Raw genomic sequence first — 125,276 nt, forward strand, 5'->3', positions numbered from 1 at the left:
GGGGTGGTGGTGGAATCTGATCAACTGGTGGCAAAACCAAAAAGCTTTTTTCAGCACCTGGCTTAAATAGCACGATGGCATGCTGACTGCTAGATGGCTGCATGGTGACTCTGGCACTGGCCAGCTCATGCCCAGCTGTGCAGCCCAGGGAGGCCTCTCTAACTGGAATACTCTCACTCTCCCCAGGGTGCCACTGGGAAAAGCTGCTCTGGATCTAGTTCCAGCTACTATTCCTGGTTCCCTTGGGTCCTGGCCTGGCTCAATCCCTCCTCTGGACTGGGGCTTCCTAGACCCTGAGGAGAGGTGGGTGGAGCTCTGGTTTGTCATCTCACAACCACGATGTCAGTTCATAGGTCCTCACCATATGGAAAGCTGAGGCTCAAGGAAAGGCAGCTGCTTGCTCAAGATCCACAGCAAAGTCAGCAAGTGAAACCAGAATGGCCAGGAATTTGAGTGGCTCTGCACCCAGCCAAGCCTTTCCTCCTATGGCTGGGCCTGCCTGGGCCTGGCCTGGGCTCCACACTGTCTGGGCCAGCTGGGGCTGCTCCAAGGAATTCTCAATGCCAGGTTTACTTCTGTGCTGTTATCTCCTGAGCCTGGTTATGGCCACTGAGTGGCTGCCTGAAGTCGGGTGCTAGCCTGTCATCTGCCTCTGTCCACCAGGGGACTCTTGCCCTAGGCAGGGAAGTGTCTCCCTACAGGTGCCACTCTGACCCAGACCCCAGGGCAGGCTCTTCCTCTCACCTGGAAAGTAGGCAGGGTAGGAAGGGATAGGTGGAACGACTTGCCTACATACAGGGGAGGTTAATGAAGACTCCATATTCTGTTGGTTCCCAGCACTGGGGACACTGAGGTGTATCAGAACAAGTCTCAGCATTGGAGTCCTCAGTAAGGTGAGGGAACTCCAAGGAGAGAGCAGGAATTGGAGCACAGTGACTTAAAACACTCTGGTTCAGAGATGGTAAAAGTGACTGTGGACCCACAGATGGTGCCTGCCACAGTAGAGGGACAGATAATACTAGAAGAAGTGACCTGAAAGATGACAGTCTCAGGAACAGGAAATCAAATGTATAGATGCCAGGAGTGGAATGGGCAATAGAGGACACACACAGTTGAGTATGAACTTAAAGCAGAGTGAGAATTAAGGAACACAAAATTAGCAGAAGCCACAGTGGAGTACTTGTTTGAGATGACTAGGGAAGGTGTGCTAGTGGGATATTGAGAATGACATGATCCCTCCCACCCAATGAACAATGGTTATTTTCAGGCTCAGGAACAAAATTTGGTGGTCTTAATAGCTCTACTGTAGTCATGGCCATGGATAAATACACTTAGGGAGAGTAGCAAAGCAGAAATGAGAGTCTAGGTTAGGGGTGGAGAAAGAGGACCAACAGAAGACTATGAGTAGGAGGAAACCCAGGCAAGTGCAGTGTCACAAGCCCCAAGGGAAGCTCTGGGAGTGGTCCATTTTAAATGCTCTACTGGCCAATTGCAGGTAGTAGCCCTAGTCCATCACTGATGCCATCTGTTCATTCAGGAAAGAACAGCCAAAGTCAGGGTTGGCCAAAGAAGAGTTCTGGCCTTCCCATCCCTAGGTACCACAGTCACTGAGACTAGGGGAGCTACTGCCGGTAGTAAGCTGGTCAAGATTAGCCATTAAGATAGACCCTGCCTGCACCTGGCACGCTCATGATAAATTATGGCTTATTGAGAGTTTCTGTCACTGCCATCAATGCGTTCTCCTCACAGTGAGATTCTAGGACCTTTAATCCATTCCCTTTGGTTTGAACTTGAGAAAGTGTTTTGAGTCCTACTTTACTATTTAGGTATGAAGAGTCTCAAAGTTTTTAGCACTTCCTTCCAATATGGAGACTAGCTTTTAGGGAAAATATCTAGAGATAATATTTAGTTACTTGATTTTACTTAAGGCACCCATGCGGAGGTGACTCCTGAGAGGATCGTGCTCGCAAAAGACAGGCTGGTCTCCACCTGCGCCCAGGCAACAGGCTCCTCTCCGATGCTGGTCCTCTCATCCAGCGCAGATGCCCGCATCTCTATGATGTAATACCCTGAGCCCGTCATCCCCGCCCCGCCCCACTGCACACCGGCCTGGGACACTTCCTCGGCGGCGGCCCGATGTCATCGCCAGCCGCGGCCCGTGCCTCAGCGAGTATGCCCATCGCTACCAGCCCCACACCCGAAATCTTCGTAGCCCGCATGTCCGTCTCCAGTCCGATTTGGTTCGGCCGCTGTGGCCCCCCCGAAACTCTAAGCCCCAGGTGGACTCCGAAAGCCGACAAGGGCGCGAATCCCCGCGAAGGCGCGCTGGCTGGCAAGGCTGCGGGGTCCCGAGAAGGCGCAACTGCAACCATAGCCACGGCTGGGACTGCTACTCCGGAACCAACCCCAACTCCACTCAGCACCGGCCTTGGCTCTAGACCTGTAAGGGCCCCGCCCGAGAGGCAGACAGCGAGCTGAACCCAGAAACAATGCTGGGTAACCCAGAGGACCCGGTCAGCGGCCCAAGCAGGTCGCAATGAAGGAAGTCACCCTGCTGATGTGTCCCGATCTGTGCGTCCATAGGGGAGGGACGGGTGAAGCCGTGGAGGGACAGCCAGCAGATTTGGGTTCACGTTCAACCTTTGGGCTGAACAACCCGGTTCTCTCCTTGCGTTTAGAATATTCTTGTTAGGTAAGAACATGGGACTTCATTTCCCAAGATGCAGCTCGAGACCTCCCAGCATCCCAATGGCCAATGACTGTCGGAGGCGGGACCAGTACGGACCTCAAAGGGCCGGCAGCCTCCCAATGAGAGCAGTATCATCAGTTGACTAGAGTAACCTAGAGCTGTGCCCCGCCAAGGCACAGTTGGGATCCCTGGCTGCTGTTATGCATAACAGCCTTCGGGGTGGGCAGAAATGGGCTCTCCTATAAGCGCTACCCTTCCCTCCCCAGGTCAAAGCAAGTCAGGGAGATGCCCAACAAGTAGCAGCTAAAAATGGACTACGTTTGGGGCAAGAGGTCTGGTACTGACTGTAGGCGGAGGGCTGGACGTTTATTCATAACAAGTTAACAGCCTATATAAGATATCTCTAGAGCAGAGGCTGCAACCAAATAGGTCTCTGCACCTGTGGGCAGCTCCACCTCCCAGGCCCCTCTGGGTGCTGTCACAGAGTGTTTTGGGCAAAGCTTTTCTACCTGGAATGATTGGAAGTTGGCTCAGTGGCTGGGGCTGGTCTATTCCTTCCCCTCTGGGAAGGAATTCCATTGCATTTAAGGCCACCAGGATGAAAGCACAGTTAGAGCCAAGGACCCAGTGGACCATGGGATGGATGCCTGAGGTTGGGGTAAGTGGGCTGGGAGACAAGTAGAGATTGGGAAGGGCTTGATTAGAATAGAAATTGATGATCTTGGTTCAGCACTCCCAAGAGGAGGGTAGTGACTGCAGCAACTGTAGAGCTTCCCAGAGGAAGAGGGTAGTTGCCCAGGGGTAGCTTCAGCCTGTGGCACAAGAGCCAGACCAGTATCCAGAGAACTCCACAGGAAGGACAAAAGCCCTGCCCAGGCTAGGGGTTGATAGGTGAAGAAAGTCTCCCTGGGGCCTATGTCCTAGTCTCAAGCAAGGGGCTGAGGATTGGCCCATCTCTGGTCCTTATTGTGGGTGTGTAGGTAGACAGTGAGCCTCCTCTTGGTGGGTGGTCAAAGCCTGGGGAACATCCCCACTCCCATAGCATGCACCAGGACCCTAAACCAACTAGGTGAGCAGGGGCTGGGCCCATGGGGTCTGGAATGAAGGGCGGGGCCACTGCACCTGGGTGGGGAAGGGCTGGGGGCACAGCCCCCAGGGTCCGCGGGTGTTCCAAAGTCCCCTGAGATTCAGGTTCAGCTGATGTAGACACGATGGAAGTCATGGGCACCAAAAGCTGCGTTGCACTTGGGGCACTTCCTCTGGCGGGCCTCATAGCGGCCCCGCACGCACTCGAAGCAGAAAACGTGGAAGCACTTGGTAAGGACTGCATCCTTCTTGCGGGTGTTACAGCAGGGACAGGTCAACCGCGCCTGGACCAGGCAAAGTCATCAGCTTTGGAATAACTGCTGATGCCCAGACCCTAAACTGACAGCAGGAAGTGGTTCATAGTAGGAATTGGTTCAGGCTAAGCCCAAACAGCAGATGAATATAATCCTCACTAAAACCCTGGAAGTGGAATGAGTAATGAGTACTCTATGAATGCAGAAACTGAGGCTCAGAAGCCAACATCTCAAATCTAAAGTAGCGGAGTCTGGATTCTCCCAAGGACAAGGATCCAAAGCCCCAGCCTGGCCTCTTCCACCTGGGCTTCTCTTGTCCTACTGGCTTCCTCTGACAAAATCCCAATCCTGTCTACCTTCTCTTCAACTGTACCTACTGTCACATCCGGGCATGGCAGTGCCACTAGAAATGTGCTATCTCTGTCTCAAATGGGCCTAGCACTGGTGCAACCCAGAGATGCTGCTGTGGGTTTTCTCTTAGCCTGAGACCTCCTATCTGCCACTAGGAGGGTCTCACCTTCAACTCCAGACAAGAACTGCCCTGACTCAGCCTTGCCAGCACTCTTGGAATACCAGCAAGCAGCCTCAAATTTCTCAGCCATCAGCCCTGAACAGGTTCCCAAGTCTACATCAGCTATCCCTACCCCTTCCAGGTCCAAATGTAAGAGTTGTCTGATTTTGATTCACCCCTATACTCTCCTAACTCTAGTGGCTTGACTCTCACCCTTGCCCCAAAAATCTTCCCTCCCAGATCACCAAGTCCCAGTGGCATTTCTCATGGCTTGGTTCATCCATCAACTCCCCATCACTTTCCTTCCTCCCAACATTCAGGCTTCCTCATCTGCCCATCACTTAAGCTTCCAGGTTCCTGAGAATGACTCTTTTCTCTACTTATGCCACAAATCCTTACTGAGTGACCACAATCATATGTGACCCACACATGACTATTTTCTCAAATCAAGAGTCTTCCCAGTATTTCCCTTTCTCAGACACTATGCATTCTATCTATCCCTGCATCCAAACAATTCTATTCCCTAAATATCTCCTGAACCCATCTATAGTAAACAATACCTTAAGCTAGCTAAATAGAAGTTCTTGCCTCAGTGACTGCCATAACCTAACAATCTTGGTGCCTTTAGCCTTTACCTCTTCCAGTACAAATCCAACAGCAAATATGACCATGTCACTCTCCTGTTTAAAACCCTTTTATGGGGGCTGGGGTTGTGGCTCAGCAGTAGAGTGCTCGCCTAGCATGTGCGAGTGCTGGGTTCTATCCTCAGCAGCACATAAAAAATAAAATAAGAATAAAGGTATTGTGTCCAACTATAACTAAAACAAAATATTAAAAATAAAAAAAAAACTTTTATGGGGCTGGGGGTGTAGTTCAGAGGCAGTGTATATTTTAAAGGCCCTGCAAAAGGCTGTGGTTTCTATCCCTAGCACTCCCCACCCCTTGCCAAAAAAAACCCCTTCAATGTCTCTACACTATCTTCATGTAGGCCAAGCTGCTCACCCCAACTCCCACACCCTTTGGGATCTGCCACTGCCTAACCTCTCCATTCTCTTTCCTCCAACCACACTGGCTAGCTCTGTCTGTCCAACACACCTCTCTCATCTGGAGGCTTCCACATTTGCCTTTGCTTTTGCCTGAGCCCTTTCATCTCTATCCCTCCATAATTAACTCACTCTTCAGGTCTTCCTTGGGTGACATTCCTTCCAGGAAGTCCACTGACCTCCAGGACCTTCAAGGGCTTCCCTAGAGTTCCCATGGCCTCTCTGGCTTCTGTCATCACATTACTCATCACTGGGCCAAAAGGAATAATTGTCCCCATAGGTCTATCTCAAGAGGTCTAAACCCTACCATCCCCCACCTCCTTAGGCACTGTACCTGGCACATGGCATGTGTCCAACAAATACTCATGCCAACTGTCTGACTTCATAATCAGTGGACAGTTTTGTTTTGTTGCCATCCTACCTCATTTCTAGGGTCCCCAGACTACTCACTACAACTATCTCCAACCCCTCATGTAAAATTCCTGAGTTGAAGGGGCACAAGTCAGCCCCACAGCCGCACCTTGTACTCCTTGATCTCCTCCTGAAGGATTTCATCAGCATCTGCATACACCTCCACCTTCCTCTGTTTTTCTAGCTTGCGTCGCAGCCGTGAGATGTCCTCCTGAAGCAGCAGAGAGGCTAGGCTAAGGGAAAGGGTCTTCACCCTTGAACTGTGTGCTTCATAGTCCAACTGGGGACCCTTGCCCACCCGCCTTCTCCAAGGCACACACCTGAGCCCTCTTGAGGTTGAAGCTCTCTTTCTCGCGAGCAGCCCTGCTCTCTGCAAGGCATGGCTGGATCTCTCTCAGCCGAGTCTGCACATGCTCCAGCTGCACCTTTAGGTCCTCAGCTAGCTGGGCCGCTTCCACAGCCTTAAGTGGGTGGGAAAGGAAGGAGAGACCTTTTGCACGAGCCTAGGGAGTTGTGTTCCACCAATATTTGTGTCAAACATTTCAGTGATATCTGCACTGGAGTTGGTCCCAATTCCTGACCCTCAGCCTCACCTCCTCCTCTCCCTCTCATTCCCAACATTGTTCCTCACCTACAAGATGCTCTCTCTGTTCTCTGAGCCCTCACCAGGCTCTTCAGTTTCCCTGAACTCCCCTCAACACACAAGCAACTCCTTCAGGACTCAGTTCCGAATGTCACCTTTTGTGGGGGTTCCCTGCTATTCTTTCACACCACCTGAGTTTCCTTCATAAAACTTAGTGTGCTCTGAACTGGCACTATTTTATTGTTTACTGGCTTGCTATCTACCCCTCATTAGTTCCAGCCTTGACTGAGACTGAATGGCAGGGCTCATTCCCAGTCTCTGCAGTGGTCAGCACAAGACAACAGAGGCATTAAAAAAAAAAAAAAAAAAAAAAACAACCTTTTTATGAAAGGAATTAACTAGAAAAGAAGGTAAAGCAATAGGGAAAACAGGATGAAAATCAATGTTACAGGGCTGGTATATAGCTCAGTTGGTAGTGTTTTTGCCTTGCATGCACAAGGCCCTGGGTTCAATCCCCAGGGTAAGGGAAAAGGTCACACGAAAGATTAATAAATAAATAAATAATTTTTTAAAAAAATCAATGTTACACCTTTAGTATAAACTAGATGGTTCTTATGTTTAATAAAACTAGACCACCATCCCTGGGCTGGGTATGTAGCTCAGTGGTAGAGTGCTTGCCTAGCAGGTGCAAGGCCCCAGGGGTTCAATTCCTAGCTGTGCAAACAACAACAACAACAACAAAAACCACCATCCCCAATTGACAAGTTATCCAGTGAGTGATTATGTGGATCATGAAGCCAAAACCTGGATCCCAACCCCAGCTCCCCTCTTTTTTCTTTTAAATTTTTTTTAGTTGTAGATGGTTTCAACACTTTTATTTATTTTTATGTGGTTCTGAGGATTGAACCCAGTGCCTCATTTGTTCTAAGCAGGCGCTTTACCACTAAGCCATAACCCCAGCCCTTCTACTTTCTTAAGCAAGTCAATTTGACCTCCTGAACCTCAGATTCAGGGGGATGGGGATGATAACAAAAACCATTCTGGTAGGTTTTGTGACTGAAATGTGACCACACATCAAGCACAGAATCTGGCACACAGTAAATCTTTGATACTTGTGAGCTATCCCTATGGGAAGAGACAGAGCCAAGGAATTTGCCCCAGGCCACCTGCATCAGATTCTCTAAGTAAAATCAGGAATGATGGGGCCAGAGGCCTCGGCAGACTCCCTACAGGCCCAGCCTCACCTTTCTCTTGTTGAGCTCTAGGGCCTGGCTGCGCAGAGTCAGCTCCTTCTCCACACCCCCTAGGCTGCCCTGTAAGGCCCGCTCTTTTTCCTCCAGTTTCTGCACGGTCAGCAGCTGGGCATCAACCTGAGGTGGGGCGGGGGAGAGGTGGATTAAGTGCTAGGAGCCCTGCCTCTAGGGCTCCTCCCTGCAAGCTCCACCCTGGGCCAGCCATACCTGGGACTTGAGGCCAAGAACCTGCTCGCCCAGCTCATCCTTCTCCTCCCGAAGCAGCTTGTGAATCTGGTTGGCCTTGATCCGCTCTGACATCAGCTTAAAGTTGGCATCATCCTTTTCCCGCAATTGCTGTAGCAGTCGCCCGTTCTGCTCCTGCATGTCCTCAAAAGCCTGACCTGTCACATCCATCTCTGACAGCAGAGCCTCTTCCTCCTGTAGCCAGTGGGTAGGGACAATATGGAAAGTGCTAGGTGGACAGATGGCCTTGGCGGGTGGGGGGGAGGAGAATCACAAGAAAACATGCCAAGCCAAGAATCAAAGTGGATCCATGCCATCAAGGTGTCACATCAGCTAGAGGCATCCAACAAAGGGCTAAGAGAATCCCAGTATCAGAAGCAAGGGGGCTTATACCTGTTTGGTGGCACCCAATTTGCGCTGTAGGTGTTCGATCTGTTCCTCAGCCTGCCGAATGCGCCTCAGGGCGTCCTCATCTGCAATCTTCTTGCTCTCCCTTCGATCCCTTTCTTCCAGTTCCCGAATGCGGCTCCGTAGCTCATCAACCTACAGCCACAGAAGGGAGCTGTCACTGCTTTCTGCTGACCTACGTCTCTGGTCACCAGCCTCTGGGCTAAGCCTCCCTGCATGCCCCACAAGCCCTACCTGCCCTCACCTCAGCCTTGGCCTTGCGTTCAGCTGCCATAAGCTGCACCTTATCCCGCTGCTCCTTGGGTGCCGACTTGTACATGTCTAGCAGCAGCTTCATTTCCTTCTGGCTTTCCTGGGCCTTCCTGGGGAAGGATGTAGGAGGAAGGCTTGGTAAGTAGAGCTTTAGGTCACTGGGATAAAAGGAGAGAGCAATAGGGCCTCACTTGAGCTCTGCTCGGAGACCCTTCAGCAGCTCTGACTCCTTCCTCTTGGCTTCTTCCATCTTGGCCTTTTCTCGATCCACCCTTGAGAGACCTGAGGCTACAGGTGGTGGTCCTAGGCCAGACCCTTCCCGTTCCCGAAGTTCCCGCTTGGGCCTGGCTTCAGGTTCTCGGCCCCGGGAGGAGGGGCCCTGGGCCCCTGGGGTTAGGGCCTGTGCATCCTCTTCGGAGGGGACCAGCTCCTCCTTCTTCACTGAGGAGGTAGTAGTGGTGGCACCAGAGACTGACGTCATCTCCTTTCTGCTATCAGGGGTACCAACAGGACCTGGCCCACCCTCTTCTTTCCCCGGGGTTGGGGCACTGAGGCCAGAGTCCTCTGGATGGCCCAGGTTGGGGATGGAGTGGGTTGAGCCACTAGCCTGGGCCCGGAGCTGCCAAGACAGAGAGGAAGAGGAATGAGGTGAGCCAATGCTTACTGGGGTCCAGCCAAAGCTTTTCCCAGGCAGTCCCTTCCTCACCTTGCCAATTTCAGCCTGTACTTCCCGAAGCTTCCGCTTATATCGCTGGGCATCCCCTTTTAGTTGGTGATTGTGATTTTGGAGACTGCTAATCAGGTGACGCATCTCACGATTAATGGGCCCTGGGGGAGGGTTGGGAAAGTAAGGGTGTTGGAGTGGTCCCTATATTACCCTAACCCTTCAGTGGGAAAAGAAGCTGACCCAGAACCAATACTCTTGCTGTGCAGGAGGGGAAACAGGCCTAGAGTGTGACTTCCACCTAAGTAACTAATGTAGACTTGATTTTTTTTCTTTTAAATACCTCCATATTTCCCTGTATGGAACAGACATCTAACACTCACTAGATACTCACTAGATACTTATACAAATGTCCTCCTAGGTGACATCTGCTTGATATCCCCACTGCAAGCTGTATGCACTTTCTCTTGATCCCCACTCCAAGCTGTATGCTCTTTCTCCTGATATTTCCTATCTCCCTTTCCTGCTTCACTTTTCTTGGTATCTTCATCACTATTTGATATACACACTTTATCCCTTCCCTATCATCTGTCTCCCCATTACTGCAACACTATTCCATAATGGCAGCAATTCTTTGTGCCTCATTCACTACCAACCCCAAAACCTAGAACACAGCCTGGTTTACAGGTGGTATTCTATAAATGTCTATAAAACAAATTTCTGATAGACACACCAGAAGATCAGAGAAATAGATGGAGCCAATAGTTCACGTTCTTGCTCTGTCAGCCACCTCAACTGAATGCAACCCTCACCATGCCTAAGAACCAGGTAGTATAGTCCTTTTTCCCAGAGGAAAATGAGTCTCTACAAAAAGAAATAGCTCTGTTTCCTGCATCTGAATGGCAGCAGCCCCAGCAGGACCCAGCACCCCAGATAAGGTCCCCCGCTCCACCCAATCCCACCACATACCCGCCTGCTCATTGGCTGCCAGGTTCTGTTCAAACTCGATGCGCAACATCTCGTACTCCTTCCGAACCTGGGCCAAGGTGTCTTCTAGCTGAATAACCTCTGTGCGCAGCTTCTTCTGCAGTCCCAGCTCATCACTCTGTAGATTGAGGTGTAAAGACCCATAGAACCCCTCAGTCCCACCTTAGGCCTTGGTGCCTTAGAATTTTTTTCCAAGGGACCCTTGGCAGGTACATCGGGCTTCAGAAACTCAGGAATGTCTCAACATTATGGACTTGGCCCTCACTCTAAACGCCATACCTCCATATGCTCAATGTGTCTCAAGTGGGAGTTCTTGGTGGCCAGCAGCAGCCCCCGGGCCTCATCCAGCTGGGTCTTCACTTGTAGAGATTCGTTATAAAGTAGTGAGAACTGGGCCTGCAGCATGCGGTACTCCCCTGTCTCCCGTACCACCTCCTCAGGAAGGCTCCGAAGGGCCACCTAGGAGAAGTGATGCCCAAATGGCAATCAATAGGCTTAGGGTTCAGTTCCTATCTTGCAGGCCCAGGCCCTCTCAGCCCCAACCACAGCCCACCTTGAGGCGTTCATTGGTCCTCACAGCACCCTGAAGTTCCATCTGCAGCTTCTCCAACTCTGCCATGCGGCTATTGGCCAATTCTTGGTTTTCCTCCAATTCTGCATTCAACATCTCAAACTATGGAGTGGGAGGGGCTGTGGTAGGCAGGGCCACGACAGGCAGCATGTTCCTCTCACCCACAACAACAAACTCTACCCAAGCCACCCTGTGTAGCACGCTGATGGGACTCTGAAGCCTTAAACCAAGGGCTTTCCCAAGATCTCCCACTTGTGGGCTGGGGCTGGGGCTCAGGGGCAGAGCACTTGCTTAGCAAGTGTGGGGTTTCAATACTGCATGGAGTTCTGAACATTGGGAGCTAAAGTTCTTAACTGACAGGGAGTCAAGGAAGCATTCCCAGAAGACCTGAAAAGCCAGCTGAAGCAAAAGGCAAATAGCACAGTGACCCCAGAATGCTAAGGGACTCTATATAACCCCATTTATTTCTTTCTGTGCTTTTCCTTTGTGGTACTTGATAACCAACTGATGTACTATTTCATTAATTTGTATACTCCCCAGCTATAACCCAAGCTCCAACGAAGTATTGATATTTTTCTCTTTCCAATCTACCTAGTACTTAGCACTTAGTTCTCTGTAATTATTTACTAAATAAGTAGATAAATGAGTGAAAGAAAGAGCTCCAAGAGTGACAGGGAAGGGGCTATGAGGTAGACATTTGCCTTTGGTCCTGAGGGAAATTTTAAGGGAGGGACAGAGGGACTGGGAAGAATGATGTTGCTCACCTTCTGCATGCTGAGTGTGATCTGGCCCCCTTGGAAGCCTGAGGAGCTCCCAGACACATAATAGCCAGAGTTGAGCTGCAGAGAGGAGACAGGTGATAGATATGAAGGGCAGAAGCCAGGGTCCCAAGTACCCGAGCCTGGTTCCATCTTCCCCAGCACTTCAGCCTCACCTGCTCCAATGCCTCTGCCAAGTGCTTATTGAGCTTTTGCTCCCGCTTACGTAGCTTCTCAATGTCCCACTGTAAGTCTTCCACTGTCGTCTCCATCTCTAGCACCTTAGTCTCTGCTGATGTCACTTTATCCTGGAGCTCAGAATACTGGGGCAATGGATGGGACAGATGCTTGGATAAAGGGACTTGGAAGCCCGAGATATTTGGGTGCCCATCTAATCCAAACCCTGCCCTGGTTCTACTTCCCCCACCAAAAGCCTGATTCCCACCTCCAGTGAGATGCGGTGGTGCTTCTCCTGCAGCTGAGTGGCCAAGTCCTGTAGCCGCCGGTTCTCACGACCCAGCTCCCGGGTGCGTGCTCGAGCTGCCTCACCAGGGGGCTCACTGTCCCCTGGGAAGGCAGGATCCAGGTAAGAATCAGGCTTCAAGGGCAACAGGTTAAAGTACTAACTCATTCTGGAGTCTGATATGTGCCCAGAGTGATCCACCAGTGACTTGCCAGTTTCTCATGGCAAAACCAAGAGATTTTATCCCCACTGTACAAAGGAGCAAACTAGCTCAGAGAGGGGAGCCATTTTCCCAGAAAGGCCTCACTATCGAAGCAGAACTAAGGCTGAGAGAAACCAGCCAACCTACAAAGCCTAAGCACTTATTGCTCTGCCTTGTGGATCAATAGCTATCACTGAAATTTATACAAAGTGCTCTAGATAGGTCTCTAGCTGGAAGATGGTGGCACTATTAGCAACTCTTCCATCCAGGAATCAAACAGAATCTCCATCTACAGACTATTTCCCCCTAAATCATAGCTGATTTATTCCTTGGGGAATTCTGGGCTTAATGCATTAATGAGTTAGGGGATGGGGAGACCATAAAGATGTAGGCAGAGACAGACACTTCTAGGGTAGGACTAACCTCGGCTGTATACTCGCTGACACAGTTCCTCCACACGGCGCTGCAGGCGATCTGAGGCCTCTACGACCCGGGACACGGCTGCCTTAGAGAACTCCATTCGGCCCTGAAGTTGTAGCTCCACTTCCTCACTGCTGCTGGCACCTAGTGCCACCACAAAAGCCAAAGCTGGCTCACTGAGAGGGGGTCGCAGCTGCATTGGCAGGGGCTCTAGGAAGTACGGACAGATCCTCATCAGAATAATAACAGCAGCAATGACTACTAATCTGTACCAAGTTATAGACTGAGCCCTTCAATATATCATGACTCACTCAATTAACACAATTAGTAGTTATCTTATTATCCCCAACTTGACAGTAAGACAACTGAAGTTTAAAAAGTTAATGTAGTTTCCTCAAGGCTACAGAGCTACCAAATTACTTCCTCAGGGAAGTCATCTACCTTCCCAGTCTAAAGCAGAACTATACATATGTGTGTACATATACTTATTCTCTTTCAGGGACCTCAATAATTTTTTAAAAAATATTTAATTTTTAGGGACTGGGATTGTGGCTCAGAGGTACAGCACTGGCCTAGCATGGGTGAAGCATGGGTTCCATCCTCAGCACAACATAAAAATAAAATAAAGATACTGTGTCCACCTATAACTAAACCAAATATTTAAAAAAATAATAATGTTTAGTTGTAATTAGACACAATGTCTTTATTTTATTTATTTACTTATTTTTATATAGTGCTGAGGATCGGACCCCAGGGCCTTGCATGTGCAGGCAAGGCACTCTACCATTGAGCCACAACTCCAGCCCTCCCCAATAGTTTTTACTTATTACTTTTAGTAATTTCCTCCACGACAACAGGAACAGTATTTATTTCTGCTTGTTTCTGATTCCTTCTAATCCAAAACAGCGTTAAGTACTTAGTTAACACTCAGTGTTTTTTGGACTTGATGAATATCAACACTGGCACTATAAACCACATCAAATTACAGTCTTTGTTCTCACCCATGGCAATGTTCTGCCCAAACATAAAAACGATTTCTTGGGGGAGATGGATGGGGTGGGAAATTTAAGAACCCCAAATCAAAGTCTCCCACTCTCCAGAACATTTCCCAAAAGTTAAGCTCTACAGATCCTAGGGCTCTGGTCCTACCTCTCAGCTCTGATGTTCCTGGCTCTGTGAGAGGAATCACATCACGTGTTGGCCCCTCCTGAGTCCCAGGTGCCTCCATCCCTGCAGATGGCTCCCTCTGGCTCTCATGACATCGGAGAAGAGCTTCTACAATTTCATCTAGCTAAAGGGAGAAAGCACCAGAAATATTATAAATCCCTAGGTGCTTTCCAGCATGAAACTCTTTTCTCAGTAGAATAATTTGAAAATTAGCAAATGAATCAAGGCTAGATCTTAGAAAGCAGAAAGCACCCACCTGGGCCCAGTAGCGGTTGACAATGAGGAGTGTGGCATCATCTGTGGCCTGACGTTTCTCCAACTTTTCAATTCGTTCTCGAAGTTCATCTTCACAAGCTTGTCGCTGTTCCAAACGCTCTGCTAGTTTCTTGTTCTTGAACTGCAGAACCTTCAAGTCCATCTCCTCCTGCCAAGGGAAACAAAAGTGCCAAGGAGAGTGTCAAGCAAGGCTCAGAAACCATCACAGAAGCAGAGAAGGAAAGCAACTGGAATGGATGGAAGGGTGGTATTCCCAAAATATCTGTGAACAAGACTTAAAGAGGTTCAGCTATTCCCAGAGAAAGCATCCTGGTTATGAGAAGGCTCAAGTTATGCGTCTTCCTCTCTCCCTAACTCTGAAGTTTTTTAAGAAATCACGCTCTCGGGGACCTGTTTTTGTAACTGCAAGGGGAAGGCAGATGTCGTGCTCTTGGTTTCCTACAAGAAAAAGTGTTTTATAACACTTTATAGTGAAGCTTTCTAAGCTTGGGGACCTGGCACTAAGATTCTTGACGGTTTGGGCGGACACCAGAGATAGGAGGGGTAGCTAAGTTCTGAAGACTAGGGCAAAAGACCACGAACCGTGGAGGAGATGCCCCCAAGCCGAATGGGTTCGATAAGAGTAGTTGTGGTCTTCTCCTCGCGGCTCAGCTTCTTCTCTGGAGGCCCTGAGCCCCCGTCGCCGGCGGCGCGTTTGTTGCCGGGCCCAGACATAGCTGCGGCGGCGAGGAGCGCCGTAGGGTCCCCCGAGGGTCGCAGGAGAGGGCGGCACTTCGGTCACCTGAAGAAGACAGAGCAGAGATGTGGCAGCGGCCGATGCTCCACAGCCCCGAGAGGTCACCTGCACACACCTGAAAGATCCCGCCCCCGCCAGCCCGGGCCTTCACCGACAGCAGGGTCAGCCTAGCGCCGCCATCTTGGATTTCACCGGACGTCACTGGCCCTCCCACATAGGGCGCAGGCGCTAGAGACAACACCGGATGTGGCGAAGCGTCTTCATTTCCTGTTTTTCTCCGTCGCGCTTGTCCCGCCTCTCGGATCATTTGATTTTTTCCTGAACACCTCCTCTTTCTCTGGGTAATTGGCCAATAGACAGTTCCCATGGCAACTGACACCGAACTCCCACTTTCCTGTCCAGAGGACAGTGCAAGCCCTTCTATTAGGAACTTTCAAGGGGATAAACAGGGGGAAATATCTTGCAGCTTATCACGCATGCGCATTCTCCTCTCGCTGATTTGCGTGAGCCTGCACTTTCTACTTTTCTCTCACAAGCCTCTTAGCAACGGTCACCGTGGAGACCCGGAAGACGCCTTCCTGGCCCAGCGGATTGGCTACACCGGCCTAGCTGCCGCGTACAGTGGCTGGAAAATCGCTAGAGGGTCAGACCTTGGCAGTCGCTGCTAGAGAATAGGTTGTTTCCGAAACCCAGGTGGGAGAGAGCTGGTGGTGACTCGAGACTTCGAAGAGATGACCAGCCTTAAGTCCAGCCAGTACCTGGGAGTGAAGGTGCAGTCGGAGCTTGAACAGCCCTCTGAACTGCGGCGGGAACTGGAGAAGGATCTCAGTTCAGCGGATGGATCGGCCATGATGGGAACAGGTGTGCGGACCGATTCAGCTACACTGGGCTCGACCTCTATGGAAGCAGAAGATGATCCTGGAGCCAACTTGTTCCCGGTGAGGGTGGGACAAAGTGGTCCGCTTATGAATATGTATAAATGGTTTTCCCACGGGGCGTCACCCGTCATTACGTTCCCTGACGTTCGGGACGTTTCCCTTGATTCTTTGAGGAAAAGAGGTAGAGGATGTGTAGCCCAGATTGTTAATAATTTCACAAATAGTACTTAGGACCTGCTTAAGTCCAGCCGTGACCACATTGCTCTACATAGACCTAGAGATGAGAAGGCAAATTATAGCACGTTCTCAGCCCCACTGGAGATTGACGGCGGACCAGGGACTAAGGGCCAGATACAACACAGCTCTTCCTTCCCCAATGCACTTTCTCTCCGCAGCCGCCACTGCCCCAGCCCCGGATCTGCATGTGGTGAGTGAAAAGCCTTGGGGGAAAGTTACACTTCATACTTATATTGTTCTTTTAGTGTTTCCCAACCAGGACATCCCCATTTTTTAAAAATATTTTTTTAGTTGCAGTTCGACACAATATCTTTATTTTTATGTGGTGCTGAGGATCAAACCCAGTGCCTTACACGTGCCAGGCCGGTGCTCTACAGTCCCAGCCCCAGAACATCCCCATTTTACAGATAAGGAGACTGAGGCTCACACATGCATTACTCAAGGTGTGTATAAGCCACCTTTCCAGGTCCCCTAGTCCAAAGAGAGAGTGTGAGATGGGAGCCAAGAGTGAGGATGTAAAAGGAGTATCATAGCTTCCATGGAACATTGTACAAATGGGGCTACTGAAGATCACAGGGGCATTTAACCAAGATCATATAGCAAGGTAGTGGAAGAACAAAGACAAGAACTCATTGAGAGGATCATAAAAGTTCATGTAGGCCATACTCCTCATTTACAGATGGAGGAAACAAGGCCCACAGAGGTAAGTTACTTGCCAAAGGTTACAAAAGTCAGTCAAAGTGCCAAGCCTCAAACTCAGATCTCCTGAGCAGTCAGCCCCATCATGAATCTAATATGTACCAATCATAAATACTGTTTCCCCTTTTCCTGTGATAGGAAATTCCTGGACATCCATTCCATGCACCGGCTGGAGAAGACTGACAACATTGAGGAGATGAGGGAGTATGGGACTGAGCAAGGAGGGGAAGAGCTCTTGGGGAGGAAGACATGAGGAATGGCTGGCTCCAAACATGGCGAGTGTAGGGTGGTGAAACAAGGCTTCTATCGTCACTCACTCCTTTCTTCTTCCTAAGAGTTCTGGCTGAGCTGTTGAAGATTGGCTGTCCTGAGCAGAACCTGCAGGATGCCATCACCCTGGACCTTTACTCCCACGCGCTCATCTTCTGTCGCCAGCAGGGCTTCTCACTGGAGCAGACATCAGTGGCATGTGCCCTGCTCCAAGATCTTCACAAGGCCTGTGCTGGTGAGACAGCAGTGGCTACCAGAAGGTTTGAGCCCAGGGAGAGGGGGAGACTGGCCTGGGACAATTGACTCTGGAAGCAGGAGTAGGGAGATTACCACCTGGAATCTTGGTTTCTTCACTGATAGCAGTACCAGTACTAGCATACCAGTTATCATCTTTGAAATCTTGTTTCTTTGCCAGTAATTTAAAGACAGAGCACTAATGTTATGTGAGACTGAGAAATAATATATGCAAATACATGCACAGTGTTCAATAAATAACTTCTGCATTTCCCCCCACACCCTTTTATTCCCCATCCTTATTCTGATTTCTTCAGAATATTTAATAACTGAAATTATTTATTTCTTGGATTATTGTATGTTACTTCCACTAGAATATAAGCTTCCTGATGGCAGGACCTTGTCTGTCTTATTCAGTGCCTACAACATCACATACTGAGGATTCAGTATTTGCTGTGTGAATTAAGGAAACGAACAAAGACTTAAACCTAGATCTGTCCACCTCTGAAGCTTGTGTTCCTTAAGTAGGCAGTGAACTGGAGGGATGGATAGCAGGAAGGGCCTCACTGCCATACCCTGCTTTCCCTACCAGCAACACCCTTGGGCAACGTGGAGGAATGCTACCGCTACTTTACCAGTGTTCTTTTCTGCCATGGAGTCAGGGTCAGTATCTGAGGGCAGAACTATCATTATCCCCAAGACAAGGTCTAGCCCAATTTTCTACCCTCTCTCCCAATATTACCCTCATCTTTCTCTAAAGAACTCAGTGGGCTCTCCCTGAACCTAGATAGCTTAAGGGCCTGGGCTTCTGGAGGCTGTCAGTGCTCTAACTCCCAGTCATCACCACAGCGGCCTCCATTCAGCATTGACCTCTTTAAGGAGGAACAGCTGCTGGCCCTGGCAGACTACGTGGTCAACACCTACTTCCGCCACTTCAAACTCTACAAATATGTGTTCACACCCCAGGTACTGTGATGTGGGTGGCAAGAAACTGCTCCTCATCTTCCCCTTTCTCTCAATGCAGGTGCCTTTTTCTTAGTCTTGTTCTTTCTCTTCTCAGGTACGGCTGGATCTATCTTTGACTTACATGGGGCTACAGCCACCCAAGCCCCGGCCAAAGGGTAAGATGGGTACCAAAGAGGGCCAGGGCCAGGGCAGGGACGGGCCAAGCCCACTGTAGAGTCTAAGGCCTCTTCTTGCTTCTGGCTTGCAGAGAAAGAAGGTGAGGAGGCAGAGGAGCAGGCACTCACCCCACAGGAGGAAGAACTGGAGATAATGGCCCAGCCAGAGCAAGAGCCATGTGAGCACCTGGAGGGTTTAGGGTGCCTTGTGATTTCTGAATGAAGATTGTAGACCACATCAGGACTTCAGACTTCTAGTTTTAGTCATGGTCCACTTTCTAGAAGATTCCTTATGCAGTCCAAGTCGAATTAGTAAGAGCAAAACTGCTAGGGAAGGTGGGGGTGGCAAAAGAGGTAGCTCTAGAAAGATTAGAAAAACAATAATAGAATGCAGAGCTTTGGCAATACTGTGTACCACCAAAGGATGTCTTGTTTTAAGACTTTTTCTGTATATTAACTCACGTAGTCTCTCTTGCCTAGGTGTTATTACTATCTACTTTTTTAGTTTTTCAGTACTAGGGATTGAACCCAGAACTCAAGGCTTTGTGCATGCTAGGCAAGTGCTCTACCCTTTTAATTTTATTTTATGACAGAATCTTATGTTGCTGAGGCTGGCCTCTAACTTGCAATTCTCCTGCCTCAGCCTCCTGAGTAGCTGAGACTACAGCCATGTGCCACTGTGCCCAGCAATATCTACATTTTACACAAGGAAACTGAGGCATGGAAAGGTCAACCTACCTAAAGCTATGTAGCTACTAATTTGTATTCAGAATTTTAATCCAGAAAAGCCCAACATAGCTACTCTGCCTAATCTGCCCAACAGTCTCTCCAAAAGGGCTGGTTGATATTTCCTAGACTGAAGTAAATAACATTGCCATCTGTATGGGGGGCACCATGGGATTATGTCCACTCAGCAAGGGACACTCTGTTATTCTCAGAATGCAACTCTCCTGACCTGCCCCTTCCTTCTGTGCAGCCCAAGTCTGTGTCCTCCGAACCTACATCAAGACTCAACTTAATAAGGAGCTGGGGCAGCTCCAGCAGCTGGTGGAAGAGCGCCTCAAGGCCAGTGAGGAGAGGCTGAGCACCAAGTTGAGTGCTCTAGAGCGGCCTCACCAGCTACCTCCAAGCAAAAACAAGAACAAGACTAAGTGATCTCCAACATTTTTCCCAATAAAAGCCTGGGCCACCATCCTGAGCACCTTCTGGGCTGAAGCCAGACAACAGACATGGGGCACATGATCTTCCTAGCATGGAGCAGATTTTATTTCAGATGCAGCACAAGCAGTACTGACAAGGCCAGGCATGGCATTCAGAATGGCTCCCCTTCCACCCGAGCTTTGATTTTAAGCCCTAAGCCAATGAGAGTAGGTACACAGGGCTGGTCTCTACAACAGTGGCATGATCAGTGGTGCACTTTGCTAGGCAGGGGAGCCTGAGGTCAGAGCCCAGAGGGGCTGGAATGATAAAAGTCTCCTTGAAAATCCTGCTTTCTGAGGCTGCCCAGGGCTAAGGTCCTAGCCCTGCACCAGTGCCGTCTCATCCTCAGTGATAGCAGTGGTGTTTCCCTCCTCTTCAGTGCCCATGAGGGGAAAAGGCCCAGGGGGCCGGTGCTGGAAGAGAGCTGCCCGGTTCTGCTGCTCGCCCTTCTTTACCCAGTGCCCGTAGAGCCGGAAGGCACAGTTGTCAATGAGGCGTCGCACTGGCCGCAGTGCATAGGGATCCCTCAACAACGCACTCTTGGTCAATGGCCGTACTCGGTGTGAGCTTAAGGCCACTCGTCCAGCAGCCAGCACTGTCCACACTGCCACCTGGGGAATGAGGGCAGTGTGAATTCTAGTGGAGCATCCCTCACAGGAAAGGTCACAGGTCAGGCACAGGTGCAGACCCTGATAGTCTCAGGCTTACCCGGAACCGCTGGCGGGGTGTAAGATTCCAGGATTGGCTGCCTTCACAGCGCTCAAAGAAGGGGTGCTGCAAGGCCTGCTCAGCTGTCAGGCGCTCCTCAGGATTCACCTTTAGCAGTCTTGAGATCTAGAGGAAACCCCAGAACATGAAGGGCAAATCTTAAGGCTTCCCCATTGTCCTCTCATAGCCCCAGCTCACCAGATCTTTGACGGTGTTTGAACGGTCATCCCACTCAGGTGAACTAAATCGATATTGGCCCTCCATGATCATGCGTAACATCAGGATCTGGCGCCGATGCCAGAATGGTGGCGAGCCAGCCAGGAGTGTGAACAAGATCACCCCACAGGCCCAGCTGAGAAAGAGACCAGAATCAGGTAGGTCTAGGTAAAAGGCAATGTGAAGGACAGTACACAGGGGAAGGGAAGACGAGACACTCACAGGTCAACCTCCTTGCCATAGCCAGGATGGGTTTCATCCATGGAACATTTAAGGATCTCTGGTGCCAGATACCCTGGAGTCCCACACAACTCTGTGAAGAGACAGCAGATTGAAGGGATGCCACTAGCTCCCTCCAAGGCCCTTAATACCAGATCTCTGCTGGAGCTAGCAGTGTTCCCATTCTGTTCCTGCCTGCTTCCTACTAAACCTCAGAACTAGACACTGCCTAAATAGCCCACCAAGACTCCTGGTAACCTTGCTAAGAAAACCTGATTTGGGAACTGACTTCAAGGTCCTACCCACCCATATCATTTTCCTCCTTCAACATTCTAGCCAAGTCAACCTACCTACTCGTCAAACAACATGTTACCACATTTTGACATAGTTTATATATATGGAAAACTAAAATTTTTTCTGTATCCTTTCTGCCCCCAAATTATAATTTTACTTCTGGCTAGTAGAACTACCATTCAACCCAAGAAGAGCAAGCAGAAGAAATATGGGATTTCTTTTTTTGCGTGTGGTTCTAAGGATTCAACCCAAGGGCACTCTACCACTGAGCTACATCTTTAGTCCCACCCTGCTTTTTGGCAATACCAAGGAAACATTTTTATTTTTTGAGACAGTATTTTGCCAAGTTACTGAGCTGTCCTCAAAATTATGATTCCCCTGCCTCAGCCTTCTGAATTGCTGATGCATGTAATCTCAGGCATGTGTCACTACAGCCAGCAAAATATGGATTTTTTTATTTTATACTGGGGATCAGACCCAGGGGCACTTAACCTCTGAGCCACTTCCCCAACTGGGATTATAGGTGTGTGCCACCGTGCCTGGAAAAATATGGAATTTCTTACTAAGTTCATCTATTTCAGAATAATAGAGTAAGACAAGTAAGACAAGTATCATGAAAGGAGTATATATAAGAAAAATGGAGTACACTGGGTACATGATGTAGCTCAGTGGTAGAGCATTTTCCTGGCATGTGTGAGGCCATGGGTTCAACCCCGAGTACTACTTAAAAAGGAAAAAACAAACACAAAAAAACCAACAGGGGTACCTTATCTGACCTGACCTGGAAGCTTACAGTGAAATTATAATTACTCAAGCCAAGGGAGAGGGCATAATGTGAAGGGGCAAAAATCATTCCAGAAAGAGGAAAAGTGTATTTGGAAATCCAGAGGAAAATAAAGCACAGCATCTGCAAGAAGTGTAAGTCCACAGATTAAGAGAATGAGAACTGCCCAAATTTAAATCCTGGCCAAATGACTTTGGGCAAATCATTTTGTCTCTTCCAAGGGTTCTTGGAAGATTTAGAGAAATAAGTCATGTTGAAGGCTTGGTGTGTACCTGCCTCATGGCAAGTGTCCAGGATATGTTATCTATTAATAATAATCCAGTGCAAAGCCATTGAAGGAGACATAGTAGCATATTAAAGGGTCTGAGGATTCTTGCAGATGAACTTTGCTTGAAGTTTCCATTTGCACTAGGACTATTTCTTATTCTTACTTCTATATTAATATGTCACAACAAATATATCAAGATTGAGTAAGCCTAAGTCCCAGGGCCCTAGATGAGAAGTTGATGTAGTTGATGTGGCCAGGACATATCAGGCTTCTCACAGTACACTGTGGTGCTATTTTTTGTAGAACCTAAATATGCTGCTTAGCCCTACTAGTCTCTACTCCCTCATTCCTTTTGGGACAAGGATTCACCCCAGAAATCCCTACTCTGGATCCCTCGGGATAAATTAAGTGTTTCTTCCTCCTGACTTTCTTGGTGTGCCAGCTGTGTGCCCATCTACTCATTTGTCTGCCTCCATTCTCCCAGGTCAAGAAGCCCACTCTGAATTACACAGCATTTGCATCCTAGAGGATGCTTGGCAGATGCTTACTGACTTCCATTTCCTTGGTACCTGGGACTGACTACTCAGATTCAGCCAATCAACCAACCTCAGGCCTGGGTCTCCTTCCCTCCCAAGCCACTTAGGGCAAGGTCCCCTCACCTCGAAGCTTCTCGCCAGGTTCCAAGTGGCAGGAGAACCCAAAATCTGAAAGTCGGATCTGCATATTGTCATCTAGGAGAATATTCTCGGGTTTCAGGTCTCGGTGCACAATGTTGTTGGCATGGAGAAAGCTCACTGCTTCCAGCAGAGACCTCATGATGGACCTGAGGGAGGTGCAGTCTCCTCCTCTGCTTCTCCCTGCCCTGCCCACTCCCTGTTTACCCCAGGGGCTGCAGGCTGTGCCATTACCTGGTTTCCTTTTCTGAGAGGGCCACCTTCTCTGTGAGATAGTCAAACAGCTCTCCCTTCCGCATCCTAAGGAACAGGAGGGGCATAGGAGACAGATGCACCCCACAGTAGGAGGCTGAGAAAATGAACAGAGCTCCCATAAAATACTATGGAAGAGGGCGGGGTTATAGCTCAGTGGTAGAGTGCTTGCCTAGCATATGTGAGGCACTGGGTTCAATTCTCAGCACCACATATAAATAAATAAAAAAAGGTCCATCAACAACTAAAAAAATAAATAAATACTACGAAGAAAGCCTACAGTAATAAGATTCCTCTGCTGACAAGTCAAAGTGCTAGAGAGAGATCATTCTGAGATTGACCCAGATCCCAGAGGCAGTTTGGCCCAGTGAGCTGGCTGAAATATCTGCACTATGCCAAAATGGAGCAAACTGCATCATTTTAGCAAGAATAGGTAACTTCTTGTAAAGTATTAGAGAATAATTAAAACTGAAAAAGTCCTCTTAGCCAGGCTCAATGGTGCATGCCTGTAACCCCAGTGGCTCAGGAGGCTGAGACAGGAGGATCATGAGTTTAAAGCCAGCCTCAGCAACTTAGCAAGGCCCTAAGCAACTTAACCAAGACCTTGTCTCTTTAAATAAAATACAAAAAGGTCTGGGAATGTGGTCAGTGGTTAGGCTGCCCTGCGTTCATGGAAGAAAGGGAGAGAGGAAGAAAGAAAGAAAAGGTCCTCTCTTAAAAATGAATCTATTTAGAACATGGACCAAAATTTCAGCTAAGAGTGTCATGAAGACTGACTAGGACTTTATTTTGCAATTTTGAATTTTTTATCATGTCTTTAAAATTGAAGTTGTAACTCCAATTCTGCGTCTATCCTCAAAACAATGTCATTGTCCTATAAAGTTGTAGAGTGGTATAATGACTGCTCTACTTCCTTTCAGATTTCTGCAGAGTCCATACTGTAAACATATTGAAGTGGATTCAAGCAGGCCAAAAAGAGAACAAATGAGCAGAGACTGAGCAAAGCACTGGGTTAAGCAACAAGTGAGTGGTTAAGTGAGGATCTGTTTTAAAAATGGTTCATTCACTGTTGGAACACTCTCCTCTTAAATAGCTTTTCTCTGACCGATCAATTTATAACCTTATTTCCCTTTATAAAGGGTAACTGGGAGGGACCCCTTGGGTCACAAGAATTCTGTTTTTGGTCACTATCATCCTTAAAGAACTTGCCTTAATCATGGCACACAGGGAGAGGACCAGAGCCATGGGCCAGCCGCAGCTTGTGGTAACAGAGCCCTAGCTGGAGTAGAGGAAGATGTAAGCAGGGTAGTCTCCAGCCCACTAAGCTGAAAGAATGGGGACACACATGGCGGTGGGAATGAGGCTTCTCAGATGGGGCAGGGAGATACTCACAGGTCAAACACCAGGAACATGAAGCTAGAAGACTCGTAGGAATCGATGAGAGTGACTGGGAAAAGAGGCAGAAAAGCAGAGAAACAGAGATGGAAAGAAGCAGATACACATTATAGGATCTTTTCCACCCTGAGGTGGCAGTGGGCTATTACTGGGAAGGAAGGAGAACCAAAGGAGGGAGAAGGGACCCAAAGGCTGGCCACTCTCTGAGGTAGAATAGAGCCAGGAAGAAAGGAGGACAGGCCTGGAGGCAATGTTGGGGAAATGGGCTGTGTGGGCAGGGGTTGTTAGCTAACAGAAACAGGGAATGCAGCCTCACTGATGTGGGGGTGGCCGGCGACCTGGCGAAGGATATGCGTCTCTCGCCGAGTGGCTTCCCGCACCTCCTCTAGCTGCTCAGGACTCAATCGCTCAGCTGTAACCTCCATGATCTTCACAGCAAACTCATCACCAGTGGCTCGATGAACACAACGGCGGACCACAGAGCTCACTCCTCTGCCAGACAACAGTGCAAGTTAAGGCCTTCTGTCTTCTCATTTTCACCCAGAATGGACTGATGATGCTAATGGAGAATGCTAATAATCCTCCTATCACTTAGGCCAGATTCTGAAGATCCATCTGGACAATGGGGCAACCACCAAAGGAAATCACACTGGCTTACAGTAGCCTCAGCAACCTGGGTTTCCAGCAAGGTGCAACACAAAACTCACAGGAAACTAGGCAGGGGACCCTGGTTGAATCCAGGCTCTTACCCACCAAGGGTAAGCCTAGGCAAGTCCTTTCCACATCTGAGCCCCAGAACGTGTCCCTTATAGGAAATGGGAAGAAATAAGTGAAGTCTCCTTCTATATTTCACTCAAACACCTCTCATTTCCCAATCCAAATCCCAAAGATCCCCTATAACACCTCAAGGGTAGGAGGTACCAAATAAATATGGAATCATAGCCTGGAAGACCAAAGCTGAAAATTAGATCTTAGTTCAGACCCCAAATTTGCCACCAACTAACCTCCAAGTCACTCACTGACATAAGGCTCTGGGCTTTAACTTTTATAACTCTGAAATGTGGCCAACAGTATCCTGAAGGGATAGTGAAAGGAATTAATGAAGTAGAGAGGGCTTTCCTAAGAAAAAATCCTAGACAAGGATTTCTTGTTAACCCCTATTCCCACCTTCAATCTCAGGTAATCATTAATCTATCTCTACAGAATTACCTTTTTAAAAAATTCATATAAATAAGACCATATGGCAGTGATCTTTAGTATCTGCAAGTGATCTCCTTCATTTAACACTTTTTTGAGGTTCATTCACATTGTAGTATATATTAGTGTTTTGTTCATTTGTTCATTGGTTTATATTTTTAAAAAATAAAAATTAATAAACCTCCCCCAGCCTTATCCTCTCATGTAGCAAGAGTATATATCCTAAGGAACAAGAACTCTTTGGCTGCCATAAAACCCATCATTTCCTCCTGTCTTACTCTTGGCCACTTTGAATTTAATTTCCTAAGCAACCACTAAGGGCATCTGAGTCTGAGGCCCATGATCTAATTATTAATTTTTTGTTGTTGTTGTGGTACTGGAGTTTAAACCCAAAGCCTTATCCATGCTAGGTAAGAACTTTACTACTGAGCTAATTATCCCTAGCCCTCAGTCTAATTATTACTCACCTTTTTTTTTTGGTACTGGGGATTGAACTCAGGGGTACTTAACCACTAAGCCACATTCCCAGCCCTATTCTGTATTTTATTTAGAGACAGGGACTCGGTGAGTTGCTTAGTGCCTCGCAGTTGCTGAGCTAGCTTTGAATTCACGATTCTCCTGAATCACGATTCAGCCTCCCAAACTGCTGGGATTACAGGAGTGTGACATTGTCCCTGGCTTACCTTTTTTATTTATAGTAATAGAAATTAAACCCAGGGCCTCAAGCATGCTAAGAAAGTGCTCTACCACTGAGCTACACCTCTAGCCCCTATTTATTACTTACCATATAATCAACCTCTTTAGAAAATGTGAAAGCCAGAGACCTCTACCACCTACATAAATTTTTACAATTTCAAGGGGTTCGAGGACCCCAAAAGCCATGGAACTAAGAATCCCTGCTTTAAGGCCTAAATTAAATGCTACCTCATGGATTCTGTGTTTATTTTCCAACAAGGGACTACTCCCTCCTCTGGCATCCCATAGCCTTCTACCTATAAAAGCATTCACTCTTCAGTAATTAAGCCTTCTTACTGTGCATCATGACTATCTAAGCAGAACACACACGTCTTTGAACTCCAAATCCAAATTCTTTCTGCTGACACTATCCAGAGCCTTGTTCTCTGTCATTCCTTAAATGCCAGACTTGGGTGGCTTGTAGCTCAGAAGTACAGCACTTACTTAATAGTCAGAAGACCCCAAGTTTGATAAATAAATAAATATCAGGCTTGCCAACATGGCCCTATTCTCAGCCTAGGTACATTCTCCCTTAGTGATTCTCTGTATCTCCACAACTTTAAACCTCCTTACCCAGATATCTCCATTAAGTGTCAGGCCAATATCTCTTTTTAAACATCTCTCCTGTGGAAACTGGAGCTATTTCATAGACATCATGACCACTGAACACTTCATTTTCCCCTGGAACTAGCTCTTCTCTCTCTCTCCCTGATCTCAGTTAATGGTGTTACCATTCAATCAGACACCCAAACTGGAACTGGTGCTATGCTTGGCTTCTCCTTCTCCATCTAAATCTACAATTAACTACTCTAGTCCATACTCCACAGCTCTAGTTCTAGTAATCCACCCTTATTTTTCTCACCTGGAAAACTACATCAGCCCCCTCACCCATCTCCCTGCTACCAGTCTCAGCCCACACAATCCATCTTTTACATTGCTTCTAGAATTAGACTTCTAAAACATAGACCACACTGTTTAAAGCATACCCAGATTAATTTTTCCACCAGATTCTAAGTATTCCCTTATTCCTGAGCTGGACCCTAAAAATAACGGTTTCCCCTCCTTTTTGTGACACCTATATCTTTGAATCTTATGGTTAATTATATAATGCACTCAAAATTCTTCTTTCATGCTGTCTCCCTATTACTTACCACACACACACACAAAAAATCAAACCCAATTCTTTCACTGGTCATTCAAGGGCTTCACTAAAAAGTTCCTTTTTGGGGGGCGGGGTGGGGGTGGGGCCATGGTTGTCGCTCAGTGGTAGCGCGCTTGCCTAGCATGTGTGAGGCACTGGGTTTGATCCCCAGCACCACATACAAATAACAAATAAAATAAAGGTATTGTGTCCATATACAACTAAAAAGATTTTTTTTTGAAAAGTTCTTTTTCAGCTTCACCGCTGGCTGTAATCCTATTTAATCTTTGTTTCTGTGACTTATGACTTGTCATCAATTTCCAGAATGTGTCAAAGCTTCTATCCTTTATCCATGAAGAAACTAGGACTCAGGAAAATAATTTAGTGAGAATGTTCAACTAATTAATTATGCAGGACAAGAGGGAAATGGAGAAAAGAGAGGGGTGAAAAACAAGGGATGATACTACCATAATCTTGGGAGAAGACACAAGGGCCCTCCTCTCTGATCTGACTACTACAAAACTGGTCTTTCTGCTCCCCTTGGCAGGAAGTTATTTTGGTTCTTACCTATGGGCTCTTCTTCATCTTGGTGCATCCTACCTTACCTAGCCCACAAATGCTGTAGCACCTCAAGAGTTGGAGCTGAGCTCTATTCCCAATACTTTCTCATCCAGTTCTAGGGGTCTAACATCTACTCTGTGTAAATCACTCCCACTACCTTGTCTCAAACCTTGACTTTTCTCCAGAATTCCTGATTCTAACTTCCTTATTCATATACCATATGATAGCTTAATGATATCTAGCCAAATTAATGCCTGCTTTCCTGGCCTCAGGAGCACTTGATACAGTAGAGTCTGCCAATCTTCTAGAGGGATATTCTTATGATTTTGATATCATTGTTTTTCTAGTTCAGATGGCATCTCCTCAGTCACCCTTCCTGGCTCTTCCTTCTCTAACTAAGCCCTAAATGGTGACATGCTTTAGGGCCTGAGCCTAGGTTCCTTTCCCTTCTCTCTTTCCTGTCCCCTTCACCACTATCTAATTGCTGATGCCTTCAAAAATTACAGCTCCCATTCAACTCTCTTTTTGATTTCTGAATACATATACCCACTTGACAGTGCCTTGGCACTTACTGTCCCCTCTGCTGGGAATATAGCCTGCCTCAGCTCATGACCCACTCATTTTTAGCCTTCAGATCTCAGTTCAAAACTCACTTCCTTGGGGCAGGGGATGTAGCTCAGTGGTAGAGCACTTGCTACCACACACATCACCCTGGATTTGATCCTCAGCATCATAAACAAACAGACCTCCTCACTTCCTCAGAGGTCTCCCAGGCTTCCCAATCTGCAGTGGCATCATTAATTATTCACATATTATTGTCCTATTTATTCTCTCCCTAGCACTTAACCTTTTTTTTTTTTTTTAAGATTTTTTTAGTTGTAGATGGACACAATATCGTATATTTATTTTTATGTGGTGCAGAGGATTGAAGCCAGTGCCTCACAGGTGAAAGGCAGGCGCTCTACCACTGAGCTACAGCCCCAGCTCCTAATCTTTATTTTTTTTACATTTATTATCTGTCTCTACTGTTAAGCTGTAAACTCCAAAAGGCAGAAATCTTATGGATTTCTGTCACCCCTCACTGAGTATCCCCAGTGCCTAATATACTTAGTATATTTAGGAAACCTTTGATGAATATCTGCCACTGCCTATACAGGTAAGCTCTTCCTTCTATGCTGGACACCTATGCATACTTCAAGACCCAGCCCAAAGATCACTCCTTCCGGGAAGCTGTGGTTTTTCTGGTTTTCCCTACAGCACTTCATGCAGTCGTCCACCTATCTAATCAGATATCTTTTGAAGGTTCACGTTTTTTTTTCACTTGTAGAACCTCCACGTCATAGACATCTTTTCTACCCTCCGTGTGTTTAGCTTTATGTCTGTCACACAGTACATGCTTCAACTGATTGTTTAATATATGAATGAATTAGTGAGAAAATGGGGGTTAACCTAGAATATGAATCTAATCATCAAATGTTCTCCAACGACCACTGACCTCTCCCATCTACCCAGTCCTCAGATGAAAACATACATACTGGCTAGGGCCCGACCTCTCTGGGCCTTCATTTTCCCTGTTGCGGCCTCACCTGCCAATGACGTCCTTAGGGTCGTACTTCTGGTAAAACTCCTTGGCCGCAGCCCAGTCGGGCAGTTCATCCTCCGGCCCCACGTCCAGAGTCATTCTGAGGGAGGTGGGGGCCTGTGCAGAGGAAACGGAGGGCAGTGAGGGAAGGGAGGCCCACAGGCTCTGAGACGACGCACATCGCGGCTCGCGGAGGCGCAGCCCCTGCGGCTGGGGCGCCAGGGTCCTGGGGGATGGGGGCGGGGGTAGGGTAAGGATCGGGACTGGGGAAAATGTACAGAAGGACCTAGGGGGCGGGAGGGGTGGCAGGGCAGGGAGGGGGACGGGGGACGGGGGACGGGGGAGGGGAAGGGAAAAGGTGGTCAGGAAAAAGGGAAAGCGGCACAAGGGCTGGCGGCTGTTGCCGCGCAGGCGCACTTGGCGGACGCTAGGAGGGGGCGCAGGGTCTCGCGCAGACTCACCCGCTGGGGAGGGCAGTCAGGTGTGGGTCCACGCGAGGCCGCTCTGCGAAAGGGTTCGCTTTTAGTCCCTGGTTTTGTTCCTGGCGTAGCCGGCGACGACCTAGGGCTCCGCCCCTATCCTGCAGCCAATGATTAGCGCCTTCCAAAGACTGAGATTCAGAAACTCTTCTGATTGGAAACTGGTAGTCTAATAGGAAGCCGAGAGTCCCGGGACTGGAGCCGGCGTTGGAGCTCGAAGTTAACCAAGACGGCGACCATAGGGCCGCGTTTTTAGAGACAGCCAATCAGCGCACGGCGTTTGCTGCAGAGGGTGGAGCTTGTTGTCAAGCCGTATTGAAGGCCTGGAATGGAACCCGGAAGCTTCTAGGCGGCTGAGCTGTAAGGCTTGGCTGCATAAGGTTGCTGGGCTTAGGTAGGGCTCTCTCATTCTTTTCCCAGCATCCCTGTCTGAATTCGGGTCATATTTTTATCTTAGCAGCCTAGTTTAAAGCACCTACTCTGTGGGGCGGGCTCCAGCCTTTGAAACGCTTGAACACAGGCAGTTTGGATACTTGCTCAGCCATTGATGTGGACTTAAGCAGCCATAAGAGATCTCCTTGTCCTGTGGCTGCTGACTCCTCTTGAGTATCTCCCAAGCCTTAATGTTTACCACCTGGGATTGTACACGTTCCCAATCTTCCACCGCCTTCCAAAAGCTGTGGGGGCGGGGATTTATCAAGCTCTGCTCTGCGCCCATCAGGTTGTGGCGATTTCTGCCAGGAGTGATGAATTCAAAGTCAGTTTAACCTGGCATTCACTTATGCAACAAATATGTGTCAAATGTCTGAGGCCTAGGTTCCACACTAGCAGCAATGAAAAAAGTCAACCACCCTTGTGGAGGTTATGTCCTAGCAAAAGAATAACAGAATGAATGAATCTCATTAATAATGTAGATTGGGAGCCAAAGTTTGTTCTTTGGGAATATGGAATCGGTAATGGGAAAAGGAGAGGAAAAAATGAATGAAACTGGAGCAATGAAGCTAGGGTATCATGATAGCACTCGCCTATCATGTGCAAGGCACTGGGTTCAATCCTTTATCACATAAAAATAATTGAGGAATTGTGTCAAATTACAACTAAAAAATGTTAAAAGAGGAATGATTAAAAATAGGTTTAAAATAAGTAAAATTTGGGCTGGGGATGTGGCTCAAGCGGTAGCGCGCTCGCCTGACGTGCGTGCGGCCCGGGTTCGATCCTCAGCACCACATACAAACAAAGATTTTGTGTCCGTCGAGAATTAAAAAAAATAATATTATTTAAAAAAAAATAAGTAAAATTTAATGTTTCTAGTTCTGGTCTCTGAAAAGACCATAGGCAGTAACCCAGAAGAATGAGCACACCAGGTGTCTAGATACTGATTTCTAAATAACAGTCCCATGGGAGAAATGCTCACTACCCAGGTGGCAGCAGTGAAAGTATAATCATCTGAAACAATTTCTGCAGGTAGCTAAAGAATAATGTGGACTTGCTGGGTGTGGTGAGCTCCTAGCAGCTCAGGAGGTTGAGGCAGAAGGATTGCAAGTTCAAAGCCAGCCTCAACACTTTATTGAGGACCTAAGGAATTCAGTGAGACCCTGTCTCAAAATAAAAAATAAGAAGGGCAGAGGATGTGGCTCAATGGTTAAGCATCCTTGGGTTCAATCTCTAGTGCCAAAAAAAGAAAGAAAGATGTGGTCTTATCAAAAGGAACAAGGACCATGTTTAAGAGGTTTCCACTGGTCAAAACCAGGGAAAATACTCTGGAAGCTGAAACAGGATTTCCAAGTTAAGAGGCCAACCTTATCAACTCTATGAGGCTGTTTCAGAATAAAAAGAGATGAGGCTGGGGGTATAGCTCGGTTGGTAGAGTGCTTGCTTGGCATGCACAAGGCCTTGGGTTCAATCCCCAATACCACACATACACTCCTCCTCCTCCTCCTCCTCCTCATCATCATCATAAAAAATAAAAAGGGCTGGGGATGTAGCTTAGGGGTAGACTGTGTGCCTAATATGTGAGAGAACTTGGGCTCAATCTCCAGGACTGTGCAAAAAAAAAAAAAAAAAAAAACCCACACAAAACAAACACAATCTGTTAATAAATAAATGTACATGCTAGACAAGCACTCTACCAATAAGCTATATTTGAAGCCCCAGATTTTGTTTATAGTCAAATACCAAGTAACTTAGAAAGAACAATATAAAGTTAGAACAGCAACATTTTGCAAGTTTCATAACATGATTTGGGCAAAATTAATAGGCATTAAAATCATGGTGAAAATTCACTGCAGAAAGGATATTTACATAGGAACAAGTTTGTTGTTTTTTTTTAACAAAGAAACAAAAGATGCAAAATCTAACACTAACCAAGTTGTTAATGCTAACACCAATAACAAGACAAACCAACAGGATAGGTCTTCTGATGTGATGGGGCCTTGCTTCAAAAACATCATGAAAGACAAAAATAAGGATGAAGAGCTATCCAAGACTGAAGGAAACTAAAAGCGACAACAGTGAATGTTTTCAACTGGATCCTAAAACAGGAAATGCATTGCTATTCAGGACGTTGCTGAGAAAAATTGGCAAGTTTTAGCATGGACTACATATTTTCTATTGTAATTAGAACTGTATACAAGTTAGCGTCTCTGATTTTTATAATTGTACTGTAGTTATATAACAATGCAGTTGTTTTTAGGAGATCATAAAAAGTCTTCAAATTACCCTCAGATGGCACACAGCTATAATCCCAGCAATTTGGGAGGCTGAGGCAGGAGGATTGTAAGTTAGAAGCCAGACTTGGCAACTGGGGGACTGGAGGTATAGCTTTAGTAGAAACGTCCCTGTATTTAATTCCCATTACCAAAAACCAACAAAAACTACCCTCAAATTGTTCATCAATAAAGCAAATGTGAAATATTAAAAATTATTAGCCTAGGTAAAGGATATACATGAGTTTATTGTTTTTGTCTTTTATTGTTTTAAAAAACAGCAAGACATCATTTAATTACATTGGGAGAATGGAATAGACTCTTTTAATAAACTGAAGCTGATTAATCAAACATTAGTTCAAAAAAGATTTCCATAAATATCTTCCTAAAATTTATTACTCTGGACTATAAGGTGCAGCTCAATGGTAGAGCACTTGCCTACCATGCACAAGGCCCTGGATTCAGTCCCTAGCACCACAGAAAAAGAAACAAAAATATAATGTGTTATTCTTCTTTCTCAATTTAGAAATCAATGAAGTGAGTTCAATAAAATTTAAAGCAGCACCTCATACTAATTAAATCAGCTCCGGCAAGGCATTAAATACGTTTTAAGACTTCACAGGTGGTTCCATTGTGAAGTCAAGGGTGAGAATCACTGCCACCCATTATTGTCTTTGTGTTCGGTGTGTGTGTGGGTGGGTGTACCAGGAATTGAATCCAAGGACCCTAAACCACTGAGCTACATCCCCAACCTTTTTTATTTTTTGAGACCAGGCCTCAATTGCTGAGGCTGGCTTTGAACTTACAATCCTCCTGCCTCATCCTCCCAGGTGCTGGGATTACAGTGTGCATTAGCACACCCAACTCACTGTTATAAACTAATTTCTGGGGCCACCAAGAATTCTCTTCACTTTTCCTTCTCAGAGCACTTCCTTCCTCTGTAATCCTCTCTTCAGTGTGCACATTTCTAATTCCTTTAGGTGCTCTTCTGGTCTCTGAATTATGGTGAGGTAATCCCAAAATTCCATTCTCAAGGCACGAATACTCCAAGAAGCATGTACAAAAACATCCATAGCAGCATGATTTATAACATCCCCAAACTGGAAACATTCCAAAAGTCCCATAGAAAATGAACTGATTATGATAGTCGTTACAAGGAATACTATACAACAACAAAAAAACTCTATACTGAATATTGATGAATCTCATAATGTTGAGGTTAAGACAAAATATATATATATGATTCCATCTATATTAAGTTCAAACATGGCCAAATTAACTACACTGATAGAATGCAGAATGGTAGTTACCTATGAAAAGAAAGGAAGAAGTAGTGATTGGGAGGGATAGAAAAAGCTTTGTGGAGTGCTGACAATGATCAGTTTCTTGACTAAATAGTGGTTATTCAGATATTTGCTTTGTGTTAATTTGAGCTGTGTATTTTGGTACTTTCCTTTGTGAAATATTTCACAACTTTGAAAAATGTTTATTGTCATGAAGTCCAATATAAAGGATATGAAAGCTCATTATAATAATACACAGGGTTGTTGTGACTGTCATCCATCCCTTTCATTCCTCAGCTCTGGATTCAAACTGTCTGGGTTCAATCCCAGCTCTGCCATTTACTGACTGAGTGACCTTGGGCAAATATGTGCCTGTATGCTCAACTATAAAATCAAAATGATGGTACCTGCTATTCAGTCATTCTGAGGACTGAAGAAGAAATACAAAGTGCTTAGAACACAGCCCAGCACTAAGTACTCAATAAATAAATAGTAGTTGCTGCTACTAGCCTTCCTCTCTGTCCTCAGGGTATCTGCTTATGTATAGGGAGAGCGGAGGTTTTTCCACCAAGGGAAACTTCTGAAGAAAAAAATAATTTCCTTCTCTTGGAGCTCCTAGGTAGGCCAGAGGCAATATGCAGCCTTCTGCCATTAGTCAGATGTCCAGTTTGGCTCTCAACAATGGCCCAAGGGAAAGCAGGGAAAGAACAATTAGACAGGAACATTTTACCACCAAAAAAGATTTTTATTACAAAACAAATTCTAATAAAATCAGGCCTGGTCTTCAACCCCTCCTCTGGGTAGAGGCCCTGGGATGGAGCAGGGTAGGGAGATAGAAGGTGGAGGGCACTAAAAGAACAGAGCAGGCTGACCTCCCTTCATCAGTCTCAGCTGCTGCTCTCCTTTTATAACGGGCTAAGAGAGCTCTTCCAAAGGCCCTTGGGAGAGACACCATCCTTCCTGCCAGGAAGGACCACTGCTGTCACCAAACTGTTGGATCCAGGTCTCAGCTGACTCTTAGCAGAGGCCACCCAGGGTCACTCAGCCTGAGCGATGGCGTAGGAGAGCAGCCATAGCAGCAGGGGGGCCAGAATAAGGACAGCAAGCCAGACAGCAAAGCTGGCCAGGATGAGCCTCCGGGCCCGGGCCCCCCAGTGTACTGCCTCCTCGGACCGGCCTGCCTTATGCCGCTCTTCTGCCTGTGGGGGCAGGTTCTTGGTTAGGTTCTCCCCCTGTTTCTGCCCAAAATGGCCCATTGCCCCATTCCACTCCCCCATCATAATAGCTCAAAGCCTCACACCCAAATATTTCACTTTCCTTTTCAGCTTTTCTTATCCCTAATCTACAAAATAGGTACCCATCTTTTCAAGGTGGCCATTGTTAGCTCTCTAAATCACACATGGAAAAAGTACTTTTTTTTTTTTTTGGTACTTGGGATTGAACCTAGGGGTGCTTTACCACTGAGATACATCACCAGTACTTTTATAAATTTCAAGACAGGGTCTTAAATTGCCAAGGCTAGCCTCAAACTTTTGATCCTCCTGCCTCAGCCTCCAGAGTAGCTGAGATTATAGGTGTGAGCCTCTGCACCTGCCAGGAAAAGCACTTTTTAATCCTTTCAATCCTTATTCTTTTCTATTCATCTCAGATTCATTCAGAATTTGGAATTCTTGACTTTTTACTCATGTCCAGTCAAATTCCATTCTCATAGCCCAGTAGGCATCATCATTTTCACCATTAAGAATCCTTTTCAGGGGCTGGGGATGTGGCTCAAGCGGTAGCGAGCTTGCCTGGCATGCATGCCATGCATGCGGCCCAGGTTCGATCCTCAGCACCACATACAAACAAAGATGTTGTGTCTGCCGAAAAAACTAAAAAATAAATAAAATTCTCTCTCTCTAAAAAAAAAAAAAAAAAAAAAAAATCCTTTTCATAAATTTGCTCTAATGAAAGTCAGAAATACTGACTGTTAAAATACATTTAGGGATGAGAATATTCCAGCATGATATTTAGCCTGAGTAGTAGCCTTTCAAAAGGTACATGTATGGTCTGTAAGTGTAGCTCAATGGTAGAGCATTGCCTATGACATACAAGATCCCAGGTTCAATCCCCAGTACTGCAAAAAAAAAAAAAGAAAGAAAAAAAACAAATGGTACATCTGCAGGTGAGGCCCTCTCAAAGACCCCATTGTTTCTTCCAGACTTCTATAGATTGCTCTCATTATTGCTCAGCTGACCCTAGTCTTGCCCATTTCAATTTACCCTCTACACAGGCCTTGAGAACTGATTTTTCTGAAATACAAATATTACCAAGCCACTCTCCTCTGCAAAAATCTTTAAATGGCTCCCCAGTACTTTCAAAATAAAGTTGAAATTCTTAAACACGGAATCTGAGGCCCTCAGGAATGTGGATCCTTTGGCTTCCTCTTTCACTATTCCTCACTGGATCTGCCATGCCGAACAAACACTCAAGGCCTTTGTACACACTACTGCCTTTACCTGGAGTGACCTTTCATTCTTATCTACTCATCCTTTAGGGTTACTTTCCTGTCACCTTCCCTAGGCAGCCTTACCTACTCTGACACAGACACACACACAAAAAAACACAGACCCCTTCTGGCTCCCAGAATATCCTGTGCTTCCTCTATTACAGTACTGATGAACTAAACTCTATTAATAATTATCCATTTTCACTGCCATCTTGTTCATTAGACTATGGGTCCTTTGACAACAGGAACCATATCTTATTCTGGCACTAACCCAAACCCAAGTACCAATAGATATTTAGTAACTGTTCAGCCAATACAGACAGGTCAAATACACAAAACCATTGCCTTATACCCACTCCCCTGCTCCCATAGGAATTGCTTTCCTCACCTTGATGGCAAACACAAGAGCCATGACTCCCAGGCAAGAGCAGCCACAGATAATGCTAGTAGCTGCCAAGTAGCGGAGGCGGAGCCAGCAGCAGCGGATGGGGGATGGAGAATGAGCAGCTCCCGTGTTGCTCACCATGATCTCCACTGCCTTCTCCTCGTCCTCCATCACCTGTGGGCGATACAGTCAAGGTACTTGTAAGCCCAACACATGAGCTCCTGGCCTGGCTTGCTCTGACTCCACCCCTCAGAGAATGCTGTCCTCATGGCCTAGCCCAACTCTCAGGAATGCTGCCCTACTGGGAAATTCCTCTAGTGACTCAGAATAGGAGAGTAAATGTGTGGCTAGAATCCTTTTCCTTCAGCTTAAGATTCTAAGTCTCTGAAGGCAATCAAGTGTGAACATATTACTGTTTTAACAAGTTGGGAAAAGCAAAATGACAAATGCATACCTAGAAGCAGAAGAAACAAAATCTTGAAAGCTTAAGGCTAAGTGATTTAAAACTGTACTTCAAAGGGTTCTAAAGTCCCCTGAAGTTCCCCAGAGGCTGCCTTTGAGTATTGAGGAACCAGAGAGCAGGACCCTAAGCTCTATACTCCACTTCAAGCAAGCTGCAATTTCACATGAAAAAAAAATTCTGGCTGGTTCATACACACTTGTAATCATAGTTATTCCAGAGACTGGGACAAGAGGATCACAAATTTGAGGCAGTCTGGGAAAATCAGACTCTTGTCTCAAAATAAAAAGACTGAAAAACAGGGGTGGGGTGGGGGTCTGGGGATGTAGCTCAGTGGTGGCGTGCTTATTTAGCATGTGCTGCGCCCTAGTCCAATCCCCAGTACCAAAAAACAAAGCAAAACAAAACAAATACCACCTCACATCTGGGAATGGAAAAGGAAAAATTCACATTTTTCCCCCCACAGCCGAAGAAACTGAACATAAGACCTTATTCCCCCAAATTGGGGCCTCCTTTTCTATGCCTCCTTGCCACCTCCTCTCTCCATTTTAACCCAAACCACACAACACAATCAGATTAACAGAGTCCAAATGACCTCATTATCCATACAGAAACCTGCATAATGATGACCTACTTACTAATTTCTCACCTCCCTATTTCTCAGGCCCTCAAAGCTCCAGCATCAACCACTTTTCCACCCTAATGTTCTATCATTTCCCTTTAGATGGGACAAAATGAAACCACCTGTAGTTCCACATAGTAACAAGACAAAAGGGTGAAAAAAGGCAAGACAAGTAGAGAGCAATAAAATGATATGTCACAAAGCTGCAGGGGAATAGGTACTGAAGAAAAGTCAGATGAGGAAAACACAGATGCCAAGTCAGCAGCGGGAGAAGAACCCAAGGGGCCAAGGTGTCCAGATCAGAAATATAAACATGAACAGGGGCTCTTACCTGGCTATAAGTCTTGAGGGACTGTGAGTTTCGGCTCCTGCCTCAGGTTTGATTTGGCTTGGGCGGTAGAGCTGACTCAGGGCTCCAAGCCAAGCCCAGGGGTGGGGTAGGGTGGCCAGCCACCATCTGAATAGCCCCAGGAGCTGGGAAGGGGGTGTGGCTGACTCAAACCAGTTTGGCTAGGAGAGGAGGGGAGGGCCAGGGGTGAAGCAAGTGGAAGTAGGATACCTGCTTTTTTGTGAAAGGAAAGGAAGCACCTAAGCAAGAGGGTTAAAAGAAGGGAAAAAGTGAGGCATTGGAGAAAGCTGAGGGAAAGGCCAAGAGCCAAGGGGACAGAAGGGAGAGGAGAGAGGAAGTGTGTCTGAGTGACTTAAACTGAGATATTTTTTGGAAACACACCTTGCCAAATCAGATTTGCTTATCTTTCCTCCTCCTGAGGGTGTTTTCTGCCTCAAAGGTATACAATCCTGGTTTAGAGATCAGTTAAATATGGGTCTTCCCAAGAGCAAGAGTAGAAAAAATGATGCCCAAGTTCCCACCCAACCCTCCACCAGACCAGAAAATCAGAAGCCTCCTTACGCGGATGCTCGTACAGAAACTAAGTTTATTATTTTTTTTCTTCTTAAAAAAAAAAAAAAAAGAAAAAGAAAAAGAAAAAAGAAAAAAAAACTCATTGTAGAGAAGCCCCATCCCCCTTCCCCTAAGGGTGTGGGGCTGTGAAGATAGCTGGGGAATCAAGTACAAGGGGGTGGGGACAGACTATCTTGCCACCCTTAACACTGCCCAGCCATGTGGGGTGGAAGGGAAGGGGGATTGTGATGAGCCCCATTTCCATGACAACCAGTTGCCTACCCCCCTACTTTGGTGGAAAGAAGGGAGAAGGCCCTTACATCTCCCTGGAGGCTTTCCCCCTCAAGACTTCAAGTAGTGGTTAACAGAGTCAGGCCTGGTCATGGAGGGAGAGCAGCCATGGTGGAAAGCCTAGGTGGAGGGGCAGCCCACTCACGTCTTGGCCTTTCGGCCTCTGTGACTAATGGTAGGGCCAGACAGGTGGGGAGGGGCACTGCTGCGCAGGATGCGCTGGTCCCCTTGGTTGGTGGTCCCAACAAGCCTGCGGGGGCCAGGCCGGCGCCGTGGGGTCCCATCCCCTTCTTCCTCCTCACCTGAGGCTTCAGCCTCAGACTCTTCTACCGAACCCTCAGGCCCCAGGGGACTTGGAGGCTGTAGACGGCTCCGCTTTGCCAGCCCAGGACCCCCACCAACTGGGGCCCCCGCCCGTTTGCGAGGCACCTTCTCAGTCTCTAGTGGGGGAACTAGAGACCCTGGACGCAGCCGGGTTGAGCGCAGTTTTGGGGCTAATGAAACCACAGGAGGTGTCAATTCTAATCCGCCTGGCCCACTATCTACTAAATCCAGGTCATCCTGAATTACAGCCACCACCATGGACCCTTCACTTTTCCGTCCCCGGGTTCCCTCAGCTTCCAGCCGCAGGCGGGCCAGGCGGGTAAGGGGGCGGCTTCCATCCTCATCAGAAGAACTACCCTCACTCTCCCCGAGGCCCTGGGCTTGCCGACGCCTCCCTAATCCACAGCTCTCAAGGACAGAAGAGCTGTCGCGGTCCAAAACAGGAAGTTGGCTGGGCCGAGGTGATGGTGGATTCTTGGGAGGTCGGCCCCGCTTTCGCTTGGGTGGGGATGTTGAAATGGTGACGGTGGTGACAGTGTTGGCGACAGTAGCAGTGGGACAGGATAAAAGTGGTAGGGGTGGTGGCAATGGTGGTGGTAGTGGGAGTGGCTGTGTCCGGCTCTCTAAATTGCCATCCCCTGGAGAGGACATAGTCCCAGGGATGGGCAAATCCCGTGCCTTAGGGGGCCGCCCACGCCTTCTTTTCTCCACAGGTGACAGGACGATGGGCTCTGGTCTGTGAATTGATGGGGGTCCAAGAGGCTGGGGCCCAGGAATAAGCTGAGGCTCCAAGACAGGCTCCGCAACAATTAGGGTCTCAGCTCCAGGAACTGGGTCAGCCCCATTGGTTGTTCCCTTAGAGGTGGATGAGGGTGCCTCCTCCACCCCTCTCCCAGCATCTGCTGGAGACCTGTTCTTCTTGGGGGGCCTTCCCCTCCGACGTTTCACAGCAGGTGGAGTGATAGCAAGCAGTGCCCCTTCTCCATTCTCTGGGCTGCCCCCACCAGTCATTCCCAGCTCAATGTGACGACGAGCTATGAAGGGTGGCTGGGTTGGTGTAGGCAGTGAGAATGAGGGAGCAGCTTCACAGGGCCCACTGGTGGGAGGTGAGGATTCTGGCCCTGACAAGCTGCGGGTAGATGGGCTTCCTGGGCTGGCACTAGTCTCAGAGACCCCAGGTATTAGGGTGCTGGCAGTTCCCCGCTGCTGTCGCCTTCGCCTCACAAGTTCCTTTTCTTCCACCACAGTTATTAGCCGTCCTGGCAGCTTGCGAAGCACTTTGGGGCCTGGAGGTTGCCCTGAACGACCAGCCCCCTGACCCCTAATTTCTACATCAGCACTGGTGCGACGACGAGGGGGCCGGGCAGGTGAAGGACCCTCAGGAGAGGAAGTGGCTGAAGATGAGGTTGATGGGGCTGTGACCTCAGGTGCAGCAAGTTCTTGTGGCTTCTCTGGGCTTGAGGTTGGGGTCTGAACTTCTTCTACCAGCTCTTCCAAGTTCCTGTCAGCCTCCAGTGGCTCCTGAAGTGGCTCATCACATGTTGCTGTAGGTGGGAGCTCCAGCCCATTGCTCTCTCTCAGACCCGAGGGCAACTCCTCACCATCAGGCAGCACTGTAAGGATGGTCCCCTCAGCAGAAGATGGTACCCCCTGCTCTTGACCATTGGGGATGCCGTCAGCCTCCAAGGTTGGGCTAGGTGCAGAAGGGATGAGAGGAAGGTTCTTCTCAGATACGGGCATGATCTCAACAGAAACTGGCAACAGATCCTTAGGGGGTACAAGAGGAAGCGGGGAGGTCTCAGAACTGGTCATGCCAGCCAGCTCCAGGGACTCCGTAGATGCTAATGCTTGTACACGGAGTTCTGCCTCAGGCCCCAAGCCCAAAGAGAGGTTGGTGACCGGGGAAGAGATGGGCACAGAAGGTGAACCAAGCAGGAGAGGAGAGGAAGGAGTTGAGAGAGAGGTTTGGGTGGGTGGTGGGGTATGAGGTGGTGGAGAGGTGCAAGCAGGAGGAGGGGTACAGGCAGGGGAACAAGAGGGAGGAATCTGTGGAGGAGTTGGGGGAGAAGGCATGATATGGACAGGAAGAATGGCTATTGGATTAGGGGCTGAAATGGGTACTGGGACAGGGACTGGGACAGGGACTGGGGCAGGGACTGGGGCAGGGACTGGGGCAGGAATTGCAGCAGGAGCTGAAGCTGGAGCAGGTCGAGGCCTAGGTGCTGGCCTGGGAACTCGCTCCCTGGCAGGGCTGCAGCGGGGGGGTGTGGAGGTATTGCGGGTATGATGGGTGGATGTGACAGGAGTGTGGTTTGCCCCTTGAGTTTCAGCCCGAGCTCCTCGAAGACGCTCACTGACACGAGTCCCTGGCCTCTCAGGGGCCTTGACCTTCTTACTGCGCCGGTGGCTGCCTCCACCAGTCCCACAGGAAATCTCATCCCCAGCCCCTGGCCCCTCCTCCTCTTCTTGGGGTAGGCGAAACACCTCTTCCTTGGCTTGGTCCAGGTCTTTGCGGGCAGCTTCCACTTGTTCCTACCAACAACAGAACCCAAGGGGGGTCAGCAGGAGGCAAGCAGAGCAAGGAATATATAGAAATCAGCAGGAAGTCTCAGCCCCCAGAGATACTTACTTCTGCCTGCTTAAGCTCCTCTCGGCTCACTTCCTCAAGCGAGGCCTCCAGAAATTTCATGGCATAACGCTCAATGGGGGTCAGCTGCAGGGAAGAGCAGATGTGATGAACATAGGACCTGGGCTCTTGCACCCTTATCTATTATCTTCAGGGAAGACAGATAAAAGGGTCCTGAGTACAGGATAAAGGCAAGAACTAATGGGTCTGTTCAACACTGACCTGTTCTACAAGGGCAGCAATCTCCTGCTCAGCCCTGGACATCTCCTCATCCTCAGCCCCAGGCCGACCAGCCTCCTCTCCCTCACCAGCAAGAAAACCATCATTCTCATTAAATTCTGCAAGTTCAGCCACTTGTTCAGCCTTAGCCTGGGTGGCAGCACGGATATCCTCTTCATCCTCAGCCCGACACAATGCCTTTAAAGAGGGTACAGAGGAAAAATAAAAATAAAAAACATTAAGACTTAAAGAAGCTTACACCCTAGGAATTAACTGTGGCAAAAATCTGAGGCCAGGTTTACATAAAACAAGGTTCACAAGAATTCAACCATCTAGGATCATAAGAGTTACCAAAGCAACTCAATAGTTCATTTAAGATGGAATAGATTTTACTAGCTCTCCCAATAGGGAAAACAACTATTTTGGAGAGACTCTATTAACTCTACTTTGTTTCCTTAGGTGTCAACTTCAAAGTTGCCTAACCAAAGACAGACAAACAAGTAGTCACAGAAAGATCTAAACAGCATTTTTTCCCCCTTTGATAACTACGGATCGAACCCAGGGTCACTTAACCATTGAGCCACATATCTCCAGCCTTTTTCTATATTTCATTCAGAGAATCTTCCTGGATTGCTTAGGGCCTCACTAAATTGCTAAAGCTGGCTTTGAACTCGTGATCTTCCTGCCTCAGCCTTGTGAGCCACTGGGATTACTGGTGTGCACCACCGTGCCTGGCTTGAACAGCACTTTATGTGTATGTGGAGGTGTACTGGGATTGAACAGCCAGCCTTTTTTCTTTTTTTGGTACCAGGGATTGAACTCGGGCACTTGACCACTGAGCCATATCCCCAGCCCTATTTTTTTATTTAGAGACAGGGTCTCACTGAGTTGCTTAATGCCTCCCCATTGCAAAGGATGGCTTTGAACTCATGATACTCCTGCTTTAGACTCTGGAGCTGTTGGGATTACAGGCATGCACCACTGGGCCTGGCCCTTTTTTAAAATTTTAAGACAGAGTCTCACTAAATTGCCCAGGCTGAACCCTCTGCTTCAGTCCCCATAGCCATTAAGATTACAGGCAGGGCTGGGGATGTGGCTCAAGCGGTAGCGCGCTCGCCTAGCATGCGTGCGGCCCGGGTTCGATCCTCAGCAGCACCACATAACAACAAAGATGTTGTGTCCGCCGAGAACTAAGAAAAAATAAATAAATGTTAAAATTCTCTCTCTCTCTCTGTCCCCCCTTCTCTCTCACTCTCTCTTTAAAAAAAAAAAAAAAAAAAAGATTACAGGCATATGCCACCATGCCTGGCCAAACTCATAATTTTTTTTTTTTTTTTTTGCACTGGGATGCCTCAGGACAATATACTAAGCATATCTTTCCTTGCAATGAATATCTAAGGAAATCACTCCAAAAACCTCTGAGAGAATGAGCCCAGAGCATAGCCAGCAATGAAGGGAAGACACTTGGTAGGGAAAAACACCTCCATGATGTTTTATATCTGTAATTCTTTAAATATTTATCTACATCTGGAGAGCTTCGAAAAACTAAAATGCTCAGATGCAACATCGTTTTCAATTTAGTAAATTTTGAGTTAGGGCCCAGGAATAATTTTTTAATTTTGGCAGTGCTGGGGATTGAACCCACAGCTAGGCCAAGTACTCTACCAATGAGCTACATCCCTAGCCCTCAAAAGCCTTCCCAGCCACATGCAATGGTGCACACTTATTAATTCCAGATACTCAGGGAAGCTAAGACAGGAGGATCAGAAGCTTGATACCAGCCTGGCAACTTAGTGTGAAACTGTTTCAAAATTTTAAAAAAAGGGTTGGGAATGGGGCTCAGTGGTAGAGCATTTGCCTAGCATGTGTGAGCCACTGTGTTCGATTCTCAGTACCACATAAAAATAAATTTAAAAAAAAGATCCATTGATAACTAAAAATATATTTTTAAAAGGGGGTAGGGTGGGGGATGTAGTCCAACGGTATAGTGCTCTATACTATTTTTTTTTTTTCCTTTTTTGGGTACCAGGGATTGAACTCAGGGGCACTTAACCACCAGCCACATCCCCAGTCCTATTTTGCATTTTACTTAGAGACAGGGTTTCACTGAGTTGTTTAGTGCCTCGCTTTTGCTGAGGCTGCCTTTGAACTCATGATCTCAGACCTCAGCCTCCAGAGCCACAGGGATTATAGGTGTGCATTGCCACACCCAGCCAGATAAGAATGTTATTTAAAAAACAAAAAAACCTTTCTAAGAGACTCTGTTATGCTTCAATGCTTAGAAAACAGAGTTTTGCATCATATACAAGGTACTTCTTAAATGCACTACATCACTTAATCCTAAAAGTTACTATTTCCTACCCATTCATACTAGGTAGAAAGTAAGGCTCAAAAGAGTAATTTGTGATTTGGCTTAATAAATGCAATTAAGAAGCACTACCATTGTAGTAGGAAGATAGCTTGAGCCCAAAGTTTTAAGAACAGCTTGGGAAACACAGCAAGACTCCTATTTCAAAAATAAAATTTAAAAAAGTGACAGCATTGCTGGAACACAAACCTAGGACTCAGAACTACAAATCCTGTTTTGTTTTTTTCCTTATTAGATAATGTGAACTTAATTAACTTAAAACTATCAAAGGCTGACTATAGTCTGGAAAGCAACAGAAACAATTCTTTCCCCCAAAGTCAACATACTTATAAAAGACAAGTTATACTTCAAGCCATAGCTCTATTTTAGGATTGCCCACTCTTTTTTCACCTGCTCCAGAATATGGGTTTGCTTGCTGGCCACAGTCTCCTCTTCCTCCTCAGGGGCAGAGGATACAGATGAGCCAGATGGCTCCTCTAGAGGCATATCAAACAGCTCTCGGATGGTCTGCTATTGGACAGAAGGAAAAGTGTCAGCCAATAGAATGCTAGTCCTAGGTCTACAACTGTGAGACTGATAGCTCCCCAAAATATCAGAGGTGCCACTAGGTGAAAAGTAGTCTGTGAAGACCAAAGCAGCAACTCTTTAATAAGCAGGAGGAGTTCCTACTAGCAGAGCAATTTCTTCTGCTTATGTCGAAAGATCTTACTTTGTACCTGTTTAAAATAGGCTGTTGTGAAGTTGCCTCCCTCAATGGCCATGTCTCCCAACATTCTCTTCTGATTTGCCTTTTTTAGGATGTTTTCTTCTACTGTCCGTTCACTGATAAGTCTAGGAGATGGAGGCCAGGTATAAACAGCCAAATATATCAAAGTAACCCCCTCTCAGAAAAAAAAGTAAAGTAAGAGAAGACTAGGTAATACCTATAGATGTGGACATCTCGAGTCTGGCCAATCCGATGACAACGATCCTGGGCCTGAGCATCCATGGTGGGATTCCAGTCGCTGTCATAAAAAACAACAGTGTCTGCTCCTGTCAGGTTCACGCCCACACCCCCACTTCGAGTCGAAAGGATGAAGCAGAATATGCGTTTGTCTGCATTGAACCGTTCCATCAAGGCCTAGAGGGAAAGGAGAAAAAGATGGTATTGGGAAACTTATCTCCCCCCAAATCTCTAAGGTTTAGGAGGGCCCCTTCTAGAAGCCCAAGGCTTAGGAAAAAGAGACAGATGCTGAAGAGCCTCTAAACGACTACAGATGCCTGGGTTACCTGTCTCTGTTCAACTCTAGTAGACCCATCCAGACGCAAGTAGAGGTGGCCATGGTAGGTGAGAAACTGCTCTAAAACATCCAGCATTCGGGTCATCTGGGTGAAGATGAGTACCCGGTGGCCCTCTGCCTTGAGCTGCCGCAACAGTGCTGCCAAGGTTTGCAACTTTCCTGAAGAAATATGAAGGGGTACAAGGAACTAGCTACAAGCTGGAATGGCAGAATACTCAAGGCTGTGGTTAAGAGATAATCAAGGGTAGCCAGGTATGGTGGCATGTCACCAGCTCAGGAGGAGGCACTAAGCCACCAACTACTCAGCCATACTCCCAGGCCTTTTTTTATATTTAGAGGCAGGGTCTTACTGAGTTGCTCAAGGCCTTGCTAAGTTGCTAAAGCTGGCTTTGAACTCCCCAATCCTCCTGCCTCATCCTCCCAAGCTGCTGGGATTACAAGCATGTGTCATTTCACCTGGCCAGTTTTACCACTTTTAACAAAGGCCTTCAATTCATCACTCTGGTTTCAAATGTTTAAAATGTGTTTAGGAAAATATTTACTGAGCTGGGCATGGTGGCACATGCCTGTAATATCAGCAGCTCAAGTCTAAGGCAAGAGGATCACAAGGTCAAAGCCAGCCTCAACAACTTAGCAAGGCCCTAGGCAACTTAGACCCTGTCTCAAAATAAATAAATAAATAAATAAATTAATTAATACCTATTTTTTAATGTGGTGCTGAGGATTGAACCCAGGGCCTCACATGTGCTAGATGAGCACTCTACCACTGAGCTACGACCCAAGCCCAATAACATTTTTTTTCAAAAGTTAAAAAAAAAAAAAAAAAAAGACTGGGGATGTGGCTCAGTGGTTAAGCACCCAAGTTCAATCCCTGGTACTCCGCCACCCCCCCAAAAAACATTTATTGCACACATACAAATAAAAATTCTTGTTTTCTTACATTCTAAGATAAAGGAAATCTCCAAATATGTTCTTATAAAAATATCTCCAGATTTATGGCAGAAACTAATCATTACGATTCAACAGCCATTTTTTGGAATAGAACCTGATAAACATTGTGGACACCTGGCAGAGATTCTTTGATCCCAGGGGTTGCAAGCCCCAATCCAACCACAGAAAATAAATCATGATTGGTCTAAATAAACCATGGTTGTTCTTTGCTGTTCACCTTTGTCAGTGATTGCTCTGTTTTCGTGGCTCAGTATGAACCATGTGTTATGAAGTAAAGTCACCTGACAGGGCCTTCCCCCTACTCCAAAAAAAAAAAAAAAAGACTCACTAGAAATAAGTGTTTTTATTTCAAACCCTTAATTTCTGTTTAGAGGACTGCTAAGCTACCTGGAGCAATAAAAGTCATCTCAATAACTTGAAGAAACAAGCAGAATAAAAAGATAAAAACCAAGGATGAAAAGCAAAGTAGAAAGATTAAAAGGTCCTAGGGTCAGTGAAGATAGTAAGCTGCTGAACCAAAAACACACCAACATTTCTCATTAAACAGTAAATGCTCCTGTGGTTTAATTCACTCTTAGTTGATTTTTACTTGCAGTCAAATGCATACTATCCAATACAAAGGTCCTTTCCTCTTCTCAAACCAAAATGAATTGTTATTTTTTTATTTTGATACTAAGAATTAAACCCAGAAGCACTGAGCTATATCCCCAATTCTTATTTTTGAGACAGGGTCTCATTAAGTCGCTAAGGCTGGCCTCAAACTTGTGATTCTCCTGCCTTAGTTTTCCCAAGTTGCTGGATTATAGGTGTATGCCAACCATACCTGGCAAATTATTTACCACCAAATACCTTTTCCCCATAAATTTAAAAACTATGCTACGTAGACTCACTCAATATTGGGTCCCAAATAATTTGTAAAATATGATAAATGTTCACAAAACAATCACTGTGAGCATAAATGAAATAGCAGTATATACTTTCAAGGAAGTTAAATTCATGAATGCCATAAATCCATTAAAGAGCCTACAATTCCCCATTTTGCTTATAAGCATAATCTAAAAAACTGCCTATAATGTACAGAAATTCTGAGGGACATGTCCTCTGATGTAACAGTCCTGCTGTAAGAGGTCAACGGTCCTGCACTAGCCAATGAACTCACCGCAATCATACTGGATGAGTCTCAAGTCAGGGAACTGGGTGCGCATGTTACATACAATACGGTGCAAAGGACGAGCCCGGGGCCAGAGCTCACTGGCCAATTGCTCCTGGAAGGCTGCCTGCCGAGGAGCCAGCCAAGGAGGTGGGTGGCAGGCATGCAGGGAAGGGGGAGGTGCCTCCACAGGAGGCATGACAAAGATGAACCTGTGAAAAGGAAGAAGGCAAGTAGTGTAAAAAATGGGACTCTGAAAAATCCCAAAAGTTAGCACCTTCACCAGCCCTAACCTCTATATCCACTCCCCATTAGGACTTAGCCCTGCCAACCTCTCAATGATTTCTGACAGCTGGTCTAGTCGCTGCTGGGGAAACAGTACAGCCCGGTGGGCAGCCTCGGTATAAGTCCAAAAGGTGGGGTGGCTGGGGCCAGGAGAACGAGGGCCGATGGGGCTGGCAACAGGTTGGGGCAGGGTACAGAAATCCAGGACTTCAGTCCCATACACAGGTGCCAGGGCCCCATGAGCCTCACTAAGTTGGAAAATCCGTTCCAGGCGTTCAGACCTCTGCCGCTTCCGCTTTTCCTCCAGAGACTCCTAGGGATGGGAACAAAACCGAGAAAGTAATCAGTATCCCCAAGAGTTCATTAAAAAAAAAAAAAAATTACAGAAAACCTGATGGTTCTCCCCAAGTGGAAACAGAAACCATGAGATCCAAAAAGTTATACTATACTTTTTGAAGTTATCCAAGCTGTTAATGACAAGTATTCCTTTCTTAATGTTATACAAAATAAATCTCTCTCTACAAAAGATAACTCATCTTTCCCTGTATGCTACCAAAGCAGAATGCCTGAATATTCAAAATTAAGATCTGAATATCCGGGGCTGGGGATGCGGCTCAAGCGGTAGCACGCTTGCCTGGCATTCGTGCGGCCCGGGTTCGATCCTCAGCACCACATACAAAGATGTTGTGTCCGCCAAAAACTAAAAAAATAAATATTAGAATTCTCTCTCTCTTTAAAAAAAAAAAAAAAGATCTGAATATCCAACAGATTGTAACACGAATGATTTTTGAGAACTTTCCTATGTAACACTGAACTCATTTCATCTTCTTGTGAGTCCAAAACATTAGAAGGCTTCCTTGGGCTGGGGGTATGGCTCAGTAGTGAAACACCTGCTTAGCATGTTCAATCCCAGCACTGAAAAAATAAAAAAATAAAAAATAAAAAAAAAGCCTTGGGCTGAGGATATAGCCCAGGCCTCACATGCATATGGCCCTGGGTTCAATCCCCAGCACCATAAAAAAAAAAAAAAGAAGCCTTCTTCAAATCACTGACCCAGAAACAAACTGGTTAATCAAATCCACAGCAGATTTTTGCCAAGAACCAGAATGAAATGGGGTAGGATAGAAACTGCTAACCATATATTCAGGAGAGGAAAAAAGGCAGTCACAAGACCTGTATGACTTTGATTCAATTTTTTTTCATCTCTGGCTTCCAGTTTCACAGTCTATAAAACCATCAAATTCTCCTTTGTAAAAGCACTTACCATGCTTGTAGTTTTACATTTGCATAATTAATGTCTTCATTGAAACTATCAAGATCCACATAAAATGAACAGTATCTGTTCTTGAAAAAGCAGTGCAGTGCCCCAAATATTTCTTTCTGACTGCTATCTTAAGCTTTATTCCTTAGCTTGAGGTACTAAGTGAGGAATGAAAAATGTCCTAATAGAGGGAAAAACAGTAGCAAAAGAAAATATTTGCAAACCAGACATTTGAAAGGGGACTTGCAACCAGAATATTAAAAGAATTTTTACAACTCAATATTAAGTCAAATTCTCTATTTAAAAATGCCAAGAGATCTGAATAGATATTTCTTCAAAGATACACAAATGGCCAAAACCACATGAAAAGATGCTCAGCATTAGCCAACAGGGAAATGTAAATCAAAAACACAATGAGATTCCACTTCAAACCCACTAGGATGGCTGTAATTAAAAAAAAAAAAAAAAAAAAAAGTAGGTGTTGGTGAAAATGTGGAGAAACTGAAACTCTCAGACAGTGGGTAAGAACATCAAACATTGTAGCCACTTTGGCAATTCCTCAAAACAGTTAAACAGTTACTATATCTAGCAATTCTTTTCCTTAATCTATATCTAAGAAAAATTAAAAACCTATGTTCATACAAAAACTTGTATATGAAATAGTCATAGAAGCATTATTTAAAACAGCAAAACAATCTGAAGTCTCCATCAATTGATGAATGAATGCATAAAATGTAGTACATTCATACAAAGGGATATTATTCAACAATAAAAAGAAACAAAATACTAACATATGCAACAACACAGGTGACTCTCAAAAAATCATGCTAAGAGAAAAGAAGTCATTCCAAAACTGTATATATATGAGTGCAAAGGCAAACACAGTGTGCGACCACTGAGCTACATCCCCAGCCCTGGCAAAGGGTTTGCCTAACATGCATGAGGTAATCTTGGGTTTAACTCCCAGTACAGGAGGGAGTTTGGGGGGAAGTTACATTCAAAGAGCCAAGTGTGATAAATGTGCACCTGTAGTCCGAGTTACTAGGGAAACTGAGGAAGAGGGATCTCTTGAGCCCAGGAGTTCAAAGTTAGCATGTGCAACGCAGTGGGACCCTCCCACAAAAAAATAAAAATAAATAAAACACGTTCAAAGGGTAGGGATATAGTTCAGTGGTACAGCGCATGCTTAGCATGCATGAGGCCTTGGATTCAATCCCCAGCACCAAAAAGACAAAGAAAAAAAAAATGAGCAAGCAACAACCAAACCTCTACCCCTTGGTCCTTACTCACCACTGAGAATGGTAGGACATGAATTAACATTCCCACTTTACAGATAAGGGTACAAACCCAAGAAAGAGTAGGGACTTGCCCAAATGTCACTCAAGCACTTTCTACATTAACACTAGTCTTTCCAATTTACTAGGTTAAAAGTGACATTATTCTGTTCTATCCAATTTACCAACACATCAAAGAAAACCAATTTTCTATTTCTTTATCTGGGAAAATAAACTTACCAGATAGAAAGGGGAACGAGGTGGTGGTGGGGGCTGACGTCGAGGTCGGGGGCCACTGAACGAGGTAGCAGTGGAGGGAGGACTGGGGGGACCAGAGCGCAATGTCAGTGTGTCAGGCTCATCCTTGGGAACAGGCAGCCGGTTTACCATGGTGACAGGCAAGGAAGCGGCACCAGATGCCGAAACCACAAGGGAAGATGCCTGGGAAGCTGGGGCCTGTGTTGAGGCTGGGGCTAGCGCCAGGGTCTGAGCTGCAGCCGGACCCAGGGTGGGCACAGGAACTGGGGCAGGGCTCAAAGTCAGTGTCTGCACTGAAGCTGGGGCCAGGAGTGGAGCAGATGATGTTGCTGGAGCCAAAGTCAGCGTGTGGGCTGGGGCCAAGCCCATCGGAGAAGCTGGAGCCAGAGACAACGTCTGAGTTGAACCCAGTGGTGTTCCTGGTGTCAAAGGCAGTGTCTGGGCTGGAGTAGGTACCAGGGATGATGCTGGAGTCAATGATAATGTCTGGGCTGGAAAGGGCCCTTGAAGGTTCCCTGTTCCTAAAGAGTGTGTCTGAGATGGAGACGAGCCACCCAGAGTGGATGCTAAAGCTGGGGCTAGAGCCAGTGTCTGTGTAGAAGCCAGGCTTGAGAGAGGTGATGGAACGGGGGCTGGTACCATAGTTTGAGTTGATGATGAAGCCAACACAGAAGGTGGAGCTGGCACCAGTGAGGATGAGACTAATGGGGTTCCTGGCGTTGGTGTTGGAGCCATAACTGGAACTGGAGTCTGCGATGGAGCCAGGACTGGAAGAGGAGCCAGAGAAGAAGCTGGAGGACCCAGGATTGCTGTCTGTGGAGCCACCATAGGAGCCAGAGTGGTGGCTAAAGCCTGAGATGCAGAAGGTGCTGGAGCCAGAAGGGAAGCCTGAGCAGGAGCTGGATTTGGCGCAGCCGAAAAGGGATTGGCCAGAGCTGAAGCTGGCACCAGGACAGGGGAACATGCTGGGGCCACGGATGAGTTTAACCCTGGAACATGTGAAGAGGTGGGAGCCAACAACAAAGGGTGACCAGGTGTCTGAGGTGGGGACAGGGCTGGAGTTGTAGCCAAACCTAGAGTCAAGGCTGATGCTGTTGGGGAAGCCCCAGCTGGTGCCAAAGAGGGAGGTCCAGGAGACACTGAAACAACGGGTGCCAGTGCTGGAGTCACATTGGTCAGGAGAGCTGGGCCTGAAGCCGAAACAGGCAAGGGGGCTGAAATGGGGATGGTTAATGGAGTTGAGGCTGAGGTGGGAAGTGTGGAAGGAACAGAGATGGGGAGTGAAGATGACAGTGGAACTGAAACTGTAGAGGGCACAGGACTAGCTAGGGGAGAGGAGTTGGGAATTGGCATTGGAGAAGAGGCTGGCCCAGGAAGTGAGGATGGCACATGGAGAGAAGAAGAGATGGTCATGGGAGCAGCTCCGGGTGCTGAAGCTGTGGAGACAGAAGACAAATTAGCTCTAAAATTACTTTCCTGATCTCTTACCCCAAACTTAACCTATTTCCCAGAAAGCCATCACTCCCACAACATAACACCAAAAATTAAAAGAACAGGACAACTTTATTTCCTCTCCTTCAAAAAGCAATAAATTTATCTTGGAATTAAGTTAGGGCTTGGGCAGCCCACTCTGGAGCCCAGTGCAAACTAAGATAGCATGCTGATAACAAGGGGCTCTGTTGTGACCAAGAAACCTTCAAGACCACCCCATCGCATTTCTATTCCTAGCATCAGTAATCTGGACTCACCACTGACATCAGGTGAAGGACTGTGGACCAGCTTGAGAAGGGGCCTCACCAGAGTGGGCGCAGGTATGGGGGCCCGGGCAGTACCCAGGGTAGGTGTGGATAGCCGACCAGGGCTTAATGTGGGGCGTGGAGTCAATGCAGCTTGAAGCCCAGAACTCGCAGGCCTGGGTGCTGGTGCCAGTGGTGGAACTGGAGTCAGTCCATCCCTAGGGGCCTGTCTCACTACGATCTTCACCACGCCTGTGTTATTCACCATGGATGGTGGCACTGCAAGAGGAAACTACATTGAGAGGAAGGTAGAAAAAAAAAACAAGAGACCCAAAGGATGGAAGAAGTCCCCAATAGGGGCAGGAGAGGGTGGCAGACAGATACTGAAGATGCTGGCAAGGGAAAACAACAAGGGAAGGCTGGACAGACAATAGCCCAGGACACATCTGGAAAGACCAAGGCCAGCAAGGGCTAAGTAAGAAGGCCAGGAGCCTCACCCTGGTTAGCAGCAAGCGGAAGGCTGAGGCCAGTGGGGGCAGGGGTGGTGCTGGGGGTCGAAGAAGGCAGCACAGAGACAGGGGTGGGGCCAGGGGTCGGGGCCACGGCCTGGATGAGGGCCACATGGGCAGGCTGGCTGATGAGGTGGTGCTGCCCCCCTGCTGACACCAAGTGCACCACATTCCCTGGGTTAAGGGAAAAGAGAAAGAGAGAGAAGCAGCTATCAGGAGGGCCGAGGCAAGAGCAAGAAAGGGAAAAAACAGGGAATTATGTCTTTAGAAGGACCTTTTTCCTATTTTTAATCAAAAGACCCCTTTTCCAACCATTCCCCTTGGCTCCACCAACTAAAAGCTAGAAAAAGAAACATAAAGAGCCACAAAAACAAGGGACAGAGAAGAGAAGGAAAAGGGCAGGACAGGGGGTGGGTTTTACCTACTTTGCAGCGGGCGGGGCTGCCCCACAGCAAGCTGGCGCACCTGGGCACCAGTCAAAGTGAGCTTGTTGCCCTGGATTTGGAAGGTGAGAGGTTTGCTTCCCCCAGCACTTGCCACTGGACGTTGTGCCAGTGAAGCCAACTGCCCAATGCTGACAACTTCACCTGCTACAAATAGAGAAGGTCATATTGTTCACAGGGTTCACATTGTTCAACATCATTTCTCGGAACCCCCTGAAGCACATACACAATAAGTCTCTAATTTCTCCACAATTTATCATGTCCAAACAACCGAAGCCCCTACCTACAGCCTTTCGGTTATTGAGGTACTGATTCTTCCAATCCCACTTATTTGGTTAACAATTTTCTTTATATTCTCTAATGGCACACTATCAAGACTGAATTGATCATGTCCTTTTACCCTCAGTTTTTGTTGTTTTTTGCATTTTGTTTTGCAGTGCTGTGGATTAAAGGGCCTTGTGCCTTAGGCACACTAATCAAGTACTCTATCAATGAACTATATCGCTAGCCCCACAAATACTTTATTGGTAGGCTTATCACTATTTACCTACCCATGGTCACCTCCCTGACCAGACTGTAAACTCCTTAAGGAGTCTTACTCATGATTTACCAGTGTCTGACAAAACACCTAACATATCTTTTTTTCTCTCATTCCCTCAAATATAAATCTTCCTCTTGTCTCAAGTCCCTCACCACCAGAGTCCTGGGAACTTACAGGGCAGACGGGCCTGCATATCAGGAGACAGGATCAGGCGCTGTGGTGCAGGATTTGGAGCTGGCACTGATGTGGTAGTAGCAGTCGCCGTAGTGGTAGAGGTGGTTGTTGCAGCAGCAGGAGAGAAGGTATAGCCTGGCGGCACTGTAAGGGGCTTCAACAGGCTGGAGGAGCCTGGGGGTGGGACGGGGCTCAGACGAACTGGGGCAGGTGGGGCCGGCTTCAGGGACAGGGTTGGTGTGGGAGGCCGTGAGGTCCCACTCAGGACTCCCAAGGGGGATGGCAAAACTGTAGATACAAACCAAATACCTGTCAGAAATATCCTGACTAAAGCCTTAGCCTGGTCCCAGAAGCCTCCATACTTCCCCTTTTAGCCTATGAAATACCACACCCACATCTTCCCAACCAGGTCCTCAAACTCATTGCATTACTTCTTCCCTAGTCAGAACAATCTTCCTGAAGTACCATTCCACTCATAACCTTTGGCTCCCTTTCAACTCACCCTGGGGGAGAGGACCACTGTTTGGCTGCAGGGGAGGCAAAAGAACAGGTCCAGGGGGTCGGGATGCAGGAACAAGCGGGGGTCCAGCAGGTGAGGCTGACATCATCAGTGGTGCTGGCAGTACTGGGGGGGTTGGGCCAGGGGGAGGCTGGGCTGAGAACTCAGGGCCTGGAGGGGGTCGGACTGGGACAGGGCCAAGGGGCGTCCGTGGGCTGTTCACCACCACCACCGTGCGGCCTTCTTGCTTGGGCACTGGCTGCAGCATCCTATGAGGAAAAATCAAGGGGGTGGGTAGAGAGGGGGAAAAAGAAATAGCAAAAGAAAGGAAGAAAGATGAGGCAGAAAGATTATAAGAGCAAAGAGAGGAAAGAAAAAGAGACCCAAAGAAGAACAAGGGAAAGAAATCCAAAATGATCAGAAAGCAGCAAGCAAAGACAGAGGGCAAACAAAAATATCAGTGACAAACATAGGAACCACTCCCAGAACCCTCTTCTAGTTATTTTCTTCCCCAATCCCTCCATAATACTTTATTCTTTTCCCATATAAACATTCTAGCCTAGTCTCCAAGACTTCTTTTCTATCCCAAACCCCTCCAGCCAGCTGTAGTCACTTTTTCTAAGAACCCATCCCCTTATTCCTTAGTCCTGGTACCTGTTGACCTTCATCTTGACTGGCTTGGGCCGGGGAGGAGGGTCAGGAGCAGTGGCCACCTCTAGCAGTACTCGTCGAGAGAGGCGGTGCCGGGGCAGAAATGTATCAGCTTCATATCGAGAAACACGACCCTCCAGGCCAATAAGGTCAAACCGACCCATATCTATCCGCTGCCACAAAAAGGAACACAAAACATGGTGTCAAAGGGACCAATTTGGCCATGATTTCTTGGATATGACATCAAAAGCACATGCAACGAAAGAATAAACTGATAGATTATATCAAAATGTAAAACTTTTGTGCATTGGTGGATGGCATCAACAGAATGAAATAGCAACCCATGGACTGGAATGATATCTGCAAATCACAGATCCAAATTGAGTCATTTTCCAAAGAACACAAAGAATAATAACAACTACAACAAAAAATAACCTGGTTTGAAAACAATCAGTAAAGGTCCTGAACAGACATTTCTCCAAAGACGACATATAAATGGCCAATAAACACAAGAAGATACTGAACACCAATAATCATTAAGGAAATGCTAATAAAAACCACAATGAAATACTATTTCATACACACTAACATAGTCATTATCAAAAAATATTCTTTGGGGCTGGGATTGTAGCTCAATTGAAGAGTGCATGCCCAGCATGTGTGAGACACTGGGTTCAATCCTCAGCACCACATTAAAAATAAGTGAAATGGGGCTAGTATTGTGGCTCAACGGTACAGTGCTTGCCTCACACGTGTGAGGCACTGGGTTCAATCCTCAGCACCACATAAAAAAAGTAAAATCAACAAAATAAAAGTATTTGTTAAAAAAAATAATAATAATAAGTGAAATGAGGTATTGTGTCCATAAATTAGAACTCTTTTTTTTTTTTAATTGCAGAAATTGAACCCAGAGTTACTTAACCACTGAGCCACATCTCCATCAGTTTGTTTTTTGTTGTTGTTGTTGCTGTTTGAAACAGGGTCTAGCTGAGTTGCTAAGAGCCTCACTAAATTGCTGAGGCTGGCTTTGAACTTGTGGTCCTCTTGCCTCAGCCTCCCAAGCCACTGGGATTACAGGCATGTGCCATAGAACTCTTGTACACCACTGGTGGGAATGTAAAATGTCCAGTTGCTATTAAAAAAAAGTAAGGGAATTCCTCAATAAATAAATAAATAAATAATTTTAAAAATCAGAAACAGAATCACCATATGATATAGTAATTCTACTTTTGGTCATATGTCCTCAAAAAATTGAAAGCAGGGCTAGGGATGTGGCTCAAGTGGTAGAGCGCTCGCCTGGCATGTGTGCAGCCCGGGTTCGATCCTCAGCACCACATACCAAAGATGTTGTGTCCGCCGAGAACTAAAAAATAAATATTAAAAATTCTCTTTCTCTATCTCTCTCTCTCCTCTCTCACTCTCTTTTTAAAAAAAAAAAAATTGAAAGCAGGGACGTGTGCACCTATAATCATAACAGCATTATTCACAAGTCAAAAGGTTCAAACAATCCAAGTGTTCATAAGAAATAAACAGATAAACATGTAGTATAGTCACACAAGGGAACATTATGTATTCTTTAAAGAAAAATTTTACACATTACAACATGGATGAACCTTGAAGATGTCATGCCAAGTAAACAAGCTGCCAAGAATGAGTACTTTATAATTCCCAAACACCCTGACTAGTCAAATTCATAGAAACAGAATAGAATGTTGGATGCCAGAGGCTGGGAAGAGGAAAGGGACTGTAATTGTTTAACAAATATGGAGTATTTTAATTTGGGAAAATCAAAGAAATTGATAGTGGTGATAACTGCACAACAATGTAAATGTACTGAATGCCAATGAAATGTATTACTTAAAATGGAAAAGACAGTAAATTCTTTTTTTTTTTTAATTAAATAAACTAGTTTGTTTTTTTTTAAAGAGAGTGGGTGAGGAGAGAGAGAGAGAGAATTTTTAATATTTATTTATTTTTTTAGTTCTCGGCAGACACAACATCTTTGTTTGTATGTGGTGCTGAGGATCAAACCCGGGCCGCACGCATGCCAGGCGAGCGCGCTACCGCTTGAGCCACATCCCCAGCCCAGTAAATTCTATTAAATGTATTTCATCACAGCAACAAAAAAAATTGGGAGGAGGGAATGTGTTAAAAAGTGGAAAGGAGGGGCTGGGGACGTGGCTCAAGCGGTAGCGCGCTCGTCTGGCATGCGTGCAGCCCGGGTTCGATCCTCAGCACCACATACAAACAAAGATGTTGTGTCTGCCGAAAACTAAATAATAATAAATATTAAAAATTCTCTCTCTTAAAAAAAAAAAAAAAAAGTGGAAAGGAGTGCGAAAAATAAAACATCTACAAAACATCTATAAGTATGCCAGTACTACAGGTCCTGGCACTTCCAAAAATATTAATTCAATTCTCAAACACACTGCAATACAGTAGGCCTTACAATCTCTGTTTTGAAAGGTAAAAAAAACCCCAGACACAGAGGTTATTAAATTTGCCAAAAGTCACATGGCTAGAAAACAATGAAGTGAGGGTAATGAAGGAATAAGTAAGGGTACAAAGGTCAGACTCCAAAGAAAAGAGGTCTGAGACTGAGGTAAGGGCCAACCGCCTTGGGGGCAACTACTTACCTGGAGGGGGTGGACATCAGTGGCCCTTAGCACCAGAGAGGCGGTGCTGAAGCAGATACCTGGGGTGATGAAGGGAGAGGTAACAGGTCGAGGGTCAAATAGATTTGGATGATTGCAGACTTTTCGCAGCTGCATCAAAATGTTGATGACGCTCATGAAATGGCCTGTGGCTAGTGTCTCCTTAGTTCTGGAGAGAAGAAAAATAAATGGGACATTCTGACAGCCATCTGCACTCCAATCCAGGGTCCCAGGGCTCACCCTCAGTCCTCCCTTACGTGGTCTGTGCCATGAAGTCATCATAAAGACAGCGCTGACGCTTGGAGAGTCGGCAGCGGATAACATGCTCATACTTTTTGGGCATCTGCTTCTCGACATCCACCTTAACTCGGCGCAGCAAGAAAGGTCGTAAAACCTAAAGCAAATAAGCAGGAGGCTGACAGGAGACAGTGGGTACTAAGCTCCAGCCTAGCCCCTCTAGCTGGGTCTTGGCCCCATGCCAGGTGAGTGTTGACTTAACCAGCTAACTATCATGGAGTCATGCAGTATGCCATATACCAGTCAGATAAGAATAAATTAGAAGTAAGCCCTCTTCTCAAGAAATTCATTATCCAATGAAGGAGACAAAGATAACCATACCAAAATAAAGATACATGAGGAAGCAGTGAGAACAAACCAACCCTACACAAGAGATGACTAAAACTACATTTCAAGGAGTGACTGTTAGTTTACGAGATTACAAAAATAAATCCAGGAGAGAAACTGAGAATAAATATTGTGGCTTTGGGGCTGGGAGTGTAGCTCATTGGCAGAGTCCGTACTTAGAATGCATGAGGCACCAAGTTCAAACCTCAGCACTAAAACTAAAGCAGAATAAAAAAAAACAAATCTTTTATCTCAGTATATAAAAAAGTTCATAGAGAACACAATCTTCCATATCTCTAGTGACATGGAGAAGTAAAGGAAGAAAGAGAAATGAAGTGTAGTAGTTAAGGAAGATTTCCTGATTTCTAGCTTGGTTTTATAAAACAATGTAACTGACCAAGAAATTATTTGGGGCTGGGGATATGGCTCAAGTGGTAGCGTGCTCGCCTGGCATGCATGAGACACTGGATTCAATCCTCAGCCCCACAAAAAAATAAAGATATTGTGTCCACCTAAAACTAAAAAGTATTTTTTTAAAAATATTTACATTTTAGAAGTAGTTGGACACAATATCTTTATTTTGCTTATTTATTTTTATGTGATGCTGAGGACTGAACCCAGGGCCTCACACGTGCTAGATGAGCGCTCTACCGCTGAGCCACAATCCCAGCCCTAAAAAATAAATATTAAAAAAAAAAGAAAAATAAATTATTAGCAATATTTGGCTAAGAAATAACAGGATGTAAAGGCCACAGATATTTGGCTGAGAGAAGAGTGAATTTAAGAGAAACTTTCTGGGTTGTAGATGTAGCTTAGTGACAGAGTATCTGCTTCTTTCACAAGACCCTCAGTTTATCTCCCAGCACCAAAGCACTCTCCCCCACAAAGAAGAACTTTTAATTAAAGATAGAAATTAAAATTTAGGTCAAGAGATCTAGAAACTCAAGGTGTTGTAATTGAAGAATTATTATCACATAGCCTTGGGAATGGTAATGCATATGAGATACACAGACTGAAAAGAAAATTAAGGACCACCCATGCAAGGCAAGCGCATTACCACTGAGCCACAAACCCAGCCCCGACAGTATCATTTCATTCAAACAAAGTAAGGACAAAAACATCCCCACTCAAAACAAGTAGAATGATGACTCAAGTGAAGTCACTCTATTTAATAATGGGTGAGTCACTAGCATATTACTGCTTGACAAGTTCAGCCTAGTGCAGATTTCCCTCTCCCCACCAGGATTTTCTGGTTATTGTCCTGAGCTCTTCACCAATACCCTTGGCAAACTACTACAGGCTCTACCTTGTGGAGGCGTTTGACTAATCCTTCATTATACTCTTGGCTGCCCTCAATCATGCCAGTTAGGGGGTTAGAGAACCATTCCTTGAATTCACGATGAGACTGGAAGACATGGGGCATCAAAAAGTGCATCAAGGACCACAGCTCCATGAGACTATTCTGCAAGGGAGTTCCTGTAAGGAGCAGGCGCCTCTGGCTGCAAAGAGACAAAGGGAATAGGAAGAATGGTCAGCAAGGTTCCAACCTTCTAAGTATCCTTAATATACTCCTCAACCCAGTAGTTCATCCTTCAGGTAAAGCCAATCCTCTCACAACTGCCCATCTCAATCGGTACCTATTAAAATTCAGCAATGACTGCCAGCGTTGGGACTTGAAGTTCTTGATGTTTTGAGCTTCATCCAGAATGAGATAGCGCCAGTTCTTGCGGCGGAAGGCCTGGTGGTCCTGCAGCACCAGCTTGTAAGATGTGATACACACATGGAAGGCATTGGGCTTGGTCCAGCCCTGAGGGACCAAAGAGAGAAAGTAATAGTGTGTGGAATGAAAAGAAAACAAAGAGGACTAAGGGAAGACAAGTTAAGGTCCTCAAGGGATAGAAGTCAGGTTGGAAGAGGATGGAATAATAGGAAGAGGAAAGAGGGACTTTATCTGAGGAAAAGGCCAAAACTGAAGAAAGCATCAATATAAGAAAGTAACCACATGGATGATCGAACCTGCCGCTTAAGCTTCCTCTCTTTTTGGGCTCCATAGTAAGTAAGGATTTTAAAGCTGGGGCACCAACGTTTCAACTCCATCTCCCAGTTCAACATCACGCTGGTAGGAACAATGATTAAGTGGGGACCCCAGTTACCTGTTTAGAAAAAGAATTAAGACATAGTGAGGATAAGTAAGCTTTGCAGTTCTGGTTCCTAAGATATAACCCTGACCACCCTTTCCTAATAGCCCTTCCTAAGAATTCTAGAACCCACACTGTTCTCCCTACAGGGTTATTAACCAGAGTCAAATTAAGTACTTCACTCTCCTGCAGGTCAAGTCACCACCAAATAAACTCTCACTGAGTTGGCCAAGAGGGCCCAGAAAGGGACCTCCCTGCTACTTACCTTTTTCACAGGCCAAGTGGGCAAGCAGGGAGATGGTCTGGATTGTCTTCCCCAGTCCCATCTCATCTGCAAGAATGCCATTAAGCTTCTTCTCATACATAGTAACCAACCAGTCAAGCCCAATGTGTTGGTACTCCCGGAGTTGGCCCCGTAGGAGCAGGGGAATAGGTGTCTTTACCTTACAGGGAGAGAAAATAAAAAAGAATCACCATAGTTGAAGTGAGTTATCTGTCACTGGAAAACCATAGTTCAGATATGAGAAAGCAGAATATGGGTCTGGGGATACCTGGGTAGTGGCCAAGGTGTAACCCTTGGGCTGTAGACTTTCAGCTGCTGCAGCAATGTCAGTAATTTCTTTCTTAGGGCCCAGAGTGGTAGTGGGCCCCGGGGTAGGAGGCCCACTGCCTCCATCTGCCTCACTCTGCTCTTCATCACGGGCAAGCAAGTACTCAACCCCAAAATCATCATCTTCCTCCTCCTCTTGATCTGCTTGGCTTTGTGATCCAGCATCTTCAGACTCATCAGATTCAGATTCCTCCGATTCTGAACTCCCACCTGTCTCTTCTTCCTCTGAATGCTCATCTTCCTCATCCTCACTCTGCTCCTCAGCAGAGTCTAAATCAAAAGACCAAGGCTTAGTGCTCACCATAACTGTTCCTCCAACACCTGCCCTCACCAGTTCCTGCCTTATGACCACACCTTTACCTGACTGACTGCTACTATCCTCTTGAGGAGCTTCTTCAGCTTCTGTGGGACCCTCTAGTTCACAATCAGAGCTATTAGCCTCAACATCCTCATCTTCATCTTCTTCTTCACTACTCCCAGAGCCTACAGCAGAGGCATCAGAGGCATAGGCTCCTGCATACTGCTGCAACAGTTCCTCCATAGATAGCTCACCTGGTGATCAAATAAAGGGTATGTTCCTGGTTGCTTTGAAGGGAGGAAGAAAGGGTTTAAGTGTTATCAGTTCATTTTATCTAGAACTCTATAACCATTACTAGGCCCAAGTCTAAAGGAAGACAAGAGTGTACTTTCAGTACCAGCTACCAAAGCCAAGTCCAACCTGGGATACAACCATGGTGGTGCTGCCTTCTTCTGAGAAGTATGTTATCAATCTGGTAAACTTCCTTTCAAGATTCAGGTCAAATATTGCCAATATCCTTTATTATGCAGTGCTGAGGATCAAACCCAGTGCCTCATACATGCCAGACAAGCGCACTACCACTGAGCTACAACCCAGCCCCACCAATATCCTTTTAAAGCAGCTCTTCCCTGCACTAAACTCCAATATCAAGCTTCAAATTTCCACTATGAGTATTCAGCACTTTCTACTTCGTTTTTCCTTTATAATTCTACCTTTACCATTAGACCCAGAGTTACACCAGAGAAATAAAAAATATTTTAGGGGGGCTAGAGTGGTGACTCAGTGGTAGAACGCCTGTCTAGCATGTGCAAGGCACTGGGTTCAATTCTCAGCACCATATATAAGTAAATAAAATAAAGGTTCAATGACAACTAAAAGTTAAAAAAAAAAAAAAAGTATCTTATTCATTGCTCTGTTCTAGACCCTCTGCATCAAGTGGATGCTCAGTAAAATACCAAGGGACTATCACCTTCTCGAGCCAACTCGCTCAGTTCCATGGCATGATCCACATCCCCTTCCAACTGCTCCTCAGCTGCTATAGTATCCTCTTCATCCTCCGCTAGGAGATAGAATGAAGCAGGATCAAGAAAGAGACACAAGACAGTTCAAAGAGAAGAAATGAGAAAGCCTGAAAGGTTAGGTCCAAACATTATTCAAGGGGTAAGGGGCAAGAGGATTAAGAGAATAGGGCTAACCTTCATCTTCATTGGCAGTAAACTCTTCATCATCTTCATCTGGATGCCAAGGTTGTTTGTTGCGCTGTGTGACAGAGGAAGGTGGGGGCTTCACCTAAATGGATGAAAAGGAGGTTAGAAGAGCAAGAGGAAGGTACAATGTTGAGTAAGACATCACAAAATGATCTCTGTTCCAATGAGTAACACCTGCTACTGCTACAGTACCAGGGGCAAGGACGCAATCAAGGGTTTTCTCTCAGCACCAGCTACCAAATCCTGTCCCCACTGCTGGGGCAGGATCTGTGAAAGTGCTAGGAAGTAATAGTCCCCAACAAATGGACGTATGGATAAACACAGCACACAGGTCCAGAGAAGACTTCAAGGTGACCATCCCAACGCTCAACTTACAAACTAATACAAGGAGTATTATGGTCATTTCACAGAAGTGACAAGGAATAGCCAAAATAAGACCAAACTGCAATTTAGAGTACAGTAAGTAAACTCTTTTCACTATAACAGAAACTGCTAACTGCAGGCTAAAACCCAGATTCTTTCCTAGCCACTCCTAAATTAGAACTCAACTGTCCTTAATCAGGGAGAACTCTCAAAAATACATCCAACATCATAGCCCAGAACTCAAACCTGAAATTCTCCCTGTTCTTCTACTCTGAACCCTCCCCTCCAACTCCTGTTCCCATACCTCCAACACCTGAGAAGGTTCTTCTTCAACACTTTCTTCAGGCCCATCTCGTGTGTCACTATCATGAGAGGAAGGGGTTTGAAAGGGGCTAGAAGGCCCTCCCAACAGTTGAGGGGGGAGAGAACGGAGCAGCTCTTCCAGGGGCAGTTCTCCCTCACGTCGAAGCAGCTCAATCTCACGCCTCTGGGTCTCTGCATCATTGCCTTCCTGTTGTTCTTCAACCTCAATGGTTTCCTCATCATCTTCCTCCTCCTCCTCTTGGGGCTGGAAGTCCCCATCTATAGCAGGAGAACAAGGTCACAAAGTCCACGGGCCCTGCAAGCCACAGGGTGGGTTTTTCAGCTCTGGAAAGGGTATGAGGGGAAGAGTAACAGGGCCAAAGAGAATACACACCTTCATCATCCAGCCGGGAAGCAGCGGGTGGAGGACTGGAAGCAGCTGAGGAAGAGCCAAGGCAAGGGGAAGAGCCAGCTTTGCTGGAGGCTAGTGGTTGGTTGAGGCTCTGAGACAGAAGGTCTGAGTACTTTTCAGTTTGCCCCACAATGAAGTCCAGGTGGAGGTCCAAGGCTTTTTTGCGCTTTTCCTCAAGCCGGGACTGTTGCTTGAATTGCACCACCTGCCACCATCATGAAAGGGACTGCTCACCAAAATAACCATGTATATACTCTTTTGTCTAACTTTAGGAAGGCCTCTTCTATCCTAGACCTTGGGCTGACCACTCAAGAAGAGCTAAATAGTTTTTAGGAGGTTTGAGATGTATAACTCAATAGTAGAGTACTTGCCTACAATGCACAAAGCCCTATGTTTGACCCTCAAAGCTACAAAAAAAAACCAAAAAGAAGAAAAACCCTTAAATAATCTGAAGGATCTCATGATTTAATAGGATACTTCTGAGGGAAGCACAAAAGGAATAGAAGGAATAGAAGAATTTAGACTTCACCAGCTCGGGATGATTTACAGATGAATCTGGAGCTATATCTTAAAACATGTGGCACTGTGGTAGCTCAGAGCACAAAAGCCCTGTTCAACCCTCAGAATAGAATAGAAAAAAAAAAAGTAGATGTTTCTTAAGTACAAATGAGAAAGGTCTTCCCAGGTGCAAAAAGATCTTGTGTAAAATGGTCAGAAGGATGTATCAAACTAAGATGAAAAAAGATTCAAAAAAAGGGCTGGGGATGTGGCTCAAGTGGTAGCGTGCTCGCCTGGCATGCATGCAGCCCGGGTTCAAACCTCAGCACCACATACAAACACAGATGTTGTGTTCGCCCGCCGAGAACTAAAATAAATAAATATTAAAAAAAAAAAAAAAAGATTAAAAAAAAAGCACTGCAAGTACAATTCGGTGGCAGAGGCAGAGCAAGAACTTAGCATGCAAGACCAAGACCTTAACTTCAATTCCCCAGCATCAAAAAAAAAAAAAGGGGGGGGGGGGCAAAAAGCAAGTCAGGCATGGTGTTGCATGATTGTAATCCTATCTACTTGGAAGGATTACAACATCCAGGCTAACTTCAGCAACTTAGAGAAACCTGTCTCAAAATAAAAAAATAAAGGGCTGGGGATGTAGCTCAGTGGTAGAGTGCACTGCAGTCAGACATGATGGCACATGCCTGTAGTCCCAGCTCCTGAGTGGCTGAGATAAAAGAATCATATGAACCCATTAAGTTCAAGACCACCCTGTACAACATAGTGAGATGTCATCTCTACAAAACTGGGCATGTACTAAATTCTGAATTTGTATGTATTTCTTCATAGTTACTCTCTAAACAAAACATTGTAACCATGACTTATGTAGCATTTATGAATACATTATAAAGACTATTTTATTTGTGAAGCATTTGTTAATATTTTAATAATTATCTAGCATTTGTGTCATACTAGTAATCTAGAAATATATTTTTAAATATTTATTTTTTAATGTAGTTGAACACAACACTATACTTTATTTATCTTTATGTGGTGCTGAGGATCAAACCCAGGACCTGGCATGTGCTAAGCTCTACCCGTGAGCTACAACTTCAGCCCTAAAAATATTTTTTAAAGGACATGGGAAGATGTGGGTAGGTTATATGCAAATACTGTGGCCTTTTACATATTGGACTTGAGCATTCCCAAGTTTTGGTACTTGCAGAGATTCCTTGAACTAATTCCCTACGGATACTGAGGGAGGACAGAACTTGAGAAACCATTTACAACTTAACACACAGGCAATGGGAATTTTGATGGCATTCAAGAAAAATAAACACATGTATGACATAAATGTGTTTCAGAAAAAGCATGTTAGTCAGGTGTGGTGGTGCATGCCTGTAATTCCAATGCACTCAGGAGATTGAGGCTGGAGGATCCAAAGTTCAAGGCTAAGGCCAGCCTCAGCAACTTAGCTAGAACTCACATTAAAAAAAAAAAAAAAAGACAGAGGAAAGTAAAAGCATACTATAAGCCTTTCGAAGAACAAATGGGCCAAGGAGTCCTATTAATAATCCCCAAACGCATGGCCCTTATCTTGCCACCATATTTCCTTCTTTCTCACAGCACTAAATGCTAAAAAGGCCCAATGCACAAGAGAAATGTCATTAAGAGTTCCTTGAAATTATAATATTCATTCTGTCAAGGAAAGTTTTCATCATTCCTACTATCTTACCATCCTCCAACATGATCTATGACCATTTCCTTTTTCCAATTCCCATCACTTACCTTTTCCACATTACTCCAGAACTGTCTGACATCCTTGGCCATAGTGGAAGCAATTCGGCGCAACTTTGCCTGTTCTTCCCTCCGAGCCCGTTCCTCTTTCTGCCGCTGCTCCTCGTGGTGTCGGATCACCATGCGCACCACCTAAGAATAAAGACCCAGAGTGAAAACACTCAAAGCCAGACCTCCATATCCATCCAACCAAAAGCAAAGGCCAAGAAATACAAGATGTTAGGCTTGCCTCTTAATTCTATAAGCATCAAAAAAATGTCTACACCATTCTGTTTGGCTCTCTTCCAACTGAGCTACGCATTAAGGGAAAGCATACCTGAATGGAAGGTACACCCCACTGAGAACATACCTTACGGGCCACACCCCGTTTCCATCGGCGCTCCTGAGCAAAGTCGGCAGAGAGCCACTGCATCTCCTCACACAGGTAATCCCAGTGGCCCTTGGGCCGAGGGGGCTCTGGCACCTTAGGCAACCTCTTCAGTGACCAGAAACCCTCTTTCCGCAGCTCAGCAATCCGAGTCTCAATTTCAGCTTCCTAATGAGGGAAAGTTAGGTCAACAACTCCTAGATACAGGCCATCTCATTATAATAACTGAATTCCTGAGCATTGATCCAGCCGAGTATGCTATGCTTACATTGTGTCCATATGCCAATCTTCAGATGAGGAGAAACAAAGATCAGAGAGATTAAATGATTTGTATGAAATCATAAAACCAGATAGTAAAAGTTGGGAACCAAAAAAAAAAAAAAAACAGTTCTAAGGATTACAGACAACATTTCATGTGATTTCCATTCTTTCACACAATCTCCACATCCTGTGGACACAGGTGAAATTTGAAAAAACACGTTTTTTCAAGCAGAAAGTAGATTTCCTTCTCTCTTTCATTTTTTTTTGGTACTGTAAATTTAACCCAGGGCCCACTGAGTTATACCCACACCCCAGTCTTGTCTTTTCTGAGTTGAAGTTGCCGAAGCCAGCCTCAAATTTGAAATCCTCCCACTTCTGCCTCTTGAGTAGCTGGGATTACAGGCTATAAAACCATGCCTGGCTGCTTACTTCTTAACTCTAGATAAAAGGGCTCTTTATTACTGTAGAATTCTATTTCCTCAGGATATGTTCAAGCTGTATTAAGATTATAAATATGGTACATAACCCAATTTACACAATCATCTTTCTGTATTTAAAGTCATTCTGGGGGCTGGAGATGTAGCTCAGTGGTAGCACTTGACTAGCACATACAAGGCCCTGGGTTTAATCCATACCATCACCCAAAAAAAAAAAAAAAAAAGATTTAACAGTGATTAAGTATAACAAAAATACAATGAGATAGTCATCATTACTAAAATTTCTACATTGATTAAATTTGTAGTAAGATAAACATTAAAACCCTCTGAAATGTTTTAATAGCGGTGGTTTAAAAAATCCAAGACAGGGCTGGGGGTTGTGGCTCAGTGGTAGAGCACTTGCCTAGCATGTGCGAGGCCCTGGGTTCAATCTTCAGCACTGCCTATAAATAAAGGTATTCTGTGCAACTACAACTAAAACATAAATATTTAAAAAAAAAAGGAAAAAAACCTATTTCTCTAACAAGTTCCCAGGGACCACATACCACTACATAAATAAAACAAGTTGCAATACTGAAATAATAAGTACAAATAAGTACAAACCCGTGAGCATCACCATTTACAAAGCACTTTCATGTCTAATTCCTTCTTTAATTTAAACCTCGTAACAGAGCCAGGATGTAGTTGTGTGGAGGAATACCTCTCTAGTACTCGTGAAACCCTGGGCTCAATCCCAGCTCTGCTCAAAAAAAAAAAAAAAAAAAAAAGAAAGAAAGAAATCCCAGCAACTTGGGAGGCTGAGACAGGAGGATCGCAAGTTCAAAGCCAGCCTCAACAAAAGTGAGGCACTAAGCAACTCAGTGAGACCCTGTCTCTTAATAAAATACAATATAGGGCTGGGGGATGTGGCTCAGAGACTCAATGCCCCTGAGTTCAATCCCTGGTACCAAAGAGAAAGAAAGAAAAAAAGGAAGAAAGGAAAGACAAAGAAGCTAGACACAGTAGTGCATTCCTGTAATCTCAGCAACTCAGGAGGCTGAGGCAGTGAGACCCTGTCTCCAAATAAAATATAAAAAAGGTCTGGGGATGTGGTTCAGTGTTTAAGCACCCCTAAGTTCAATCCTCAGTACAAAAAAATTTTTAAAAATTCTACAGTAAATCTCACACCATCCCTATCCCTATTTTAATAAAAAAGAATGATGATGCATGCCTGTAATCGCAGCTATTCAGAAGGCTGAGGCAGGAGGAACACAAGTTCAAGGCTAGCCTGAGCAACACAGTGAGGACCCACCTCCAAAAAAAAAAAAAAACAAAACATTGCTTAGAATTCAAGTTCCAGAACTGGGGTTATGGCTCAGTGGTAGTAGAGTGCTTGTCTAGTACGTGTGACGCACTGGGTTCAATTCTCAGCACCACATAAAAATAAAATAAAAGTATTGTGTCTACCTACCACTAAAAAAAATTATTTAAAAAAAAAAATTCAAGCTCAAGCAATTTGCTCAAAATGATATAAATTAATAAAGAGTCCATACTAAATCCATAAGAAATAGTTATACAATATACATATACCCATGGACATGGAAATTAAGAGAAGACTCCTAAAAATTCTCATGAGTTTTCTTAGTACATACATGCTTGGCCTGCTCTGCAATTTCAGCATGGCTCTTCTCCCACTTTGGGCCCCTGTTAGCCAGGTCAGCAGCCTGTGGTAAACTGAGCCCCTCCAAGGGCACTGTGGCACTATCTGGGGGGCCTGGAGGTCCATCCAGAGAGGAATCTTGAGCTATGTGCTGGGGGGAGATGCCGCCTGCCCCACTAGAGGCTGGGGAACTAGATGAGGCAGGGGACACAGGATTGCTGCCTGTCATGCCGTCCGACACCATCTAGAAAATGGAAAAATGATGAAGAAAATGAATGTACCGTGTTAAATGTTTTAAGTATATTATTCTATCCCATTTTCATACAAAATTCTGGAATAAGATTATCAATCTCGTTTAAAAAAAAATTAAGATGAAATTTTAACAAGTTGCTCAAGATGGTAGTGGCAATTTTATAGTCCTATGCAATAAATCTGAGTTACCACTAAAATCAAGAGACACTAGAAAAAAACTCTTCACACTGGGGATGTGGGGTTGGAGATGGATAGTGTTCTCAAACATCTACATATTACTTTACAAAGTAATGCATAAGATATACAAAATAAAGTTCTACTAAAATATGAATCCTCAGGGAACTCATGAATTTCACTCCAACACACAAACCTTACAGTACAACAAATTCCTACCTCAGCTAAGTGACACATTTTACCAATTGCTAAAGATCAAATACAGGGGCTGGAGTTCAGCTCAGTGGTAGAGTGCTTGCCTAGCATATGTGAGGCACTGGGTTCAATCCTCAACACTACACTAAAAAAATAAAAGTTATTTTAAAAAGAAAAGAAAAAACTGGAATATCAAATCCATACACTCCAAAAATCTACTGTTAGGGGGAAAAAAAAAAAAAAGAAGAAAAGGCCAAGTGTGGTAGCAAATGCCTATAATCCCAGTGGCTCAGGGGGATTGTGATTTCAAAGCCAGCCTCACCAACTTAGCAAGGCCATAAGCAACTCAGCAAGACCATCCTTAAATAAAATATAAAAAAGATCTGGGGATGTGGCTTGTGTTAAGTGCCCCTGGGTTCAATCTCCAGAACAACAACAAAAAAAAACCCTACTGTTCACAAACCTAGATCTATTGAGTCTGAAAAGTAATGCACTTGGGGGCTGGGGCTGGGCCTGGGGCTTGGTGGTGGTGAATTTGCCTACCATGTGTGAGGCGCTGGGTTCGATCCTCAGCACCACAAAGAAATAAATGGATAAAATGGAGGTGTTGTGTCCATCTACAACTACAAATTAAAAAAAAAAAAAAAAAGTAATGCTTTTTTCCTACCCTACACGCTTCTTTGGTATCAGAAAAAAGTAAATGCCACACATGAGACTTTACTCTTTTCTAGTTCCCAAAGAGGTCAAACCACTGGTAAAGCATACAGTCTTGAAAGCATGAAGCCCAACCTCCATTTCCCACCTGGCCTAACTCAACCTTTTCCAGGTAGTATAGAGCTCTGCCCTCTTGGAGGTCAATACTGCATTATAATGTGAGTATCCAACAGGATTAACATACTACAGCCCAGTCCACCTGAATGAGCACCAAAGATTCTCCAGAATCAGCTACTTGGGTAGCTAGGATCTGCCACATTTCTTCTGCCTCAAAGCCAGCAGTCCACAAAGCAGAAGCAGAAAAGGAACCCTCTCCATTTTCAAACCTGTGTATGTAGGACTGGGAGCTGAGGATGAGCAGAGGAGGGGCTGCTCTGCATGGTCCCACTCCCAGGCTCCCTGTTGGATGCCTGAAGAATGACTGGGTCGTTATCACCACTGCTGCACGCCGAGGGGATGGCGTCCGGCTGCAGGGCATGCTGGGAGCTGGCCTCATTCTGGGCCACCGGCCACCGGGACCCACCTTCCAGGGCCCGGGGCCCACCAGGGCGTCCCAGTCTCCGCTCAGGTCCACCAGCCTCTGGAGCACCTAAAGTTGAGTAAAAGAGAGGTAAGAAAGTTTTTTAAATCTTTTTTTAAAAGCCAGGAAAATACAGTCCTTATAGCTTATGTTTCTTAAGCATTTACTATTTCCGTGTCAGATATTTTATAAAGCATGCTTGATGTGTTCTAAAATCTTCATATCTTCCTTTTGAATCAGGTGCCTTTCATAACATAAATATTTATTTCCTTCTATACACTGAAAACTGAGAATAAAGCCATTGAGAAAAGATCCCTGACCTAAATGGAAGTTATGCTCCAATGTTATATCTATTTCAAAAATTAGGAAACAAGGATACAGATCAAATGACTTAAATAAAGTCATACATTAAGGAAGCAGCAGAATTAAATCCAGGTAGTCTCATGCCAAACCCACAGAGAACTTGCTACTCTAACTGGTGAAGCCAAGGTGACCAGATCTTCCTCTATCCACAGCCCCAGCTCTGTTGTTGGACCACTATCATCAAAAACACTAAAAAAAATTCACATGCAAATATCCCCATAGTTCTGCAGAGCAAAAATTTACAAGTATTAACCTGCAATTTCTTGCACCATCTCACACATTTCTTCCCATTAGCATGTGTACACAAAATGGTATCTGAACCCTCACCTGTGTGAGCTGAGACCACACCCCCTGTTAAAGTCTGCACTTCCACGGTGCTGCCGTACTGAGGGGAATTACACCTAAAATAGAAGGGGAGAACAGCAGCAGTAAGGAAACAATTCACATTTGCCAACATCCTCCAAAAGCTTATTTTTACTCCAGCTTTTTAAGGCTTTTAAATATACCCAAATCAGTCTTGAAGTAGTAGAAAATTCAGAAAAATAAAAGCAAATTATGTTTCATACAAAACAGAATTCCTTAGGAAATAAAATACAGGATGGGAAGTAGGAACAGAGAAGAAGCAAAGCAAAAAAAAAAAAAAGAGTTAAAAAGTTTAAAAGTAAAAGCTCCAATCATGGAATGAAAGCAAACAAAACTAGCTGTCACATCCAGAAGCTCAAAATGATGCTGCTTTTTCAGTGAACTGAACAAACCAGGAAAATGAATGGAATTCTCAGTGAATAAGCAAACATACTGGCAACAAGATCTACTCAGGATTTAAGACCCATCCTGAATCTTATACACTTCCCCAGAACCTAGAACTATAGCAAGATACTTAGGAAGCAATAGGATGTGAGAAAGGATCACAATGAAGAACCATGCTCCGGAAACAAGCAAGCAAAGTTAACCCCCAAAAGTCCCGGAAGTGTCACCCCCCCCTCCCGTGTTTAAGGAAATTCCTTAACCACGGTGCCTCTTTTGATTCAGTCCCTCCTCCACAACAGATTTCCAGGACCCAAGTTAACCAGACTCCAAGAAGCCTGAACTCTTGACCCCAGTGTTCATTACCATCTCCCAACCCCTCCCAGCAGACTGACCCAGCGTGACCCCTGACCTCTGCCCAAGTTGCCACTAGCCCTGATAGCCCCGCCCCCTCCTCGACTCCCACCCCACCCAACGTGCGCGCCAGACTGGGGGAGGGGCCCGCGCGTGCGCGCCTGGAGGCGGAGCGAGCCGGCAGCGCGCACGGCCCGGGGGCTCCCGCCAGAACCCAAACCCACGCACACAAGGGTCGCAGGACTGGAAAGTCCCTCGTCCACGCCCGTCAGGGAGCACCCCCCCATCAATAGACTGCGAAAAGCTGAGAGGTGGGAGGGTTCGTGCCACCAGGCCCTGGTCCAATGACTGGATATGGTGGGCGCGCGCCCCGACCACTCGTCCCACGCCCCCCTTCCTCTTCCCGCGCGCCCCTGAGGGGGCACTGGGTTGGTGGGCGGGCAGGAGCGCACCTGGGTCCGTCCTCTCAGGGCTTGCTCGCTCAGGCACGCGTGCGCAGAAGGGCGGGAGAGGAGACGAGACGCGCTGGGGCCCAGTGCTGGCCGGACAGGCCCCCTCAGTCTGTCTCTATGGGCGCGCGCCGACAGCCTCGCGCACCGGCCCCGGGGCCCCGGCTGAAGGTGCGCGCGCAGCACCCCGGGAAGGTGGGAGGGAGGCGGTGGCGGAAAGATGCGCGCGCAATCACCCGTCAGGGGAGGGGGAACTGCGGAGCGTCCGCCATCTTGTCTCCCTCTCCTTACCTGCGTCCTCGGGGGCGTGTGCACCACCCCCCCTCCCGCCAAGGAGGGGGGAGGGCCCCCTCTTGGCCGCCGCCTTCACAGCCTTTAAATTCCCTTGGGGACCGCGGCTATTGCCACCGCTTGTTTCCACTGCCTCTTCTCACAGCACAGAGATGCGGGCAGTGGGTTGGAAAAAAGGGAGACGCTACTCCCAGCGAACCGCCGCCGCCGCTCCCGAGGCCTCACCAAAATGGCCGCCACCGTCTCGGCCGCCACCACCACCACAACCACCACTGCTCGCTATCGCTACCGCCGGCGCGGCCCGTCGTCTCGCGAGAGACAGTAACTGGAGGTTGGGGAAACGAGAAGCCTCGCGTTCTATTAGCGCAGGGCGCAGCCCGATGCGCAAAGCAAGCTGGGAGATGTAGTCCCCTCGAGGCTCCGCGTTGGCCGGCATTCAGCCGAGCTTCTCAAGACGCGCTGCTGAAGCTTTTTGGGGCTGCATTGCGGCTTCCAACTCCGACCACTGTCATCTCCACTCACTTTTTTAAAAAACAGATCCCCCAGTGAGATACAGCAAGTTAGCGAAACTAAGTCCTCCTAACTTTTATGGAAGCCTTCTTTTAACAGCTGTTCCTTAAATGTCAGAATAGTTTACCCATAGCTCCCCATAGCACCTATGTCATTTGTTCGCAAACTTTCTAGGTTAAGAACCCTTTGAAAATCTGATAACCTCACCCCGGAATAGTACAATAACAGCTACCTTCAAGTGAGGCTATTTTGTCTCTTTTAATAGCAAATAAAATCTTCAAACAGATCTCCATTTTACAAATGAATTGAGACTCAGAGGTTAACCACAGCGACATAGCCCAAAGCCAACACTTGTAGCCAAACATGGTCTCACAAAATTTTACTACCTTGGGAGACCAGGTTAGGAAACCCTAAAAAAAAATTCGACTCTTCCTTTTCATACAGTTTAGCCCTTCCCTGCGAAAAAGATATTGTTGGTTCCTTTTACAGATGTTTTAGTTGAATAAAAAGTGAATGATACCCGTCTTTTTTTGGGGGGGGAGGGGGTGCTGGGGCTTGAACCCAGGGCCTCTGGCACACTCTACCTCTAAGCTACATTGCCAGCAATGCCCATCTTTATAGACCTCCTCCCATTACACTTACAAGAGAGGAAGTCAGGTAGAGTCTGAGTGAGTTGGACTTAGCGTTGTGCTACTAATTCCTTGTTAGTAACCTTGAGATTTCACTTCTCTGATCCCCGGTTTCCTGATCTATAACATGGGGGTAGAGTCTCTGATGTAAAATTACTTGAAAGCCCCAAAGAACCTTCTGAATGCAGAATGTTTTTAGGACCTCTATTTCAAAGTCTTAAACTTACAGTATATGCTTTAAATAGTTTGTGTGTGTGTTCTGCAGTACTGGGGATTGAACCCAGGGCTTTGCACATAATAGGCATTATGTGCCTACCTATTTGCACATAATAGGCATTATGTGCCTACCGCTGAGCTACATCCGAAGCCCTATACAGTGTTGTTTTTTGTTTATCTATTTGTTTGTTTTTTGGTACTGAGGATTGAACCCCAGGGAACTTAACCACTGAACCACATTCCCAGCCCACTACACAGTGTTTATTTTTTTTTTTAAGAAAGAGTGAGAGAGAGAGAGAGAGAGAGAGAGAATTTTTAATATTTATTTTTCAGTTCTTGGCGGACACAACATTTTTGTTGGTATGTGGTGCTGAGGATCGAACCCGGGTCGCACGCATACCAAGCGAGCGCGCTACCGCTTGAGCCACATCCCCAGCCCCCACAGTGTTTAAATGTTCTCAGTATTAGCAGAAGTTCCAGGAGGAGAATAAGGTCTCCAACTTACTTGCACCTCACCATTCCCAATTCCTTTGCACTGGGCAACTTAACACATTTGCCATATGTCAAATTTGGCTCTTTTTTTATTGCTTTTATTTTTTAAATACATGACAGCAGAATGCATCACAATTCTTATTTCACATATAGAACACAAATTTTCATATCTCTGTTTATAAAGTATATTCACACCAATTCATGTCTTCATACATGTACTTTGGATAATGATGTCCATCACATTCCACCGTCATTGCTAACTCCCTGCCCCTCCCTTCCCCTCCCACCCCTCTCTGTGTGGCTCTTGAAAGCAGTGGAATTTGCATCATCTCTTGCATATGGATGTTGGTGAGCACACTCTCCTGAATAGTATTTCCTCTATGCCATTTCATGTCAGACTCTCTGCTGGGTGCACTGACAAAGACAGGAAGGAAGATGGCACAGTCCTTGCTCTCAAGAATTTAATCTTGCAGGGTGTGTTGGTGCACACCTATAGTCCCAGCTACTCAGGAAGCTGAGACAGGAAGATTGCTTGAGCCGGGAGTTAGAGACCAGCAACATAGCAAGACTCCAGCTCAAAAAAAAAAAAAAAAAAGATTACTTGTTCTCATTTGGGGATGAGCCGTGAGCTTGATAAAAATCATGGCAGAATGTTCTGCTACATCAGGAGAAGAGTTGTTAAAGAACTCACCAAAGGTTGAGTTGGATACTCAGACATTAAGAGGGCTGGGGTTGTGGCTTGATGGTAAGGCACTTGCCTAGCAGGTGTGAGGCACTGGGTTCAATTCTCAGCACTGCATATAAATAAATGAATAAAGGTTCATCAACATCTAAAAAAAATTTTTTTTAAGGGTTGGGGTTCTGACTCAGTGGTAAAGTGCTTGCCTAGCACATGTGAGTCACAGGTTCAATCCTCAGCGCCACATAAAAACAGATAAAGTTATCGTGTCCATCTACAACTAAAAGAATTGAAAAAAAAAAAAAAAGATGTTAGGGAAGTCACTTGGACCCAGATTGGTAAAGACCCAGCATGTATAGGTTAGGTATGGGCCTTTTGGAATGAGAAGGAACTACTGAAAGTTGTTGAGCAGGGGATTGGCCAGGTTAGAGATCCACTTTACAAAGACTAATCTAACAGGATGGCTGTAATACCTGAAGGCTGGAGATGGGGAGGTTGTGAACATCACCCAGTGTAATGGAAGCCTTTTGCCAGGAGGTGGCAGTGGAGATGGGGAAAAGAGAAAGGAAGAATTCGAACTTGGCAATGAGGGGCCTGTGAAGAGCATACCCCTTGCCTTCTCTGAAGCTGGCCTTTCCCAAGCTTCTCCTACCTTTTTGGCTTGGACCCCCCTCCATCAATTGTTGGGGTGCCTAAGGATTCTTTCCTCAATTGCCGTCTCTCATCCAGTGTGTTCTCAAGGACAGAGGTAAATAGCCTGAAACTAATGAAGTTTCTGGGACTTTCACATGGACCCTTCATTCATGAGCTAGAAATAGCGGGAGGTTATTAAAAAACATCTAGGTGAGGTAGGGAAGCCACATTGTAACCAGAAAGCACTTGTATTGTAAGCATTTCTGCTAATTTGTCTAAAAACATCTCAAAAGAAAAGAACACTAATCTCTAAGGCTCCCATAATTTATCATATTCTTGTGCATTCTAATTACCATCTGATAAGCAAAAGACTCCCAAGAATTATTCCCAGCTTAGAACTTGGGTTCCCTGATATAATCATACTTCACTGGGCATATTGAAAATTGAGGTTTGTAATGGTAACCTGAAGTCAGTCAAAAACTCTACAATGTACTGAATCATCACATAAAGATTAAAATTGTTCAGTGTTCAAAAAATCAAACTTGGATTCTCCTCTGCCTCCTGTATTCCTCCTACAGGTGGCTACCTAAGAGCCTCTGATTCACATATCCAAATGTGAACTTATGATCTGAAACACAAAACCTGTTCTGCTTCACCTCTTCATCATTTATCTGATTGCTCATACTAGAAAAGCTAGAAATGGCCAGGCATGGTGGCCCACACATGTAATCCCAGTGACTTGAGAGGCTAAGGGAGGGGGATTGCAAATTAGAGATCAGCTTCATCAATTTAGCAAGGCCCTAAGCAACTTAGTGAGACCCTGTCTCAAAAAGTAAAGGGCTAGGAGGAATACAGTTCAGTGTTTAAGTGCTCCTGGGTTCAATTCCTGGTACAAAAAAAAAAAACCTAGAAGTGTAGATCTTCCCTTTTACTCTACCCCACGTTATCCAGTCACCTAGCTTTGTCAATTACATCTCCCTTCTCCCTTTTTTGTTTTGTTTTCTCTCTCTCTCTCTCTCTCTCTCTCTCTATATATATATATATATATATATAGTACCTAGGATTGAACTGAGGGGTGTTTAACCACTGAGCCACATCCCCACCCCTTCCTTGTATTTTATTTAGAGACAGGATCTCACTGAGTTGCTTAGAGCCTCACTGGCTTTGAAGTTGCAATCCTCTTGCCTCAGCTTCCCTAGCCACTGGGATTACAGGCCTGCGCTACCACACCCACCCTGTTTTGTTTTTTGCTGTGCTGGGAATTGAACCCAGGTTTTCACTCTTGCTGAGCAAGCACTTTTGTTGGGTACTGGGGATTAAACCCAGGGACACTGTGTCACTGAACTATGTCGCCAGCATTTTATTTTTTGAGACAGTGTCTTACTAAGTTACTTAGGGCCCCACTAAGTTGCTGAGGCTGGCCTCAAACTTGAAATCCTCTTTCCTCAGTCTCCCAAGTCGCTGGGATTACAGGTTTGTACCACCATGCCCAGCATCTTAAATAAAATTTTTAATCTTAAAAGAAATCTTTAAGGGCTGGGGATGTGGCTCAAGCGGTAGCACGCTCGCCTGGCATGCGTGCGGCCCGGGTTCGATCCTCAGCACCACATACCAACAAAGATGTTGTGTCCGCCGAGAACTAAAAAATAAATATTAAAAATTCTTTCTCTCTCTCTCCTCTCTCACTCTCTCTAAAAAAAAAAAAAAAAAAAAAAGAAATCTTTAAATCTTAAGTAAATCTTAAGTTCCTCCATACTATCCATTTATTGGAAGCCCCCCCTAAATCCTGACACTTCAGTGATTTATAATCAAGAACTAACTGGTGAGAACCTTAGCCCTGGCCTCTGCCTCCCTACCTATACTTTGATATGGACAATTGATATTTCCTCAGTCTTATGTAAAGTATTATGCAAATAAAGCTTCTTGGTGAATTAAGCTTTCTAGCTTCTTGCTCTTCCATTCAACAGCTGCTTCTAACCTCCTGGCAAGTAAGTGTTCTTGGTCTTTGGCAGTCTCTACCAGTCTCCTAATTGATCTCCCTGTAGCCAGTCTCTCCATCCACCAAATTCCCAGTTCCTGTGGGGTTTCCATGCCAAAAGGTGAAACAGAACAATCATGTGAGAGTGTAACATAATATCGGGACCAATGAGGATGCATAACATCATAAAGTGGTGGAGAGGGTTAGGGGAGATGCTATTGAAGACAAAACGGTCTCTTGGGAGGTGGAAGTTCAATAGAGACCTGAAGTTTTCTCTGTACCACAACCAAGGAAAATGTGACAGAGCCACTCTACTTCAAGTCTTTTCCTACCTCCCAAGAAATTTCTTTCTGATATCCACAACACACAGCATGGTGAGCCCCTGCCAAATTCTACAGCCATTGCCCCCAGCCCTCTTTAGTTCATCCACTTTCTTTACTGGCTCTTTCTCCACTCTGGGCTTTCTCACACTGCTTCTTTATTTCCCTCCACCCAGTTAAAACCCACAAATTTTAGCCCCAAGGTAATGTCACTACCTCCAGAAACCTTCTCTTCCCTTCAGCTACATTAAGTCTCCTATAACATTGTGCTTGTTTGCTTCTCAGCACTTGAATAACATTAGAAATACTCCCTTGAGTTCTCATCTGTCTTGTTCACATCAGTACAGGGCCTATACCCATTGTCTAACTGAGTCCCAGACACATTGAAAACATCAGTAGCGAGGGCTTGATTGTTGCCTGTTTTATGTACATGATAGCAATAATTTGTATGTGTTAAATTTACTCACAAGGGCTGGGTTTATGGCTCAGTGGTAGAGCACTTGCCCAGCATGGGTAAAACACTGAGTTAGATTCTCAGCACCACATATAAATGAAATAAAGGTCCACTGACAACTAAAAAAAATTTTTAAATTCATTTACAAATAAAATAATGACAAAGACTAAATACCAACCTTTTTTTGGGGAGGTGTACTGGGGATTGAACCCAGGCATGTTTAACCACTGGGCCACATCCCCAGCCCTAGTTTTTATTTTGAGATGGGATCCCGCTAAATTGCTCAAGGTTTCCCTAAATTGCTGAGGCTGGCTTTGAACTTGCGATCCTCCTGCCTCAGCCTCCCCAGTGGCTGGGATTACAGGTGTGGGCTACCCATGGGGAACATCAGCCTTTTTATACAAAGAAAGCCAATTCTCACAATAACCCTAGGAAGTAGGTTACCATCTGCCTTTTACAGATGGTAAAAGGGATGCTAAAGTAACTTGCCCCAAATTCCACAGGTGGAAAATAGGACAGGGACTTGAACCCAGAAAGACTGACATCTGTGCTCTCAACTGCCATACCTGTCAAGTTCAGGTGTATTATGTTCCACACATTAGCCAAGGCACTGGGGAGATAATATTGAGAAAAAAATATCAAAATTCAAGTTTTTATCAAGCTTATGTTCCTGGTGGGGGAAAAATAAAGAGCAAACATATAAACAACAGTATAAAATAGTAATGGGTAATATGTTTTATGAAGAAATTAAAGCCAGAGTGTTATTGGAGAGTTGGGCACAGAGGCCCCCATCTCAGTAACTTGTGAGTTTGAAACAGGAGGACTGCAAATTTGAAGTCAGTTTCTGCAAATTAGTGAGACTCTGTCTCAAAATAACAAATAAGGCAAGCACAGTGGCATTTGCCTGTAATCCCAGCAGTTTAGGAAGATGAGGCAGGAGGATTGCAAGTTTGAGGCCAGCCTCAGCAATTTAGTGAGACCATATCTCAAAATAAAAAAAATAAAAAGAGCTGGGTTGTGGTTCAATGATAGAGCATTCCTGGGTTCAATTCCTAGTATTACAAAAAGAAAAATCATGATAGAGGAGAAGGGGTAAGAGGCAGGGGACAGGTTGTCTGGAAAGTCCTCCCTAGTATAACATGTGAACAGAAATGCTTTTGGGGGAAAATATTCTCAGCAGAAGTAAGTATTGCATCCAGCCTCTCCTGACAAGATTTAATCAGGACACTGTATGTCATAGGAGAGCAGCAGGAGATGAGATCTAAAAGGAGATTCAGGGCTAGGAGAGGGCTTTGAAGACCAAGGAGTTTGGGATCAAATTCTAAGTGTAGCAACAGAGTTTGAAGCAAAGGCCAGATATACTGTGTTGAGAATGGACTATTGAGGTGAGATTCAAAAGTGATTGCTATAGTCTAAGGGAGAGGTTATGAAGATTGAAATCTTTAAGGAGAAAGGGAATCTGGAGGTAGGTTTGCCAGATTTAGTAAATAACTCTTCCCGGGGAAGAACCTCTGGAAGGAGCCCCCAGTAGGCAACTTTAGAGTGTCTGAGGTCCCAGGGGGGCTAGGAGAGGATGGTAACTGCTAACACCTGTCTCCCCTCTGGGAGGGCAAGGAACTGTTGAAAGAGAACACAGCCAATTCCAGAACCTTCATAGATTGAACTCAGAACATCTTAAGCAAACACAACAGTCAAAAACACACCAACCCTATAAGAAATTTTCAAGACACCTGTTCTAGGAAGGGTGTGGGAAATTAGGCGCATTCATGCTGCCATAGGAACTATAATGTATATAGTCTTTTTGACTGGCTTTTTTCAGGGGGCGGGGAGTTACTAGAGCTTGAACTCCCGGGCATTCAACCACTAAGCTACATCTCCAGCCTGTTTTTGTATTTTATTTAGAGACAGGGTCTCACTGAGTTGCTTAGTGCCTCACTTTTGCTGAGGCTGGCTTTGAACTCTAGATCCTCTTGTCTCAGCCTTCCTAGCCATCGGGATTACAGGCATGCACCACTGTGCCCAGCTTTGATTGGCTTTTTGGAAAATTGTTCTTTTTTAAACTTTTTTTAGTTGTAGATGGACACAATATCTTTCATTTTATTTCTTTATTTTTAAAGAGTTTTTTAGTTGTAGTTGGACACAATGCCTTTATTTTATTTATTTTTATGTGGTGCTGATGATCAAACCCAGGGTCTCGCACATGCTAGATGAGCACTCTACCACTGAGCTACAAGCCCAGCCCAAAAAATTGTCCTTAAAAAGTATTGCTGGGGGCTAGGGCTGGAGCTCAGTGGTAGAGCGCTTGCCTGGCAGGAGTGAGGCATTGGGTTCAATCCTCAGTACCACATAAAAATAAATAAAATAAAGTTATTGTGTCCACCTACAATAAAAAAATACATATTTTTAAAAAAGTATTGCTGGGCATGGTAGCACAATCCTGTGACCCAAGCAACTCAGGAGGCTGAAGCAGGAGGATTGCAAGTTAGAGGACAGCCTCAGCAATTTTGTGAGACCCTGTCTCAAAATAAAAAACAAAAAGAGCAGTCTGGGATTGTAGCTCAGTGGTGGAGCGCTTGCCTCAAACATATGAGGCACTGGGTTCAATCCTCAGCATGATATAAAAATAAATAAAATAAAGGTATTGTGTCCATCTACAACAAAAAAATTTAAATAAAAATTAAAAATAAAATAAAAAGAACTGGGGATATAGCTCAGTGGTTAAGCACCTCTCGGTTAACTGGTACTAAATAAATAATAAACATTAAATTTTTAATTTTTAAAATATCTTTGCCTCAGAAATTCTACTTTTAGAAATTTACCTAAGGAATTCATCAAACAAACCAAGTATGCATGTGCAAAGACGATTGTCACAACATTGTCTATAAAAGCAAAAAATGTTCAACAATAACAAATAGAGAAAGAATAGGAAAAAGTAGGGGCTGGGATTGTGGCTCAGTGGTAGATAGCTTGCCTAGCACGGGCAGGACCCGGGTTCGATCCTCAGCACCACATAAAAAAAATAAAGGCATTGTGTTGTGACCATCTACACCTAAAAAAATAAATATTAAAAAAAAAAGAATAGGAAAAAGTAGTTGGGAGATAAGGAAATTCCAAAGTCCAGTAAATATATTGAAAAAATGGTCAGAAATCAAGGGTTATAAATTTTCTCTTATATGTGAAAACTAGAAAGAAAAAAAAAGGGGACTCTCATGAGAATAGAAGGGAGACCAGTAAAGGAAGGGGACTAGAAATTAGGAAGGAGAAGGGAGAGGTACTGGGGAATTAAACCAACCAAATTCTGTTATGTGCACCTACAAATATGTCACAATGAATCCCACTATTATGTATAATTGTAATACACCAATAAAAATTAATTAAAAAAAAAAGTAGAGCACCTGCCTATCATGATTGAGGCCCAGTACTGTGTAAATAAATAAATGTCACCCTCATGAATAATCAATGAAATCTAAAAATGATGACAACCATTTCACAGAACAAAGAGAACTACATTACTATCTATAAAACTAAAATTTTTTTTTTTAAAGAGAGAGTGAGAGAGGAGGGAGAGAGAGAGAGAATTTTTTATATTTATTTTTTAGTTCTTGGCGGACACAACATCTTTGTTTGTATGTGGTGCTGAGGATCGAACCTGGGCCGCACGCATGCCAGGCGAGCGCGCTACCGCTTGAGCCACATCCCCTGCCCCTAAATTTTGTTTAACAATGTACTTTAGCACCCAGATTATGGTCTCTAAAAGGAACTTCTGGTTGAGGAAAGCTGAATCCATTTCTACAGTGAGAAGGTACAGGATGAGCCCAGAAGATCTCTTTGAACAAGGAAACAAGGAATCGTTCAAAGATTAACCAAGTACTAATACAAAGACACATGAACCATCCCACTGGCCACTGTTAAGACCATTTTTATTTTATTTTATTTTTTAATGTTTCTTTTTAAGAGAGAGAGAGAGAATATTTTAATATTTATTTATTTTTTTAAAATTTTCGGGGGACACAACATCTTTGTTTGTATGTGGTGCTGAGGATTGAACCCGGGCCACACATATGCCAGGCAAGTGCGCTACCGCTTGAGCCACATTCCCAGCCCCAAAAGACTTCTTTTTTTTATGTTTATTTCTTAGTTGTAGGTGGACACAGTATCTTCATTTTACATTTATGTGGTGCTGAGGATTGAACCTAGTGCCTTCTGCATGCTAGGCGAGCACTCTACCACTGAGCCACAACCCCAGCCTGTTAAGACCATTTTAGCCTCAAAAGAATGTGGGTTGAAGGCTGGGATTGTGGCAACGTGGTAGAGAGCTTGCCTAGCATGTGAGTGAGGCACTGGGTTCGATTCTCAGAACCACATATAAACAAATAAATAAATAAAGGTCAGGTCCATCAATAACTAATAAAATATTCTTAAAAAGAATATGAGTTGGGGGCTGGAGTTGTAGCTCAGGGGTAGAGTGCTTGCCTAGCATGTGTGAGGCACTGGGTTTGATTTTCAGCACCACATATAAATAAATAAATAAATAAAATAAAGGTGTATCAACAACTAAAAAATATTTTTTAAAAAAAAGGAACATGGGTTGAGGTGAAGTGACATACAATCATTAAGAAAAACTGGTCTGCTGGGCACAGTGGTGCACGCCTGTAATCCCAGTGGCTCAGGAGGCTGAGACAGGAGGATTACGAGTTCAAAGCCATACTTAGCAAAAAGAGAGGCTCTAAGCAACTCAGTGAGACCCTGTCTCTAAATAAAATACAAAATAGGGCTGGGGATGTGGCTCAGTGGTTGAGTGCTCCTAAATTAAATTCCTGATGCGCTCCCCCAAAAAAGAAAAACCATGATTCACTAAATGATTCATAAAATACTGCATCTTTTAATTTTTTTAAATTTAATTAATTAATTCTTGCAGTACTGGGACTGAACTCAGGGGCACTCTACCACTGAACTACATTCTCAACCCTTTTCTTCACATTGGGGATTGAACCTACTGGTGCTTAATTACAGAGCCACATTACCAGCCCTTTTAATTTTTTCTTTTCTTTTCTTTTTTTTTTTGAGACAGGATTTCACTAAGTTGCTTAGGGACTTGCTAAATTGCTGAGACTGACCTTAAATTTGCCATCTTCCCGCTTCAGCCTCCTGAGCCTCTGGGATTATGTGGATTATAGGTGTGTGCATGCCCTCCAAGCTCAGCAGCCTTTTCTTGAATTTTTTTTTTTTGTTGTTGTTCCAGGGTTTGAACCCAGGGGCAATTAACCTGTGAGCCACATCCCAGCCCTTTTTAAAAATATTTTATTTAGAGACAGGGTCTCCCTGAGTTGCTTAGAGTTTAGCTAAATTGCTGAGGCTGATTTTTGAATTCTTTTTCTTTTCTTTTTTCTTTTTTTTCTTTTTTTTTTTTTTAGTACCAGGGATTGAACTCAGGGGCACTCAACCACTGAACCACATCCCCAGTCTTATTTTATATTTTATTTAGAGACAGGGTCTCACTGAGTTGCTTTGTACCGTTTTTGATGAGGCTGGCTTTGAACTCAAAATCCTCCCATCTCAGCCTCCCGAGCCGCTGAGATTACAGGTGTATGCCACCCTGCCTTCATGTTTTCTTTTGAGACAGGGTGGGGCTAAATTGCACAGATCAGCCTCAAACTTTGGCTTCTCCTGCCTCAGCCTCCAGAGTAGTTGGGATTACAGGTGTGCATCACCACACCCAGCTATACGCTTACATTTTTGTTTTGTTTTGGTACCAGGGGATTGAACAGGTGCTTTACCACTGAGCTACATCCCCAGCTCTTTTAAATTTTTTTTTTTTTTTGAGAGAGAGAGAGAGAGAGAGAGAGAGAGAGAGAGAGAGAGAATATTTTAATATTTATTTTTTAGTTTTCGGTGGACACAACATCTTTATTTTTTTATTTTTATGTGGTGCTGAGGATAGAACCCAGCACCCCACGCGCTACCGCTTGAGCCACATCCCCAGCCCGTCCCCCGCCCCTGCCTTTTTTTTTAAATTTGGAGATAGAGTGTGGCTAAATTGTTTAGGGACTCCCTAAATTGTAGAGGCTGGCCTCAAACTTTGGATCCTCCTGCCTCAGGCTCCCATGTCACTGGAATTAAAGGCATGTGCCACTACCCCTGGTTTATACTTACTATTTTTAGACTTAAAAACAACAAAAATATTTTTAGGGTAGAGGTAACACACGTGTGTCCTTTATGCATTTCTTTTTGTGTGTGTGTGTATTGGGGAGTGAACCCAGCATGCTTAACCACTAAGCCACATCCCCAGCCCTTTTTCATATCTTCATTGAGAGAGTCTTGCTGAGTTCTTTAAGGCCTCCATAAATTGCTGAGAATGGCTTTGAATTTGGTGATCCTCCTGCCTCAGCCTCCAGCTGCTAGGATTACAGGCATTCCTTTATGCATTTTAAAATGTGTATCTGTTATACATTCTTGTATGTATTATATTTCTCAATTTTATTTATTTATTTATTTATTAGTTTTCGGTGGACACACATCTTTATTTTATTTTTATGTGGTGCTGAGGATCGAACCCAGCGCCCCGCTCATGCCAGGCGAGCGTGCTACTGCTTGAGCCACATCCCTAGCCCTATATTTCTCAATTTAAAACTTAAAACTGCAACAGTTAGAGATTACTTGGTTCAGTTATGGTCTTATGGGATAATGTGCAACCATTAGAAAGAATGATGTAATGACTTAGAGCATGAACACAGCAGAGTACGGAGCAATATATTTCATATTATTCCAGTTTATAACTTCAAAACTTAATGAGACCCCGTCTTAAAATAAAAAAATAAAAGTTCTGGGGATGTAACTCAGTTGTAGAGCAACCCTAGGTTCAATCCCCTGTACCACAAAAATAAATTAATAAATAAATATTATAGAGGTAATAGATGCTTGTTCCTTGTGAAAACAAAATTTTAGAGTTCAAAGCCAGTCTCAGCAATGGTGATGTGCTAAGCAATTCAGTGAGACCCTGTCTCTAATAAAATACAAAATAGGACTGGGGAGGTGGCTCAGTGGTTGAGTGTCCCTAAATTCAATCCCTGGTACCAAGAAAAAAAAAAAAAGGCTTAATGTTAGAAAGTACAAGCCAAAAATAATTCTCTTTCTCTCAACTCCTTAGTGCCTCTGCCCAGAAGTAATCAATGTTTGTTAATAGTTACTTGTATTTCTTTTTCTTTTTATTTTTTTAAAGAGAGCGTGAGAGAAGAGAGAGAGAATTTTTAATATTTATTCATTTTTTTTAGTTCTCGGCGGACACAACATCTTTGTTGGTATGTGGTGCTGAGGATCGAACCCGGGCCGCACACATACGAGGCGAGCGCACTACCGCTTGAGCCACATCCCCAGCCCACTTGTATTTCTTTCAAGAAATTTTTCATGAGTATGTCTTTTATCCCTACAAATGATATACTGTTCTACACTTTGCCTTTTTATCTTACAGATACATATGATATCTTAATAGGTCAAAACATGTAGATTTATCTCATACTTCTAAATAGCTGCCTAATAGTCAATTGTGTGAGTGTATCATGATGTGTAGCAAACTTTGTACAATACTGTGATGGACAACCATGTACATTTCTAGCTTGAGTATTTTGAACCCAGGGGAACTTTACCACTGAGTATCCCCAGCTCTTTTTATTTTATATTTTGAGACAAAGTTTTGCTAAATTACTCAGGGCCTTGCTAAATTGCTGAGGCTGGCTTTGAACTTGCCATCTTCCCAAGCCACTGGGATTAGAGATATGTAACACTCCATCCAGCTAAATATAGAATTTTATGTGTATGGATGTTTGTAAGGATTTTTACACAAATGATACCATTCAGTACACTTTTTTTTTTTTTTTTTTTTTCTTTTAGGGGCTGGGGTTGTAGCTCAGTGGTAGAGCACTTGTCTCGCATGTGTGAGGCCCTGGGTTCAATCCTCAGCACCACATAAAAATAAATAAATATGGGCTGGGGATGTGGCTCAAGCGGAAACATGCTTGCCTGGCATGCGTGGGGCGCTGGGTTCGATCCTCAGCACCACATAAAAATAAAATAAAGATGTTGTGTCCACTGAAAACTGAAAACTAAATATTAAAAAACTCACTCTCTTTTCTCTCTTTAAATAAATAAATAAACAAACAAAATTAAAGATATTGTGTTCATCTACAACTAAAATTTTTTTTTCTAAAAAAAAGGACTTTATTGGGTGTGTGTGTGTGTGTGTGTGTGTGTGTGTGTGTGTGTGTGTATGTTTTAGTGCTGGGAATTGAACCCAAGACCCCTTGTGTGCAAAGAACTTTAGGCTAGGGATGGTAACACACACTTGTAATCTCACGTATTGAGCTGGCTAAGGTGGGAGGATCGCAAGTTCAAGGCAAATCTCAGCAGTTTAGCAAGACCCTGTTTTAAAATAAAACTTGTTTAGGCTAGGCGCAGTGGTGCATGCCTGTAATCTGTAATCCCAACACCTCCGGAGGCTGAGACAGGAGGATCTTGAGCTCAGACTTTTTTTTTTTTTTTTTTTTTTTTAAAGAGAGAGGGAGAGAGAGAGAATTTTAATATTTATTTTTTAGTTATCAGCGGACACAACATCTTTGTTTGTATGTGGTGCTGAGGATCGAACCCGGTCCACACGCATGCCAGGCGAGCGCAATACCACTTGAGCCACATCCCCAGCCCCCCCCCTTTTTTTTTTTTTTGAGTTCAAAGCCAGCCTCAGCAATGGTGAGGTTGCTGAGGTACCTCAGCAATGGTGCTAAGCAAGTCAGTAAGTCCCTGTCTCTAAATAAAATACAAAATAGGGCTGGGGATGTGGCTCAGAGGTTGAGTGCCCCTGAATTCAATCCCGGGTTCAAAAAACTTGTTTAAAAGGAGTCTCAGTGGTAAAGCACCACTGGGTTCAATCTCTAGTACCAAAAGGTCTGAAATGTTCAATTTTACAAGAGAATTATAAAGTTTATTTTCTTCCTCAAAAATAGCTTTATGAATGTATACTCTCACCAGTAATATACAGGAGAGATCATCTCCAGTACTTGGTATTTCACCCATAGACTGGATATAAAATGGTATTTCCTTCTTTACTAATGATAATGGTATTTCCTTCTTTACTAATGACGTTGAACATCTTTTCATAAGCTTTTTTTTTTTTTTTGTACTGGAGATTGAACTCAGGGGCACTCAATCACTCAGCCATATCCCCAGCCCTATTTTGTATTTTATTTAGAGACAGGGTCTCACTGAGTTTTTAGCATCTCACCATTGCTGAGGTTGGTTTTGAACTTGCGATTCTCCTGTCTCAGCCTCTTTTCATAAGCTTTTAAGCCATGTTTACACTTATTTGAAATGCCTGTTCAGGACTTTAGCTGAGCTGGTACAGTGGCACAAGCCTGTAATCCCAGCGGCTGGGGAGTCTGAGGAAAGAGGATTGCAAGTTCAAAGTCAGCCTCAGCGATTTAGCAAAGCCCTGAGCAACTTAGTGAGATCTATTTCAAAATAAAAAATAAGAAAGGGTTGGAGATATGGCTCAGTGGTTAAGCGCCCCTTGATTCAATCCTTGGTATAGAAAAAAAAAAAAAAGATTTTTCTATTTTTTCCTACTGGCTTTTGTCCTTCATTGATTTTTACAAGGCATTTAACTTTATTTTATTTTATTTTTTTTATATGGTGCTGAGGATAAACCCAGTGCTTCACATGTGCTAGGCAAGTGCTGTACCACTGAGTCACAACCCCAGCCCCTTCGGAGACATTTAGATTATCTCAATATATATTCTTAAAAGCTTATACGTGGGCTAAAGTAAAATAGATATTTTTTTAAAAGTTTACACATATTTTCAATGTATATCCTTCATATTTACAGATTATCATTTCATTTTCTTTAATAGAATTTCATATATTACTATTTTCTTTTTTTTTTTTAAAGAGAGAGTGAGAATTTTTAATATTTATTTTTTAGCTCTCGGCAGACACAACATCTTTGTTGGTATGTGGTCCAGAGGATCGAACCCGGGCCGCACGCATGCCAGGCGAGCGCGCTACCGCTTGAGCCACATCCCCAGCCCACTGTTCTCTTTTTCTAAGCAGTGTGGGGCATGGAATCCAGGGCTTTGCACATGCCAAACAAGTCCTCTACCACTGAGCTATACTCCTCCCTAATTTTCTTTTACAGTGAACTTTTTGTATTTGTTTGTTTTTACCTTTTGTGTTCTGAGAGATTCTTTATCATTCTAAAGTCAAAAATTGATTCATCCTTTCTTTCTTTGCTTCCTCTTCTTCTTCTTCCCCCTACCCCTCACACCCTTCTGCCCTATTCTGGAGATTGAACTCAGGGCCTGGCATAATGCTGGGTGAGTGCTCTACCATATCCCCAGCCCCAAAATTTCTCTTTGAAAAGTTTTAGTTTTGCTTTGTTAATTAAGTCTTCATATCTGGAGTTGACTTGTGTAGTATGAAGCACTGATCTAATTTTATTTTTTCCCATATGGATGGCATTTTTTTTTTCCAGTTCCACTTATGGAGTAGTCCCTACTTCTGTCAGTTATCAAAATTCATGAGTTAATACTGGTAAATTCCTTTTCCTAGCAGCAATACATAGTCTTTGTCACTACCACTTTATAACAATTCTAATAGAGCAAGTCTTTTTATTTTTCTTTAAAATTATCTTTCTGTTCTTTACCTCTTCTTTTATTTTTTTCTTAATATTTATTCTTTACTTTTAGGTGGACACAGTATCTTTATTTTACATTTATGTGGTGCTGAGGATCGAACCCAGTGCCTCATGCATGCTAGGCAAGCACTCTATCACTGAGCCCCAGCCCCAGCCCCGCTTTACATTTTCTTAATCAGCTTGGCGAATTTCACAAAAAAACTTGGTGTGATTTTTTTTTTTTTTAGCATTGCATTTTCTGTTACAGATCAGTTGGAGAGAATCTATATTTTTTACAATAGTGTTTCTCCCTATGCAGGAACATGAGACATCACATTTACTTATTTTTTTTTAATATTTATTCTTAAGCTTTAGGTGGATACAATATCTTTATTTTACATTTATGTGGTGCTGAGGATCGAACCTGGTGCCTTGTGCATTCTAGGCGAGCGCTCTACCACTGAACCACAACCCCAGCCCACATTTACTTATTAATAATAATTCTTTTTTTTTTTAATATTTATTTTTCAGTTTGCGGCAGACACAACATCTTTGTTGGTATGTGGTGCTGAGGATCGAACCCGGGCCGCACGCATGCCAGGCGAGCACGCTACCGCTTGAGCCACATCTCAGCCCCTATTAATAATAATTCTTTTTTAAATATTTATTTATTGGTTTTAGGTGGACACAATATATTTTATTCTTATGTGGTGCTGAGAATTGAACTCAGTGCCTCACGCACGCTAGGCGAGCGCACAACCACTTGAGCCACATCCCCAGCGCTATTAATAATAATTCTTTAAGATAATTAGAGATCTATACACTGGGATCTACCTCATTTGTTTTGTTTTGTTGTTTGTTTACTTGCTTGCTTTTGGTGCTAGGGATTTAGTCCAGGAGTGATTTACTACTGAGCTCTTTTCATTTTTGTTTTTATTTATTTGGTGCCAGAGACTGAACTCTGGGGCACTTACCCACTGGGCCATATTCCCAGCCCTTTTTTGTATTTTTAATTTTCAGACAGGGTCTCGCTAAATTATTTAGGGCCTCATTAAATTGCTGAGTCTGGCCTTGAATTTGAAATCCTCCTTTCTTAGCCTCCCAAGTTGCTAGGATTGCAGGTATACGCCATGATGCCCAGTTGTACTCTGAATTTGCATTTTTAGAGGTCATACTAGTCTATTGTGTGAATTTATCAAGACTTTTTTTTTTTTTTTTTGTAGTTCTGGATATTGAACCCAGGACTTTGTGCATGTTAGGCAGGCATTCTAACACTGAGCTACATACACCCCCCCCCCCCCCCCCGCTTTTTTTGTTTGTTTGTTTAAATTGACATCTGGCATGCTGGTGAACACCTATAATTCCAATGACTCAGGAGGCTGAGGCAGGAGGACTGTAAGTTCAAGGTCCTAAGCAATTTACTGAGACCCTAAGCAACTCAGTGATATCCTGCCTCAAAATAAAAGGGTTAGGTACAGTGGTTAAAGATATATTTAACTGATGCCTTATTTTGAACACTTGAGTCATTTCCATTCTCTAGATTTTCAAACAAGATTTCAGTGGAGACCCTGGTAGTGAATATCTTCACACACATGGAAAAACTCTGTGTGTGTTTTAACTATTCTTTATTTAATTGGCCTGTTCCACACCTAGCAGGGTGGCTCTAGTCATTCTCAGGTCTTATTCCACACCTCATTCCTTCCTCCTGTCTTCCCAGGAAACTGGCAGTAGCTCTGTGATCACCAGTGTGTGGGCTCAGAATCTAAGGGGATCTACAATTGCCTGTCCTCAGGTACTGGTGGGGTGAGGAGATTTGGGAAAAAAATAAACTGATTTTCTTTTCTTTCTTTCCTTTTTTTTTTTTTTTTTTTTTTTGAGAGAGTGAGAGTGAGAGAGAGAGAGAGTTTTAATATTTATTTATTTATTTATTTAGTATTCGGCGGACACAACATCCCTGTTTGTATGTGGTGCTGAGGATCGAACCCGGGCCGCTCCCATGCCAGGCGAGCGAGCGACAGCTTGAGCCACATCCTCAGCCCTAAACTGATTTTCTTAAGGAAGAAAATTTGGTTCTAGCAAATGCCCAGCTGTTTATACATTCACCAAAGCCTCTAGAGGTTAGCATCCTACCTCCCCATTTTTCCTGCATTATCCTGAAAAGTGGTGAGTTTGAGTAACGGAATCCAGTTCATTTAAAGATGGTTGGTCCAATCTGTGCTCTCCCAGCAGGTTTCGAGAAGTGTTTTTTCTTTTCTTCTTTTTGGTGCTGGGGATTGGGCCTGGCACCTGTTTTACAAGCCCTGAGCCGTGGAGCTAGGGAGCTAGGTCCACAACCTCTGGGAAGTGTTTAAGGACTAGTGAAGGTGGATATATTGATAAAAATTTGTTAACTTATTTCTCTCCTTTCAGAGTTTTAAACATTTCCATTGTATACTTCAACAGGGTCATTGTTTTGTTAATGGAGGTCCACATTCATCTGCATCATTGAGAGCTTCTGAAGCTCACAGTGGGGTTAAGAGAGAAGCTGGTATTAGGGAGAGACAGACCAGAGTTCAGTCTCATCTGGGGACCTAACAGAAGGCTTGACACCTTGTTCCAGAATGTTATAGTTGTTATTTAAAATATTTACATAATAATAACTCTAATAGCTGCTATTTCTTGGATATTTACTATGATCTAAACGCCTTAGTAATCTATTTTTTTACTTTTATTTTTTGCTACTGAGGTTGAACCCAGGGGCATGTACCACTGAGTTAGTTGCATTCCCACAGTCTCAGTCTTTTTTTTTTTTTTTTTTTTTAGATAGAGTCTCACTAAATTGCCAACTTTGGCCTCAAGTATGTGATCCTCCTGCCTCAGCCTCATGAGTAGCTGGGATTAGTTGTGCATCACCATATCTGGCTGACAGCAGCTTTCAATCCTCAAAGTCCAGTGAAGTTGAAGGCCTTGGCCTTGTTTCTTTTTGATATAAGTGGTTAACTCTCAGTCTGGGAGAGGTGATAAGTTTCATATCAAAAGACAACAAAGCCAGGATTCAAACTAGTACTTTGACCCTAAACAACTGCCCATCTTGAACTTTTCACTAAGTCTCCAAGAGCGCTTTTCACTTTTGAGCCTCAGTGTACTCATGTATAAAATGGGAATAGTTGTATCAGTCCTGCCTGCTTTGCTGTATCATTATGAGAACATTTTATTCTTTTTTGTTGCTGGGGTTCTGGAGCATGCTGAGCACATACTGTACCACTGAGTGTCCCAAGCCAAGTGTTACATTCTTTTTCTTTTTTAAGTTTTGCAGTACTGGGATTTAACCCACAGGCATTCTGCCACTGAGCTGAAACCCCACCTTTTATTATTATTATTATTATTATTATTATTATTATTGTTGTTGTTTTGAGACAGGGTGTCACAAAGTTCCCCAGGCTGGCCTGGAACTTGCAATCCTCCTGCCTCTGACTCTCGAATCTCTGAGATATTACAGGCATGTGCAATTGAGCCCTGCTCCTGCACCGCACATTAGCTGTCTAATGTAATTGGTAACAAATCATACTCTACACATAATTTTTTTCTTCTTTCTTTCTTTGCAGTACTGGAGATGGAATCCAGGGCCTCTCCTGTGCTACACAAGTTCTCTCCTACTGACCTCAGATTATAGGCAATTCTTTACCTTAATTTTTTTAACTAAACATAATCACATATAGCTTTTCCATATCTTCCACATCTGCAAATGCAGACACACCTCCTTTTTACCAACCCCCTGATGTTTAACCACTGACAGTTGTACCAGTTTATTTAGCAGATCCCTGTGGAAATACAATTAGGTTGTTTCCAGTCTTTGTGCTACGACCAGCAAGGTTCTGGGAGTATTCTTTTATTATCATTAGTGACAAAAATTTACATATCATAAAATGTACTTTTTGAGGGGTACAAGGAATTGAACTCAGGGCACTTAACCACTGAAGCACACCCCCAGCCCTTTTTTTGTATTTTATTTAGAGACAGGGTATCACTGAATTGCTTAGGGCCTTGCTAAATTGCTGAGGCTGGTTTTGAACTTGAAATCTTCTTGCCTCAGTCTCCTGAGCCTCTGGGATTACAAGTGTGCACTACTGCACCTGGCAAAATGTACCCTTTGAAGTATATAATCCTGGGCTGGGAATGTTGTGCAGTAACAGAGCTCTTGTTTAGCACATCAGAGGGCTTGGGTTCAATCACCAGCACTGCAAAATATAAAAAATAAGGTGTATAATTCAGTGATTTTTTTTTTTTTTTAGTGTATTCCAAACCTGTACAACCATTACCACCATCTAATTCTAAGAACATTTGGGAACACACATTTGAGTGGCCTTATGTGAACATGTCAGCAGGAAACTCTTGTAAAGACCTTTTTAAAGTTTTTCAATTTTTTCAAATTTGTTTGTCTTGCAGTGCTGAGGATTGAATCAAGGGCCTCAGGCATGCTAATTATATACTCTGCCACTGAGCTACACCTCCTACCCACTTGTCGTCTTTGTTCACTGCCAGGTTACTAAAACAGACTCCAGAAGAATCTGGTGGCACATGGGGAGGCTGAGCCAGGAGGATCACAAGTTTGAGGCCAGCCTTGGCAACCTAGTGAGATTCTGTATCAAAAAATAAAAAGGGCTGAGCATGTAGCTCGGTGGTAGAGTGTCCCTGAACTCAATCCCCAGTACCAAAAAAAATAAATAAATAAAATACTAAAACAGACTCTAATACACAGGAGATAACCAATAAATACTTGGGTTTTGTTAATGACTTAAATAAACTAGTAGCTTTCATTTAGGCACAAAACATAGATTGTAAAACTTCTAAAGGCCAGGATGGTGGAGGAGATGAGTAAGGAACAGGCAAAGGACCTAAAGAAAATTCACAGAAAACAAAAGCACAATTGATTTATCCTTTTTTACATTTTTTAAGTGTAGATGGACACAATATCTTTATTTTGTTCATTTATCTTTATGTGGTGCTGAGGATTGAACCCAGTACCTCACATGTTCGAGGCAAGCGCTCTACCACTGAGCCACAATCCCTGCCCACACAATTGATTTTTAAATATATGAAAGATGTTCAACTTCACTCATAATTTTTAGAAATGCAAATTAAAACTTCTGCAAGTACCACTTTTTACCCATTAAATTAGCAAAGACCAAAAAGCTTGTTTTTTCTCCCTGTTAGCAAGAGCATGGGGAAACAGGACCTCTTGGGATTGCTCCTGAGAGTCAAGATGAGTAAAGGTTTGTGGAGGACAAATTGGCAACATCTTCCTAAATTAGTAAAAGTTGTGGAGGACAAATTGGCAACATCTACCTAACTTCTGAAAGCATATACTATTTGGCTCTGCAATTTCTTCTAGAAATCTATCTTGAAGATGTATTTGCTCAAGTGTGCAATGTAGGTATTCACTGCAGCACTCCTTGTTCTAGAAAAAGAACAGAAAGAATGTAGATGCTATTGACGGACACTGGTTACATATATTATTGTATAGTCTTGCAGTGGCACACTACACAGAGGTTAAAAAGGAAGAAGATTTCTATGTGCTGAAATGGAACATGGAACAATCCCCAAGAAATAGCTACTTGAAAACTGCAGTATGCAGGAACTGTGTGTACTACATGTAAACTTTTGTTTAAAAGAGGAAAGAATTCCTGGAGAAACAAACAAATCAATAAGGTGTCTGTAGGAAGGGGAAACTAACAAAGGAGGGTGTGATCAGGGAAAGGAAGGAAACTTTACCTTTTTATAGGCTATGAATGTTGTTTTTTTTTCTTGTTACTGGGGATTCAACCCAGGGTGCTTTTCCACTGAGCTACATTCCCACCTCTTTTTATTTTTTGTGAGAGAGAGAGAGAGAGAGAGAGAGAGAGAGAGAGAGAGAGAGAGAGAGAGAGGAGAGAGAGAATTTTTAATATTTTTTAGATTTCGGCGAACACAATATCTTTGTATGTGGTGCCGAGGATCAAACCTGGGCCGCACGCATGCCAGGCGAGTGCGCTACCACTTGAGCCACATCCTCAGCCTCCCTTTTTATTTTGAGACAAGGTCTTCCTAATTTGCTTAAGGATTTACTGAATAGGAACTTGGGCTCCTCCTGCCTCAGTTTCCCCAGTCACTGAGATTATAGGTCTTCAGGACCTTGTCCTGCTGTGTTAATTACACTGGCTCTTATTTAAAAAAAATTTTTTTAGTTGTAGTTGGACCCAATACCTTTATTTTATTTGTTTATTTTTATGTGGTGCTGAGGATTGAACCCAGTGCTTCACATGTACTAGGCAAGAACTCATCACTGAGCCCCAACTCCAGCCCACTAGCTGTTATTTTTAAGTTAAAAAAATATATATATGTATATGCATAAGACAAATTTCCAAAGATACAAAAGTACAAACAATAAAAGTATTGGTGCTACGGGCTGGGGCTCAGTGGTACAGCACTTGCCTAGCATGTGTGAGGAAGCACTGGGTTCGATTCTCAGCACCACATAAAAAAATAAATAAAATAAAGGTATTGTGTTCGACTATAACTATTATATATATATATATATATATATATATATATATATATACTAGAGACAGCTGTACCACACAAAGGGACATAGGCACAGGAGCTCCCCTCCCCTTTTTTTTGTACTGGAGATTGAACCCATGTGCCTCTACCATTGAACTCCATTTCCAGTCCTTTTATTTTTTATTTGAGACATGGTCTTCATAAATTGCTTAGGGACTTGTTTAATTGGTGAAGTTGTCCTCTAACTCGCAATTCTCCTGCCTCGGCCTCCTGGGATTTCAGGCATGTGCCACTATGTGTGGCCACAGGAGCCAATTAAAAACTGTAAAAGCTGGGTTTGGTGGCATAGGCCTACAATCTCACTGTCTAGGGTGGCAGAGGCAAGAGGATCACAAATTTGAGGGCAGCCTCAATAAGTAAGCAAGGTTCTCAGCAACTTAGCAAGACACTGACTCAAAATAAAAAATAAATTTAGTGGGGATGTAGCTCAGTGGTAAACTGTCACCTGTTGCTGGGTTCAATTCCCAGTATGCACATACATATATATACATATATAAATAAGTGAAATAATTTAGAACTTGAGAATAATAAAGTAGCACCATATTTTAGTCTCAATTGCAAAATAAATGTCCATGAGTCCATAGTAATATAAATAAATTATTGAGAGCTGGGTGTGTTAATGCATGCCTCTAATCCCAGTGACTCAGGAGGCTGAGGCAGGAAGATTGCAAGTTTGAGGCCAACCTCAGCAACTTAGTGAGATCCTGTCTAAAAATAAAAACTAAAAAGGGAGCCGGCATTGTGGCTCAGTGGTAGAGCACTTGTATCACACATGTGAGGCACTGGGTTTGAGCCTCAGCATCACATAAAAATAAATAAACCAAATAAAGATTTGTGTCTATTTACAACTAAAAATATTTAAAGAAAGAGCTGGGATGTGGTTCAATGGGTTAAGAACCCCTGAGTTCAATCTCTAGTACCAAAATAAATAAACACTTAAATAACTGAATAAATAAATAAATGGGGGAGAAGAGATAAATCTTCCATGAAGTATTCTAAATGATCCATACTCTGCCCTCAATGAAGTAGAATGAGTGACTTTATTCCAAAGAATACAGCAAGAAAAGAGGGGGACTTTGACAAGCACTACCTGGGCCAGTTGATCAAGGTCAACATCAACAGCGATAAATCATCTTGATATGATGTGTTGTGATTAAAATGGCATTTTATTGTGTGATCAAGGATAATAATAACGTATTTAGAATGATTTTGAAGTTTTCACCATAAAGAAATGGTAAATGTTTGTGGATCTAAATATGCTTACCTGATTTAAATACTACCTAATGTATACATGTATAGAAACACCATATTACTACATTAATAAGTATAGTTGGGGTCTGTGGGTAGAGCTCAGTGGTAGAATATTTGCTGGGCATGTGAGAGGCCTTGGGATAAAATCTGTCAAGATTATCAAAAACAGGGCTGGGTTGTGGCTTAGTGGCAGAGCACTTGCCTTGCACATGTGAAGCACTGGGTTCAATCTTCAGCACCATATAAAAAATAAATAAACAAAATAAAGATATTGCATCCATGTATAATTTTAAAAAATAATGTTAAAAAAAGATTATCGGCCTGGGGATGTAGCTCAGTTGGTAGAGTGCTTGCCTCACATGCATAAGGCCCTGGGGTTCAATCCTTAGCACCACACACACACAAACACACACACACAAAAAAAGAATATTAAAAACAAGGAGAGGGGCTGGGGTTGTGGCTCAGTGGTAATGCGCATGCCTAGCATGCATGAGGCACGGGGTTTGATTCTCAGCACCACATACAAATAAATAAAATAAAGGTCCATTAACTATATATATATATATATATATATATATATATATATAACATACATATATATATATATAACATACATATATATATATATATATATATATATATATATATATAATAAAGGACATCAGGTGAAAACTAAGGAAACCTAAATAAAAAAAGGTCTTTAATAATAACACCGAACTGATTCATCAGTTGTAACAATTATACCATAATAATGTGAGACTTTACTAACAGAGGAACCTAGAGTGTATGTGGGGAACTCTCTGTACCATCTTGGTAATTTTTCTGTAGTTCTAAAACTAGTGTAAAAATAATAAGTCTCTGGGGAATGATATTGGCCAAATTACATTATACTGTTTGCATGTACAAATATTTAACAACAAATCCCATCATTATGTACAACTATAATGCACTAATAAAAATGTGGAAAGAGAAAAAAATAAATCTCTCTTCTCTGGACTCTCTAATTCATTTGAAATTGGGAAATTATTTCTAATGTTTTTTTCCTCAGTGCTAGGGATTGAACCTAGGGTCTCCTGCATGCTAGGCAAGTGTTCTACCACTGAGCTACACCCCAGCCTAGCTCTAATCTCTCAAACTACATACTCTCATGTATCAAATATTCACTGTGAACTAAGTTCTGTGCTAAGCACCCTTTATATGTATTATCCCATGTAACAATTACTGGGCCCTGGGCAGGATCATCATTTCCCTTGTTTTCCTACCATGGCAACAGGCTGCATCTAGGCCATAGAGGTAGTAAGTGCTGGAAGCCAAACTTAAGCCCTGGCTCATCTGATGTCAAAGCCTCTTAGCTTGAGTTCTTCACTCACTCAAGCTCCTGGTTCTCATTCTGTGCTCTGAGATGGATTCTGCCCACCTCAAGGCCAATTTTGAAAGATGTGCTTCCCACACAAACTGTATGTAGATCAGTGTTCTCCATTAAGACTCTCAAAACCTGCCTCTGAAAGTTTCTGATAGGAAAGGCATCACCCAGAATGATAGCAGTTCTTTGAGCACCTACTCTGTGACCTGCACTGGAAGTTTATTAACTTAAAAGAATCCATACACTGCTGGGAGAAACGATTAAAACTCACATACACTGATGATGGGAATGTTAAATTGTGTAGCCATTTCCAAAACCAGTTTGACAGTCCCTCCAAGTATTTTCTTTGTTGTTTCAGTGCTAGGGATTGAACCCCGGTCCTTGTGCATGCTAGGCAAGTATTCTACCAATGAGCTACACCCACAGTCCTCAAAATATTAAAAGACTGAGTTAGCATATGACCTAGCAGTTCCACTCCTAGGTGCATACTAGAAAATTGAACATTTGTTCATATTAAGAAATTTTAAACGAATATTTATAACAACATTGCTCATAATATTCATAAGATACAAACAATAGTCAGCCGCAGTGGCACAAGCAGCATTCCAGGAACTTGGGAGGGTGAGGCAGGAGGATTGAAAGCTGGAGGCCAGCCTCCACAATTTACCTTGAGCCTTAGCAACTTAGTGAGACCCTGTCTAAAAATAATATATAAAAAGAGTAGTTCAGTAGTAAAGCACCCCAGAGTTCAATCCTCAGTACAAAAAAAAAAAAAAAGCAAAAACAAACAAAACCTCCAAATCCCCACAAATGTCCATAAATTGAAAAATACACAAAATATGGTGTATCTATACAATAGAATAATATTTGGCAATAAAAGGGACAACCTAAAATGAAGATGAACTTTGAAATCATGATGCCAAGTTAAAGAAGCCAGTTAGAAGACACTGGGTGAATTACATGGTGTGGTATGTGAATTATATCTCCATTAAGTTGGTTTGAAAACTGTATTTTATGAATTAAAAGACAAAGCATAGATATGGTAGTTACACTGTTTAACATTACATAGCTAGTGGCACACACCTGCAATCTCAACGACTCAGGAGGCTGAGGCAGGAGGATGGCAAGTAGGAGGCCAACCGGGGAAATTTAGCAACATCCTACCTCAAAACTTAAAAAGGGTTGGGGATGTAGCTCTGTGGTAAATTGCCTTTGGCTTCCATCTCTAGTACCGGGGGATGGGAGGGGGTAAGATTAGAGTTACTACATAGAGCTTGTTCAAGACAAAGTAATGCATTTACTAATAGCAGCCTATAGCAACTTTTTATTTTTCATTACTAGGAATTGAATCCAGGACTTCCCACAGGCTAGACAAGCATTTTACCTCTGAGCTACTTCTCTAGCCCCTAATTCTTTGCCTTTTAGCCTCTTTAATAAATTTTCTTCATGCAGTGTCTGTTGCTCTTTTCACATAGCAGAATGTAAGCACCAGGAAGGCTGAGATTTGATGTGTTTGCCTCTGTATCGCCAGCCCCTAGTTCAGTGCCTGGCACAATGGACTGAGTCAGTAATGGTACAAAGAATAAAAGACAGTTTAGATGCTTAAATGAGGGAAGATGAAGATTTCTCACTTGGGTGCTGGTGACAAGAGACGGAAACAGAATGGGTAGGGAGACATCAAATGTAGGATATGACCCAGTTTGAGTTATCCAAGGCATGTGGGGGCGATACCTAGGTGAGGTTTGACATACAGGGGAAGAAAAGATTTCATTTAGAGTTCCACACTCAAATGGCTATGGAGTCAGGAGATAGCCTGGATAGTGATGGTGGTCTGCTCCAAAACAAGAGTGGACAGTGGCAATCTGGAGAGATCACACCCCATCTCAAAGAACCACCAAGAGAAAGTAGATCCATTCCCCTGTCAATAGATTTTCAGATTTTTCAGAAGCTGAAAACAAAGACTTCCATGTAAAAACCTGCTTACAAGCCATACCCCACCTTCTGGTCACCTGTTTCTGAATTCTGTAGGGGAAATCTTGGGTAATTTTGGTGGTGGTGGTAGAGAATTGGATACATTTTCACTAAGGAAATGGTATACTTGGAACAAGCCTACCCATTTAATTCTAGGGGCTTGAAGAGCCAGTCTAGATAACAAGTATCTACTAAACTGGGCTAAAAACTACTTAATAGACTAATGCCAAATGCAAAATAGAAGTTGCCCAATAGTATGTTTCATAGATCAGTCCCATTTTCTAAAATACTGTAAGCACATAATTAAAAAAATGCCTAGAATGTTAACCTTGATAATTAACAGTGGTCATCTCTGACAGGTGGGGGTGATAGGACACTTTCTCTATGTGTTTGTGTTTGAACTGCTTTACAGTGACCGTGTACTGCTTACCAAAAACCAACAGTTTTGTAAAAATTATAGATCTTAAAAGACACTAACATTACTATGCACATAGATACATATGCAGGTACACAGGAATCTGAGTAATAGACAAGAAATGATTAACTGGGGCTGGGGATGTGGCTCAAGCGGTAGCGCGCTCGCCTGACATGCGTGCGGCCCGGGTTCGATCCTCAGCACCACATACCAACAAAGATGTTGTGTCCGCCGAGAACTAAAAAATAAATATTAAAAAAATTCTCTCTCTCTCGCCTCTCACTCTCTCTTAAAAAAAAAAAAAAAGAAATGATTAACTGTGGCTACCATGGGGAAGGAGTGGATTTGAGAAAGGCTGGCATCAGGTAAAGAGGAAACTTGATCCTTTGTTCAATGTCTCTGTATAGTTTCAATCTTAAGTGAATTCCTAGGTTGTAGAAAAGTAATGCAAAAACTTCATTGTCCAACACTAACCCACCCACCCATCCAGAACCTGAACAACTCCCCCCGGTGGGGGGGTATCTGTCAGGAGATGGCCAGTATTGATCTCATCCCTTCCTTACAGCAATAACAAGTCCAACCCCCACCAAGCAACCCATACAGACTGAAAGAGGAGTCAGGGGGCCTCATTGTAACACTCATTTTTATATAAATATCCGCAAGTCATGTTACAGAATAAGCCCCACCTGGGGAAAAAGTCAACGTTATGGTTTTGTTAAAGTGAGCCCTGCCTTAGGTCGGGCCCCAGCCTGGAGGCGCCTCTGCTTTGGGAAGGCTGGGGCTGCTGCCATGAGGCTGCTGAAGAAGCTGCCTGTGTCGCCCACCCCTGGGCCAACCCCCTTCTTTGGTGTGTGGTACATGGTGACCTTCTCTGCCCCCCCTCCAGCCTGGGGCAGGGTTCTGGAGAACAGGGTTCTGTGGAGCAGGGCCCAGGAGTCCTGGGGGCACTTGGAAACTGGGAAAGAGAAGGACTGAGCCATTAAGAGGTGGAGTCTGGGCTTAGAGGTTGAGCCTTTTGGAGCTGGGGGCACAGAGTTAACAGGAACAAGTTGGGGGAACCTGGGCTATCAGCCAAGCAGGAAGGATTTTATCCTTCCCTCCAGCCTGGGTCCCTAGGTCCATTCCCCTGTTGGTCCACCTCCTGCTAGACCCCACATTCCCAGGGACAAGCCCTGGGTTCCTGCCTGTCCCCTCCGGCTCTCCCCTACAAATCCCCCTTCCCCCACAGAGAGGCCAGAGGCTAGGAACACAGCACCAGTCTGAGGATTTAATTAACCAGGAAGGGGACTGTTGGGAGGGGTACCCCTGTAAAAATGTACAAAAGGTCTGGGGGGCTATGCGGGAAGGGGTAATATGTACATGGAACCCCCTTTCCTTTGGCCCCTCCTCTCCCAGCCCTAGAAGGGCATGAGGACTTGGGTGGTAGTTGAAGGGGAGGGGGGGGCACTTTGGCCTCTGGCTTATGAGCCCTTGGGGAGGCAGGTCAAGGGCCTAGAGGCCCTTAAAGGGGGCAATGGTGCACCTCAGGAGGTCTGAGCCATGACCTCTGAAATGACCCCCAAACTCATGTACACACATACCTCGCTCTAGAGGCTTGTGACCTCTACCCTCCCAGTGACCCCACACTCCATGATACTTAACCTCATGGGGGTTGGGGATTCTGCTCCCAGGTCCATGACCTCAGAAATGGCCATGAGGTCACGACCATTGCCCTCCAGCCCTGGCTTAAAACCTCAGCCCTAGGACCTTTTCAAAAGGAAAGGTTGGGGGGATAGAGCTTTGCCCCTGCCCCTCCCCCCCCTCACCTGTCAGCCCGGGCTGGGCCAGGGGCTCTAGGTGGGGAACTGGGCCGGGGGGCGGGCACGAGCGGAGGTGGTGCCCCCAAAAGGGCTCCTGGTGGAGTTTTGCTGAGAAGGTGAGGGGTTCCCGGAGCCGCAGCAGGTGGTGGTGGTGGTGCCAAGCGGCTATATAGCAGGGGATGAGCAGGCTCTAGACCATAGAGGCGGGCAGCAGCCACCGCCCCTGGTCCAGTCAGCTCCTCACCCGCCTCATAGAAGCGGGGTGGCCTAGCAAGGCGTGGGGGCCCTGCCAACCAGGTTGACTCCAGGAAGCTCGCACAGCGCTCTGGTGGACTGGGGCCCAGAAAAGGGGGTGGCCGGGGCCTCTCGAACAGCAGGTGAAGGCCCTGTGGCCCAGTGGCTGCAGCAGCAGCAGCAGCAGCAGCGGCAGCGGCGGCGGCGGCAGCGGCTGCAGCGGCAGCAGCCTCTTCCTTCCGCTCTTCCTTTACCCGCACAGATTCCTTGGCTGGCCGGGCCCCTTCCTCACCAGCCCGGGCCTTGGGAGTAGCAGGAGAAACACGGAGCTGGGGCCGAGAGAAGGGGAGGTCCCTGGTGGGGGGCAGGTGTAGAGGAAGAGAATGAAGGAATCCACAGAGGCCAAGAGACTGGGGGGGGAACAGCAGCAGGGCTGGGGAGGCAGACCTGTCCTTCTCCTCCTTGGTGATAGAGGACTCCCTCCGCTCCACAGGCCGCTCCTTGTCTGAGCCTGGTGTCCGGGCGGCCTCAGGGGGCCGGACCCAGGCAGGAAAGGCCAGAGGACTGCGGTGTAGGCGGCCCCATGGGTCTGGGGGGGAAGCGAAGGCTGGTGGGGCCCCTGGGCTTTCTTTCTGGGCAAAGACGGCGCCGGAGTCTGGGCAGAGGGTGAAGTAGATAGAAAGTGACATGGGCCAGCAGGGGAGACCCCATGCAGGCATCCCCTCAGGCCCTGCCTGGGCATGCAACCTCAGTGATACAGCCCCACCCACCCCACCCACCCTACCCAGCACTCACTGAATGTGGGGCTGCCCAGGCCTCCAAAGGCCCCGTTGGAGAGGGCAGCCAAGGAGGCGAAGCTTGTGGGACGCCCAAAAGGATCTGTGGGAGAAAAGGGGGATGGTCAGAGCATGGGGTAGCCAACTCTGAGGTGTGAAGAACTGGCAGGGAAGAGGCAGGTCAGCAAGCTGGCCAGAGCCCTTAAGTTGCTTGTTTTAGCCACCATGTGCTGAGCATTTCCATGGTCCAGGCAAAGCACTGAACTTTGACATGAATCATGTCACTTAGCCTTACAACAAGCCCCATGAGGCAGTTTGGATCATTCTCACTTTTAAGATGAAACAGGCTCAGAGAGGTGAAATGACTTGCCAACGGTCATCTAGTTGTGAGTGAAACCATCAACCTGGGGTCTCTCTGACACCAGAGGTCAAACTCTTCTCCCTTTCCCTTACACCACCTTAGCAGATCTCACCTCTGCAGCAAGCTATTCCCCTGCAGACTTCTCCCCACCTGATATGCAGAGCCGTTCCCAGCCTGACCCTAATTTCATGTGTATCACACAGCCATCAGAACAACTAGCCTATCCTCCCATGGGAACCTCACAGTTTCCCCAGCCAGGAATGCCTCTATGCCAACAGGCTCAAAGCCTTCTTGTTCCCCCACACCCAGGTAATCTCTCCCAAAAAGCCTCCAAGTTCCTTAGGAGTCAGGGTCATGCTCTCCTCTGGGCCTACACAGCCTCCCTCTTCCACCCTCCTCTCCCAGGTGGCACGCTACCACCTACCACTGGCTCCTTTAGAGATAGGGGTCTGAGCTGGCAGAAACTGAGAATCACCCTGGCCTTTCCTACCCCTTCCACAGATAAGAAAATCACAGTTTAGAGTGGGTAGTAGAGAAACTTGCCCAATATCACAAAGCAAATGGAACTAGGTCTACCCCATTCTAACTGCCTCGAGTCTAATTTCCATCCCCAGCTCAAAAACACTTGGAAGTCGGAGACAAGGCCTGGGTTGCCCAACATGCCCTTGGCTCTTACCAATGTGGGTGCTGGGGCTCAGGAAGGGTCCGTGGGCCCCGGGAGCTGCCGTGAAAGGGTTGGCTGCAGCGTGGACGGCACCTGGGCAGAGAGGTGGGAGACTCTGATGAGGCTAAGTGGGTGCAAAGTGGGCCTCAGCTATAGATGGGAAACTTCAGGCCCTGAGAGGGCTGGCCAGACTCACCAGTCGCAGTGAAGAGGGAGGCCGGGTGGGAGAGCTCCTGCCCAGGGGGCAGGGCCCCATAGGGACCCGGAAGGCAGGGCAGGAGGTCGTTCCGAAAGTCAAGCTTGTGGGATTCACCCTGTGTGGGACACCGGGAGAGGGGCAGTGAGTGAGGAGCCACTTTGTGCTTTCTTTCTGTGTCTCTTAAGTCCCTGCTTCTTGCTCTCCCACCCTTATCTCCCCTCCAAGGGCTGGCTGGCACTAAGAGGGGACTTGGGTGTTAGCCCCTGCCTCTCTCAGAACCTTCTCTGACCATCCTTGTATTTAGCCAGAGAACACAGGTGCTAATTGCTCAGTAGTGACAGGATAGGACAGAATGTTTCTGGTCAAGATTCTGCTGTACTCTGTTGAAAGTAGATGCCCATAGCTCAGGCCACCCCTGACTCTCAGATCCACTCCCCAGCCCTCCAGCCCCAGTACCTTCATCTTTTCCTGGTGTCTCAGGATCATGTAAGCCACGCGTACGTGCATGGCACACCACTTCCCTGGTTTCTGCCGCCCCAGGATGACCAAAGGCAAAGGGAAGGAAAGAATGTTCACTCATCACCCACTCCAAGCCTGGTCCTGGGCCCAGCCTTGCCACAAAACATCCCCACTCATCATCCCTAAAATTGAGGGATGATTAGGTTCATTTTAAAGCCTAGGAAACTGAGGCTCAGAGAGAGAAACTGCCTTGCCCAAGATCCCATGGCCAGTTACATCTGAGCTCAGGTCTGCAACTTTGAAGACCTTCACTTTCTACTGTTTCTTATCTGGCTGCCTCCACGTTTTAAGCTTCTCACTCTTTCCCGAATAGGACCCACCCACTCAACCAAACAAGCTGACACACCAGCCCCCAGCCTCATGCAGCCTGAGGTCTTCACCAAACTCACCCTCAAAGGTGGCCGGAAATGGTCGGGGATCTGGGGATGGCAAAGGAGAGATTGGAGGCGATTCAGACCTGTTTACTGACCTGAGTGTCTCATCTCCATTGTACCCACTCACCCCCAGATACTTCCCTGAGATTCTATGCCTCTAACCTTTCCAGCCTTTGTCAAAACTCCTTTCCCATCTCTCCCACTCCAGGCATCTCTTCTCCAGCACCAAGTTCTGAACCTGGCCCCAGGGAGGTGCCCTTTTAGGCCACGTAGGGGGTGGCCTGAGCAGGAGGACAGATTTCTCAATCAGATAAGCTATCCTATTAATAGCTTTATGTAATGGGGGTCTGTTTAAGATTTATTTAGATTAAGACACCCTTTAAGAAGTTGATAAACATCTGGACTAGTCTATCCTCTAAGAAACACATTCTATACTTTTCACAATGTTCCCAGAGCCATGGGTCTAAGCCTGCTACAAATGCCAAGGGGAAGAGACCGCTCTGGCTCCCCCAGCCACTTCACAAAAGGAAGCTTATCTTAACTGTTTTATAGACAGGGCTTCCTGGTATGATGTCATTTGGGAAAAAATTAAAAAGTTCTGTGACTTAAATTTGAAAACCCCTACAAAAACCACTGTCCTTGGGCTGGGGTGTAGTTCAACAGTACAATACATGGGTGAAGCCCTGGGCTTGATCCCTAAGCACCACAAAAAACAAAACCAAAGAACAAAATAGTGTCCTGGTAATTATCTTATTCCTAGGACAATCTCAAGAAATTCCTATTCCTCATGTCTGGGAATTCCTGGTGTTTATATAAATCCTCTTTCCTTAAACACCCAAGAACACCCCAATCATGTATTAAAGAGAAAAAGCCAGTGGTTCACTCTTAAGACAACCCTGCTCTCCCGTCAACACACGTTCTAGCTCCCCGAGGATCTGCCCTGGCCCCCCTCACCTGTGTCCCCTTCTGGGGGAGCCCGCTCGGCACTGGCCCCAGTCGTGGTGGCAGCTCAGGGTTCGTGCTCTGGGAAAGGGGAGTGGAGGGATCAGACTGGAGAGCTGGCACCAAGCATACAAGGAGTCTAGAACCAAGCTGGGGTATGGGACAGCAAAGGAGCATGGCTGTGCAAAAACCTGGGTCCAGAAGGGAGGGCAGGAGTCTAGGCATGGTTTTGGGAAGCGGGGGAAAAAGGTATGTGGATCCAGGGAATCTAGGTTTGTAGAGGACAGAAGGTGGCAACAGTGTCTAGATTGGGAGCTCACCTTGGGCTGGAAGGCCCCCTGCAGGGAGCCAAAGGAGACAGCCGGCGGGAGGCCCGGAGGTAGCCCGGGCACTGCGGGAGGGAAGGCCGTGTACGGCTGTGGAGAGAAGGGGACTAGTCCAAGCAGGGAGTGGAGGTGCAGCCCAGGTCTGGTCTGCCCATCAGTCCTCTGGCCTCCACCCTAAACCCTCCAGGAAGATTTCCCAGGTTCAAGACTCTTGCTTTTGGGGCTGGAGACTGGACCTGAACAGTCAGGGCCACACGTAGTGGTGCATTCATGCCCACACCACACACACACACACACACACTCACATTATGTCGGAAAAGGCCTTCCATCTTTCCTGGGTATTTCTCAAACTAGGGAAGAGAAGGGAAGAGTAAGCTGCCAGCCAGGGACCCAGGGCCTTCCCCTGGAAGCCGCACCCTCCCGCCAGGTCTCTGAGCTTCATCAACTGGCCCAATGAGGAGCTCACCATGTGGGGGCCGTGGGGTGGCAGCAGGCCCGGGGGATAAGGGGTGAAGTGCTGGTGGGTGTGCTGGTGGGTGTGCTGGTGCTGGTGGTTGTGCTGGTGGAACTGGAAGGCCAGGGGCCGGGCCGAGCCCCCTGCCCCCACCACCTCAGGGCCACCCTGGGCATTCAGGTAGCGAGAGTTCAGGTCCTGGCCGATCAGGTCCTGCTCTGTGGGAGGGGAGGGGTAGAAGGCTTTAACTTCTGTGGCCACCAAGTCAGCCTCCTTGGGCCCAAGTGATTGGCCTTCCCTCTGGCCTTGAGCCAGTCCCTCCTCAAGCCCTGCTGTCTGCTGAGGCCCAGATGCCCCAAAGCCAATTGGGCCCGAGCTTGGGGCCATGGCCCCCCACCCCCCGGCCAGGACCCCAAACTCACCAGAAAGGGCGTTAGCGGCTGAGGCCCCAGGGTGCCCTGGCACCTGCAGCAGGGGTGGGGGAGGGGGCAGGGTTGGGCCAGGGGAGAACAAGGAGGGGTGGTGGGGTGGTGGGGGGGCCCGCAGCCCATGGGGGGGAAAGCCGTGGGTGGACAAAGGCAGGGGCAGTGAGGGCGTCGGGGGCCGGTGGGTGAGCTGCGCGGACGAGGAGGAGGCAGATGAGGAGGAAGAGGACGAAGAGGATGATGAGGGGGGAGGCTGAGCCACGGGAGGGGCCGGGGCCTTGGGGGGCGGCCGTGAAGAGCTGGGGAGAGAAGTGGGGAGATGAGTGAGGGGGTTGGGAGGTGCCAGCTCTGACGGGAGGGGGTCAGAAGCCTGGGTGATACCGTGACCCTGGTTCTCCAACACAGAAGATGGCAGAACCCGGCCCCCAGGAACTCCCCCAGGGAACCCATCCTCAGACTGAGGTGCCTCCCACTCCCGACAACCCCATTTTCTCCTTTTCTACGTCTCTTCTTCCACAGAGCTGCCACTGCCATATCCAGCCATATGACTTTCCCTTTTCTGACTCAACTACAGCACAAAACAGATCACTCATTTTGACGCTTAATTACAACAGGCCACCTGGGTTCCCACCCTAACATAGTGGAAGCAGCACCATGTTGGCCTGTCCTGGGATTCAGGAGACCTGAATTCTAGGCCCATCTTGCCATGAACACCCTGGGTGACCTTGAGCAAGTCACTGCCCCTCTCTGAGCCTTAGTTTTCTCAATATAACAACAATGATAATGATGATGACAACAACAGTTATAGCATCAATAATAAGAATGTCAATAATTCTTACCCTTTGGTGAGCACTTACTGCAGGCCAAGTGCTGGCACCTGCTTTATAAACTAATACAAGTCTCCAAACATTTCACACCACCTTTCCAAAGTGTTGCCACAGCCACGCAACCATCTGTACTACACCACTTACTTCTTTCTATAGCTTAACTTTCTGTTTTAACCTCACCCTAAGCAATACCATGTGAAATCAAGGATTTGAGGTATTTTGCTAAAGCACATAACAGCTATAATGACTATTTCGTAGTTTACTCAGGTTAAGATCTGTCATCATTCCACATCCCCACTTATGAGTGTACACACTTTGGGAAACACTGCATTCACTCAGAATCAACAGCTTTAGGATGAAGGTACCATTATTATTTCATTTCCCAGAAAAAAAGGAAATTGAGGCTCAGAGGGGTTAAATGACTTGTCAAAAATCACACAGCCAATAAGTGGCAGAGCAATAATTTCAATTCAGGTCTGACTGACACCAAAGCCAGCACTCTTTATCATCATGTCAGCATTTCCCAAAGTATGTTCCAAAGAACACACTATTCCTAGCAGATATGCCTTATGAAAAGTTCTCACCAGTAAAAAAAAAAAAAAAATTGGGTAACAGATCAAACTGGATTACCCTGCACATAAATATATAAAGGTCTCATATAAGTCCTGCAGTAATCTCTTTAAAATTTACTTCACCGAGTGTCTCAAACTTTTCAGCCTCAGAATCCTTTTTCAAGTCACACCCACAGGTATCATCCCATGTCCCAGTTAGAGTGCCAAGGGTTGGCGCCAAAATATCCATGCCTATCCAAGATCACAGCAAACCCTTGGACTACTCACCTGCCAGTGCTGAGGTCCAGGCTGCTGCCATAGGGAGAAGTGCGGAGGCCGAAGGGCGAGACCCGAAGCTGCAGCTGGGGTTGGGGTGGGGGTGGCAGACTGGGGGTGGCCGGCAAGGGTGCTGGGGGTGAGACAGGAGGCCGAGGGGCTGGTGGAGGCGGTGGTTCCTTTGGGGGGAAAGGCACTAGCAGCGGGTCGGGCCCTGGGGGCTGCTCCTGGCTCCGCTCCAGGCCCGACACTTTAGGGACCACGGAGAGTTTTGCTTCACAGTTCCCATTGAAGGCGCCGTGGGGGCCCGAGGCTGTGAGGGCAGGATGGCAGACATGCTTAGTAGAGGCTCATGCTCACCCGATCTCCCTCCCTTGCTTCCAACACACCCTTGTACCAACCTTTGCTGGTTGAGACAGTAAAGGATGGGTCAAGGTCATCATCGGAGACCTAGGGAAGAAGTAGAAGGAGAGAATTAAGTTGTAGGTGGTCCAGGCCTCCATCTAGGAAACGACAACAGCCTCTGGAGACTGCCAGAAACAGATGATAATAGCAAGTTTACTCCATCAGCTTAGCTGAGATCCACTGTATTGTGGGTACTAAGGGGCCTAAGCTTGGAGAAAGAAGTAAATTGCTGAGCCTGAGAATCTGCTAGGCAAGGAGAACTGAATCAAGGCAGTACTGAAGTGTCAGAAAAACAGGAAATCAAAGCAAAAATGTCAGATATCACTACTGCTGGCCCCCAGGACAACCTGATTTATAGATTGTTTGGTCCACTACCATTAGCAAAAATCTTTCAACTAACTGCAAAGATTTTGAAACCTGGAGACTCCTCATTAAGAATCCAGACTCAGGTTTTCTTGTCCCCATTCTCAATAGTTTGCTAGAAATGGATAGTGGCCATCCCCTTAAAATGGACAACAACTCCCTGCACCACAGTCCTTGTCCAGTCAACTTTTGAAGGAAAACAAGGCATACATCAGAAAATGCAAATTTCACTACTTTTAGGAGTAGTTACACAGTTGTGTACAGTACTATCTGCCAGGACATGTTACTACACGTCAAGCAAATCAACTCTAATCGTAAACTAAGATACCTCTAAAAGAGAAGTTCCTACACTGTTTACAATGGTTTAGTGTCCTTACTGCCATGATAAACATCTCGGCTCAGACTCTCACCCATGAAACTCAAATTGTAAGAGGTGACTAATGGCCAGTGGGAAAGACCACCTGTGTTCCAGTCATTCTGAATGTCCATGAACTAGTGGTAGCTCCAAGAGGTTTAGAAAGAATGGCTCACCAAGACATGGACCTTCTTTCTCTGGTTAGCTGGCCACTTGCCCTCCCAAGTCCCCCATTTTTCTCCCAAAAGACCAATCCAGGCTCAACCTAACCCATGTTCCCCACTCAAGATGAGGCTGTCTGCTGCATGTAGGCCTTTAAGCTGCAGTCCATCTTCCAAGCTGGGGACTCTGCCTGCCCAGCAAGTTCTAACTCCACTCACCCTCTCATCCAGATCACTTTCCGCATCACACTGGGGAGAAGGAAAAGAGAATGGTGTCAGGATAGGGAAGAGAGATGAGGCCCAAGGGATGGGGGGAGGAGCCAGGACAGGTAGACAGCACTTACTATGTATCCAGCTTCCAGAGAGTGACGGGAGAAGGCCTGAGAAAGACCAGAGTCCAGAGGTAAGGGAGGCTGACTGGCCAGGCAACTGGATAAAGTCTCAACTCCCGGCAAGGCATTCAAGGTCTCTCATGATCTATTTTCAACCTCTTTTTGTAGCTGCTTCTCTGGCTAGTGCCCATCCCCATTCTACTGTCATTTTCTAAATACACTAGGTTCTTACATTTATGCATGTTGACCCCAAACAACTTTTCTCCATTTCTCCTCTTAGCAAACTTCTGACTACTTCAGGGCCTGACTAAGTCATCCTAGGGGGCTTTCCCTAACCACAACCCTCCTCCCATCCCCCAGACAGAAAGAGTGGTTTCCTCATGTGAGTTTCTGCAGCATCTCTTCCATACCTCTTCCAGATCTGGCCTTGTATAGCTTTTCTCAAGCTTAATTCTAGGTATTTAATTGCCGACGCTTTTCTTTCCTACCACCACCTCAAGGGTCCACATGTAATTTATGATTCAAACAAGTTCCTTTGATTTGTCTCTTAAAATTATCAATGCATCTGAAACCAATGTAGAACCAAACAAAAACAGGTGAGTCTGACTGTAGACAAATCTTGGGTCAGACCTGGATAGGGAGAAGCTGGGGGTTCAAATCTGCTGTACCCTTTCCTCTTTGCCCTTAGAGTCTGAGGTTAGTGTTTAGGATGCACTGCTGACAGAAAACCAATCAATGTTAAAGACTCCACCCAAAGAGTGTTAAAGGATGGGGATCTGGGACACCTCACCTCTTTCCTTCTCCGCTTATTGGGCCATTTGCGGGCCCGATCCCCAGGGGGCCGGCCAGGCTCCCGATCAGAGCTGTCCCCTGGCTCTCCAGTGGCCCCACTGGAGCCCCCCCTCTTCCGTTTCCCAGAATGCTTCAGCCGATGTTCCAGTCGCTCTGGGGGCTGAAGAGATGCATCCTTCTGTGGAGGAGGAGGTGGGACTGAAGTAGATGGAAAAAGAAAACCTCCCCACTTCTCTAGGGGTGACCAGGCCGCCAAAGTGCCTCTCAGGCCCAGTAACCTGGTTGGTCCCTGGAGACTAGCTCTACCTCCTCCCACCCAGGGTGGGGCAGAGCCTGGCCAGAGGAGCCGGTTGCTCTGGTTTGGGGTGCCAGCATTCCCCCCTCAACCCCACCCACTCTAGGCACTGTACCCTTCTCTCTTCCCTCTGAAACCCCCAAAGGTCCCCAACCCCAAAAGGCCCCACCTGCAAGGCCTCGAGGCTGGCGAAGCTAGCAATGGCGAAGCCATCGATCAAGTCCTCCTCCTCTTCTTCCTCCTCCTCAGGCTCCTCCTCGGCTTCCCCGTCGTCTGCGCCCCCCTCCTCCTCCTCCTCTTCCTCCTCCCCGCGGCTTCCCGAGCCGGCGGGCCGCTTCCGAGCTCGGGGTCGCGGGGGCCGAGGCCTAGGACGGGGCCGCCGCCGTCTCGGGCCTCCGGGCCGTTCTCCAGACGAAGCTGACGACCAGGGCCTGGTGGGCGGCGGCGGTGACGACGAGGACGAAGAACCGCGCGGGGCGGCTAACAAGGCCCGGGGCGCGTCTCCGCCTGGACCTCGGCGGCGCCGCTGCTCTCGGTCTCGGTCTCGGCGCGAGCAGCGCCTCCGTCGCCGCTCCCCCTCAGCTGCCCAGCCCGGGCCCGGGGCCGCGGCCGTCTCCATGGTGACGGCCCTCAGCGCCGCATCCGGAGGCGGCGGGGCCTGAAGCGGCCTGTCGGCAGGCCCGGGGTCGCAGGCGCGGCGCTGGCGGCTGCACAGGGACGAGAGGGCCACGGCTTCCCCTTTAAAGCAGGATCTGCTGGCCCCGAGCTTGCCCCAAGGCCAAGGCCCCGAGAGCCGGCGCCGCCCCCGGGGCGACAAGCCCGAGGGCCCCCCCCTGTGGGGCCGACTGGGCCGAGAAGGCGAAACGAGTGGCCGTCCCTTTAAGGTGAGGCCTTAAGTTGTCCAGCCCCCGGCCCCTTTAAGACGACCCAACACTGTCCGGCTGGCCTACTGCGGTGGCCGCCCCCTGCCAGGGGTCGAGGCAAGTCTCCCCGAGGAAGAGGAAGGGCCGCCCCTTTAAAAGGGGCCGAAAGCTCGACCCGAAACGCAGACCTCCCCTTTAAAAGTGTCTTAAGTCCTCCGGCTAAAAGAGGCCACCCCTTTAAGGAGTCCAGGGTCCTTCACACAGCCGGCCCTCCCTTTAAGGGATCAGGAGTTTGTTTCTAGTCCTCCACAAACGGCCACTTCCCCTTTAAGCTGAATTTAAAGGACTTCTTGCGTAGGAGGAGGTAAGGGTGGGAAATCCCACTCGCCCCAATTCTTCCAACAGCACAGTTCTCAATTTGTCAGCTTCTGCTCGACGTTTCCCCTTTAAGGCTGGCGTTGGAGTCTGCCGAGTTCGGTGGCCACCCCTTTAAGGAGATTTAAAGGGGCCTCCTCCAGGCCCTGCTCCTCCAGCCTCCGCCTCCGGTCGCCATGAAAGGTGCGAGGGGGGGCGGGGCCGCGGGGCCAGCCCTCCAAAGTCCCGGATGTGAGGCACCGGTGACGGGTAGAGCTTCTCTGTCCGCCGACATAAAAGTCTCTTCCTCCTTTCCTCCGTCTCTGTCTGATTTGTGCCTTAGGAAATCCGGAACGGCCGTTGGGGAGCCAGGGAACTCCAGCGCACTCTCCCGTTGTCTCCTTTGGAGTCTTGGGCCTCTTCTCCGCCAGGACTTCCCTACCCCTCCTCCCTCTTCCTCCTCAGCCTACGCCTCCTTCCTCTCTCTGCCTCCTCCCACTCCCCGCCCCCTTCCCCTCACCCCCCACGGGCTCAGTAGTTGATAGGTTGGTAAGAATACGTCAAAGCGAAGGGCGGAGTTAAATTCCGGGGATAGGTAATATGTAACCGCCCTCAAATCTTGGATTGGGTTACGTCAGATTAGCTCCGCCCTTCCTCGAGTCTTGTGACTCGACTGGTTAGAAGTAGGTGTTTGGGGCGGTTCCTTAGGTGGCCCCGCCTTTTCCTGCTCTTCGTTTATTGGACGCTTTCTGACGGCGTCAAGGATAGGAGTTGAGATGCCGTGCCCGAGTTTAGAGGGCAGTTGGCCGCTGGGCGGCGCGTGGCTGAGGAAGGTGCTGTTCGACAACCAGTTACGTCGCGTCTGCCTTTCCGCCGCTTGGCGTTTAGCGCATGCGCATGGTGATGCCACCTCTGTCAGGTCTCTAGGGGGATCGCTCAAGCGGCGTGAGGTGGTCCCAGTATGCCGCTTGCTTTGCGAGTGTTAGATTTGCGAGATCGAGATTCTGTCCAGTTACTTTTCGGCTCAAAAATGCTGGTCTGTGTTCTCCGAGCGCTAACAAAAAACACTTTGCACTTATGTGCCGTGCACTTTCTCATATGTTAACTCATTTGGTAATTATTTGCCCATTTTACAGAAGGCGAGGGGAACTGAAGTACAGACAGCTGGGAATCCCTGTTCCAGAATCTGTCCTCTGCTCCGTGCAGTCTCTAAATTATGAGTGCCACTCTGACTGTTTTCCTAGTCTTCTTTGGGGGGACCAAGTGTGGTGGCATACCCCTGTAATCCCAGCCCCTGGAGAGACTGATGCAGAAAGATTTCAAGTTCAAAGCCAGCCTCAGCAATTTACAGAGGCCCTAAGCAACTCAGAGAGACCCTTTCTCTAAATAAAATATAAAAAAAGAGTTGGGGATGTGGCTCAATGGTTAAGCATCTCTGGGCTCAATTCCTGATGCCCCCTTCCCCCCAAAAAAGCCTAGTCCTTTGGGGGAGTCAACATAGAAATATCAGTCAGTACTGTCAATCAGTCTATCAGTCTCAAACTCAGAAACACAAAAGAATCAGAAACATATCGAAAACTTTACTAGAAATATAGAGAAAAAAATATAAGTGCCTTAGAGGTTCCCCTCCCTCCAGATGTATGGACAAACAAGAGTTTCTAGGGTTGATGGGGTTGCTCCCCATCTATTTCTCCTCCTCCAGGAATAAGGCATCTAGCTCCTCCAGCCGTTGCTGCAGCAGGGGTCCCACATCTGGGCTGGGTACCAGGTTGGGAGTAAGGCTCCTGCTAGCTGCTGCCCGGACCCCACGGGATGGCCGCCGGGATCGGGGAAGACTGCTGTCCCGAAATTCTACAGCCCTCCGGAGCTTCCTTGAGCTGGTGAGAATCAGAGTCCCATTGCGCTCCCGGGGTTCCTCAAAGATGGTCTCAAAGGTCCTGGACCAGATAGGGAGAGGAGCTATTTACCAACAGGCCATTGGTTCTGGCCTTCCTCTACCACCCTCAAGCTTTCAAAGTTCCTCACCTCCTGGTTGTGGGTGATTGATAATTCTTGTTGGTATAAATTTCTTCCAAGCTGAACTCCTTCTTGTTTAACCTGGGAGCAAAGAGCAGAGGCCACTGAGAAACCTTGGGCCAGTGGGGCCTGAAGAAGGGCTAGGTAAGGCCTGGTCTGTATTTCAGTTTCTGGATCATGCCAGGGCCAGGAGTGCTGTGTGAGGCAGACAGGAAGTTCTAAGCACAAACCATGTCCATGCCAAACTTTCTCCTCCAGGCGGGACTGTGCTCCCTGAGAGGAGACAAAGCCATACTTCAGGGGACATAAGCCTCCACCTGCTGGACCAAGGCAGCGCCCTGCCTAGTGAATCTCTCACCTGACTGGTCGAGGCAGGCCCATTGGTGTAAGGTTTATTTGAGGACGGACTGGTGTCTTACGTATTCTGAATCCAGAAACTTTTCCCATAGTCTGCAAAAATGGTGTAGGTAGTTAAGAGTGGCTTCCTTGAAGTACAGACAGCTGGGAATCCATTTGTCTCCTCCCTCTCAGCTGTAATCCTACCTTGGTCTCAGGGTCTGAAAGCACCTGGTCTTTTGAGGATCTTGGTTCCTTCCCCTTGGTTGAGCCCAATCTGCAGAGAAGGTCAAGGCTCAGGAACCAACAAGATTCACAGCAATATCCCCATCTCCTGCCCACTGAATACTTAAGGAAGCTGGACCCAGACTGTGGCCAGGGCTTCAAGGGTTTATTGAGTGCACTACCTGGGTTCTGCTGGTTCGGAGAAGGAGGAGGTGGATGCACTGGACGAGCAAGATGTGGTGAGAGAAGGGGAGGCAACCATTCCTCCAAGAGGGAAGACCTCTTTCCGGAGACAGGGCCGAGGAGGTGGTGGGGCTCGGGCCATCTCCCCACCACCCACAGTGTGCCGACGGGGCCTGGACCAGCTTGTTTGGGGTGGAACAGGGGGCCAGGTGCAGGTACCTGGGCCAGGGGGCCCCAGATCAGGGCAGGAGTGGCTTCGGCCCAGAGAAAGCTTAGGGAGAGGTGCTGGGGTATTATGGTCCTGAGCCCGCCACTGGCGGATGGGGGGACGGGGACTAACAGATGTAATGCCCTCAGCCCGGGACTGCTCAGCCTCTGAGATGGCAATCTTCAACTCCAGCTTCATGGGAGATGATGGGGGTGGGGCCCGCGGGGTCTTGTTGGGCGTGAGGAAGATGTCAGCGAAACTCTCCAGCTTGGAGCGGACGGAACGGAAGAGGGGGGCCAAGCCCCAGGGACTGAGGCGGGGGCGTAAAAGACTGGATGGTGGTGGGGTCGATGGGGGCTCCAGAGCAGGATCTGGGGCTAAGGAAAGGAGAGGGTCACAGGTAGGCATTCCTTAGCTGTGGGTGTCTAAGCCCCAACTTAGCAGCCTTGGCCTCTGTCTCAAACAATAATCTTTATCCACAGAGGAATAAACCCACTCCTAAAAATTAAGTCCTACAATTGGGAGTTAAACCTCAAAGCCTCTAAATTCCACTTTCATGCACTATGTTCCACTCTGGGAGGACCCCACCTCCCACCTCTGCACCTGATACTTCCAGAAATCTTAGTTCCCAGTCTCAACCCTCATACTTACCTGGTGGTGGGCTCCCTGGTGGGTCTGCAGTAAGGGTGGACGGCTGGAATGGAGGTTCTAGGTCCTCAGATGCAGGCATTAGCTGGTGAACCTTTGCCATGGGCTCAACTCTGAGGTTAAGGGGCAAGGTAAAGGTTTCAGGTGAAGGCTTCCAGGTCTAAATCTCACCTAAGCCACCACCTCCTCTGTCCTTTGTTTTTTGTGGGGTTTTTTTTTTTTGGAAGGGGATACTGGGAATTAAACCTGGGACACTGTTACTGAACTATATATCCCCAATCCTTTTTATTTATTTTTTTACTTATTTATTTTTTGGTACCAGGGATTAAACTCAGGGGTGCTTAACCACTGGGACACATCCCCAGACACTTTTATTTTTTATTTTGAGACAAGGTCTCACTAAGTTGCTTAAGGCCTTGCTAAATTGCTGAGGCTGGCTTTGAACTTGCAATTCTCCTGCCTCAGTCTCTAGGAAAAGCTTGTGCATGGCACCCCTGTCCCTTAAAGGTGCTACAAGGAAGACTGAAAAATAAATCCTGATGTCCCTAGCTCTGGCTACCGGGATGATCCCTTTCCCAGCCCCTCTCACCTTTGTGATGGGATGGCGAAGGTGGGGTTCTCATCCATGAAGTCCTGGATATAAACAAGGGATATATGTGGAGAAGCAGGGAAGCTGCCTTTGGCTTCCTTAGTTCCCTATGCCCTGGCTCTTTCAGTCCCTAGCTACCTGCTTGGGTTCACACTTAAGACTTTCATATAATTTTTGCTCAGGTATTTTATGCTACCTAAAATGCTGTGATTCTTGCCCTGAGAAATTTACCCCAGAGTCAGTCATCTTATTTCTCTTTTATAACCCTGCTAGAATGCCCCAGCTAAACCCCTATCATCCTTCCCCAAGTTCTATACCTCAGCTGGGAGTCTGGGACCAGCAATGTCTTCTAGCATCACCACCAGGGTAGGTTGGGGGCCCCGGCCCACCTTTGGTGAAGGGCTCTCCTCTGGGATGGGGCTTGTCTTTGATCGTTGCCTCAGGGTAGAAGAGGGCCGATGGATTCGACTCAAGGGTTCTCGGCACAAATGCAGGGGGTCAGGAGGCCTGGAAAGGGAACCAAAAACTCAGTGGGCTCAGCTGTGTCCCCAGCTGATTCCCCATCCGCCATGCTCACCTGGCCTGTGAAGGCCACTTGATCTTTTGGGGTGGTGAGGCACGTGACTGGCTGCAGACAGAATCTTGAAGATTGCTGTGTTGCTGTGGAATAGAGTTCTTCTCTTGAGGGACCAGGGGGACCTAGAAGAGAGAGAGGTGTCAAGAGCAAGAGAAGGGGGCTGGGGATGTGGCTCAAGCGGTAGCGCGCTCGCCTGGCATGCGTGCGGCCCGGGTTCGATCCTCAGCACCACATACAAACAAAGATGTTGTGTCCCCTGAAAACTAAAATAAATAAATAAATAAATATTTAAAAAAAAAAAAAAAAGAGCAAGAGAGGATGGACTGAACAGTGTCTCCCTTAGCCTAACAGTTCCCTTAGCCTCAAGGTGACAAAGATCATGGCTAGAATTCACTCAAATCCCCAAAGAAGAGGGGAACTGGTCTGAATTAAGGGCCAGAATTAGAGATCTTGAACTGCAGGTGTGGAATGTGGGTAATCTCAACAGGCTGTTTGGAGAAATGAAAGAGAGTGATCTTGGGTGGGTCAATACCTTATTTTGGGTATCAGTTTTTCTCATTTGTGCAATGGAGCCAAGGACCCCAGAAGCTTTCCCAAGGAAAAAAAGCAGAAGGGTTTCTCATATTCGAAAGTTGTAGGAATGTGAAACCCTGCTCACTTCTAGGTTGAAGGGAGAACTATCCAGAACTGTAGCATTAGGGAGGGTGCTGGGGCCATAGACATGAGAATGAGGTGTTTGTATATTTTTAAGGACTCTAATCTGACTTTGGTACTGAGGAGTGATGTGAGGGGAAAAGAGGGCCTTTCAGTTCAGGGGGCTCACCATGCGGGCAGCCATAACATCTTCCAGCACCACGGCAAGGACCCTCCGAGAGGCCTTTTCCAGGGGCGAAGGGGCTCCCACGGGCTGCAGCCTTGGCCGTTTTGGGCTCCTGGCTTCCCATAATGATCGAGCTAGAGGCTGACGGCACAGCCGGCTAGATGAGCTGGAGGGTGAAAGAAGCAGAGGACAGTCGCCTGAAACTGTCGTTGGCTCTGTAGTTTCCCGGTACAGCCGCCAGGACCCCCGTCTCCCGGGCTCAAGACAGGCGGGCGGGGTGCGCTCTCACCTGGAGTCCCCAGGCAAGTCCATGGGGGAAGCGGCGGCTCCGGGGGGGTCCCTGGGGGATGCCAGGCTGCGGCCTGGGGTAAGGGGGGGAGCAGGGGAGCGGGGAGTGAGGGCCAGCCCCACCCTCGGGCCTCCGCCCTTCATGGTCCTCCCGCAGCTCCCGGTAACCCAGACTGGAGCCCTGGGGCGCTGAAGGGCGCCCCCGGCTGGCAGGCTGGGGCGGGTGTACTCCCGCTGCCGCCGCCTTGATCAGCGGTTCACTCTTGCCCTGCCTGGCACCTGCCGCGAGATTCTGGGTTACAGAGGCCCCAGTTCTCCCAGGGTCCTAGTCTCCCAGGGCCTTTGTCCCTAAAGATTCTACCCTGAGATTCCCCGGGATCCACTGGGATCCCGGTCCTGGGAAGCTTCGTTTCCGCTGCATGCTTCAGTGATCCTTCTCCCTTCTCGGCGAGCAGCCGAGGATTCCAAAGCAATACTCCACACACTGACGGTCCTCCCTCCCACCAGATCCCCAAGACCGGATTTCTACGGAAAGAATCCTACAGCGCGGTTCTTCCAATCAGACGCCGCACGGCGCTCCTCCTCCCCCTGTGAGCTTTAGCTCTGCAAAGCTCCACTCCGGCGGGGGCAGCCCGAGCTTTGGCATCACAGAACTCAGTCTGGATCCCGGGGGATCTACTGTCAAGCAGATACCCTCTTTGCTCCAACCCCGGAGGTTCCGCCCACAGACACCATCCCACCCACACCTCCTACCCTGCCTGTATCCCCTCCCAGCGTTCCACCCAGCCCGGGACCAGATGGTTCAAACGCTCCCTATCCCGCCCCCCCTCCTGCCCGCTCTGCAGCCGCTCCTTGCCCTCCCCCGCGCGCCGCTCACCGCCGCCTCCCGCGGATCCCGGGTCTTCGATAGCTCCCACCTCCGACTCCTTTAAAACCAGCCTTACCCAACGCTGCCCAACCGCCAGGGGCCTTCTTCTCGGAGTCTCCGGGCACCGCCCAATCGCCGGTCCCCGTCTTCCGGGGTGGTATGAAACTAAGTGAAGCCGCCTGGTGGCCATCATCCCTAGGGGCAAGAAGCCAAATTGGGCAGCACCGCCATTATAGTTGTGGGCAAATATCGTAGTCCGGGTTGAACCTTAGTGGACGCGACAGCGTCATCTTTTCGAAGGCGAGTTAGTAGCTAAATACTATGCCAATTTCATGACATGCTGAGGCAACCATAGTGAAGCTAGGGTGCCTCCACGTTTTTTAAGGGCATCTTCCGGTTCTTTCGCTCTTAGGCCAATGAGCGTCGACCGACTGCTAACGATTTGTGAAATTCCCAACGTCCTAGAGAGGCCTCATCCGAGTCTGATTGCGACACAACCCGGAGTTCTTCCACCAGATTCTCACCGCACAGGATCTGAGTTTGGGAGGGAGTGGCGGGGGTCCTGAGTTCAAACACCGGAGGTCAAAGACCAGGGCAGGTGCAGCCTCGGACTTCTTTGTTGCAAGGGGTCCTGGAGAAATTGGGCCCAGCCGAAGTTGGGAAGAGGTTGGGCATGTTGATCTTCATTTCGTCTGAGTTTTGTATGCTTCTTCCCGAGGAGTGGAGGTGTCCGCTAACCGCAGAAAGGGCTCACCATTGAGGCTCCATTGCAGGAGGTCATAAATCCACCTTAGCTTGCTTGGTGGGGCCGGTTCAGCTTCCCTCTTTGTTCGGGACTCCCAGGAGCCACTATCAGGAGGAGCCTGACTGATGCAGACCGTAAATACTCAGGGTTCAGGGATGGGATCTCGAGGCTTGGAGAAACTGCATCATGGGTTTTTAGCAGGAGCCAGACTGTTGGTGGGGAAAAAGTGAGCATATACCGTCTTCTCGCACTGTGAAGGCGCCCTCAGCACCTAATCCAGAAGAACTATTCCCTGTTCCAAAGCAAACCTTGTTTTCTTAATAAAACAAGAGAGCCTGAAGCCTAGTGTCCTGGGTTTAAGATCAAGGTGCCGAGGCACCTCTCGGTCTAGAACAATTTTCTTTCGGGAGATTGAGTGATGAAAGTGTTGAAACAATGATATGGAAAGAACAGAATTGGTAATCAGCAGCATGGAACGTAAAGATTCTCCAACTCCGTCCCAAGGACTCTCTTCAAGATAAAAGTGCTCTCAGGATTACAATGTCTCTTTGTGACTGGAGATCGGCTGGGTCTCTGGAAATCCTTTATGAGATTTCTGGTGTGAGTAGGCAACAGCTCTTCCAGCTAGAGGGATTTTCTCTCCTCCTGGATCCATTTGGCCGTGTGGTGCCTAAAGATATTCTCTGGAGGTATGGTGAGTGCCTAGGCCTAGAGTGTCCTGAGTTTAAACACACAGGTCCTTTCTAGGCCCCAGGGCAGGACAAGCCTTCAAGAGCAGAGCAAACAATCTGATTTTTGATTCTCTAAGTTGCCAGAAGTCTCAACAACACTAAGGGTAAAGGAAGTAGCCTAAGGAAAAGGCCTGGAGGCTGAAAATTTGGTAGATAGGGCCCAATCCTGAGATCCTAACTTAGGGCATAGAGTTCATCAAATTGAAATCTAGGGTAGACTGTCCCAGCCCTCAGCCTAGGCTAGCAAGGGTGAGCACTCGTAGCTTCACAAAATTGAACTCTGCCCTTTTTGTGACTCCTATTTCAACTACTCCTACCTAACCCACCATCTGGGTACATATTACAATATGTGACTAGTGTGTGCTGAATAGTTCACATAAACTCCAGTGGGGCTGCTGATGGGCTGTTAGTGCACTTTAGTTATCTTTCCTCAGAAACTGGTCCTCTGGATCTCCCATCTTCTTAACTGTGTTTGGCCTTATATATAGGATAGGAACAATAAGCCCTATCATGCCCATCTCAAAATAGACTTGGAAGATGAAGAGCAAGAGAGCAAGACACAAAGAGAAAAAAAAAGTGAAGCTGGGTGTAATGGTACATACCTATCATCCCAGTGGCTAGGGAGGCTGAGGCAGGAGGATTGCAAGTTCAAGACCAGCCTCAGCAACTTAGTGAGACCCTGTCTCAAAAAAATAAAAAGGACTGGGGATGTAACTCAGTGGTAGAGCAACCCTGGGTTCAATCCCTAGTACCTGCCCCCAAAAGAGGATGATAAAAGCTGCTGCTTCTTAGCCAAGTGCAGTGGTGCACAGCTATAATCCCAGCAATTTGGGAGGCCAAGTGAGGAGGATCACAAAGTTCAAGACCAATTTAGCAATTTAGTGAGACCCTGCCTTAAATTTAAAAATGCCTGGGAATGTAGCTATTAAGCTCTACCATTAGGTAGAGCACACCTGGAGTTCAATCCCTAGTACTGCAAACAACAAAAAGCTGCTTCTTTCTGCTCTGAGTGCCCTGCCCCTTTGGGTCCTCCAGCTAGCTGCTGGAGACCTTTCTGTTAAAACCCACTAGCCTGAGCTCCAAAACAGCCAGGGTAGAGTGGGTGGGGTTGTAGCTGCAAGGTATCAGAGATGGGTGAAATGGGTCAATTTTAGCACTTTACCAGGAACCACACCTCAGAAATAACAGTAAGCCTTGGGTTTGGGTTGCTGCTCTGGTTTGCATTAATCCATTCAACAAAATTTTAAGACTTCCCAGGTACTATGTCCTCGGGAGAAACATGCCTAACCCCTGAGAGTTTGTATCCCTGCATTTATACCTCTGAATACGAGATTGCCCTCAGTTCTGATGCTTCCAGCAACTTCAATCCTCTACTCTGAGGTACTTGATTTAGCCAGGTTCAAGCACATTCCTGCCCAATTTAAGTCCCTGATGAACATTGAAGCTTCACTTCTGGGGGGGTTTTCTACTCTAGTCAGCTACTTCAGATTGTTATTATTATTTTTAATCTGAAAAATTTGGTCCTGCCTATGGTCCTCCTCCTCTTTCCCAGTGGAGAGAGCCACCTGTGGCCAGTTCCGTCCTTGTCCATCCCCTCTTTTTTTCTAGCAGGGGGATGGTAGACACCGCTCAAGTTTGGAAAACTGATGGTAAAACTAATGAAAATGTGGGGAGGGAAGGAGATTGGGAGGGTGGAGAGACAACAAAGAAGAGTGAAGGGAGCTGCCTATTAATATCTGAAACAGTAGTACATTATGATGCCTGTTTTCAATTTATCCCCTCATCTCCAATTTTATTTGTTTATTTAGGGCTGGTAATCAATCTCAGGGCCTCCCACATGCTAGGCAAGCACTCTACTACTGAGCTACACTCCCAGCCCTCAAATTCATTCTCCCCACCCGCTTGCTCTGTGAGAATGGATCTGGTCCATTGAAATATTTTTTCTCTGCTAGCTGGCATTGTGTTAAGGGTTGTCCATATACTGCTAGAAAAACATTGCAGCAAGAAAGGGAGTTGCTTCCTGGTTCCAGTGAACCTACTGGCAGGCTCCTGGGTTCTATCCCCTAGCCCCTGCATGGTGGTCAACAGCATCCAATGGCCAGCAGCTCACCCTAGTACCTTCTTGGATGGCTTTGTAGTGACTCCACTACAAAGTACCTCTGGTGAGACATCTTTTCATGAATAGCCCTTCCTGGCACCCTAGAGGAAAGATTTCCAGCAGGTTCCACGAGAAGGGCACTCTAACCATTTCTGTGACCTCTCCAGAAAGTTCTGGATCACCCCCAGGAAAGATGGAGTATTTTTCCTGGATGCTCTCAGTGTGAGGGACAGCAGCTGCTTCTTATATCTGCTGTTCTTGCAGTTTTTTAAATTGCTTATTATCTGTAGTGAATAGAATTTTGCCCCCCCCAAAGATATGTTCAAGTCCTAACCCTCTCCCTCAGTTCCTATAAATGTGATTTTATTTGGAAATAAAGTCTTTGCAAATGTAGTTAAAATGAGATCATACTGTATTAGGATGGGCCCTAATCCAGTGACTGGTGTGTCATTAATAAGAAAAGGAACTTGGACACACACGTAAAAAGGAGACTGTAATGTGAAGATACAAACATGCAGAGAAAATACCGTATGACAGAGGCAGAGATTGAAGTGGTGCTTCTGATACAAGCCAAGGAATGCCAAAGATTGCCAACAAGATTACCAGCAACCTAGAAGAGGCAAAGGAAGACATTCTACCCAGGAAAATGATACAGAATTCAATCTTTCATTTCTTTAAATTACCTGTTATAGTTGATCATTTTG

General features: G+C 46.0%; 7 protein-coding genes, 1 long non-coding RNA gene and 1 other non-coding gene across 30 annotated transcripts; 2 read left to right on the forward strand and 7 right to left on the reverse strand.

Annotated features, from left to right (window-relative positions):
- Positions 1–3,022: 3,022 nt before the first annotated feature.
- On the reverse strand, positions 3,023–15,225 carry Rnf40 (ring finger protein 40). 6 transcript variants are annotated; one of them, XM_078024040.1, is made up of 20 exons: positions 15,111–15,225; positions 14,806–15,004; positions 14,204–14,371; positions 13,930–14,071; positions 12,784–12,990; positions 12,141–12,262; positions 11,872–12,018; positions 11,702–11,776; positions 10,920–11,039; positions 10,646–10,825; positions 10,349–10,484; positions 9,422–9,543; positions 8,907–9,334; positions 8,708–8,825; positions 8,449–8,598; positions 8,038–8,250; positions 7,822–7,947; positions 6,315–6,455; positions 6,104–6,205; positions 3,023–4,059 (listed from the first exon to the last, which is right to left on the reverse strand). In XM_078024040.1, exons 2-20 carry the CDS (start codon positions 14,935–14,937, stop codon positions 3,883–3,885), a joined length of 3,006 nt encoding a protein of 1,001 aa, XP_077880166.1. In that variant the 5' UTR covers positions 14,938–15,004; positions 15,111–15,225; the 3' UTR covers positions 3,023–3,882. The 6 variants fall into 6 exon arrangements, with proteins under 6 accessions (XP_077880166.1, XP_013213382.1, XP_021581188.1 ...); XM_013357928.4 differs by having other exon boundaries at positions 15,075–15,196; XM_021725513.3 differs by having other exon boundaries at positions 15,115–15,186.
- Positions 15,217–19,590, forward strand: Cfap119 (cilia and flagella associated protein 119). 2 transcript variants are annotated; one of them, XM_040277520.2, is made up of 10 exons: positions 15,217–15,300; positions 15,496–15,897; positions 16,233–16,264; positions 16,912–16,977; positions 17,109–17,278; positions 17,870–17,940; positions 18,127–18,243; positions 18,338–18,398; positions 18,491–18,577; positions 19,375–19,590. In XM_040277520.2, exons 2-10 carry the CDS (start codon positions 15,691–15,693, stop codon positions 19,551–19,553), a joined length of 990 nt encoding a protein of 329 aa, XP_040133454.1. In that variant the 5' UTR covers positions 15,217–15,300; positions 15,496–15,690; the 3' UTR covers positions 19,554–19,590. The 2 variants fall into 2 exon arrangements, with proteins under 2 accessions (XP_040133454.1, XP_040133456.1); XM_040277522.2 differs by lacking the exon at positions 15,217–15,300 and having other exon boundaries at positions 15,687–15,820; positions 16,233–16,977.
- A 52-nt stretch (positions 19,591–19,642) lies between these two features.
- Positions 19,643–30,797, reverse strand: Phkg2 (phosphorylase kinase catalytic subunit gamma 2). Of its 7 annotated transcripts, XM_005323862.5 has the most exons (10): positions 30,086–30,797; positions 29,629–29,741; positions 24,725–24,900; positions 24,406–24,460; positions 22,996–23,061; positions 22,747–22,910; positions 20,745–20,835; positions 20,505–20,658; positions 20,307–20,432; positions 19,643–20,209 (listed from the first exon to the last, which is right to left on the reverse strand). In XM_005323862.5, exons 2-10 carry the CDS (start codon positions 29,721–29,723, stop codon positions 19,916–19,918), a joined length of 1,221 nt encoding a protein of 406 aa, XP_005323919.1. In that variant the 5' UTR covers positions 29,724–29,741; positions 30,086–30,797; the 3' UTR covers positions 19,643–19,915. The 7 variants fall into 7 exon arrangements, with proteins under 7 accessions (XP_005323919.1, XP_040133450.1, XP_077880168.1 ...); XM_040277516.2 differs by lacking the exons at positions 24,406–24,460; positions 24,725–24,900 and having other exon boundaries at positions 30,086–30,796; XM_078024042.1 differs by lacking the exons at positions 22,747–22,910; positions 24,406–24,460 and having other exon boundaries at positions 30,086–30,796.
- A 4,018-nt stretch (positions 30,798–34,815) lies between these two features.
- On the reverse strand, positions 34,816–38,905 carry Tmem265 (transmembrane protein 265). Of its 2 annotated transcripts, XM_005323859.5 has the most exons (3): positions 38,378–38,905; positions 36,968–37,138; positions 34,816–35,290 (listed from the first exon to the last, which is right to left on the reverse strand). In XM_005323859.5, exons 2-3 carry the CDS (start codon positions 37,133–37,135, stop codon positions 35,129–35,131), a joined length of 330 nt encoding a protein of 109 aa, XP_005323916.1. In that variant the 5' UTR covers positions 37,136–37,138; positions 38,378–38,905; the 3' UTR covers positions 34,816–35,128. The 2 variants fall into 2 exon arrangements, with proteins under 2 accessions (XP_005323916.1, XP_021581190.1); XM_021725515.3 differs by lacking the exon at positions 38,378–38,905 and having other exon boundaries at positions 36,968–38,371.
- A 56-nt stretch (positions 38,906–38,961) lies between these two features.
- Srcap (Snf2 related CREBBP activator protein) lies at positions 38,962–73,671 on the reverse strand. 3 transcript variants are annotated; one of them, XM_021725511.3, is made up of 34 exons: positions 73,447–73,671; positions 71,936–72,009; positions 71,052–71,314; positions 69,383–69,634; positions 67,036–67,221; positions 66,678–66,818; positions 64,380–64,602; positions 63,987–64,264; positions 63,308–63,401; positions 63,082–63,171; positions 62,174–62,365; positions 61,755–62,083; positions 61,469–61,646; positions 61,082–61,218; positions 60,703–60,872; positions 60,372–60,564; positions 58,699–58,835; positions 58,424–58,610; positions 55,791–55,960; positions 55,140–55,405; positions 54,638–54,925; positions 53,905–54,069; positions 53,468–53,653; positions 52,983–53,249; positions 51,217–52,670; positions 48,489–48,754; positions 48,166–48,368; positions 46,045–46,214; positions 45,699–45,895; positions 45,492–45,606; positions 45,166–45,285; positions 42,411–42,605; positions 42,192–42,275; positions 38,962–42,094 (listed from the first exon to the last, which is right to left on the reverse strand). In XM_021725511.3, exons 3-34 carry the CDS (start codon positions 71,103–71,105, stop codon positions 39,380–39,382), a joined length of 9,702 nt encoding a protein of 3,233 aa, XP_021581186.2. In that variant the 5' UTR covers positions 71,106–71,314; positions 71,936–72,009; positions 73,447–73,671; the 3' UTR covers positions 38,962–39,379. The 3 variants fall into 3 exon arrangements, with proteins under 3 accessions (XP_021581186.2, XP_013213344.2, XP_021581187.2); XM_013357890.4 differs by lacking the exon at positions 73,447–73,671 and adding an exon at positions 73,159–73,356; XM_021725512.3 differs by lacking the exon at positions 53,468–53,653.
- Positions 63,473–63,601, reverse strand: LOC120887727 (small nucleolar RNA SNORA30/SNORA37 family). Its single transcript, XR_005731060.2, has one exon. It is a non-coding gene; the product is annotated as a small nucleolar RNA SNORA30/SNORA37 family (small nucleolar RNA).
- Positions 72,840–76,537, forward strand: LOC144367495 (uncharacterized). Its single transcript, XR_013426930.1, has 2 exons — positions 72,840–73,017; positions 73,592–76,537. It is a non-coding gene; the product is annotated as an uncharacterized LOC144367495 (long non-coding RNA).
- Positions 76,538–102,218: 25,681 nt separating this feature from the next.
- Positions 102,219–114,732, reverse strand: Fbrs (fibrosin). 4 transcript variants are annotated; one of them, XM_005323946.5, is made up of 18 exons: positions 113,193–114,731; positions 112,727–112,906; positions 111,949–111,984; positions 111,824–111,853; positions 110,722–110,770; positions 110,333–110,633; positions 108,664–108,965; positions 108,254–108,459; positions 108,093–108,137; positions 107,782–107,877; positions 107,474–107,542; positions 106,535–106,564; positions 106,083–106,154; positions 105,624–105,741; positions 105,440–105,520; positions 104,422–104,505; positions 104,074–104,281; positions 102,219–103,980 (listed from the first exon to the last, which is right to left on the reverse strand). In XM_005323946.5, the coding sequence occupies exons 1-18, from the start codon at positions 113,640–113,642 to the stop codon at positions 103,395–103,397; spliced, it is 2,943 nt and encodes a 980-aa protein (XP_005324003.2). In that variant the 5' UTR covers positions 113,643–114,731; the 3' UTR covers positions 102,219–103,394. The 4 variants fall into 4 exon arrangements, with proteins under 4 accessions (XP_005324003.2, XP_040132904.2, XP_077880172.1 ...); XM_040276970.2 differs by lacking the exon at positions 108,093–108,137 and having other exon boundaries at positions 113,193–114,732; XM_078024046.1 differs by lacking the exon at positions 107,474–107,542 and having other exon boundaries at positions 113,193–114,732.
- Positions 114,733–115,800: 1,068 nt separating this feature from the next.
- On the reverse strand, positions 115,801–121,373 carry Prr14 (proline rich 14). 4 transcript variants are annotated; one of them, XM_078024050.1, is made up of 13 exons: positions 121,008–121,373; positions 120,132–120,204; positions 119,846–120,008; positions 119,023–119,144; positions 118,763–118,952; positions 118,446–118,489; positions 117,860–117,969; positions 117,000–117,585; positions 116,800–116,869; positions 116,615–116,706; positions 116,487–116,529; positions 116,266–116,337; positions 116,033–116,177 (listed from the first exon to the last, which is right to left on the reverse strand). In XM_078024050.1, exons 1-13 carry the CDS (start codon positions 121,189–121,191, stop codon positions 116,169–116,171), a joined length of 1,758 nt encoding a protein of 585 aa, XP_077880176.1. In that variant the 5' UTR covers positions 121,192–121,373; the 3' UTR covers positions 116,033–116,168. The 4 variants fall into 4 exon arrangements, with proteins under 4 accessions (XP_077880175.1, XP_077880174.1, XP_077880176.1 ...); XM_078024049.1 differs by lacking the exon at positions 116,487–116,529 and having other exon boundaries at positions 115,801–116,177; positions 118,835–118,952; positions 121,008–121,370; XM_078024048.1 differs by lacking the exon at positions 116,487–116,529 and having other exon boundaries at positions 115,801–116,177; positions 121,008–121,370.
- Between the last annotated feature and the right edge of the window lie 3,903 nt (positions 121,374–125,276).

This window comes from Ictidomys tridecemlineatus, chromosome 10 (genome assembly GCF_052094955.1).
Source record: "Ictidomys tridecemlineatus isolate mIctTri1 chromosome 10, mIctTri1.hap1, whole genome shotgun sequence".
Lineage (NCBI taxonomy): Eukaryota > Metazoa > Chordata > Mammalia > Rodentia > Sciuridae > Ictidomys > Ictidomys tridecemlineatus.

Coding starts and splice junctions, on each gene's coding strand:
- Rnf40 (XM_078024040.1), bottom strand. CDS start 14,937: ATGTCTGGGCCCGGCAACAAACGCGCCGCCGGCGACGGGGGCTCAGGG. Junction 10,485..10,645: donor GACACATTGAGCATATGGAG/GTATGGCGTTTA, acceptor CTCAATCTACAG/AGTGATGAGCTGGGACTGCA. Junction 7,948..8,037: donor TTCTTGGCCTCAAGTCCCAG/GTATGGCTGGCC, acceptor GCCCCACCTCAG/GTTGATGCCCAGCTGCTGAC.
- Cfap119 (XM_040277520.2), top strand. CDS start 15,691: ATGACCAGCCTTAAGTCCAGCCAGTACCTGGGAGTGAAGGTGCAGTCG. Junction 16,978..17,108: donor AACATTGAGGAGATGAGGGA/GTATGGGACTGA, acceptor CTTCTTCCTAAG/AGTTCTGGCTGAGCTGTTGA. Junction 18,244..18,337: donor AATATGTGTTCACACCCCAG/GTACTGTGATGT, acceptor TTCTCTTCTCAG/GTACGGCTGGATCTATCTTT.
- Phkg2 (XM_005323862.5), bottom strand. CDS start 29,723: ATGACTCTGGACGTGGGGCCGGAGGATGAACTGCCCGACTGGGCTGCG. Junction 24,461..24,724: donor CGCCGGCCACCCCCACATCA/GTGAGGCTGCAT, acceptor CTCTTTTCCCAG/TCACTCTCATCGATTCCTAC. Junction 20,433..20,504: donor CAAACACCGTCAAAGATCTG/GTGAGCTGGGGC, acceptor GGTTTCCTCTAG/ATCTCAAGACTGCTAAAGGT.
- Tmem265 (XM_005323859.5), bottom strand. CDS start 37,135: ATGGAGGACGAGGAGAAGGCAGTGGAGATCATGGTGAGCAACACGGGA. Junction 35,291..36,967: donor CTCTTGTGTTTGCCATCAAG/GTGAGGAAAGCA, acceptor CTGCCCCCACAG/GCAGAAGAGCGGCATAAGGC.
- Srcap (XM_021725511.3), bottom strand. CDS start 71,105: ATGCAGAGCAGCCCCTCCTCTGCTCATCCTCAGCTCCCAGTCCTACAT. Junction 64,603..66,677: donor TCTGGAGTAATGTGGAAAAG/GTAAGTGATGGG, acceptor TGATGGTGGCAG/GTGGTGCAATTCAAGCAACA. Junction 45,286..45,491: donor CAACAGCCTATTTTAAACAG/GTACAAAGTAAG, acceptor TCTGTCCAATAG/CAGACCATCCGAGAGCTGTT.
- Fbrs (XM_005323946.5), bottom strand. CDS start 113,642: ATGGAGACGGCCGCGGCCCCGGGCCCGGGCTGGGCAGCTGAGGGGGAG. Junction 110,634..110,721: donor TACTGTCTCAACCAGCAAAG/GTTGGTACAAGG, acceptor CTGCCCTCACAG/CCTCGGGCCCCCACGGCGCC. Junction 106,155..106,534: donor ATTTCCGGCCACCTTTGAGG/GTGAGTTTGGTG, acceptor CTGGGGCGGCAG/AAACCAGGGAAGTGGTGTGC.
- Prr14 (XM_078024048.1), bottom strand. CDS start 121,191: ATGATGGCCACCAGGCGGCTTCACTTAGTTTCATACCACCCCGGAAGA. Junction 120,205..121,007: donor GGGATCCGCGGGAGGCGGCG/GTGAGCGGCGCG, acceptor CCCTTACCCCAG/GCCGCAGCCTGGCATCCCCC. Junction 120,009..120,131: donor GACTTGCCTGGGGACTCCAG/GTGAGAGCGCAC, acceptor TTCACCCTCCAG/CTCATCTAGCCGGCTGTGCC.